The sequence below is a fragment of the Mustela erminea genome, chromosome 17 (genome assembly GCF_009829155.1).
Source record: "Mustela erminea isolate mMusErm1 chromosome 17, mMusErm1.Pri, whole genome shotgun sequence".
In the NCBI taxonomy this organism is placed as follows: domain Eukaryota; kingdom Metazoa; phylum Chordata; class Mammalia; order Carnivora; family Mustelidae; genus Mustela; species Mustela erminea.
This window is the reverse complement of record NC_045630.1, coordinates 37,960,680-38,103,453: the sequence shown is the minus strand read 5'-3', so window position 1 is coordinate 38,103,453 and position 142,774 is coordinate 37,960,680. Positions and strand designations below refer to the sequence as shown.

At 48.0% G+C, this 142,774-nt stretch overlaps 2 protein-coding genes across 4 annotated transcripts; both read left to right on the top strand.

Moving 5' to 3' along the window:
• Nucleotides 1-25,868: 25,868 nt before the first annotated feature.
• Nucleotides 25,869-35,302, top strand: DYRK3 (dual specificity tyrosine phosphorylation regulated kinase 3). Of its 2 annotated transcripts, none has more exons than XM_032319370.1 (3): nt 25,869-26,150; nt 28,160-28,271; nt 33,491-35,302. In XM_032319370.1, the coding sequence occupies exons 1-3, from the start codon at nt 26,074-26,076 to the stop codon at nt 35,063-35,065; spliced, it is 1,764 nt and encodes a 587-aa protein (XP_032175261.1). In that variant the 5' UTR covers nt 25,869-26,073; the 3' UTR covers nt 35,066-35,302. The 2 variants fall into 2 exon arrangements, with proteins under 2 accessions (XP_032175261.1, XP_032175262.1); XM_032319371.1 differs by lacking the exon at nt 25,869-26,150 and adding an exon at nt 26,174-26,402.
• Nucleotides 35,303-67,610: 32,308 nt separating this feature from the next.
• MAPKAPK2 (MAPK activated protein kinase 2) lies at nt 67,611-113,337 on the top strand. 2 transcript variants are annotated; one of them, XM_032319373.1, is made up of 10 exons: nt 67,611-68,242; nt 107,991-108,130; nt 108,317-108,381; nt 108,644-108,723; nt 109,180-109,306; nt 109,916-109,991; nt 110,448-110,572; nt 110,835-110,948; nt 111,051-111,131; nt 111,582-113,337. In XM_032319373.1, exons 1-10 carry the CDS (start codon nt 67,958-67,960, stop codon nt 111,647-111,649), a joined length of 1,161 nt encoding a protein of 386 aa, XP_032175264.1. In that variant the 5' UTR covers nt 67,611-67,957; the 3' UTR covers nt 111,650-113,337. The 2 variants fall into 2 exon arrangements, with proteins under 2 accessions (XP_032175264.1, XP_032175263.1); XM_032319372.1 differs by having other exon boundaries at nt 67,612-68,242; nt 110,835-110,920.
• Nucleotides 113,338-142,774: the final 29,437 nt, after the last annotated feature.

Sequence of the window (142,774 nt, the reverse complement as noted above, 5' to 3'; positions counted from 1 at the left end):
ATCAAAAGTAGGCAGAGAGGCAGGCAGAGAGAGAGGAGGAAGCAGGCTCCCCACTGAGCAGAGCCTGATGGAGGGCTCCATCCCAGGACTCAGAGATCATGACCTGAGCCAAAGGCAGAGGGTTAACCCACCGAGCCACCCAGGTGCCCAAAGAAATAGATTTTAAAAACAGAGACTAGAGAGAGAGACACAGAAGAGTGTTACATAATGATAAAAGGATCAATCAAACAAGAGAATATAAGAATTATAAATATCCAGGCATACAACACTGGAGCACTTAAATATACAAAGCAAATATTAATGGATATAAAGAAAAATTGATGGGGTGCCTGGGTAGCTCAGAGGTTAAGCATATGACTCTTGATTTTGACTCAAGTAATGATCTCAGGATGATGGGATCAAGCCCCATGTCAGGCTCCCCGCTCAGTGCAGGTCTTCTTGAGATTCTCTTTCCCCCTCTGCCTTTCCCTCCACTCATGCTCTATAAATAAACAAAATCTTTTTTTAAAAAAGAGAGAAATTGATGGTAATGCAATAATAGTAAGGGACCTTCAAAGCCTACTTAGATCAATGGATAGATCATTCAGGTAATCAGTGAGGAAATAAGGTCTTTGAATGACACAATGGACCAGACAGGCATAACAGATATATACAGGACAATTCATCAAAAAATAACAGAATTCACCTTCTTGTGAAATGCAAGTGGGTCAGTCTCCAGAATAGATTACATTTTAGGCCATAAAGCAAGTCTCAATAAATTGAAGGAGACTGGAATCATATCATGCACCTTTTCCAACCACAACATTATGAAACTAGAAATAAGTCACAAGAAAAACACTGAAGAAACACAAACATGTGAACACTAAACAACCTGTTACTAAACAACCAGTGGGTCAATGTAGCAATCAAAAAAGAAACTGGAAAAAAAAATACATGGTGAAAAATGAAAACGAAAACAATGGTCCCACATCAAAGGGACACAGCAAAAGCAGTTCTTTGAGGGAGGTGTATCTCAAAACAGTCCTACCTCAAGAAACAAGAAAAGGCTCAAATAAACAATTTAATCTAACACCTAAAGGAAATGAAAAAAGAAGAACAAACCCCAAGGTGAATAGAAGAAAGAAAATGATAAAGTTCAGAGAAGAAATAAATAACATAAAGACTAAAAAAAAAAAAAAAAGAGAGAGAGAGAGAGAAAGAGAAACAGACAGAGAGAGAGAAATAAATGAAACTAAGAGATGTTTCTTTGAAAAGATAAACACAATTGAAAAACCCTTAGCCAGGTTCATCAAGAAAAAAAGAGAAAGGACCAACATAAAATAAATGATAGAGGATATATAATAAGTGGCACCACAGGAATACAAAAGATTATAAGAAAATACTACCAAAAAATTTATGCCAACAAACTATACAAGCTAAAAGAAATATATTCCTAGGAATACAATCTCCCAAAACTGAACCAGAAAGAGATAGAAAATCTGAACAAACCAATTACAAGCAATGAAATTGAACTAGTAATCAAAACACTACCAAAAAATGAAAGTTCAGGACCAGATGGATTCACAGAGGAGTTCTACCAAACATTTAAAGAACAGTTAATATCTGTTCTCCTCAAACTATTCCAAAAAATAGGTGAGGAAGGAAAGCTTCCAAATACATTCTATGAGGCCAGTATTACCCTGAAACCAAAGCCAGACAAAGACACCAAAAAAAAAAAAAAAAAAAGAGAGAGAGAGAGAGAACTACAGGCCAATATCCCTCATGAACATAAATACAAAAGTTCTCAAGAAAATATTAGCAAACTGCATATAACAACAAACTAAAAACATCATTCACCATCATCAGGTGGGATTTGTTCTGGGGATACAAGGATGATTCAATGTTTGTATACCAATCAATGCAATAGAAGTATATACCTCAACAAAATAAAGGATAAAAAGGCTATGATCACATCAATAGATGTGAAAAAAATCTGACAAGATTCAACAGCCATTCATGATTAAAAACTGTCAACAAAATAAAACAAGATGAAACCAGAGAGGGAGACAAACCATAAGAGACGCTTAGTCAGAGGAAACATACTGAGGGTTGGTGGAGGGGAAGGAAGTGGAGGGATGGGATAACTGGGTGATGGACATTAAGGAAAGCATGTGATGTAATGAGCACTGGGTATTACAGAAGGCTGATGAATCACACACCTGTACCTCTGAAACCAATAATATATTATATGTTAACTAATAGAATTTAAATAAAAGTCTTTAAAAAAAGTAAAATCTGTCAACAAAATGGGGTTAGAGGAAACATACCTCAATATAATAAAGGCCATATATAAAAAACCCAGAGCTAACAACATTCTCAGTGATGATAGACTCAGAGCTTTCCATCTAAGGTCAGGAACAAGAATATCTACTCTCACCACTTTTATTCAGCATAGTACCAGAAGCCCTAGCCACAGCAATCAGACAAGAAAAATAAATAAAAGGCATCCATATTGGTAAAGAAGTTAAACTGTCCTTATTCACAGACATGATCTATAAATAGAAAATTTTAAAGATTATCAAAAAACTATCTGAAATAATAAATTCAGTAAAGTAACAACATACAAAATTAAATACCCAGAAATTTGGTAGTTTTTCTATACAGTAACAACAAAGTGACAGAAAGAGAAATTAAAAATACTTATAATTGCACGAGAAATAATAAAAAACCTAGGAATGAACTTAAGTAAAGAGGTAAAAGATCTGTATTCCAAAAACTATTAAATACTGATGAAAGAAATCAAAGATGACACAAAGAAATGGAAAGATATTTCATGCTCATGGGTTGGAAGAATTAATATTGTTAAAATGTCCATATTATCCAAAGTAATCTACAGATTCAATGTGGTCCCCATTAAAATACCAACAGCATTTTGGGGGTGCCTGGATGGTTCAGTTGGTTAAGTATGCAACTCTCGGTTTCAGCTCAGGTCATTATCTCACGAGTCATGAGATCAAGCTCCACATGGGGCTCCGTACTTAGCAGGAAATTTGCTTGAGGATTCTGTCCCTCCCCTCTGCTCTCTTTCTTACTCTCAAGATAAATAAATAAATCTTAAAAAAAAAAAATACTGGGGCACCTGTGTGGCTCAGTGGGTTAAGCCTCTGCCTTCAGCTCAGGTCATGGTCTCAGGGTCCTGGGATCGAGCCCCACATCAGGCTGTCTGCTCAGCAGGGAATGTGCTTCCCTCTCTCTCTGCTTGCCTCTCTGCCTACTTGTGATCTCTCTCTCTGTCAAATAAATAAAATCTTAAAAAAAGAAAAGGGGAAAAAAAAAGGATTGGGTTGCAAGCATCCTTAAAAAAAAAAAAAAACAAATACCAACAGCATTTTTCACAAAACTAGAACACATAATCCTAAAATTTGTATGAAACCACAGAAGACCCTGAATGGCCAAAGAAATCCTGAGAAAGAACAAAGCTGGAGATGTCCAATTCCAGATTTCAAGATATACTACAAAGCTATAGTAATCAAAACGGTATGGTACTAGCATAAAAATAGAAACATAAATCAATGGGACAGAATAGAGAGCCCAGAAATAAACCCACATTTAAATGTTCAATTGATCAATAACAAAGAAGACAAGCATATACAATGGGGGAAAGACAGTCTCTTCAATAAGCAGTGCTGGAAAAACTGGACAGCTTCCTGTAAAAGAATGAACTGGACTACTTTCCTACACCATACACTAAAATACACTCAAAACGGGTTAAACACCTAAATGTGAGAACTGAAATCATAAAAATCCTAGAAAAGAACACAGGCAGTAATTTCTCTGACATCATCCATAGCAATATTTTTCTAGACATGTCTCCTGAGGCAAGGGAAACAAAGTAAAAATAAACTATTGTGGACTACATCAAAACAAAAAGGTTTTGCACAGTCAAGAAATCATCAAGAAAAAAAGAAAGACAGCCTACTGAATGGGAGAATATATTTGCAAATGGTATATTTGAAAAGGGATTTATATCCAAAATATATCAAGAACTCTTACACAACTCACTGCCAGAGATCAAATAAACAATTAAAAACAGGCAGAAGTTATGAACAGATATTTCTCCAAAGAAGATATACAAGTAGCCAACAGACACATGAAAAAATGCTCAACATCACTAATCATCAGGGAAATACAAATGAAAACCACAATAAGATACCACCTTATACCTGCCAGAATGGCAAAACAAACAAACAAACAAAAACAGAACAAAAAACAAAAAACAAGAAGCAACACGTATTTGAGAGGATGTGGACGAAAGGAAAACCCTCATGTACTATTGGTGGGAATATAAATTGGTGCAATTACTGGAGAAATCAGTATGGACACACATGTGAGAAAGGAGCCGGAGCTGCTAAAGCCCATTCCCTGGGCATTCATGGCATGATAAGTGTTAAAAACAAAAACAAAAAACCTCAAGACTGTGAAAACAAAACAAAACCTACTAACTTGAAAAGATACGTGCACCCAGCATGGGATGAATAAGTCAGGGGAATAAAAGGCATAGTGTAAGAATACAGTCAATGATACTGTAATAGTGACCTAACAGGACAGATAGTTGCTACACTTGGAGTGAATACAGCGTAATATATAAACTAGTCCAGTCATGTACCCCTGAAACTGATTAACATTGTGTGAACTATACTTAAATTTTAAAAATAAAAAATAAACATGTAATTTCCCTATGACCTAACAATTACGCTCTTGGACATTTATTCAAGAGAAATGAAAGTCTATGTTCAAACAAAACCTCTACATGAAAAAAAAAAATAGAAATACCATATGATCCAGTAATTCCACGAATGGATATTTACCTACATAAAATAAAGCACTAATTCAAAAAGATACCCGCACCCCTATGTTTATTGCAACATGATTTACAAAGACAGGGAAACAATCTAAGTGTCCATCAATGGATATAGACATGACTATGTATACATATATAACTTAATATTACTCAGTTATTAAAAAAAAAAAAGGCAGTACAATCTTGCCTTTTTGACAACACGGATGGACCTAGAGTGTATTCTGCTAAGTGAAATAACTCAGAAAAAGACAAATACTGGATGATTTCACTTACATGTGGAATCTAAAAACATGCAAACAAAAGCAGAAAGACCCATAAATATAAAGAACAGATAGTTGCCAGAGGGGAGGGGGTAGAAGGATGCACAAAAAAGGGTGAAGGGGAGTGGGAGGTACAGACTACTAAATAAGTCCTGAGGATAAAAGGTACAGCACAGGGAATAAACTCAGTGGTATTGTAATAGTGTTGCATGGAGATGGATGGTAGCTACACTTATGCTGAGCATGATGTGACATACAACATTGTCAGATTGCTCTTTTATACACCTGAAACTAATGTAACACTGTGTGTCAACTATATTTCAATTAAAAAATAAAAAGAAGTTTAAAAATTAATAAATTTCAAAAAAATACAACACATACCACTGTATTATCACATACAGGGTCCCAAGTAATAATGGTACAAGGATATCCAACTAATTTAAAAAATTTTAACAACAAAAGGGATTAGTTGAAGGATTAAGAGTAAAATTAGCCCAGGGACAAGAGTACATAGGTTCCTAACAATTGATGATAGACCACTGTTTCGAAAGATCATCAAAAAAGATGCGACTGCCAGTCACCCCATGAGCTGGACCCAGGCACTCAGAAGCTCTTCACCCCCATCCCTCTCCTTGGAATGTATATTCTACTTGCCTTTCCAGCTCCTACAGGCTTCTCCAAAGACATAGGCTTGAGATAGTGATGTGGTATCAAGAGCACCCGCCCAGCATACAAGACTGAACCCAGTGAAGGCTTCTATATAAATTTGGATTTGGCAGGCAGGTATGGGGGATCCCGTCACCTTGCTATTGCCTAAGACAAGCCATGTACATTTCCTTTGCTTACGAAAACTGCCACCTACCAACCTGAGTGGCCTGCCTCTTTCTTTTCTCTCTTTCTCTCTCTCTGCCCTACATATACAAGGTCCAATCTCAGATTTTACTTGGGAAGCTCCTGAGGAGGAGGTTCTAAATGAACAACCACATATTAAGGCTAAATTCATTATTGGTCTCGATTTAGAAAATGTTCTTGGAATAGATGTAATAAGACACATACAAATAAAAAAATTCAAGAACACCTAAAGGAACAAAAGAATGCCCCTACTATTTCACCATTCAATAATCCAGTCTAGCCTTGTTAAAATCAGATGGGTAATATAGATTTACAGTAGTTATGGGAAGTTAAATACTCTCCCCCAATTGAGGGAGCACTCCTAGATATAGGTGTTATCATAAACAATACCACTGGATCAGGAACTTACTACTTGGTGATAGACTTATCTGACATATTGTTGCTATTCCAGCTGATAAGAGAGCCAACCCATGACTCCCCTCATATGGGAAGGCAGACAATATCAGTTCACTATGTTACCACAAGAATATCACAACAGTCCCATAATAGCCCACAACTTTCTAACACAAAACATCGAGGCCTTTCAAGAAAACAACACATAGAGAAACCAGCATTTCCTATATTGATGACATACTTATGGGGATAACTGGGAAGAACAGACTAGAGTCACAGCAGAATTAATTTAATTCCTTACACTCAGAGAATGAACCACTGACCCAAGTAACAACCAATAAAATTTCTAGATCTTCTGAAGGCAAAAAATACCAGACCCAGACCCAGACAAGCTAGATTGCATTCCATTTGTACTGCAAAAGCAGCAGCTCTAAAACTGATCAAACTGTTTGAATATTGGAAACAGCACATACCACACATGAGGATCATATTACAAACATTTATGAAATAACTAGGAAGAGTAAGGAGTTTAGATGGACAGAGATTCAAGAAGCAGCCTTTACTTATTTCACAAATGCTGTCAGAACTTGTAATTCACTGGCATCGGCTAATGAGGACTCTAGAGATAAATCAGAATGCCTGCAATCACAAGGGTTTGCAATGTGGTCTCTGTGGTCTAAAACATCACAGGACCCCAAATATTACCCAACTGTATTTTGGACTAAGAAATTCCTATGTTCTGGGGCACCTGAGTGGCTCAGTCAGTTGAATATCTGCCTTTGGCTCAGGTCATAATCTCAGAGTCCTGGGATCGAGCCCCTCATCAGGTTCCCTACTCAGTGGGAAATCTGCTTCTCCCTCTTCCTTTGCCCCTCCCCCTCTGCTCATGCTGTCTCTGTCTCTCTCTCACTTTCAAAAAAAAAAATCTTAAAAAAAAAAATGAAATTCCTTTTGAACCAGTTAAAGGCTTGCCTAGGTACTCTATAAGCCCTACAAAATACAAAGCCACTGATAGAAAATAAGCTAATTATACTTAAACTCCTACAGCCTATACTGGAGTGGGGTAAGCGAGCCTCTGACAAACAGAAACTACTCCTGACCATAAAGTCTTAACATGGAAATGGTATATTTCCAAGCAAGGCAAATGGATTGAAGGTCAACTTCTGTATGAACTGAGAAAATCTCCAATACGCCAATAGTGGACTTGCCAGAATTCCTGAGGGGTGAGCCTATCCAAGCTCCAGCAGTTGGGCAATGGGAACTGCCGTGGTCTGTGACATTCAACAATGCCTGGTTTATAGATGGATCAGCCTCCATGACACCATCTGGAAAATGCTGGCAGGCAGCATCCTTGAGGACTAATGATGGTCCAGCCCTGTCGGAATTGGGCTTGAGAAAATCAGCACAATATGCTGAGTTAATAGCCATAAAATTGGTGATTGGACAATCTGTTAAGGAAAATTAGAATGACATTCATCTTTTCTCGGACTCATAGGCAACAGCTAATGAAATCGCTCTTTGGTCAGGAACATGGTGGGGAAATGCCTGGAAAATGGGAAATATAAACATATGGAGTTCATAAGAACATAAGGACATGGGACAGCAAATGGCACTGGCTGATACCTCCATGTTCATCACACAGGTCTCTGCACATCAGAAAGACAACTCTTGAGTAAGAAAACTTAATGATCAGATAGATAGACTCACTACAAAAAATATATAAAATTCCTGAAATTTAAAAAACCACAACTATTCATGATTAATGAGGAAACCAACTCAAAATACAACCCCAGATCAACAAAAAGGACAGTGGAACATAAAAGCTGAGCACAAAGATATGCCAAATGATTGGATCACTGCATGGGTGTATTTCACTAAACAGGTCATGTTGGCACAAAAAGCACTAGAACATGGCCAAGAAACACATATTTACACACACCAAATACCTCCAATTTCAAATTAAGAAATGTGGGAACTGCTGAAAGTTTAAGGGTTGGAGGTCACTAATGAATACTCCCTGGAAGGTCAAAGCTGACAGACACTTCCAGATGATACAAAGGGTCATATAGAACCCTTGTCTGTATCAGAGAATCAACTGTTTGCATGCACCATTGTGGACTCATGATCCAGAATAGGATTGTGCTTATCTTTCCAGGAAGAATTATCAAAAATCCACCAGCAGAGCATTAGAAATTTGGATTGCTTGCTATGGTATCCCAGCCATCATAGAATCAGATCAGGGCACCCACTTCAAAGAAAAGCAAATGTAAGAATGGGCTAAGGAGGCGCCTGGGTGGCTCAGCGGGTTAAAGCCTCTGCCTTCGGCTCAGGTCATGATCCCAGTGTCCTGGGATCGAGTCCCACGTCAGGCTCTCTGCTCAGTGGGGAGCCTGCTCCCCCCACCCTCTGCCTGCCTTTCTGCCTACTTGTGATCTCTGTTGAATAAATAAATAAAATCTTAAAAAAAAAAAAAAAGAATGGGCAAAGCATAATGTGGAACCTCCACTTAAACCTAGAAGCCAACCACATTTGGGTCAAATGAAAGGGTGTAATGGCTTACTCAAGCAGAAACATACTAATCTTGATATAAAAGCTTGGACTAAAGCAATCTGGGAGGTGGCAAGATCTCTAAATCATAAATATAGAAAGAATGGAACACCTATGAATTAACATTGCAAGTACCCACACAGATAAGAGTACTAACAATACCCCAGATTCTAAATTAGAAGGAAAAATATTCATTAAAAGAAATAATAATGACATATATATATAGTACTGGTGAAATTATAGCACCTGCCACCAATAAATCCTACTGGATGACTGAAGAAAAAAAACATATTACATCAAATTAAAGATGATAATGTGATGGTTCTGTAAAAACGTCAGCCATGAAGAATACCATCTTCATTGTATTAACCCCAGATGCCTAATATTTAGCCTAGTATGATGCAAGGTGACTATGCTTGGGGAAATGTTGGCAAGAATGGACATAATCCTAAATATCCTTGTTATTATCTATTACCTATTATCATCTATTATGGTCTATCTATCCTATCTATTGTGTTCTATCCTTAGAACAACAAGAAAGAATTAAAAGTGTCTAGGATACTATCCTTATTTTGCAGGCAGGAATCCATAATGCATTTTTTTAAAGATTTTATTTATTTATTTGACAGAGAGAGATCACAAGTGGGCAGAGAGGCAGGCAGAGAGAGGAGTAAGCAGGCCCCCTGCTGAGCAGAAAGCCCGATGTGGGGCTCGATCCCAGAATCCTGGGATCATGACCTGAGCCAAAGGCAGAGGCTTTAACCCACTGAGCCACCCAGGCGCCCCCCATAATGCATTTTTAACTCTATCAAGATTACTAAGCAGGTCAGTGGAACATGCTGCCGGCTGGCCATACTCTGTTGCCTGTTCCTCACTATTAGACACCAGGCTCACTGCAGCTACGGATACTCCTCTGACAGCTCCAGCAATAGCAGAGTTCTGAATTGGAATGCCACCTTTTGGCCCAGAACAATGTCACTGGCTGTGACATCCACTACTTTCTCCAAGGATCACTACCCTGGTCATCTCATCGCAACAGAGGACTCATCGACATCACCAGCATCACCAAAGCCAACCTCTCCACCCCATCCTTCACTGTCACCATCTACTGTCACTGTCACCATCTACTCACTGGGAAACCTCAATCAATAGAGCCACTAAATATTTAGAGAAGCTGATGAAGCAGTGGATACCTCCATTTTAAACTTCATAAGAATCACCAAGGATTGAATAACAACTCTATCAGATACTGTGTCAGACACTGACACAGATGAAGATTGGTTACTACTAACTACTACAAACTACTAACCGGCTCTTGGTATTATAACCAGCATATACCAAGGCAACCAGGTGATAAATTTTGTACTTTTATCTTACTGAATTGAGGGCAGCATTGGCCACATGACAGAGACTCTTAAAATAACCCAGATTTAGTTCCTGATTTGTGTGCTAGCATTTTATTATAAAAGAACAGGTACTGAATACACAGAATGTGGAATTATATCTTTAAATAGAAATAATCCAAAAAACTGATCATTTACTACACTCCCAATTTACACTATTTAGTCCATATTCACCTATTAGAAAATAGGTATGAATGAACAATGTGAACAATAGATCCGTGGATATTATGTCCAGACTTTAAAAGAACAGGGACACTTTGTAAAGTATGTAGAGGAGACATAGGAAACATAGCATATATCATTATCCTTTGTGGTATATATCAGGCTTCTTTATCACTCTACAGATTTCTACCCTAAGAATGTGGCAATCTATGTTAATGAAACCACTCCCAGTCATACCCTACAAGAGTGGCCTACACCCTGAAATTTAACCCATAGGACTTTCTAGACAGATACAGATACCCTAATGGTGTTGTTTTATCCATCCTCATTTATGCTCAATTTACAATGCATGCCAAAGACAGACTCACTAAAAGGAAGGAAACCCTTACAGTTCCTTGTTGGACTGACAGGTGTAACTGGAGTAACAATGGCAAGCCAATGTTTTTCTCAATTCCCAATTCATCAAATCATATTAAATGTTCAACTTTTTGAAACCAATCTCAATTTAACACCCAGGCAATTGTACCTTTGTCATCATTAGGTACACAGATGGAAATCTGCACAACATATTACAGAACATAAATGTCACACAAAAGTATACAGAGCAATGGAAGCTTGGCATAAAGCAGCTGGAGAAAACACTAAAAATAATACTAAACAACAGCATGAGACATGTTTCTCTGTTGATTGTCAATGTTATAGTTAGGAATGATTGGTATGTGTGGTAGTCTTAGAACAGCTATAATCTCAAGGCAATAATGGTCGCCTGAGATAACTGCTCAGCCAGAAGTAGATATCACACATCCTAACAGCTCTAATTCCTTGGGCAAATGTAAAATTAGAATATCAGTGTTTAAAAGAGGAAATAAGACATTGGGTTACCCACATATGCAGTTTCCCAATATCAAACAGGAAAGTGGAGCCCACTGGCCATAGAAAGACCCTTTATGATAGAAGGAAAATGTGTTCCTGAGGGTATATTGCTGGAATGGAACCAAAATACCTTTATGACTGCCAGACTTCTGGCTATATCTTATGGTAAAAGTACCATAAAAGTACCTATGACTATGGCTTTGATGCCTCCCCAACCCATTATCTATAACATGGGAACTTGAACTCCGATAGCATACTCTAAGCCAAACTCCATCCTAACCTAATGGAGTCCAAGGGAAAATAACACAACATGATGTGATGTGTAAAAATACAACAGGTAATGAAAGTATTAATAGAAGGGAAAGGATGTTATTCAAGGTCAATAAAAGATCAAGAACCATTAAAATAACCAGAAAAAAAAATCCACATTGAACCTCCTCAAAGTGACCTGATAAATATAAATCATACATTAGAAAACCTAAGACAAGAGGGGAAGGCAAGATGGTGGAGAAGTAGGAAACCCTGTTTCAACCAGTCCCCTGAGATGAGCTAAGTATCTACCAGAGCACTCTGAACACCCATGACATAAGCCTAAAATTTAAGATTATACACTTCTGGATCTCTACAGGGGCAGGAGATCATCTGTGCAGAGGGGCACCTTGACTGGATCATGGTTGATATATTCAGCTATACATCCCCTCAACCACCTCTCACCAAAATGACTAGGAGAAGGAACACAGAACAGAGGAAAAATTCAGAGACTGAGACCTCTGCCACAGAACGATTGGATATGGATATATACAATATTGGAAATGGAATTCAGGGTAACTCCAGGCAATGGCTAAGTTGGAGAAAACAATTAGTGGCAACATAGATTCTCTAGGGGTGGAAGTGAGAGTTGATCTGGCAGAAGTAAAAAATACTATTAACTAGATCCAATCTAATCTAAATACTCTAACAGCTAGGGTAACTGAGGCAGAAGATCAAATCAGTGATCTAGAAGATAGACAGAAATCTTGAAGATTGATAGAAAAGCAAGACCAGGAGGAGGCCTGGAACAAACAATTTAGAGGCCATGAAAACAGAATTAGGGAAATAAATACCCCATGAAATGTTCCAATGTCACAATTATTGAAATTCCTGAGAGGGTAGAGAAAGAAGACTAGAAGATATAGTTGAACAAATACCGGATGAAAACTTTCCTAATCTGGGGAATGGAGTCCTAGAAGCAGAAAGGACACCCCCCAAGATCAATGAGTCTAGAAAGACATCCAGACACTTGATTGTGAAATTCATGAATTATAATTTCAGACAAGAGGTCATAAGGCCAGGTAGGGGGAAGAGATTCCTTACGTACAGAGGAAGGACCATCAGAAAAACATCAGACCTGTCCATAGAAATCTAGCAAACCAGAAAGGGCTGGCAAGACATATTCAGGGCACTAAGTGAGAAGAACATGCAGCCAAGAATACTTTATCCAGCAAGGCTGACATTCAAAATGGATGGAGAGATAAAGAGCTTCCAAGATGGGCAAGGTCTAAAAGATTGTCTGACCACCAAGCCAGCACTACAAGAAATACTAAGGGGGGGTTCTATAAAAGAAGAAAGAACCCAAGAGTGACATGGAACAGAAAGTTACAGAGACAATGTACAGAAACAAGGACTTCTCAGGCAATATGATGTCAATAAAAACTTACCTTTCAACAATTATTCTCAATGTGAACAGCCTAAATGCTTCCATAAAAAGGCACAGGGTTGCAAACTGGATAAAATGACAGGACCCATTCATATGCTATCTACAAGAGACACATTTTGAACCTAAAGACACATCCAGACTGAAAGTGAAGGGGTGGAGAACCATCTTTCATGCAAATGGGCCTCAAAAGAAAGCTGGGATCACAATCCTCATATCAGATAAAATAGATTTTAAACTAAAGACTGTAGTCAGAGATACAGAAGGACACTACATCATCCTTAAAGGGTTTATCCACCAAGAAGATCTAACAATTGTAAATATTCATACCCCCAACATGGGAGCAGCCAATTATGTAAGCCAACTGTTAAGCAAAATAAAAAGTCATAATGATATGAATACATTAATTGCAGGGGATCTGAATGCACCACTCTCAACAACAGATAGATCACCTAAGCATAAAATCAACAAAGAAACAAGAGCTTTGAGTGGCACATTGGACCAGATGGCCCACATAAATATATACAGAACATTCCACCCTAAAACAATAGAATACTCATTCTTCTTGAGTGCACATGGAACTTTTTCCAGAAGAGACCACATACTGGGTCACAAATCAGGGCTCAACCAACACCAAAAGATTGAGATTATTCCCTGCATATTCTCAGACCACAATGCTTTAAAACTGGAACTCAACCACAAGAAGAAGTTTAGAAGGAATTCAAACACTTGGAAGCTAAAGACCATCCTGCTCAAGAATGTTTGGATCAACCAGGAAATCAAATAAGAACTTAAACAATTCATGGAAACCAATGAGAATGAAGACACATTGATCCAAAACTTATGGGATATGGCAAAGGCAGTCTTAAGGGGGAAATACATAGCCATCCAAGCCTCACTAAAAAAAAAAAAAAATTGAAAAAAATTGAAAAATTCCAAAAACACCAACTCTCTTTACACCTTAAAGAATTGGAAAATCAACAACAAATTAAGCCAACCCTACACACAAGAAGGGAAATAATTAGATTAGAGCAGAGATCAAGGAGTTAGAATATAGTAGAACACATCAACAAAACTAGAAGCTGGTTTTTGAAAGAATCAATAAGATGGATAAACCACTGGCCAAACTAATCCAAAAGAAAGGAGAGAGGACCCAGATTGATAAAATTATGAATGAAAGGGGGGAGAGCATGACTAACACCAAGGAAATAGAAACAATCATCAGAAATTATTATCAACAGTTATATGCCAATAAACTAAGAAACCTAGAAGAAATGGATACATTCCTGGAAACCTATAAACTTCCAAGACTGAAACAGGAAGAAACTGACAACCTGAATAGACCAATATCAAGTAACAAGATTGAAGCAGTGATCAAAAACATCCCAAAAAACAAGAGTCCAGGACCTGAAGGATTCCCTGGGGAATTCTACCAAACATTCAAAAAAGAAATAACACCTATTCTCCTGAAGCTCTTTCGAAAAATAGAAACAGAGGGAAAACTTCCAGCCTCTTTCTATACAGCCAGCATTACCTTGATCCCCAAACCAGGCAAAGACCCCATCAAAGAGGAAAATTTCAGATCAATATCCCTGATGAATATGGATGCCAAGGTTCTCAACAAGATCCCAGCTAATAGGAACCAACAGTACATTAAAAAGATTATCCACCATGACCAGGTGGGATTTATTCCTGGGATGCAAGGGTGGTTCAACATTTGCAAATCAATCAATGTGATAGAACAAATCAATAAGAGAAGAGAGAAGAACCACATGGTCCTCTCAATTGATGCAGAAAAAGCATTTGACAAAATACAGCATCTGTTCCTTACCAAAACTCTTCAAAATATAGGGATAGAGGGAACATTCCTCAACTCATAAAATCTATCTATGAAAAACACACGTGAATATCATTCTCAATGGGGAAAAATTAACAGCCTTCCCAGTGAGATCAGGAACACAACAAGGATGACCACTCTCGCCACTGTTGTTCAACATGGTACCAGAAGTCCTAGGAACAGCAATCAGACAACAAAAATAAATAAAAGGTATTCAAACTGGCAAAGAAGAAGTCAAACTCTCTCTCTTCCCAGATGACATGATACTTTATATGGAAAGCCCAAAAGACTCCACTCCCCAGTTACAAGAACTCATACAGCAATTCAGTAATGTGGCAAGATACAAAATCAATGCACAGAAATCAGTTGCTTTCTTATACACTAGCAATGAAAATATAGAAAGGGAAATTAGAAAATTTATCCCATTTACTATATCACCAAGAACCATAAGATACCTTGGAATAAACCTAACCAAAGAGGTAAAGGATCTATACTCAAAGAACTACAAAACACTCATGAAGGAAATTGAAGAAGACACAAAAAGATGGAAAAGCATTCCATGCTCATGGATTGGAAGAATAAACATTATTAAAATGTCTATACTGCCAGAGCAATCTATACTTTCAATTCCATCCCAGTTAAAATTCCAAAGTGCTGGAACAAACAATCCTAAAATTTGTATGGAACCATAAAAGACCCCAAATCTCTAAGAAAATGTTCAAAAAGAAAAACAAAGCTGGGGGCATCATACTGTTGCCTGATTTCAAGCTTTACTACAAAGCTGTGATCACCAAGACAGCATGGTACCGGCACAAAAACAGACACATAGACCAATGGAACAGGGAAATACAAATAAAAACCACAATGAGATACCACCTCACACCAGTCAGAATGACTAAAATTAACAAGTCAGTAAACAACGGATGTTGGAGTGGATGCAGAGAAAGGGGAACCCTCCTACACTGCTGGTGGGAATGCAAGCTGGTGCAGCCACTCTGGAAAACAGTATGGAGCTTCCTCAAAAAGTTGAAATAGAGCTAACCTATGACTCAGCAATCACATTACTGGGTATTTACCCTAAAAATACAAATATAGGGATCTGAAGGGGCACGTGCACCTGAATGTTTACAGCAGCAATGTCCACAATAGCCAAACTATGGAAAGAGCCCAGATGTCCATCAACAGACGAATGGATAAAGAAGTGGTGTATATATACACAATGGAATACTATGCAGCCATCAAAACTCTGAAATCTTGCCATTTGCTACAATGAGGATAGAACGAGAGGGTATTATGCTAAGTGAAACAGCCCCCTCCTGTGGCTCCGCCTTGCCTGGAATTGCCCCTTCCCAGGTCCGGCTACCCTGACCTGCAGAGACTCTCCTGGGCTACAGGGGGCGCTCCAGGCCTGTGGAATTCCAGCCGGAACCCAACCACCTCAATGGCCTCTGGGGGGAGGGAATCATTCCTCCTCATCTCCCGTATATGTTGGCTAAATGAATTTAAATTAAAAAAAAAAAAAAAGAAAAAGAAAAAGAAAGCGATAGTAGTCATTCCCCGTGTGTGCTGCTCTTTTGGACTTGAGCAACATCAAGCGTCCCAGATGTCTCTTACTGGAGTGTACCGCGGTTAGCCAGCCCATCCCCTCCGTCTTCCTCCAGGTCTGCCATCAGTGGGAATGCTCATGTGTATAAATTAGGGCTTGGAATAAGGAGGATGCCTTGTAGCCCCAGGAGCCTGCTCCAGTGAGCCAGCTTCTCCAGATACTTGCTGTGCTCTGGATCCTCAGCCACCCCGATCTGGGAGCCCCACACATGTGTAGTCCACACCTTGTAAGCTGGCCTCAGGCAGACCCCCCGCCCACAAGCCCTTGGGACTCAGACCAGTCCTGAAAGACTGCTAGCTTCCACTGTGGAGAGAGCCCACCGCCTGAAAATCTGAGGTTCCTGCTGAACCTGGTGATGGTCAATCCCCATTCAGACCAGCTGGGGGACTTTTCTAACGAGGTCCTGGGCTTCAGCAATCAAAGCCCCTGGGTGTCTCTCATCGGAGGGTACTCTGGCCGTCCCACCTGGCCCCTGCTGACAGGGCAGTCCAAATTTCCCCAAATTGGCCTCTGCAGAAATATTCATCTTTATGAATGTTAAGCCTTGGAATTAGGCATATGCCAGATACCATTACTATCCCCAACCCATGATTTGGCCTCTCCATACACTTGCCCTGTCTCCCTGAGTACAAGGTCCTGGCTACCCCAACCTGCACGGCCCACACCTGCACCGTACATATTCCAAAAGCCACCCTTGGGTGAACAGGGCTATCTGCCCCTACAGAGCCAGGGCCCATTCCCTATCAATTGCACAGCCTCAAGTGTAAAGGAGCCCATTCCCCCAAAACTGATCAGAGAGGGGCTCCTGGGTGGCTCAGTGGGTTAAAGCCTCTGCCTTCGGCTCAGGTCATGATCTCAGGGTCCTGAGATCGAGCCCCGCATCAGACTCTCTGCTCAGCGGGAGCTTGCTTCCTTCACTCTCTTTCTCTCTGCCTGCCTCTCTGCCTACTTGTGATCTCTGTCAAATAAATAAATAAATAAATCTTAAAAAAAAAAACAAAAAACTGATCGAGACTGCTGTTAAAATGGGCAACAGTCAGTCCCCGCATAGACATACCATATGTTGGTATTTCAGACTTCAGCAACAATCAAGGCTCCCAGGTGTCTCTGATCAGACGGTACCCCTGCCAGCCAGACCCTCCATCTTACTCCAACTTTGCTTTCAGCAGGAATATGCACATCTGTGTAGGGTAAGCCTTGAAGTTATGCAGATGCCACATACCCCGATAGCCTGCTGTTTGACTCAGACTCTCCTGAAGCTTGCCCTGACTCAGTTCCCTGGCTATGCTGACCTGTGCGCCTGAGCTTGGGCCAGCAGAGCACACGGTCAGCGGCCCTCAGCGGATAGCACAGGCTGTGCCCCAAACCCCTGTAAGCCTCAGGGTGGAGAGGGCCCACCCCCCAGATCATCATTCTGAGGCAGCAGCATTAATCTGATGACAGACCATCTGGACTGGCTGCCTGGTGGCGTCTCGGGCTTCTCCAGTAATCGGGGCCCCCAGGTGTCTCTTATTGTCTCCAGCAGTGAAGCGTGCCCCACTCCGGCAAAGCAGCCCAGATTCCTCCAGCTCTGCCTTCAGCATGAATTGGCACCTTTGTGCAGGTTAAGGCTTGGAATTTGGTAAATGTCGGGTACTTCCAAAAACCAGTCTTGGGACGCTGCCTCTCCCAGTACTTGCCCTGTTTCAGGTCCTTGGCAACCTTGACGTGACCATCCTATGCGTGTGCAATCTGTACCCCATCAGTCACACTTGGGCACTGGGGCCCCCTGACCTGTGAAGCTGGTGCCCGTCTGGAACCACCTGCAGAGCCTCAAAATGGAGGGGGACCACCCCCCCCCAGACACGGGTCTCAGGGGATGCCAAATGGGTGACAGTCCCCGAGACCCAGTCTAGGCTGGGTCCAGGGCTTCTGTGCCAGTCGAGCTCCCACATGTTTCTACTGCAGGCCACCCTTGCCAGCCTGCACAATCCAACTCTGTCAAGTCAGTCCAGATGCCTCCAGCTCCGCCTTCAGGGAGAACATACACATTTGTGTAGCTTAAGTCTTGGAATTAGGTAAACACTAGGTACTCCCAACGGCAGCGTCCTGTTACCAGGCCTATCCTGATACTGCCCTACTCCAGGTGCCTGGCGGCCCTGACCTGCGCGATTCGCGCATGTGCAGTCCGCCCTGGATCAGCTGGCTTTGGCCTGCAGGGGGCGCTCCAGGCCCGTGGAACTCCCGCTGGATCCCGAGCACCTGATTGGCCTCCGGGACTTCCCCGTGAAAATCTTTCTAAGGTGGCAGCTTTTAACTGGCCACAGTCAGTGCCCATGCGTACTCGCCTTTTCCTGGGGTTCCAGGCTTCTGCCACAATCCCCGCTCACAGTTGTCTCCTGTTGGAGGCTACCCTAGCCAGCCCGCACAACCCAGGCCTGGCAAGACGGGCCAGATGACTCCAGTTAGGCCTTCCCAAGGAATGTGTGCATTGCATAGGTTAGGTTTGGAATTAGGCCGATGCCCTGTAATCCCCAGAGCCCTCCCCATTGACCTGGCCTCTCCCGACACTTGCCCTGCTGACATCCTCGGCTACCCTGACCTGACTGCCTGTGCATGCACAGATCACCCCTGAAGACCCAGAAGGCCCTCCAAACCTGTGGAAGTCTGGCCAGGCCCCGAGCATGTGCACAGCTGCTGGTGTGGAGGGAACCCATCTTCTGAAAATCACTTTTGGGGGGGGCAGCTGCAAAAGGATGGCAGTCGGCCCCCATATGGACTGGCCGCCTGTGGAGTCTCCAGCGATCAGGGCACCCAGGGGTCTCTTATTTAGTGGCTACCTCCAGAAACCCACCCAGACTCACCCTGGCAAAGCAGCGCAGTCTTTCAACCCCGCCGATAGGAGGAATATGCACCTTCTTGGAGCTTCAGCCTTGGTATTAAGCAGATGCCAGGTGCACCCAATAGTCCTCTCCTGTGGCCCGGCCTCTCCTGACACTTGCCCTCTCCCAGGTCCTGGGCTACCCAAACCTGTGCAACCCACACCTGAGCAGTAACCATCCCATATATCAACCTTGGGCAGACCCAGGCTTTCAAGTTCATGATAGTCCAGCCAGGCCCCAACCACTTGCATAGCCACCATTGTGGAGGGAGCCCACCTTTCACAGAGCACTCTGAGCTGAAAGCCACAAAAGGGCACAGTTGTTCTGCATGTGAACTTGCTGCCTGATGGTGTCACACCTTCTCTAGCAACCAGGACCCCCATGTGTCTCCAAACAGAGGAAAGCCTGTATGAACAGCCAGGCTCCTTCTGGCAAGGCAGTTAAAAAATCTCTAGCTCTTTTAAATTCCTGGGATTTAGGAAATACAGGTTGAAGATGAAAGTGGGACAGTGAACCCACCCATGTAAGGAGGCTCAGTCAGTTCAGCATCTGCCTTTGGCTCTGGTCATGATCCCAAGGTCCTAGGATCAGCCCCAAGTCTGGGTTCCCATAGCAGGGGAGTCTGCTTCTCCCTCTCCCTTTGCCCCTTCCCACCTCTCTTGCTCACTCTCCCAAATAAATAAAATCTAATATATATATATACATATATATACACACACATACACACATATATGTGTACACACACACACAAAATCTCTAGCTCCGCCTTTGGGAGAAAGGTTCACAATAGGTATATGGGCTTTGCACTTTGGGCTTGCACCTTATACCCCCAATATCTCCCTCCTGTGGCCTAACATCGACGTGGTGCAGGTATCTAGCGACCTTGACCTCTGCAACCCACACATGCCCAGTCTTCACCCTGGCAGCTACCTGTGGGCTGCTGGGGACAGTCCAGGCCCTCTGGAACTCCAACATGAACCCAATAAGCTGAATGGCAGTGATGGTGTCAAGCTCCCCCAGTAATTAAGGCTCCCAGGTATCTGACCCCAGTCAGCCACCTGCCCCGTCCATCTACTCCAGCTTTGCCTTCAGCAGAAATACGTGCATTTGCATTTGTCAAGGCTTGCAATTAAGCGGATGTCAGTCAGATACTCCAAATAGCCCCCTCCTGTGGCCTGGCCATACCCCACATTACCCGGTCCTCAACCTAGCAGCAGGCCTTTGGCTGCTAAGGCCCTCCAGGCCTTTAGAAATTGGGTAATTGGGTGGGAGGCCAACTACATGAATTTCCTTCAGGTTTGAGGGAACCCACCCCCTGAAAAATCTTCTGAGGTGGCACCATTAAACTGACCACAGTCGGTGCCTAGTAAAGTCCTGGGCTTCTCCAGCCATCAGGCTCCCAGGCATCTACTATTGGAGGAAACGCCAGCTAGCCCTCCTGGGTGGATCTGGAAAGGCAGTCCAGATTCCTCCAGCACTGCCTTCAGCGGGAATGTGTGCCTTTGTGCCCATTAAGGCTGGGAATCGGGCAGATGCCAGGTACTTCCCATAACTGTTTTTGTGACCCAGCCGCTCCCATGCTTGTCCTGTTGGGGTGCCTGATACCACCCCCTGTGCCACCGGCTCATATACGTTCTGAATGCCATCAGCCACCTTCGGGCAGCCAGGCCTGACAGCCTCTAAAGTTAGAGCCCCTCGTCAACCCCCTGCCTAGCCTCACGGTTAGAGGGAACCCACCCTCCTGAAAACTGGTCTGAGTCAGTCCCTAAAAAGAAGAACCATCAGTCCCCAAGCGAACTTCCTATCTGCTGGGGTCCCGGGCTTCCACGGCCATCAAGACTCCCAGGTGCCTCTTCTTGGACGATGCCCTGACCGGCCTCCATGATCTAGCCCTGGCAAGGCCGTTCAGATACTCCAGCTCTGCCTTCGGTGGCAATATGTGCAATAGGGTAGGTTAGGGCTTGGAATTAGGCAGCTACCTTGTAACCCCAAGAGCCTGCTCCAGTAACCAGTTGTTTCCAGACGCTGACTGGGGTCAGGCGCTCCCTCCACCCAGAGCTGTGCTGCCTGCACATGCGCAGAACATACCCCGCCACCCAAGCCGGGCTGGAGTGGGCGTGGCCCTCAAGCATATGGAACTCTGGTCAGGCCCCACCCAGCTACCAGCCTAGCCACCAGCAGTGTAGCCTTCTGATATTGGCTCTGAGGTGGCAGCTGCAAGTGGGCAGCCCTCAGTCCATATGGACCTGCTGCCTGCTGGGTGCTGGGCTTCACCAGAATCAAAGACTCCTAGACATCTCCTAATAGAGGACACCCTGTCCTGCCTGCCACCAGGCCACACCCTGTCAAGGGAGCTGAAAAACCTCCAGCTCTGCCTTGGGGTGAATCATCCATAATGGAAGGTAGATCTTTAATTGGGCTGATGTGCTCTACCTCCTAGGGCTCCTCCTGTCATCCGGCCCTTCCCAACCCTTGCCCTGGGCCTAGTCACCAGCACCCCTGGCCTTCACGTCCTGTACACGCACCATATGAGCTCCAGCAGCCACCTTTGGGTTGGCGAAGCTATCCAGGCCTGTGTAGCTAGCACCTATCGGCAACCACCTTCGTAGGTGCAAAGGTGGAGGTAGCCCAACACCGAAAATTGTTCTGAGGTGGCCACTGGAATGGCAGTAGTCTTCACCTGAACTTACTTTCCGCTGGTGTTTGGGCTCCTGCCATCAAGGCTCCCAAGTATCTGTTATTGGAGGATATCCAGCCACATCCCTATACCCATCCTAAACAAGATGGTCCAATTCCTCCTGCTCTGCTTCCAAGGGAAATAAGCATATTTGTTTAGGTTAGGGCTTGGAACTTGGCAGATGCCTTAAAAACACAAGAGTTCACTCTCGTGGACTCTTAGGACACTTGCCCTGTTCCAGATTCCCTTTATGCCTGCACAGGCCTAGTCTACACCCTGTACTGGGGCACTGCCGCAGGAGCGAGGCCAAACGGGCCACCTGGGATCCATGATGGCTGCAGATGCCCAGAACTCCAGCAGAGAGTGAGTCTACAAGGGGACAGACTGTTGCTAGTTTAAAGCTAGCAACAGTTTTCAAGTGGTGGCCACCCTCCATCCTAGAAGCTATTCAGGTGCCTTTGTGCACATTTAGGTCCTTTGCATCTGGCCTGAGCTCCGTAGGCTGCTGAAGCCCTGCTGATGGGTGTGGATCACAGAAGCCCTGGTAGCACAGGTCAGGGAGTGAGGGACAGGGAAAAGCACAATGTTAGGCAAGTCTGGGTCATAAGAGTGGGCTGCTGGGAATATCTAGCATTACCTAATTCCAAGCCCACAATGTGCATATTCCTGCTCAAAGCAGAGCTGGGGCAATATGGACTGCCTTGCTAAGGCAAGGCTCGGCAGCTTGGCCAGGGTATCTTCCAATAACACACACTTGGAAGGCTTGATTGTAGCAAGAACGGGGGACCCCTACGGGGAGCAGGTCCCGGGGGAATTTGGGGGTATACTCTTTCTTACTCTTGAGGCAATGCCAATGATTAGGGATGGGTCATTTTTCTATAGGCCTGTAGGATCCCCGCTGTCTAAGGGCAGCTTAAGTGGTGTACTGTGCATGTATGGGCCTTGAAGGTCAGGGTAACCAGAGACCTATTCAAGGGGTGCCAGGGGGCCTGTGTAATGGGAGTGGATAGTTAAGGGTACGAGGCATCTGCCCAATTCCAAGCCCTAACCTCCTCAAATGTCCCCTGAATGCAGAGCTGGAAAAAACTGGATTGCCTTTCCAGGGTCTGGTCAGGCAGACTGGTAGGGTTTCAGAAAAATAAGACATGGTTTTAGTGTTTCAATGAGCTAGATTTCTGTGTTTCTGAAAAAAAAAATAAATAGCAGGTGCATTTTCTGGAGCTCAGGTAAATTTGAGGTCAATACAGTTGGGGAAAAAGGGAAAGCTTCACAGTTCCTCTCCAAATGATTTTTTAAAGATTTTATTTATTTATTTGACAGAAAGAGAGCACAAACGGGGGGAGCGGCAGGTGGAGGGAAAGGGAGGAGTGGGCTTCCCTGCCGATCAAGGAGACTGATGCATTGCTCCATCCCAGAACATCGGGATCATGACCTGAGCAGAAGGCAGACGCTTAACAGTCTGAGCCACCCAGGCGTGCCTCCAAATGATTTTTTTTTTAATGCTTTCCAATTTTTTGATTCATATGTCATATTATGTATTGGCATAGCGTGCTGTGAAGAATAATTCATAGCAATGAAACTATTTTAAATTTAACCTACCGACAGCTATCTCGTCACAAAATTGAAGGTGAATATGGCCACAGGGATATTTTCTTACTCTATGCATTTGAAACAGCTGTAATCACATTCTGAATGTCCCATTGATTTCTGAAGTCCCTGGAATAGCGCCATTTTTTTCTTTGTTAGTTTCCTGATTTTGCAGATACATTGGAACCAGCTTCAAAGGTCAGGCAGGCATCTTATATATTTGGCTAATCCACGTTAGCTAAATCTGGCTTTAGCTATGTGGAGAAAGATAAGGGCTATTTTGAACTACTTTTGAGCAGGGCTTTAGAGGAGAAGGAAGGACATGAATCATATGGGAGCTGCTCAAGCTGCTCAAGAGGGCACAAGATATCAGCTCAGAGAGGGTGAGGAAGCTCCTGTTAGATCCTTTATTGGACTTTAACCTACCCCAATGTTTAACCCAGCCAGACTGTTATGAAACAGGGGCTCTTTGCAGAAATACTGGAAAGTGTTTAAAACACTAAAGTCAGAGATCCATGAAGCTTAGCACCTCCAAGGAACCCTTCCTTCCTTGACCATGGGAACAATAGGCTAAAGATAAAGGAAGCTTCTGTTTCCCGCCTCAGGAGCAGGAAGGGAAGCAGGAATGCTTCAGGCTGGCTCACAGAGGTATGTATGTCTGAAACCAGAGATGTGTTCCTCTCAAAGCAGTGATTCAGAATGAGGCAAGAAAACTTGTGGGGGCAAGTCCCATTTGAATGTTCAGGGCAGTAAAGTGGTCTAGGGTGTCCACATAAGTACTAAGAACAGGGATTATTCAGTAGAATTTTGCAATCACGGAGCTGGAAGGGACCTCAGTAGCAATCTAGTCCAAACTTTTGTTGCCATGGAACTCTCTTCAAACAAAAGCTTCCGCAGGAGCCCTAACACAAACCCGTATGAAAGCAGGATTGCTGGGGTGCGGCTTGGAGGGTCAAAAAACCCACAGAAGCTTATTTATGAAATTAGAATAACTTTAAGAGCCGGGGAAAGTTTTATTTATGTCATTGAGCAGCTCAAGCAACATTGGTCGCAACGCTAAAAGTTCCCCAAACAGACACATTCTTAGTTTACAAAGTGAAAATCCTTTGACTCTTTAAGGACATTTTACTTGGAGGCATGAGAACAGGGAATATGACTTTTAGTCACACGGAAATGAGCCTCGGATGGAAATTTTCAGATTTAGAGACTATGCTACGCTGGCTTGGGACAATGAGTCTCCAGGCCCCACTAGGTGGCGCCCCTGTTCGGCATTTTGAGAACGTTGTTTCTCTCTCTTTGGGCCTCGGGTTTCGTAGGTTCCAGGAACTCCGATTAGATGCCACGCACAAGTGAACCGCATTTGCGTTCTTCTATTTTAACCTCCTTCCGTCTCACTTCGTTCCAAGGATCGAAATCCATGTAACATTAGGGTTTACTAAGGTTTCTTCACTTTTTCAGAAAAGGAAGAAACGAATTCCCTAAATATTCCTAGAAAAAAAAAAAAAAAAACAAAACAAAACACCAGAGCCTTCCGGGGGGTCTACTGCAAGCCAAAGGCAGGCTGGGAGGTTGGACTTCCTAGAAGATGCTGGAGAAGCAGGGATCCCGTGGCCTCAGTTTCCTCTTCGGAAAAATGGCTCTTGGCGCCCTACAGTCCGCGGCGTCCCGTGGCGGGGGAGTCCGATGTCCGCTTAAATTCTGGATCCTACTTCAATCCGTCCAAGGGGGATGTCCTACGGTGTGGTCGCTGACATTAACAAAACGATGTTCGTGAGCGCTGGCCCGGTGTCACCGAAGTGTCACTAAACGTAGCTTCCTGCGTTTTTATTATAGCTTTCATTGCCCTCCGGCGGGGGCGGGGGGAGAAGCCCCTCGGTGGGAAAACCTATGGAAATGACACGTTTTTTCATTCATTGTTTAATACATCTTCAAGGGAGCTTTTAGAAGTTCAGGCTACAACATGCTGAAAAGGACAATAGACAGTGAGGGGCGGGCCGTACTTCTGAGGCAGAAATTGCGGGTTTCACGGCTACTTCCACAAATCCTCCGTCCGGGCCTTTCTCCCCGCAGCGGCAGCGGCTCCCCGCCGCTCACTCGCCGCCAGAGAACACCCGCCGCACCCGCGACTGACGTCCCGCCCCGAACCTCCCGGAGCCCTCGCGAGTGGCCCAGGCCACCGCCGCGCGGTGGGGAGAGGCCTCAGGCCCCGCCCCTCTGCGTCACCGCGTAGCGGCGCAGAGGCGTTTCCCGGGGCGTGCCGCGGTTGCTAGGCGACCACACCGCTCCCCCTCCCACCCCTGCTGCTCTTCTCCCCACTCCCGGCCCAGCGAGTCGCGAGCGAAGGCGCGCGGATCTGCAGTGTCTGGACGAGATTCCCTCGGGAAGCGTCGCGGTCCCGGCGGCAGCCGCCCCAGCGCAGGTGGACCCTGCACTTCGAACCCTCCAACCGCCGCCCCTCCCCCCGGGGGTCCCGAGCTAGCGGATGGGAGGCACGGCTCGCGGGCCGGGGCAGAAGGATGCGGGGCCGCCCGGAGTCGGACTCCCGCCCCAGCAGCGGAGGTAACGGCGCCGCAGGGTAACGGGCTGGGGGCGTCCGAGTGGGCGGCTGGAGCAGGCTGGCGAGGTCGGGGGAGGCCTGGACTGAGGTTGGAGTGAGCCGCTAGCAGGAGGACGAGGGAAGGGTTCTGACCGCCTCCGGGGGACGGATCCACCCTCTTCCCCTCCGTCAGCTCCCCTCCCCCGCAAGCCCACCGCGACCGGGGGAGGGGGCTGGAGCGGAGTTACGAGAAACAGCCCTAGATCGGGGATATGGTAAGGAACTCTTAATAACCTGGGACGTTGTGTGGGGCTTTTTCAGCAAACTGTGGAGGTAGGGAGCACTACCTTTCACGGAAGCCCTGTTGCTCAGAGCAGATAACCAAGGGCTGAACTCTTGGGGTTTTGCCGTGAGGGGTGCGGTCTGCTTCGGATATGCAGGTGAAGGGTTGTGCTGAGTAGGGCTTTCTGGGGATCCTATTTTGAGAGATTCTCCACCTTGCATTGTACTTTACGCCTAAAAGGAGACTAGGGACCCCCCCCCCCCCCCCCCCGCCCCGCGCTTGTTTGCATGCAGACTTCCTTCGGGTGATTTCCTCTGCCTATTTATAGGAATACTTGCAGGTCTTCAGTGTCTTTTTCTCTATAAAGGTGGACGCCTCTCCCATTTTATTTATTATATTCATGCTGTTGGCAAAGACTCAGTCACATCCCGAATTTTGGGTTGTCAGAGAAGCAGTTTCCAGTAAAGATATAAATAATGCTATCAGAATGTGAGCTAGTTTTTAAAAAGAATATTCCAAAAATATTTGTACTGGACTTTTTAAATTATTCTTTGTGTTTCTATAACACATCAATGAAGAAAGCTCTAGAAGTAATTTTACAAAGCAGTTTCTAAAGGCAACTTTAAATATTGAAATTAAAAAACTGAAATAAATATTTCAGCATATTTTAAAAGATTTTTAAAAATTCTTCCTGGTCATTATTATTGTATTTGTGGTGTATTATGTAAAAATGATACACTGAAAGACTGATGTGTATAACTGGGAAATTCATATTCTTAGTGGTAGATGAAATACATTATCTAGGACCACCCTGTGGATTAAATAAAATAAACCCTCTCCCTCTTCAGTTGTGGAGACACAGTGCTAAAGAACAGAGGTGCTCCTTAATCGTTTAGCATTTAGCTTCCACCATCCACCAGAAAATGAAGTGGATACAGAAGTGAAATTCAGTACATTTTGTAATTTAGAGAATCCCTTTAGTATTTGTTGTGCTTTTCCCTGTATGTTTCTACAAATTAGGTAGATGTTAAGTAGGTACGTAAATAAACAATAAAAAGAAGAAAGCCCTAAGACCTTTCGTTTCTTGTAGACTGGAACTATTCTTCCCATTATAACGTAAGGAAAACAAGGTCAGGGAAGAAGTTAATACAGCCAGTGGTAGAGCTGAGATTAGAATCCAAGTCTCTGATTTTTAAAATATAGTTACCTCTGCCTTTTTTTTTTTTTTTTCCCCTCTTTCTTTTCCTGTTCTGGTTAGCTTTTAGGCTTCAGATTTCAACTAGCCTCTAGTTGCAAGTAGTAAGTTAAATGAGATCCTTTTGATAGTCCCTATTTTAATTTTTTTTAATATTCCAATTTTAATTAATCTCTACACCCAATATATGACTTGAACTCACAACCCCGAGATCAAGAGTCACATGCTCTATCATCTGAGCCAGCCAGGCACCCTGAGAGTCCCCCTTTTTTTTTTTTAAGAACATTCACAAAGACAGACTTGTTTTAACTATTTCAAAATAAAAACCTAGAAATGCTTCCCTTTAAAAAAAAAAAAAAAGGAAAATTGGGCTTCCTCTGTTCTTTTGCCAAATACCCCAGTTGTTTGTATTCAATGCCAACATGCAGTGTAGACATTTATTTGTATTAGTTTTTTGTGGCAGATGTGAGGCAATAAAGACACAGAATGTTTTAAAAATACAAGTTTATATACTTAAGTTACTGACGGATTTTATCTGTAATCCTTTCAACTAGATTGGGGGATGGTGTCTATGATACCTTCATGATGATAGATGAAACCAAATGCCCACCCTGTTCCAATGTACTCTGCAATCCTTCTGAACCACCTCTGCCCAGAAGACTAAATGTAAGTAAATGAAGTTGTTCTTTGCTCTCTAGTTGTCTTGAAAAGAAGGAAGTGCTACTTAATGCCCAAGGTACAGTTACATCTCGCTGGCAACCCAGACTCTTTTGTTTCCTTTTGGTTTCTCTTGACTTTGAAATAACAATTGCTATGTTCCCACTTTAGCTTTATAGAATGATTTTGATTTGGAGCTGCACTTATTCCTTTCAATCACGGGGATAAATATATGGCATTAGCAAAAAAATAATAAGCTACTTTTATCGAGGGAATGTTTGTTTTGTTATAGAAGGATATAGACTGTGTGTTGTAAAAACTCATTTTAACAAAAACCAGAAATCGAAAATACCCCTGAATTCATAGATCCGTACCTATTTTCCCCTGCAAGAGAGAAATGCAGTCCTAGCTTATTAGTATGCTACAGAGAATCACTTTATGGACCATAAATAAAACTTGAACGGTACAGTTTGGTTTTTGATGAATTTAATCATTCTGGAGCTTGCAGACATTTAGCTTTTGACACTGTTTTACTTAAGGTAATAAAAAAATTAATTCATATTCCCTCAGCGTACACAGAGTAGTAGGGAGAACAGGGTTTGGACAAGTTCCCGGATAGGGAAAACCTATCCTGTGACTTTAACATTTGCTGTATATATCACCTAATGAACGAATTGAATAACTGAATATACTAATTTGTAATTTCTCCTTCACATTTCTGCATCTAAGACCTCAAATTGTTTCTATATTTCAAAAAATATTGCATGCATTTTTCATAGCCCTCCCCAACTTTTTGTCAGCTTTTGCTATTAAAGTCAATCTTTTCACTAGTTCTGAGGCTAATAATATTACAGAGTATTGGCTAAATATATTTGGAAGGCTGGTCACCCTATTTTTAACCTGTTCTCTGGAGTACAGTAAGTTTCCTTTTCCATTCTCAGCAAGCTTATTTCTTTAATATGTGAAAAACTTCTCAGAGCTCCAGAATCTCATACTCCTCTGGTTGACCTCAGTTTGGTTTTTTATTTTGTTTTGTTTTTCTAATTAACATATAATGTATTACGTATTATTTGTTTCAGGGGTACAGGTCCATGAATCATCAGTCTTAAACAGTTCACAGCACTCACCATAGCACATCCCCTCCCCAATGTCCATCTGACCATCAGTTTTCTTGGTTACTGGCTGCCCATTAGCATGTCTCTGTGGGAAACTTTTTGCAGTTGGGCTGGTTCATTAACATGTGACTTAAAAGTTCATTCTAACTTCAATTTAGAGTTAGCCAATGCTAATCATCTCCCAGCAGGTCAATTAAATGGTATGTTTCAGGGTCAAAATCAATTTCTTAATGTATAATATACAGAGTAACCATTTTGGGGACATAGGACTTTCATTCGAAGGTAATGGTGTCTTTGCATACTTTGCTGAAAAATAGGCTCTTTGACCTCTGTTGACATGGAAAGACCCTTCTGACATGACTCCATCCCCAGACCCTGTTGCTGTTTTCACAAAGCCTTTAGGCTTCATTGTTTATCCAAGATGTTCTTATGTTCTCATTGTATACCATAAACCATCTGCATATAGGCTTTTATTGGGTTAAGTTTTGTGTTGCAGATTTAGGGTCAAGAGCTAGGGAAAGAGAATGGAGTGTTTCCTGTCTGGATGAGAAGTATATGCCTTCTCAGAATTTCTCAACAAGATCTTCAAGACTCTATTAACACAGCTGAGGATTCTATTTGAAATGTCAAGAGCCCTTCAAGTTAACAGCGTATGTGAAGCATTCTTAAACAAAACATGATTAATCTGGCATTATCTGTCCCTGTGGTATAATTACATAATTACAAAAATAATTGGTATATAATCTGTATTGCTCAGTTATTGTGATTATAACTAAAGACTAGAAATATGTAGTATTTTATGACTATTATACTTTAACATGCATGCACATTGTAGATTCTCCTAGAACAATGAAAGGAAGATTTTATTTATAGCACAATAGTCTTGATACATGATTGATTCAGGCCAGTATTTGAGTTATGTACAGGAAAGGAAAGAAACCTAAGAAGAGAACCCCTCCCTGTGTGGAAAAACTCCTTCCTGGAATTCTTCAGATTCACTGGAGACTCAGACCTTGAAAATCCAGAGTGGACTGTACCTGGAGCATGGTTTTCTTCCTGGGAGCCACACTTCAAGAGAGACATGCAGTGCAGCCCACGTTGAGAATGTGAATAGGATAGGAAGCAACCAAGCAACCCTGTAAGGGAGAGGATGTGGTGGGTTGATGAGCCCAGGGAAAAATGGTGGGGGTGGGACAGCCCCCTTCAAGGATGTGAAGGACTTTTACATGAAATTTGGACACTTCTGTGTAGTTCCAGAGGGCAAACTAAGACTCAATTTACACGGAGTGAGATTTAGGCTCACTTCAAGGAAAAACCGGAGTCAGGAAATCCAAACAACATCCCTAATTTTATTGTAGTAGTTCGATGCAAATTAAATTTCTGTTCTTATATTAATGTTCTGTGCCTGAGACCCTCTCTTTATCACAAACAGAAAGGAAGACCTCCAGAGCCGGCACAGCCTTACATGTAGGCAGAGTTGGTAAAATACCCAGGGATGGACCCTCAAATCCCTTTCCTTACCAGCTTGTCACTGGTGATCTCGGTTCTGGAGGGTCATTCCTTTGGGTTAAGGCATTGATCTGTTAAAGTTCCAATAACTTGGAGAGGTGACACCTTAAATTGTAGAGCAAGTTGAAAGCAGGTTTCTTGTCGGGAGAGAAAGTGGGTGAGGGATTTCCGTGCACCCTAAAGGAAGGCCTGTTGTGGGGGCTATCATGCTGCAGGAGACCAGAGACCTATTTAGTGCCAGATGTCTGCTGGAGGGGGACTGGAGATATGGAAGGAGGTCCCACAGAGAGAAGAGAGAAACTGAAAGGGCAAAGAGAAGGTACATAGTTTAAGCCTTGATATATTGAGAATTTTGCCAAATTATTACCAGTGTTTGTAAAATCTTTTATAGCTTGTAAGGGTCATTCACATATATTATTAAAATTGGTTCACACAGCATCCTGCAAATTGGTATTATTATGCACATTTTATATATAAAGAAACGAAGGCTAAGAAACTGGGCGAAAGGTCAAGCAACCTGCCCAGGGACTTACAGCTTTTAAGCAGGATAGCCAGGACTCCCATAGACCTCTCTCTTCTTCAGCACATGACTCACAGTAAATATGTAGAAGCACTGAAGTTAGGTGTAAAAATTTTAAGGAAAACTGTCTGGGATGCAAGCGGAGTTTCGCTTTTATTATGTAAATCTCCCTAAAACCAAAGAATTTTAATTCCCTCATTCTGCCAAACCCATCGCCTCCTGGATTATAGTTCTTTGAGAACACTTGTTTCTTGTTTATTTGTGGGTTGTTTTTTTTTTTTAAGCACTTGTAATAGTGAACAGTGAGGGTTCCTGTGACCAGAGAGACGGATGGGACCCTCTTCTGTTTTTTCAGCCCTGGGGACAGAAAGAGTCATTTGACTTCTTACTGATAAGAAACATGTTGCGTAATATTTACTTCTTAGCAAGGTATTTAGGTTCTGTCTGCAGGCCTGTTTTATTTTCTTGACCAGTGATAGTTCTCCATTATGGTATCAGAGATTTTTCTCGGTGCATATATCATCTCTTTACTCAACACTGCTTGCCAAAGTGTGGCTACAGTTGTATCCCTTGCCTCACTTTTGTGTGCTATCAGGTACTACCCGGTTTTTGTAACTACAGGACTCCCTAAATGTTCAAATTGATAGAAATGACCTGAAAGGAGCAGGCAGGAATGAAGGTTTGGCTCTTAAAAACTACAGCTGTATATAAAATTGGCCAACACTTAAATTGTTTCATCTTTTTTTTTGCTGCTATTTATGTTTTCTCTTTTATATTGTTATTTAGATAATAGGCTTTGTGCTGTTTTCTTAGGTTATATTAAAATTCTGTTTTTTAAGGATATGGCCACTTTGGATCATGACCTTTTCATTTGTTTTCTTCTTTCCTTCTAGCACCATCTTGAGTTTTCCTTAGTGTGTGTAATTTTTTTGTATTTCTCTTTTTTGCTTTTCTTTTCCTCCATCTAATTTCATAGAATTATATTTCATCTCAGAGGAATAAATAGAGCTTTCTTCAGTGAGTTATGGTTTCTTGAAGGAGAATGTTAAGCAAATTCAAGTGTAAAGAGTAAAGTGCCTTTATCACATAGGCTTTTCCTTGGAAGAATGGGTGTAGGTGTGGGTTAGAGACGCAGAAGAGAGACACTATCTCTATAGGAAAGTTTTAGCAGAACCTCCCCCACCCCTCCCGGGGCCTTGGATTCTCACTGTTACTCATCAGATGCATAAAGAATTGGCCCGGAGGATCTCAGGAATTCTCTTAGGCTTAGAACTCTTGTGATTCAGTGAGCTGAACTGCAAGCATTCAGTCATTTTTGAGGGGGGCCTGGGAGTAGATAATGAGGTTTTGCTTGATTCCAGGCCACAGCCATGATTCAGCCCTAGTGGAGAGTAGTAGAAGTGCTAGTAGAACCCGGTGCCAAGTTGTGTCTGTGGGAAGGGTGCTGGACTGACAGAAGACCTGGGTTCAAATACTGCCTGGTCCTTCATGGATTCTTTCTCTCCTCTTTTTTGTTTTCTTTTTTTTTTTTTTTTTAAACGGAACACTTTAATATGCATATTCTGATGTATGCCCTTAAGAATTGGTAAGATACTCAAAACAGTAAACAATAGGAGACAGTCTGTATATAATCAAATGCCAGATCACGTGGTATAGACTTGAAAAGCTACAGTTAAGATACGAGGTTAATTAGCCTGGGCTTGGAGTAGTTCCAGATGGAAGGGAGGGGACTTGAGTTGGAACTTGAAGGAGTGCAGGATGAGGGGGGTTGGGTAAGAAGACTCTCACTGGAAAGACAGACCTATTAGAAGGAACTTAGCACGTTTAGGGTTTGGTAAGAAGACCGTTTGCTCTTAAACAAAGCAAGGCCTATACTGGGGGTTGAGGTGGCCAGTTGTACTCCGAGGGTCTGAAGATCGGTATGACACAAGTCTCTGTTGACTCCTGCCTCTCATCTCACTTTTTGGGTAATTGTAACCTACGTGACTGGACAGTTCTGGTGTGGTTCCGGCCAGGGACAGGTTCTTTCATCCTTCCGCTATTTTTAGTGGCTTCACCATCACATTCATGTTTCTTTTCCATAGATCACCACCGAGCAGTTAACCAGAGATCACACTCAGCGCTTTCTGAGTGGAGGTGAGGTGAAGGTAGAACAGCTGTTTCAAGAATTTGGCAACAGAAGATCTGATACTCTTCAGACAGATGGCATCAACGACTCTGAAAAGTGCTCTCCTGCCGCCTCTCAGGGTAAAAGTTCAGATAGCTCCAATGCGGTGAAAGCCAGCAGTTCTGCCAAAACATCCAAAGCAGTGCCCCTGACTCCCGAGCAAGCCCTGAAGCAGTACAAACACCACCTGACTGCCTACGAGAAGCTGGAGATCGTCAACTACCCCGAGATTTACTTCGTGGGCCCAAACGCCAAAAAAAGACACGGAGTGATCGGCGGGCCCAATAACGGTGGCTATGACGATGCAGACGGGGCCTATATTCACGTGCCTCGCGACCATCTAGCTTATCGATACGAGGTGCTGAAGATTATCGGCAAGGGCAGTTTTGGGCAGGTGGCCCGGGTCTACGATCACAAACTTCGACAGTACGTGGCCCTGAAGATGGTGCGCAATGAAAAGCGCTTCCATCGGCAAGCCGCTGAGGAGATCCGGATTCTGGAGCATCTTAAAAAGCAGGACAAAACTGGGAGCATGAATGTCATCCACATGCTGGAAAGTTTCACCTTCCGGAACCACGTTTGCATGGCCTTCGAATTGCTGAGCATAGACCTTTATGAGCTCATTAAAAAAAACAAGTTTCAGGGTTTTAGCGTCCAGTTAGTTCGCAAGTTTGCCCAATCCATCTTGCAGTCCTTGGATGCTCTCCACAAAAATAAGATCATTCACTGTGACCTGAAGCCAGAAAACATTCTCCTAAAGCACCACGGGCGCAGTGCGACCAAGGTCATTGACTTCGGGTCCAGCTGTTTCGAATACCAGAAGCTTTACACGTACATCCAGTCTCGGTTCTACAGAGCTCCCGAGATCATCTTAGGGAGCCGCTACAGCACGCCTATAGACATATGGAGTTTTGGCTGCATCCTTGCAGAACTTCTAACAGGACAGCCTCTCTTCCCGGGAGAGGATGAGGGAGACCAGCTGGCCTGCATGATGGAGCTGCTCGGGATGCCACCACCGAAACTTCTGGAGCAATCCAAACGTGCCAAGTACTTCATTAACTCCAAGGGCCTACCTCGCTACTGTTCTGTGACTACTCAGGCAGATGGGAGGGTCGTGCTTGTGGGGGGTCGCTCACGTAGGGGGAAAAAGCGGGGCCCCCCAGGCAGCAAAGACTGGGTGACAGCACTGAAGGGATGTGATGACTACTTGTTTATAGAGTTTTTGAAAAGGTGCCTTCAGTGGGACCCCTCTGCCCGTATGACCCCAGCTCAAGCACTGAGACATCCTTGGATTAGTAAGTCTGTGCCCAGACCTGTCACCATCGAAAAGGTATCAGGCAAACGGGTGGTAAATCCTGCAAACGCTTTCCAGGGACTGGGTTCCAAGCTGCCTCCAGTTGTCGGAATAGCCAATAAGCTTAAAGCTAACTTAATGTCCGAAACCAGTGGTGGTATACCTCTGTGCAGTGTACTGCCGAAACTCATTAGCTAATGGACAGTGCTGTGCTCAGAGATGTATATGTTTGTATTTTTAATTATCTTGCAGACCTGAACATGGGGGAAAAAATACAGGCCCATTGGCGGATATGTTTTTGTTAGACTAGATTTTTTTTTTTTTAACAAGGCAAAACATTTTTATATGATGTAACAGAACTCTTCAAGGGCTAATTACCTAACCAGCCTGTGTTGGCCATCCTGGAATGTACATTAAATGACTTTTTATAGGTCAGTGCATCTTCGTTATTGTCGTCAGATGTACATCACCTTACGTATGCTGCTACTGGTTTAAGTCCCTTTTTCTCAAGATACAAGGTGCCCCGGGAAGTGTATCCTGGCCACTCGTCACTTCTCGTCTCCCTCAGCCTCTGTTCCAGAGGGGTAGCTTGGGACACAGCTGTGGTTCTGCATGAGAGCCGAAGCTAGCCCTCTTGCCCCAGCAGGCCGTTCTGTGGGCTCATCCCAGGTGAAAGAGCTTGGCAGAATATGAGGCAGGGGAAGGTTCTGGAAGTTCTTAGTCACTTGAAAAAGTGGTGTCACTGCTTCTCAATGACTCATTTCTCTTTCAGTCCTGTGATGTGTGCTCTTTTAATTTTATGTTGTTATTATTTTTATGATTTTTCTGCTTCTGATATGTTTCCTGGGAAAGGCATTTTATAGCTATCCTACCCCTTTACCAAGCACTGGTTTTAAAACTTAAGTCCTCTGTATCACTTTACAACCCCACCTCACCCCTGTCTCCAGGGAGCATAAAGCAGCTTCTTTGCCTCAGATGACTGTTAAGGGAGAAGCAGCAGGTAAACTTCAGTTCCCGAGTTTCTCGGAACCCTGGAGACCAGCCAACTTGCTGCATTTCCATGGACTTCTTCCCTATAAAAGTGATCACTCTGAGAAACCTAACCATGGCCCACTGCCCTCCCTCCTCTCTCCCCAGCCCTCTGCCGCTTCAGCATGCCACAGTCTCCCCACCGGCCATTTAAGCCGAAGACTGCCCCCTAGGTGCTGAGTGAACTTCAGCTATAAGACAATTCAGGTGCCGGCTGTCAACCATTGCCTTTTCCTTCTCTTGAACATCCTTTCTTTTTCTCTGCTAAGATTTCAGCGAGGGCTGACAGTAAAGCTGACTGCTAGCCAGATGTCTTCCTTGGAAGGGCGGAGAAGGTACAGTAACTCAAAACTCAGTGCTACTGTGTCCTTCCCCTCTACTTCCGCCCTCCTCCAAGAGTGTGCCCGAGCTTGGTCCTCAGAGCGGCCTCTCTGAGGTAGACCGTTGCTTTCTTCAGCACCATTCCCAGGATGGCCCAGTTCCATTTTCACTCTAGAACTTAGTCTTCGAGCTCCATAAGGTCAGAGATCATAAGATCGCCGGGCAACACCGTAACCAGAAGAAGAGAAATGCCAGGGGCACATCACTGAAGGAACTCCTGCCTCAGAAGTACTCTGGTCTCCACAGCATGGGCTGTGAAAACGGAGAGTGAGCCGATGTCCACAGCATGGCCTTGGCCGCGGGCATAAGGGTTCAGACTGAGGCCTTGGCCTCTTGAGAAGGGCACATCCTGGTGCTTCTGGTGCCTGAGCAATGGCACATTTTAAAACTTGAATCACTTCCTTCGCTCCGGGTGTACCGAAGGCAGTGGGAGCACACCCACGCTCCACGTCCCTCCTGCTGAGCCCGCGGCCCCACAGAGAAGCAGCGCAAGCAGCCCCCACGTTATCTCGGCAGAGCACGTGTCGGGGTTGTTTTGCCCGTTGTTATCAGTGTGGAAGACCTGCTCTTAAGCAAACAGCGTTAAAAAAGACGGCTGCCCCAGACACATCTGCCGTGCCCAGAACCGGGATGTGTTTGTCGGAAGCAATCTCCTGGGTCAGCCCACGCCGTCTGCCACGGGGAGAGGAGGCAGTCCGTGGCTGCGGTGGTCACGTGGTCCGTTTCTGTGCATTGAGTAGATAGATTTAGGTTCCTGGAACCAGGCCGAGGACAGGCTGTAGACAACTCTGACGCCATACAAATTCTAGAAAGCTCTGGGAAGGCGGATAGATGTGTTTCTGCCTAGGTTTGGCAACCTGGAGAGTGACGCAGAGCAGAGTCATCGGGCTGGCTGGGGCGCCGTCTTCCGCAGCCGAGTCAGGTTTGGGGAGAGTGGGCTGCTTTAAAACGAGCCTGTTGTGCCAGATGGATCTGGGGAGGTTGATGAATTGGTTTCAAGTTTAGGGCAAGTTGTCATTTTTAGAAGCTGTTACCTGGTGCCCCCTTTTATCAGCCACTGTTAAGTTGTCACTTGGATCCCTGCCCATAGCAGAGTGACTGAACTGGATCAGAGTTCGTGCAGAGATTCAGGCTGTCTCCCCAGCAGTCACTGAATGGCTCTGCAGCCATTTTTGTTCTTCTGGTCATTTTTTTTTTTTAAGATTTTATTTATTTGACAGAGATCACAGTAGGCAGAGGGGTGGGGGAAGCAGGCTACCTGCTGAGCAGAGACACCCCCCCCCCATGTGGGGCTCTATCCCAGTACCCTGGGATCATGACCTGAGCCGAAGGCAGAGGCTTTAACCCACTGAGCCACCCAGGCGCCCCTTTTCTGGTCATTTCAATTAAATAGCTCAAGTGGGTTGGCTTCTACTGATTTTTAAGTTGACAGAATCAGCTGAGTTTCCAAATTGCTATTGCCACCATGAAAAGAGTTGGGTAGGAAGTTTTGTTTTACCTTATTCCTAGAGTCATTCTTTTGCCCCCCAACATGGGACATTGGCTAATCCAGCTAATACCTGCTCCTCGTATCAGACTCTGTCCTACCTCCCAGTGACTGATCTGTTCATTCATCACAGGCTATCGTGGTTTCCTTTACTGGAATGTCAGCTTCAAATGGGCGGGCGCACGTCCTCATGATGCTCAGTGCGCCGGCTGTAATGCTGTCAGTCGTGTGCAGGTGGTCGGGGTTCGTTTCCCTCCATGTACTAGGAAGGTGCTCACGTCTTGTCTTCTTTTAAATTGACCCACATGATCTCTTTTTTTTTTTTAAGATTTTATTTATTTATTTGACAGAGATTACAAGTAGGCAGAGAGGCAATCAGAGAGAGGAGAAAGCAGGCTCACCACTGAGCAGAGAGCCCGATGTGGGGCTCGATCCCAGGACCCTGGGAATATGACCTGAGCTGAAGGCAGAGGCTTTAACCCACTGAGCCACCCAGGCGCCCCAGACCCACATGATCTCTAATCTCTCCTTTTTGAGAAAGGGTAATCAGAGGAGGATTATGTGAGGACATCTGGTCTAGCACTTGGCACCTTTATAATAGTGAAAAATGCAGCCAGAACCTTAACTGTGACTTAAAAGATTCTGTTTCTGTCCCTCGGAGACTCTGAAGGAAGAGAGGGTGTAGTATGGCTTTTCTCCAGAAGACTTTAGTGTATGACTATAGGAGCATGCTTTAGTCCTCAGTGGGGGGTTTTCTTGGCTTTGGTTTTTGACTTTTGGGTTTTTTTAGAGGGAGAGAGCAGTGGGAGAGGGGAGAGGGGTAGAGGGACAGAGGGAAACTTAAGCAGGTTTATGTCCAGCTTAAAGCCTGATGCGGGGCTCTATCTCACAATCCTGAGATCATTACCTGAGCTGAAATCAAGACTCTGATGTTTGACCAACTGAGCTACCCAGGTGTCCTGAGTCTTTGGTGTCTTAAGAGGGTTTGGGACAGACGGGTTAGCTGGCGAATGTCATTATACTCCTAACTTTTTTGACCTTTAATCTGTTAAGAATGGGGTTTGTTGCATGATCAAAAAGCAACAGAACAAATGATTAAATAAAAAGTTCAACCACGAAACAGTTTGGATCTGCAGCAGCTGGTCGTGTTGAAACACTGTTTTGCCTAATTCCTAAGTAGGCATAATTAAAGTTAAATGCTAAATTTTAAATAGCAGCTGATATATGCTGAGCTTTCCTAACAGAATGCTCCTATTGGTTTAGTGAACCATGGAAAGCTTTTAATTATTTCTCATGCATCTGTTGTTGGTTGTCCTCAGCATGGAAGCTGGAAAAGTGGCAACGATCATTCTGGACTGCCTCTGGATACTTTTTTCTCCTTTGAGAATGAAGGAAAAGTACTGAACTTTTGAGCCCGGCGGACAGAACATGTTTTTCTCCAGGACTCCCATCATGTTGGAGATGACTGGTCCGTAGAGTGCTGTAACTTAACTACACGCAGAGCCACTGCAGTCATCTGTGATATGAACAACCTCGAGTCTCCAAATAAAGAGACGGACAAGATAAGACGAGAAACTAGCACATCAAGGAAGAGTTGTCCTCTGCCAGGATCAGCCTCCCCGTTTTCAAGAATATTCTTCATACCCTCAGTTCAACATGTCCCGCTTTCTTCTTCAGACTGTATTTCCTGAATCCCAGGAATTTAAAGGAATTTACCTCCAAACCTGGCCTTCAACTATAATGCGATTAGGGGTAACCCTTTCCAAGTGTCTATTCAAGTATGCCCACTAATTTCAGTGAGGTAAGTTTGTAAGCGTCACAATGAACCCATCCATGTAAGGACTAAAAGCTTTGGCTCCTGAGATCCATAACCCCTGAGATAAGCCAGAGCCACAAATACATCGTCTAGACTTTGAAGGAGAGAATATGATTCTTAATATAGCTCACCAACCGCTAAGTCGTGCCTAGACTGTCATCATTTTTCTATAACAGGAGAAGCCTGCCTGCCTGTTGACTCTCTGAGAGAGTCTCCCCTCCTCTGCCACCACACAAATAAGCTAAAAAAGAAAGAAGGGCCCCAAATCGGGCCAGATGGTGACCCATGACTGTTTCAGCTCAGGATGTCAGCCTCTAAAGCATCACGTTTGAATCATTTTGGTATCATGGGATTCTATCATTGTTCCTTTGAATCTGCTGACACGCTTCCTCTGGGAAGTGTAGCTTGGCATGGATGAGTCAATGGATCTTGTTTTGTTCTGTTTTGGGGTGGGGGGTGTTTGTTTTTTAAAAAAATAAAGATGAAATGCTTTGAGACTTTTTCAGCATCTTCTGATTGTTTCAAAACCAAGTCTGAGGACGTCCCTAGCTGGTCCTGGGTGCTATACCCTGAGAGGTTCCCAGCATGCGAGTGGGCACCAGTCATGGGTTTTCAGTGCTGACAATGATAAAGAAAATGCTCAAAAAAGGAAATAAAGGGGTAGGATGAGAGACAGCTACAGTTCTTGTAGCTCCCCAGAGCCTGGGGACATACACCCTGGCTTTGTGGAAAAGGGAGATGGGAAGCCATGTAAGGCTGGCCATGTTCCCAGGGGCCCTACACATCCGCTCTCCCATCAGGATTACTGACATTTAGCCTTCAGGGGCCCAGCCTTAAGGATGAATCCTAACAAGCAGATTCAAGGAGTACAGTTTTATTTCAGAAGTTTCAGTGTTTGTCTTGGGCCAAAGCCTTGTACCACTCAAGAACTTAAATCCTCACAGAACTGAGTGCATAGAAGGAAAGGGAAACAAAGTTCTTAGTGGCCCTTGGGCAGTCTCGCTCCTGTCTGCTGCTGATCTTGCTCTGGGCCATGATGCCCCGGCAACAGGAGCCCAGTGGCCACCGAGCTGGAGGACCGCCTTCTGCCATCCTTGAATCGTCCCCTAGATTCTTGAACAGGCTTTCTGGGAGCCTGGCCTGAAGCTGGAGAAGGGCCTCCCGTGCTCCCACGAAAGCAGCTGCAGGGTCAGAGAAACTACAGCCGGGCACAGGTCTATCAGCCCTCCTCCGCACGCTGTCCACATTCCCCCACCATCTGGTATACCCCAAGCCAGGACAGCCGTGGGGCTCTTCAGAACTCAGAGCTTAGAGAAGGCGATGGAATGGCACTGGGAACACTTGGTGTGTTGCACGTTGCTCTTCATTACCCAGGAAGGCATTTCAGTCCAGAGGCAGAAACCTGAGTGACTACTGCTTGTCGGTAACAATGCTGAGGTCTGATCTTGATCTTTCCATAGCCGGAGCCTGGCCACAATTTGACCTTGTTTTGCAAAGGTTGCCCAGCCCTGCCCCTGCATCTGGCGGCTGACAGGCTCCTGATGCGCGAGCAGAGCCAGGATACCCAATCGGAACTAATACCATGCCCAGGGTGGAGCTCTAGCCCAAACGTCTCTGCTTTCTGAAGCACGTCCATACAGGCCTTTGTTCGTGCATTTATTCTTTCAACACTGACTGATTTATTGAGCAACTGTGGGAGGCTGGGGGGCGGGGAAACTCTCCAATGGCCTTTGTCAGGGATGGGAGTATCCACAGCATCTTGGCCCGTTGTTCATAGGTTTCGTTGTTTTTCAAAAGCCAGGCAGTGAGCTCGGAGAGAACTCCCAAGTTACCATTGCTCTGTTCTGGTTTTATTTTATTTTTTAAAAAAGATTTTATTTATTTATTTGACAGAGAGATCACAAGTAGGCAGAGAGGCAGGCAGAAAAAGAGGGGGAAGCAGGCTCCCTGCTGAGCAGAGAGCCCAATGCGGGGCTCGATCCCAGGACCCTGGGATCATGACCTGAGCTGAAGGCAGAGTCTTTAACCCACTGAGCACCCAGGTGCCCCTCTGTTCTGGCTTTAAATTTATGAAAATCGGTAAGTGAATGGGGCAGGAAGGGGAGACGGATCTGGAAGAGAACGTTCGGAGTCTCCGTGGGTGGTGTGAGGCTTGTGTCCTGAGCTGACGGAGGAGAAAGATGGGGGAGGGGAGGTGTGAAAGAGCCACTATGCCGCAGCTCTCCCTCCCTCCATTCCTGTCCTGGACGATGCGATTGGGGTCACCCTCGGGGTTTCCCTAGCATGATTTCTAGTCAGGGGTTTGCCTCCTGGTGCTGATTCTTCAGACCTCCATTCTATCCCGAATTAACTCTCCCGGGCACCCACAGGGGAGGAGGAAGGAGCAGACCCCAGAGTCCCCTACCACTCTTCCCTCTCTCCCGACTCCTTCCCAACTCGCTGGCTAGCTTTGCTGTTTTCTCCGGTTGCTGTACCGACATGGTCTAACATCCTCAAACTCTGTCGGAGCCTGAGACCCCGGTGAACGTTTGGGATGGATTCAAACTTCCTGAGATCATGTTCTGCAGTTTCTGATCAGCTGCAGTCCCATCTCGGTCAACCGTCTTCATTCAAGAGCCCCCTTTCTTCTCCTTGGATCCCCCAATCGCTCTCCGCTTCCAAATGCTAGAAGAATCGCCCAGGCAAAGCCGCGTGAGTGAGACGGGGGTGGCTTCCGACTTCTGCGCGGCGCCAAGCAGAGGGGCGGACCACAGGTGCTTCCCCTTCACCCTGCCCTGATAGCAGGGGTCGGGAGCTTCCGCGGCCCGTCTTCCTGCAGGGACAACTGTTTCCCATCCGCATCGTCACCCTCCCCCCCCAACTCCTACCCTTTCCAAGCCCAACCTGGACCGAGGCAGCTGCATTTCAAAGAGAGAGTAATCCCTTGGTTCGTTCTTTATTCCCAGCCCTGAATTCTGCTACCCCCCACCCCCCCGGGAGAAAGGCGCAGCCTTAGTCCGGAGAGCCTGGGTGGAGCTGAGACTGGGGGACGGGGCAAGGCTGGGGTTTCTCCGACCCAGGAGTCGAGGTCGGGAAAGTCAGAAACCGGGGAGGGAGCAACAGCAGGCCCCACCCATCGTCCGCAATGCCTCCCGCCTGAGAGATCCTGAATGAATGGTGCCCAGGCTCTTCCTAACACACAAAGTGAGAGAGACTGAGCCCCATACTGGAGACACCAAGCACCCTGGTCCCCTTGGTTAGTCACTGAGCCATGGTTTAGAGACAGACTCTCCTCTGCTGCTATCAAAAGAAGGTGCCCGATTCAACCCCCATTCCACCCATGCAGTGTTTATGGTGCATCCTCAGCGACTCTCTTCCTCTGCCCCCAACCAGCTCCCCAGAGGTGGCCACAGTGGGGGCTGATATTTTTACCTACAGGATCGAGCCTGGGGCAATTCAGTGGCGCCAGTTGAGGCTTAAATGCAATGAGAAATCCCCACCCCGCCAGCTTTCGCCTGCAGAGAACCCAGTAGGAAATAAATAGTGCTGTGTGCCCAGCCTGGAGGGCTGGCCCGCATCTGTCTGCCTGGACCAAAGCCAGTCACATGAGCCCAAGCTGGTTAAAAAGAGAGCTCCGGTAATCTCCCAGCTCAAGTGTCTCAATCTGGCATGAGGAGCTGTGTGGGCAAGGATGCCAGCTCTTCTTTATGGGGCCTGGGTGGACGGGGAGGAGCAGTGGGGAAGCCGTGTGGAAGGGGCGATTCAGGCCGGGGAGGGAGCCAGCCAGCCGGACTTCACCCCAGGCAAGGCTATCAGTCCCCAGGTCCTGGCACTGGGAAAGGGTGATAACCCCCAGGCAGGCAGTGTAGGCAAAGGAGATGAAGGGAGAAAAAGGTTGGCAAAAGTGCCACGAGTCTTAATTTGGCCAAAGCTGTTGTTTCCAGTGGGTGTTCATGGGCGTGCAAACACACACACACACACACACACACACACACACACAGAGCTCATGTGTTCTCTTTCCCATCTCTTTCCCAGAGTTTGACATCCTGCGTGCGTGCGTTCCTGCCCCCACTCCAACCCTCCCAGGATGAATGTCTACAGTTGATGACCTTCAGCGCTACACCTGTCTGCTCTCCCTTCCCCCACTCACCTTCTCCTGAGACTCCGGGACTCAGGGCAAAGGTTGCTTCCCTTCTCTAGACCTCAGTTTCCCTTTAGGTGGCCGGTTTGGGATCTGGCTCTCAGGGCCCCCTGGGCGATCTAGGGCAGCAGACAGAGAGAGGCTCCCGGGATAAGAGGTTTACCAAAGTCCTGGAACTAGGTGAAATGGTTCAGCACGCTAAAGCCCTCCTTGTTCAGATCTGAGCTTTTGAGAAGTTGGGGAACCTTGAGCCAGGAGACCTGTTTGCTCAGATCCTGCTGATGGGAAAAATGCCCCATGTATCATGGTGGAAAATGTGGAACCCAGGTGCACCTGTCATTGCAGGGGGTGTCTGGATGGCTGTTTGGGGACTGCAAAGGGTCAGAAAACTTGCTCCCTGAAGGATGACATGGTCCTGTGGAATGGCGAGGTCCCGACGGCAGGAGCTGTTGGCCCCAAGAAACCTGAACTCAAGGAGCCTGAACTAGGGGAATGGAGGAAGGGCACACACAACAGTGCCAAAGATTATTGACTGGATGGTTGATTGTTCCAAGGGAGAAATTGGGACCCCCCCCCCCCACCAAGAAACAAACAAACAAACAAAAAAACCACTGCACATTTGCATATCTAACTGGTTCAGAAAAACAGTGGGCATATAGGGAAGGATTAGGATTATTTGTGATTTCAGGGAATATTGTGGAACTTTAAGTTTCATGAAGATTACTCCTGAGGTCGGGGACAAAGGTTCATTTTCTTTGGCTTGAAAATTTAAGAAATCAGTGGGGAGTGGGACATATGCAGAAGCATGTAAGTTCCTGGCATGTAATTAATAAATTTGATTCTGAGCCTATTGAGGGCCCAAGCACTGATGTGGAGCCACCATCTGGAGAACGCTGACAGGCGCAGAGCTAGGCAGGGGGGTCAAAAGGCCACCGTGTCTAATCCCCACTCAGAGAGGAGTAACAGCGAGAGTCTGATAAGAGGCTATTTATAAAACTGGGGCAGGGTTATAGGAAACTCTCAAAGGTCAGTGAAGCACCCAAGGGCTAGCCACATCGGCCAAGGGGACGGCTGGGGTAATTTCAGAGTATGGTTGCCTTTGGAAGAGGAAGACAGGCAGGGCCAACCTCCAGTCAGCAGGGAGGAAGCAAGAAGGCTGAACAGGCTGCCATCTCCTCTTACTCCCACAACCTCTTATGGGCCAAGCCTAACTGAAAACCAGGGGAGAAGAGACTGGTTGGTGTGACCCTAAAGAGCCAAGTCCCCAAGCGCAGAGTGTGGTGAGAGCATGGGGAGTGGATCCAGAGGGATAAGGTGCGTACAACACGGTCTCTATGATCCTAAGAGGCAATTCCATCAGTATCAATAAACAATTTAGGGGCACAAAACGTGCACCAGCATTGTGTTGTCCACTGAGCATAGAACCTCTAGAACCTGGTATTCTAGGGGCGCCTGGGTGGCTCAGTCAATTAAGCCTCTGCCTTCAGCTCAGGTCATGGTCCTCGAGCCCCAGGATTGAGCCCCACGGGCACCCTCCTCAGTGGGGAGTCTGCTTCTCCTCCCTCTCCCTCTGTCCCTCCCACTGTGCCCTCTTTTCTCTTTCTCAAATACATAAATAAAATCTTAAAAAAAGAACTTGATATTCTAACTGGAAAACCAGGGGCTAGGAGTGTTCACGGAAGCCTTCTTGGAGGAAGTGGGAATGTGAGATGGGGCTTGAAAGACAGGTGAGCAAAGAGCTGGGAGTACTTTCATTCACTGCAGCAGAATGCCGCTTTGCAACTGGATCCACCTGGGGTCAAGTTTCAGGTCTTCCCACACCTGAGATTTTCTGTAACAGCCGTGGACAAAGACAGCCATCGGACTGTACTTGTCTGACTCCACACAGTACTTCTCACCGAACCTGGGAAGGATCATTTTCTGAACTACCCGCCTGTACTTTATGAACTCTCTTCCCCTCTGGTTTCTTGAGAGGACAGGTTTCCTCTGCCTCCAAGGGTGAGTTCCTAACTGATCAAGCAACTCATCAATTAAAAACTCACTTGGCTCCATGCTTGGAACCCAGGCTATCTGGATGGGGAAATCACACTCCCGGCTCTCAAGAAGCAAATATTCTACACAGAACAGAGACAAGTACAAAAATCACTGTAATGTGTTTGGTCACAGGTATGATGGAAGGATTATCAAAGTTCTAGAGAGTCACAGCAGAGACAGTGACTAATTTCTAGAAGTGTTAAAAAAAAAAAAGCTTAGGAGAGGTAACACATGCACTTGGAGTCCATCAGTAAATAGAGTTTGGGAGGCAGAAAAGGGAACTCCTGGGAAATGTGTGGGAATAGCAAGAAGAGAGAAAGGAAAGTGAACACTCAGGGCAGCTAGAACACAGGCTGGCAGGAATTGAATCTGTTGAGAAATGTGTGGGATGATTCAAAGGAATATTATGGGTCCAGTTCCAGAGTTGATCAGTCAAGCCGATAAATAAGGAAGCAAGGGTGTTTCCATGGAGGGAGTACCATGACCGGTTTTCTTTGTGGGTAGAAAGTAATTTTCTGGGAGGACACAATATTTGTTCAAAAGCAGGTGAAGGAGCCCGAGCTGGGGATCTGTACCTCGGCTTCCGCCCTGCCCCCTTCCACAGCTCACCCCTCATCCCAACTCCCCGCCACCTTTCTAGAGAGAACAAGTGTTATTCCCTAAAACTCTTTCCGTTGCTGTTCTGACTTGGCAGTGGAAAAACAAAGCCGAATGAAGGAGCTTGTCTCTTCTAGGATGCGGGGGATCAAGACCCACCCACCCGGGAGGGTATTTCCCCTTCCTCCACCCTCAAATTTGATGCCCCAGAGCCTGGGACGGAGCCCTAACTAGAGCAGACAGCCCATGGGATTTAGGATCTGAAATCCTAGAATAACCAGCCAACTCCAGGGCTTTTCAGTCTCCCTGGGGTTCTTTCCAAACTTTGTGGCTATTCCTCCAGGTCTTAGCTGAAAAACACCAAAAATAGGCCAGCTCTTTTCAATTTAATTAGCCATTCCTCTGAGGACAGCAGATGGAATGAAGCGAAGACAGATGCACTGGGGGCAAGGAGGGGTGGGAGCAGATTCTAAATGGGGTTTCTCAGGAGCCCAAATTCACCCCCACAAAGGGTGCTTCTTAGAACAAGAAGCCGAAAGAGGCGCACAAAGGCGTTCTGGGATTTCGGCTCGCAGACCAAGGGTCTAAGTGTTGCTCTCAGCCCAAAGGAGCCCAAAGGGATGCGAGAAGGTGCCTGGGTCTCCTGGGCAGGAGAGAGGAATCCCGGCTCCCTTTGCAGGGGCTAAAGCTCCGTCACCCAGAGCGGCGGTTACCTGCCCTGGCGGGGCTCCTGTCGCAGGGGCTGGGGTAGCCAGCAGCCGAAACGGACAGCCTTGCAAGAGCCGCCAAGCGAGGTGCCGGACTCTATTTCTGGAATTCTTTTAAGGGTGGGGAACACAGCCAGCCGCCTGGGACAAGATGATCCGTGTGTGCCTCCCTTATCGAAAACGGGGTGACATTTGCTAAGTCAATGCCGGCCACACTTGGGCGGGGGAGAGTTAAAATGACCCTTAGGGCCTTAGGGGTCTCTCAGTTTAGGAAGTCTCTTCTCGGCCCAGCAGAGACCACCGCTGTGGAGCAACTGCCCCCTCTGGTGGAGAATAGAGGTATGACGTGGCCCAGAGGTGGCTTCATCCCTCACTTTAGTCCTTAGCAATTTGTGTCCCCCAAACTAAAACAACAACAACAACAGAAAGGAGGAGGAGGAGACTGAGAGTCCAGGCTGGAGTCCCTCTAGCTTCCTTCTCTTTCTCCTAACTGCAGTCCCAGTCCCCGGCCAGGAGTCTCTTTCAGTTTTCTGGACTGACACATTACAGTGGAAAAAGTATGGGCGCTGGTTCCAATGACAGCATTGAGTGAGTCACTTTTTCTTTTTGCTCCATAGAGGAATAGAAACTACCTGTTTGCATATCTTTTATTCAAACCTAGCTCTTTCCATATCTGTCATGTGCAGATACAGAGGTACTGCCTGCCTCCCGGGAAGGCCACTGCCTGCCACGGTGTTTGTGTGGCTGGGCGGTCCCTGATGTGGAGTGGGAAAGGGGGTGCTTCCTGGTCCTGGAACCCCAGTAGTCCTACTTCCAGGGTGCTCTCTCTTGTCAGAAGCTGCTGTCACTCTCGCTCATGCCTGGACCTGAGACAACCCCCAGGGCTGAGCCCCTCGTGGCTGCCAGGCTCCTTCCGTCCTGGTGGGGAAGTCACCTTTCCCAGCCATCCGGGGCTGCCTGCCAGAGAAGGTCAGAGTGACCTGGTGACTGTGGCACTCAGGCCGGAAAGACTTGGTCCTGGGCCCGTTTTGCCTTTGTTATCATTGCTTAACAGGCTTTATGATTTACATTTATTTTTAGGTGCCTTACCGAACCTTCCTTTTATGCGCACCGCGACGCTTCAGGTATCAGATGCTGGATGCTATGGGTAGAAAACAAACCAGGACAATTGTTGCCTTTAGGGAAACAATTGGACTATGGCTGTGACTGTTTCCACAGGTAAATTAATGGTGCTTTTGCTACAGTTTCTTCCTCCTTTCCTTCTTTCCTTCCTTTTTTCTACTGATATCCTAAAACAAAAACAAACTGAATGGTGCCTGAATGGTCAGTGTTTTAGATAAATGTACATTTAGGAGCAGTGTGGCATAGTGTGTTTCAAAATTGTTTTCAAGACGTGCCTGGCTGGCTCAGTCTGTTGAGCCCCCTGCTTTTGATCTCAGGGTTGCAGGTTCGAGCCCCAAGTTGGGTGGAGAGATTACTTAAAAATAAAATCTCAGGGGTGCCTGGCTGGTTCAGTTCGTTAATCCTCTGTCTTCGGCTCAGGTCATGATCCCAGGGTCCTGGGATCGAGCCCCGAGCCCCGCATCAGGCTCTCTGCTCAGCGGGTTGTCTGCTTCTCCCTCTGCTTGTGCACTCGCGCGCTCTCTTTCTCTGTCAAATAAATAATATCTTTTAAAAAAACAAAAATAAAATCTTCTTTTTTTTTTTTTTTAAAGATTTTATTTATTTATTTTTCAGAGGGAGAGTGAGAGCGAGCACAGGCAGACAGAGTGGAAGGGCAGAGTCAGAGGGAGAAGCAGACTCCCCGCGGAGCAAGGAGCCCGATGTGGGACTCAATCCCAGGACGCTGGGAACATGACCTGAGCCGAAGGCAGCTGCTTAACCAATTGAGCCACCCAGGGGTCCCCAAAAATAAAATCTTAAAAAAATTGTTTTCAAGGGTTTATTTTGCTAAGTGGACCTTTAAACTCTTTTATTGTGGCAAGCTGTGTACAATATGAAATGTGCCATGTTAGCCATGTTTAAGTGTATCATTCACTTAACGTTACTGGGCCTGTCTTTAACACTGCAACCATGGAGAGCCTGCCAGGGTCCAGTTTAACCCTCAGACTTCTCGTGTCTTTCTCTTCTGTTCTCCCTATCCTGGTCAGACCAGTTGTGGTTACCAGGTTTTGGCCCTGTCCCTGGGGGGGAATTACTCAGATACTGATACTAGCAGAGAAGGGGGTGGCGACCATCTCAGGTTCCTACAGTTGTAGAACTTTCTCGTCCAGAAGGACCTTCTCCTTCCCCGAAGCAGAACCACATCTATTCCATAGCCTTCCTCCGTGCCTGGTCACTCAGTTAAGACTTGTTTAATGAATGAATGAATCTGGAAAGATAGCCACTATCCTGGGAGGGGAGACTTTCTAGCTCATGGTCTTAGGGAGATGACAAGGCATGTGCTTTGGGGTCAGAAAGATCTTTGTCCCTTTGTCCCAGACTAAGTATGTGGCTAGATTTTTTTCTCTATTAAGCCACAGATGGAAATAGTCATTCTTACCTTATAGTATGAGGCTTGAATGAGGCCATGCATGTGAGGTACACTACCACTGAGTAGTAGAAGCTCAGTTATGCTTTTTGTCTTCCTTCCACCAGCTAGAGAATCTCACAGGCGCATCACAGGAAAGGACTTTCTCTTTTTTGACTCCCACTTCTATTTCTCATTGGCTCTGTTTTGTCAGATCCTAAGAAAGAGAAGCTTCCCTGTTGTCTGAGTTCTGACTTTTGCCTTTTAAAGCTAGGGTTCTGGGGGTGCCTGGGTGGCTCAGTTGGTTAAGCGACTGCCTTCGGCTCAGGTCACGATCCTGGAGTTCAGGGATCAAGTCCCGCATCGGGCTCCCAGCTCCATGGGGAGTCTGCTTCTCCCTCTGACCTCTTCCCCTCTCATGCTCTCTCTCACTCTCTCTCAAATAAATAAATAAAATCTTTTAAAAAAAAAATAAGCTAGGGTTTTGATACTAAGAAAATGTGGAAAGGGAGTATTAGTTGCCTTTATCTGAAATTGAGGATCCCAATTTCTGTTTTATTGGATGTGGTTGTGATTTATTAATGTCATGTGTTCTCTTTCTCTCCTCCCCCAACCCCCACAAACAATTACCCGTAGAGGCAACTCCTCTCATCCTCTATACTAAACTGTCATGTCTTTTACTATTTCCAAATCCAAGAACTTGGCTGTGTTCCTCTGGGACAGAGGACAGAACTTACTATGGGCACCCAGTTAAAAACTGTTAAAAACAGTAACCAGGTCCTATCATTCATTGTCCAAAATGCTTCTTTCATTCACCCCTTCATTCCACTGACTTGGTATCTTTCTTCTCACTTCCAAATTCTAAGATGAGGCCACAGTGTGGAAGTGCAAGTGTGGAAATAAAGTGATCCAGCCAACATCTGTGGGCTGCCTGGCCCTGTCTGTCCTGTTAAATGGTTGGAAAAGTTAAAACCCAGATGAATACAGTTCCATTTTAACTCGATATTCAGGGGGCATTGTGTTTATTCAAGGATTCCAGGAGCAACATGGCCTTACAAAATTTGCAAATCTAGTAACGGATTTTAAAATGGTATTTGAGAATAGTGTCTTTACCAATCTCTGTCACCTTTTGTCCTCTCTTCAACTGAATGGACACAACCTCTGCAGATTAAACTGCTAAAAACAGTGTTCGTGACGTTGGGGCCAAGCCTCTGAAGAGCCCTATCTTCTCTACTAGGGAGTTTGGTCCATTTCTCTAGGCTCTGGGGAGCTTTTGAAAGCTCTAGAATAATATGATCAGATTTATATTTTTCAAAAAATTTTAAAAAAATTATTGGGGCAATGTTGAGAGACTGGATTGGAAAGAGAAAACCAGAAACCCATTAGGAAGCGGGTGCCATGATCCAGAGAGAAGATGATGAATGTAGGGCAGGGAAGTGGCACAGAAGCAGAGAGGAAGAAGACTGGTTGGGAGGAGGTGGGATGAGCAGGAAGTGGTCACTGAGTGTCAGCGATGAGAGATGGGGAGCACAGCCTGCTTCAGCTTTTGGCAACCCAGTGGCTTGTGATGCATTCTCTGAGCCCTGGAAGAAGCCATGTGTGCGTGTGCACATGTGCATGTGTGTGTGTGAGCTCGTGTGTGCGTGTGTGTGTGCGCGTGTGTGTGTGTGTAGATAATGAAATCAGTGTTGTAGATGATGAATTTAAGTTATACAAGTCCACCATGGGTATGGATTCCAGGGAAAATATTTGGGATGGATTTATAGATTTAGGGGGGGGGTCCCTGTACAGAGTTAGCTGAGAAGTAGTAGGGAATGATTGGGAAACAGTCAAAGGAGGAGCCCCAGAGAACAGACACCTCAGGGATGGGCAGGGGAGGAGAGCCATTGAGGGCAACGGCAGGAGGGCGGCTGAGGAAGAAGGGATGGCTCCAAGAGGGCAAATCCAGCAAAGAGCTGGAAGTGAGGGAGTGAACTCAGGCGAGGAGGAGATGGAGGGTGTCAGGGACACCAGACGACTTGGGGAGAGCTGAGGACATGGGAGAGGAAATGGACCCAGGCACGGCACCCCGTGGCTGTCCACGGCACCCCGTGGCTCCTGCAGTGAGTCTGCTAGGAAAGGGAAGGGGAGAGGTGGAGACACGGGACAGGTGTAGGCAGGGCAGCAGTGAAGCGGGAGTGAGGGCTGGGAGCATTTCCACATGGTACAGGAGGGGTGGGGGCGGGGCGCTGAGTAGGGGTGGGGCGATGCTGTCAGTTACTACTCAAAACCATCCCTCTCTTCCTGGGTGGGTAGGCGCCCTCCTACCCTGGGAATTCCAGGTCCTTTGTCCAGTGTTTGGCTTAAGTTGGGCATGGCATCTCCTTCTCGTCCATAAGATGGAACGGGAGATCTGCAGAGGCTCTCTGGGAAATGTTTTCCCTTGATAGATAACATAGTCCTGGGTGGGGGGGAGCCCTTTAAAATTTATTTGTTGGTTCTTTGTTTTACCCCTGCCCCTTTCCTTGCTCTGTTGACGGCCTGTCGCCCAGGGATGCAAAGCTCAGAGCTTCTGCAGTGTCCTTGCGAGAGGGACGAGTGTGCTGAGCTGGAGGCTGTAGACAGTCCCCTGAGGATGTGGGCAAGGATGGCAGAGCTGGAGGGTGGGGAGACCCGGATCCTTGGTGGGACTTGTTGAATTCCTGAACAACCTGAAATCATTTCCCTCAGTCTTATTAAATTACTACTATCTTATTAGAGATGAAGCTGTTGCTGGTTACCTTCCCAGCTGAATGCGTCCCCACGGACATGAGGGGGTGGGGTGCCACATTCCGGTCCCAGGGTAATTTACGTTGGTCTTTAAATGAGATCAGGGAACCAGTAAGACTTTATAAATAGAGCAGTAAAGCATCTTTGATTAGAGCTTCCTCCCTAAAGTAGCAGTGAAAGCCATCGCTCTTTAAAACCATCCTAAGCTGCAGTTACTTTGTGATGCGTAATGAAATTAAAGAAGTCAGGTCTCTCTGTCTTTCTGGTTGAAACCAGGCCAAACAAGCCTTCATGTACAGTTTCAAGCAAAAACAAAAACAAAAACAAAAACCAGAACAGAACAAAACCACCCATTAGCTTCTCCTCCTGGTTAACTGCTCCTTAGGATCCAGCTGGGAGGTGGGTCTTCCTAATCCTTCTAATTGGCCATATTTTGATTGTACTAGAAGATAAGACTTTGGATGTCCTGCTCTCCTCTGGAACGTAGGCAGAAGATCTGCGCTCTCCTGACGGAGGATGTGGAGAGGCCGAGCTGTGTTCTGGACCATGGGCCTGACGGGAAATGAGACGTGTGGGCAGAAGAGGCAGGGGACGAACCCCCAGAAGGCTCAGACTGCTCTTCCCTGGGCTCCTGAGGAAGGCACAGCTCTCTAGGACAGGAGCACCCACCCTGGAGGAATGTCCAGCCTCCGGGAAGTCCTACAACGGAACGAAGAAAGCCCCAACTGTAACAAGCAGAGGACCGGACACAATGGTGCTTGAAGGAAAGGGATCTTGTTAGCAGTGAAGGAATATTCCAGCTGAGCGAAAACCAGGCCGGTAGCCAGGGAGAAGGAAAAGTGGGGCAGGATCCAGGAGGCCTTGCTAGGATTCAGTCAGCGAAAACTGCCAACCTGTTTGACGCGGAACTGAGGAGAGGGACAAGCAGGACGGATCTCCTAGTGCAGTGCTAGCAGAGGTCTTAAAAATCCTCTAGATCCCGTGCGAAAACCAAATCTGTCCGTTGTGGAATATTTTCTTCAACAAAGCCATACACAGACCCCCACTGTATTTGGGGGCAGGACGTGTTTTCCTTTTCCCTCGGCTTGTTTCCAGAGTCGGGCTCACCCCGGGGTTGGATCACAGAAGACAGCAGCACACCTGTGCGCCAGGACCGGGGAGGGTCCATGGGTGCATGACCCATGCAGTGGCTCCGGGGACCTGGGCTCAGAGGAGCCTGTGCTCAGTCTAACACTCTGCGGCTGCTCTTCTGAAAATCCTAATTAAGTTCTGAACAAGGGCCCTGCCTACTGGGTCCTGTAGGTCATGTGGCCTGGCCTGAGCCGATGGTATTTGTGACTGGGAAGAGGGGCGGTGGTTAGGGGCTATATAACATAGGCCTTCTACACACTCTGAGATGCCCAAACAGCCAGGGTCGAAATGTACAGGAATAGTGACGTCACAATAGCCATCGCCTGGTTCACAGCATTGCTGCCAAGTGTTACATAAGCAAGCAAACGTACGTGAATAATTTAGAGCAGAGTGTGGCACGTCTCGCTTGCTATGTAAGTGCTGGATATTATTATAATTCCCTCTCTGCGCTGATGTGACACCGGACAGCCTGAGGTCGATCACGTACAGGGTCACAATTAACTTTTCATTTTCACATTTTTAACCTGTCACTCAGCATCCAGTCCCAGGCCGATGACTGTCCCCGGGGCCGGTGGGGGTGGGGGGATACAACAACAATAAATATTATGATAAATGAATGTGTGACATCACCTCCTCTTACCTTCAATGTAACTAATGCTTCAGACCGTCTGTGTGGTGCGTGTGTCTTTGCTGGTATCTGAGCGGGAAGGGGATTTTTAAAAAAGACTTTACGTATTTGAGAGAGAGTATGTGTACAAGTGGGCATGGGGATGGGGGTGGGGGAAGAGGCTGAGGGAGAAGGGGAAAGGGAGAGAGGGAGAAGCAGACTCCCCGCTGATCATGGAGCCCAACTCGGGCCTCCACCCCTGGACCCCGAGATCATGACCTGAGCCAAAGTCAGATACTTAACCAAATAAACCACCCACACTCCAGATGATTTTTTTTTTTTTAAGATTTTTTAAATTTAGGGGCACCTGGGTGGCTCAGTGGGTTAAAGCCTCTGCCTTTGGCTCGGGTCATGGTCTCAGGGTCCTGGGATCGAGCCCCGCATCGGGCTCTCTGCTTAGCGGGGAGCCTGCTTCCTCCTCTCTCTCTGCCTGCCTCTCTGACTATTTGTGATCTCTGTCTGTCAAATAAATAAATAAAAATCTTAAAAAAGAAAAGTTTTTGTTTTTTTTTTTTTTAATTTGAGAGAGAGAGAGAGCATGAGCTGCTAAGCAGGGAACATAATACAGGGCTGGATCTTAGGACCCTGGGATCACTACCCAAGCCAAAGGCAGAGACGCTTAACTGACTGAGCCACCCAGGTACCCTCAAGGAGGTGATTTTGAAAATTCAATTAATTAGGGGTTCTCTTGTTCTTTTTCCCTTTACCTGCTTTTTTTTTGTTCTTATAAAAATGACTCTTGAACCACTTGCTTCCTGCCTCCCTCCCTCTCTCTTCAGATCCCCGGGGCGAGGGGAGGATCTAAAGGAAGACTATGTCACTGTGGTCATCAAGATAATGGCTCCCTCCCTCATTCCCTCCACTCCCATCTGAGTCCGAAGAGCCAGTGAAGTGTTCAACCTTTGTCCTTAGAGTACAGCTCTTGACGAGGTAAAAAATTAAAACACTGGCCCAACACCTTTATTCCAGGAATGCTTTTCCTGACCAAAGTCTGAAAGCTGTTCCTCCTACCCCTCCTAATCGCAGATGTTCCCAACGCGTTCTCAGTAAGAGCGCACTCTCTCTTATTGTTCTAGGACTTCAAGCCTGCGGGGACTGCACATTTTTTCCTTAGCTGAAATAGTTGTGGTTTTTCCTAACAACTTTGCAAGTTCCCTGTAGAGCTGGAAATTCCCTTCTTGATGATAGCTCTTAATGCAGGAGAAGCCTGGCTTGTCCTATCTTTCCTGCTGACCTGCTTGCTGTGTGACTGTAGAGGTCAGCTTAAACACTCTGGGCCTCAGTACACAAGGATTTCCTTAACTGGGGCACACTGAAAAATGGAAAGTTTTCTGGAGGATTTATTTTTGGAGGACCTTGGGAGAAGAGATTTATAAATGTCTCTATGGTGAGAATAGCCATTTGGGGAGCAACACTTAGATTCCTCTTTCTGGGGGAAAAAAAAGAATTTAATAATTTCCATTGTTAATTACTATCCCCCACCCTCAGCCCCATGCCTGTCTCCACTCCCAGTGGTTGATTGATGGAACAGATAAGCTGTACTCTCCCTCCCCCACTTACATACACACTTCTGGCAGGCCCTAGATAAATAGAAGGCAGAGGCAAGTCTGCAGAATTATTATTATCATTATGATGATTATTATGCTTTCAGTATGAGACACAGGAAGTGAAACTGACTAAAATGTCCAATGAGAAATGCCTGGCCGCATTCTCTCCACCAGACCTAAAGGCATAGAAGAAGCCAGATGAAGAAAACTGTGGGCCTCCATGAGGCCCACAGTCTGTGTGTGTGTGTGTGTGTGTGTGTGTGTGTGTGTGTGTGTGTTACAAGGATTGTCTCTAAATATCTAGGACTCGGGATCTTTCAAACTTATTCTAATGCTCAAGCTTCCTCCTTCAGGCTGATATCCTCAGGGGCCTTTCTTACTACCTCCTTCCTCATTTCCTAGAGAGAGCTTCCCATGGCTGTCAGCACACGTTCAAGGACAACTCCAGTGATTATTTGGGGCCTCTGTATACACCTAGCCTGCTGAGGCCAGGTAGGAGCCCTCCACCTTTCCCTGCAGCCTGTTTGGTCCCAGTCCCCTCCACCTCCCCCCGCACAGACACTCTCTGGGCCAGAGGCCTTTCTTCCCTCTTACCCACTTTCTCTTCTGGCCTGGCCACCTGACCCTCCATCTGCTTGGCTGATTATTCACGCCCTTTGTCTTCTTCAGTAATCGATTGTGGATAAAGGGTAGTCAGAAAAGAGGGCATCCAGGCTAATGTAATTATCCCACGTTGACATTTCCATTTGCAGCACCACGGGCTCTGGAAACTCTGAAAAATAGTGTAAATGACCTGATTTTCCTACTACCTTGTTAGCTCAACTTCCTAGGGAGAAGAGAGCAGACAGCTATGTGGGGAGGAAATGAACCAAGTTGGTGTTTCAGAAATACCCTCTCATTTGGACAATGTTCTGAAAACTGCAGAGGAGACAGATGAGGAAAATGCGTCGAGGAGACACAGCAAAAACAGACCAGCGAGAGCAGGATGCTGGGCTCTTGTGCTTCTCCTAGGGCCCATGTCTTTTTATGGCTTTTGTACAAGATCTTGAGCCAAATGAATAGACTATTGGAATTTGGGTTTGGGAAAACCATTAACCATCTTAGTCTCATGAAGATTTAATAAAGACCCAGTAGAGCCCACCCAGGGGTAGGGATGGCAATGAGGTCACAGCAGGGTAATTGATAGAAGAAGAAAACTCTAGGATAGAGCTCTATACCCCAAGCTGTGACAGTTGTGTGACTCTGGGTGGTCCCTTTCCATCTGGGCCTGCTCCCTGTTGGAGACTATGGGACCCAAAAAGACAGTGTCGGGTCCTGGTTTCCTGTGTTCAAACCCCCATTCCAGTCCTTCCTTTAAGTCACTAAAATTCACTGGACCTCGATTTCCTTGTCGAGGCCCCTGGAAGGGTATTAGTAATACCCACCTTCCAGACTTGTGGGAATTGACTGAATTAGCACAAGGAAAGCACTTAGAACCCCATCAAGAACATACTAGCACTCAGTAAATGGGAGCCTTTATCATGATTCTGTCTTTCTCTTTGCACTGTCTGCCACCTTCCATTCCATCCATCCAGAAAAAATACCAATGTCATATTCTGTGACATGCCCTGGGCAAGTCACTAGGGATGGAACGTTTGCAGAACTTAAATCACCCCTGAGGCTTCACTTCCTCCCCAGGATTCTGTTATTTTTTTAGCACAGTGTAGAACACATGATAGGTGGTATCACATTGACCCTGATTCTTCCTGGGTCTTTGACCCTGTGCCTTGTCTGTTTGCCTTCATTGACTTCTTCTGCTTCCCTGCTCTTTCTTTTCCAGCTTTGCAGAGGGTAGGTCCCAGATGTCTCAGCCAAGGAAGGCTCCCAGGGTCCTGCCTGGTTCTTCTGATTTGTCCTGGTGAGGGAGCCCTGGGAGGCGCAGCCCCACAGGAAGTCTGCTGGTCTTTCTACTCAGCAGTTCTCCCTTCCCAGGCCCTGGGCTCCTCCACACACTTTGGGGAAGCTGGAGGAGGGCCACTAGGCTCTGTAAGAACCACACTTCTTTTTTTTTTTTTTTTTAAGATTTTATTTATTTATTTGACAGACAGAGATCACAAGCAGGCAGAGAGGCAGAGAGAGAGGAGGAAGCAGGCTCCCCGCTGAGCAGAGAGCCCGATGTGGGGCTCGATCCCAGAACCCTGAGACCATGACCTGAGCCGAAGGCAGAGGCTTTAAGCCACTGAGCCACCCAGGCGCCCCGATAACCACACTTCTTTATGGTAAACAAGAACCAGATTCCTGGGGAGTGAGGAGGGCAGGAGCTCTGTGGCCCAGCAAGGCCGCTGTGTGATGCAAAGAAACACCTCTGGTTGGCCCTGACCTGTCTCGGGAAGGCCCCAGGGAAGACTGCTCACACGCCCTTCTTAGCAGTCCTACTCTGAATTACAGGGACCTTCACCTCCAATGGCTCTGCAGACTGAGTTTCTGGTGTCCTGGTCACACCCACATCCAGGGAGCACCTGTCCCTGTCTCTCCTTTGTCACGATTTGTCCCACCCTCTTCCCTACTCCTGTACCCACTTTCCACCCTTGGGTGTCATTCCCTGTCCCCCCTCGCCCCCATCCCCGACCCCTGCATGAGGAATTGTGCTCGTCCCTCACTGACACCAGGAGAAGCCTCACAGTCCTGGTGGATGTCTTGATCCCAGGAACCTGAGAATAAATGTTGTCGTGGAGGTTGGGCTTGGCCCACAAGCGGGCCAGGGCCTTCTGACTTCAGATGATGTGGCTGGACCAGCACTTTTCCTCTGAACAGTGTGACTGTGGAGTTTAGGATCTGCTGTGCCAGGATTGAGGCCAAACACAGTCCCTGCTAGTTCCTAGGTAGAAGGTTGGACTGGCTTCAATACCTCCAGAAGGGCTACACGAGAAACTGGGACAGACAACTGGGTAGCTGAGGGCTTAGGACGGGAGGGAGCAGTTTAATATATATCCTTTTGGGCTTTTGCATTTTGTTCCATGTGAATGTATTAAAGGTTCTGAAATTTAAAAACAAACAAACAAAACAAAACAAACTGAGTTTGTGAATCTCCTGTATGTCGAGTTATAGAGATCAGTCCCTTGAGCCTCTCCCCGTGGCAGAAGGGGTGGTAGGGCTGAGGAGACAGACAATGGCATCAGGGAGACCTGATCGGGGTCTGACTCCAGGCTTAGAAGGGACTGTCAGAGACAGGTGGCTGCTTAGCTTTGAGATTTTCCGAGTGTCTGAATGACTTGGAATGTTGCACTGGAAGAAAAGGCATTGCTGAGTGCCCTGGCCCCGGAGGAGAGAGTCATGTGCCTGCTGCCCTCCTGTGATCCCTCCAGGCCTGGAAGGCCATGACTCTCCCATCTAATGGACAGGAGGAGCCTCCCCCCTCCCCCCGGGGAGGTCAAGGGGGCAGGCCATTTGGCCATTTGTCCCACTTTTACCTTGGTACACCACCCTCATCCCCTATCCCCCTGCCCCTCCCACCCCTGTCCAGGCTTCCTGCTCAGCGGGAGGCCTGCTTCTCCCTCTCCCACTCCCCCTGCTTGTGTTTCCTCTCTCACTGTGTCTCTGTCAAATAAATAAAATCTTAAAAACAAGCAAACAAACAAACAAACATTTCTCTCCTTTTTGTTCTCTATCCTTACATTCATATCATGTGTGGAAATGTGCATAGCACTTTCACATACATTAACACGGTTCCCTATTGCCCCAAGTCCAAAGCCTTCGTGGAATTCCTAACCTTTTTATCTGTCTCCCATCTCACATCTTGACACTTTCCTGTACGCATATTCCAGCCCATGTTGGCCACCTGCTGTGCTTTTTTTTTTTTTTCATTTTTCTTTTCTTTTCTTTCCTTTCCTTTTCTTAAGTAGACTCCACACTGGGCTTGGACTCATGGGGCTTGAACTCACGACCCTGAGATCAAGACCTGAGAGGAAATCAAGAGTCAGATGCTTAACAGACTAAGCCACCCAGGCGCCCCGGCCACCTGCTGCTTCTAAATGGGCCACGTGATTTCTTATTTCTTTCCATTCTGTCATTCAGAGGGGTCCCTCTTTCTTCTATGTGGTTTTCCTCCTCTGCCCAGAAAGAGTTCTTGTCTATCTTTAGATGCCTAAGTCAAATGTCACATGTTCCGTGAGGACTTTCTGGATGAATCTGTCCTTTTCATGAGCTCAGGAGCACGACACTTTATACCCTCTCCAGGGTGCACCTGTTAGGATGGCTGTTACCGACACCAAAACCGAACGCTCAAACCCTAGAAAGTAAGGAGCGCTGGTTACCTGGAGAGAAATAAAGCCCCAGGACCGTGCTGGTGGGGATGTGGAAGGATGCCGCTGCCGTGGAAACAGTGCAGGAAGCAGTTCTTAAAAAGAATGAAACAGAATCATCATAGGATCCAGCAACTCCACGTCTGGGACTAGACCCTGAAAAATGGAAAGCAGAGGCTCCACAGACATTAGGACACACATGGTCACAGCAGTGTTATTCACAAAGGCCAAAGTATGGAACGAAGGGAGAAACAGAAGGTGGTAAGTACGTACGGAGGTGTAGACCTACACCACAGTCTTCAACGAAGGAAATTCTCCCGCAGCCTACCGCGTGGATGAACCTTGAAGACATTACGCTCAGGGAAATAAGCCAGTCCCAAGAGAACAAAGACTGTTTGATTCCACTTGTATGACTTCCCCAGAGTAGTCAAGTCTATAAAGGCAGAAAGTAGAACGGTGGTTGTCAGGGGCCGAGAGGCGGGTGGGAGTTGGGAATTATTGTTTAATGGGTATATTGTTTTATGGGAAGGCAGAAATCTCTGGAGATGGGTGGTGAGGATGGTTGCACAGTGTGAATGTGCCTAATACCTCTGAACTGTACACTTAAAAATGGTTAAAAATATGCATTTTGTGTTATGGCGTACATAACCATCACCATGCTTGTGTGTGTATATATATATAAAATATATTTATATTTATTTTATATTTATATTTATATTCATATATATATAATTTCTCAAGGGACTCAAGGCCTGTCAGGGGCCTCTGGTTATTCCCATGCCCAGCACAGTACTTGGCACTCGTCGGTACCCGGTCCATGTTTATTGATATGGGGGGGGCATAAAGTTGACGGTGGGGGGCACCTGCAGGCAGGTCTCAGGCTGGACTGCGTGCCAACTCATCTCTTGCAACATATCCCAGCTTTCCCTCTACCTGCTGCTTCCTTGGAGGGGGCCTCCAGCTGTCTCCCCGGGGCTGTGGGGAGACCCCTTGCTGGCCCCAGTAAGAGAGCATCCAAGAATGATGGGGACTTGCCTGTCACATGTGCTATGTGGGTCACACAAAAGGAAATACTTGTTCTCAATGTTACCACGAGGCCCCGGAAGTTCTGAGAGTATCAAGTTTTTAGAGTCACACACCTACCTACCTCTATGATGTTGTATTTGTGGTCTTTGGAGGAAGGAGACCAATGAGGTGATTGCCATAGGTTCTTTTCATCTCTATAGTATTACAACTTTCACAACCTGACAAGATACGTGGGGGCAGGGTGGGTGGGGGGGGAATGAGCTCCTACTTCTGTCAGGAAAGGAGCAAAACCGAAACAAAACATAGTATCAATACCAAACACAGCCCGTGTATTTAGGTCCTTCCTCAAAAGCTTATACCTGCTAAGAGCCCCAACTCCTCCAGGCTTCCATGACTTTATTCATCGACTTTCCCTTGCTTAGAGGGATAGTCTTTGGGAATGAGAGTAAACTGCAGGTTGTGGAGTGTGTTTCTTTCTCCTGAGCCATGCACACAGGCTGGGAGGGCTTTCTGAGTGACCTGGCAGGTGTCAGGTAGCTGGACCACTTACAAGAACGTTTAGGAACACAGACTCTGCCCATATGTGGGAACAGCACGAGTCTGAGGTCTGGCTCTTCCCACTCTAGTGTGACGGCTCTGGCCTGTTACTTAACGTTTTGACTGTCAGTGTTTCTGGCGATCAAAATAGCAAAAATTATACTACTTACAGCCTTGTTGAGAGGACTGAAGGGGATAATTGGCACGAGAATATTTACGGCGGTATCACAGCTCACATTTATAAAGGCTGATCCCTATGCACCAGTAACAGTTCAAAATGTTGCCCGAGTATTTAATTTAGGGAACCATCTCCCCTTTCACTGTAGAACCTGAGTGCTGAGGTGTAGTGAATATGGTAAGTGGGAAGTGGTAGAGGAGGGATTTGGACTCAGAATTTGTTTCCCCCATGCTCTGCCGCCTGAAAATTATGTTCCCATGTGAAGCTGGGATCATCATGCCTTCACGAAATCACTACCCATTCTGCGTGTGCACACACGTGCACACACCTCTTCTGCACCTTTCCCTTCCTCCCAATTCGGTTTATTTATCTTCAGGGAGGGAGGGAGGGGGAAGAAATCTGGGGACACGGGATCACCAGGCAAAGCTGAAATGACCTTTTGGGTGGACACACTCTGGTTGTGCTCCTGGATGGCAAATCCTGTTTTCCTGTCTCCCTTCCCCATCTCAGTCCCCCCGCGGAACAAGCACTGGCTTTGCAACTGACATGCCCAGTGCGGGTTAGACTGGAGGGGCAACGTTTTTAAAACAGAGACAGTGGCCTTGGACTGTCTTGAATGTGGCAGAAAATTTACTTCTTTTCCTTCCATTTCCCATACCAAGCTGCAGAGTTATAATTAGGTATCGTGTAGTCCTAATTAGCCCCATTTGTAGTCCCTCTGGACCATGTTCTGTCTGTTGAGGCACAGAGGCTAAGTTTCCATCCCCTTCGGATACTTCCTTCTTTCTATTTCCATTCCCATTCTTCCCTCCACTGTAGATGCTCCCTGCTGTAGCATGGAACTGTCAAAGGTTGGGGGTACAGGCAAGGGCACTGGGGGATAGGGGAGCAGAGCATTCTTCCCCTCTGGGAAGCCCTCAATACGGCATTGTTGCTTCAGGTAGAATTTCTTTCCGTGGATCGGCTCTTAGCACATTCAGAGATTTCAGAAATTTTTGCGACTAATGACTCTTACGCATATGTTATCCTCACGTTGAAGTCTTTCTCATTTTATCAAAGAATTAGTAGCTTATGGCGTGAAGACTGCTTATCTCTCTCTAGGCCCCAAGCTGTTTTTCTTCTCAAGGGTGAGTTCTGAGTGGACAGATCTTTTCCTGTGAATCATGCTTCCTTCTGTGATATTCTGCTTTTTGCCATACCGGTTAGATCCGAAGTCTGGTTTATCTGTGTGCATACGCGTATCTCGCAGCCTACGGATGTTGTCTCATCTGCAGCATGCCGTCTGCACATTTCCAAGAAATCCACCTCTGTAGATTCTTATCCTCTGTCATCCATTCAGAATCCCACATCATGGTAAAACAGGAGCCGCTTACTCCCTGGTGCTATGAAGGCAGGATGGGGGAACCTCAAAGAAGAGAGATTGTCATGGAGTCAAGGTTTATCCCATAACAGAGCCCAGCTATGCAACACAGATCTATACTAGAAGGTCGAAGGAAACTGAGACGTGGGAGATTTAAAGTTTATCTAAAGTGTAGCCCATAACTCTTTGGGCCATTCCTGCCCAGAAATGGCAGATTCTGTATTTCTGAAAACAAGAAGGATGTGTGGGTATAAATTTGCTCAGGGTTTAGACTGAGGGACATGACCATGGACTTCAGATCAGAAAGACCTGGCTTCTGTCCTCTGTGAACTCTGTGACCCTAGGAAAGTTACTTAATTTCTCTAGGACTCAGTTTCCTCTCCTATAAAACAAATAAATTAGACTAACAGTACATAGTCCCTAGGGCCGTATAATAGTTGGGATAACTAATAGTTAAGTTTGGTTGTGAATGATTGAAAACCTAGTATATCCATTACTGTTACAAGAAGGACATTTACTACTCTTCATGTAAAAGGTGGTCAGTGGCTTAGGGAATGATATGATGAATGTGTGCTCTCCAGGACATAGGCTGCTTTTATCCTTGTGTTCTGTTATCCTCAACCTATGGCCTCTACTTCATGATTCAAGATGGCTCCTCAAGCTACAGCCCTTAAAGTGTTCATTCCAGCCATTGGGGAAGAGAAAAGAGGAAGAGAAAAAGGAGGACCTTCCCCTTCCCTTTGACCCCTTCCATTTATAAGTGATTGGCTGGACCTTAGTCTGACAACCAGTTGTAATGGAGGCTGGAAATGTAATTTTTTCCTCAGGGCAGTCATGTGCTTAACTAAATAATGGAAGTTCTTTACTATCAAAGAGCGGGAAATGGGTATTGGTCCACATAACTAGCAGTCTGCCGCAGATCTTCGTGAGATTTAAATGAGATGAGGCCAATGGAGGGCCGAGCACAGTCTGAGCACCATATCACTCCATCATCATTTTCATCATCCCCAGGAGAATGGAGGGAATACTTCGAAACCATCACCAGATCTCTTTCTTCTAACCTTGTCTTATTAACAATGTCACTCTTATCCATCTCCCTTCTAAGACCCTATCAGCTTCATCTTTTATGAAGGTCAGACACCTATACCTTATGAAATAAAACAATGCAAAAGGAAAGTAAGGGAACGGTGGACACAGGATTCAAGATAATAGTTATTTTTGGCTGGGAAAACAGAGGTAGGTTGGGGTGGGGATGGAGGAACCACATAGTTATTTCATGTCAAAGCTCTAGTCTTTATTTTGGGCAGGGGATTCACAGGTGCCTCTTGCATTATTAAAAATAACTGATAGCCAAAGCAAAGTAGAGGTACCTGGACCAATAATAAAGCTGTGTCATGAATCAAGGATTAAAATTAATCTGACTCTATGCACGTGAGGTCTTTTCATTGGCTTTGTGGGTACAGTATTACATGGCTTATGTGTCTGCATGTCAATACTAGACAAAAATAATACTTTTTATTTCCATAGACTTCTAATTTTCAAAGTGCTTCCACACATCCATAAAAACTGCTTAGGAAGTTCCTTACACATCATTGAGAGCGTGGCATTGTACGTATAGGACTATGGACTTCTGTGTCCTAAGGGAAAATAATTTATTTTATTCTTATAGTAGCTATAAGAGGTCGGCAGGACAAATGTGTTGTCGCTTTTCACAGATGAGAGAGAAGGAACTGAGCGGGGGAAGGGACTCCAGAGGTTATAAGGGAATGTGAGGTTCCAGGTTATGTGAGGTTATGAGTAGTTGGCCTGGAAGGGAACTTACGACTGGATCTCTTGCCGAGTGCTTCCCCCTTTATCCCCGCTCACTGTGGTTCCTATGCATCCATTAGGCATGTGCTCCATGCCAGGCACCTTGTGCTGATGGGTTTGTGTTCATGTAGGTGTGCGTTTTGTATGCAGCTTATGTAACTTCTATGCACATGCACACGAACCTGCCCTTGGAGTCCTTGTGTGCCCTGAGGCCTGCACGGCCCATGTAACTGAGTGAGGGATCCCCAGCGGCGGTTTCAGTTGCTTGTTATTCCTGGGTCACTGGGCTTCAGCATCTCCCCAGAGTCCTAGCTAGTTAGGAAGGTAGTTGTGATATCAGGGACAGATCCCCAAGCAGGGGCAGGGAACAGAGGAACCAGCCAGCCATGCTTTAATGATAATAATAATAATATTTGATATGTAACATATAATATAATAATGATAATATTATATAATATATAAATATAACATATTATATATAATAATATATAATATAATAATGATAATAATAATACTATTTCCTGATAATTTGTAGTTTACGAAGGGTTCTCTTAAATATGAGCTCATTAAATTCTCACTCAGCCCTGAAAGTCAAGGTTATTGTTTTTCTCATTTATTCAGATACAAAGAGAGGTTAAACGGCTTACTCATGGTAATCCAACTTGAGGATGAATTCGAACTCAGGTCACCTGTTTCTAAAACTCGGTTCTCTTTCCCCTGTGCCTTTCTATCTCCGAAAGGGTGAAGAGCTTATCTTCTTTCTAGCCATGTGGAGAGAAGCAGGTGAAAACTCAATGCCAAGCACTGGGAAGCCCCCAGTGACACTCTTCTGTGGACAGAAAAAGACCAACTCAGAGCTGGGAGCAGCCCCAGACCAGGGACCTTTCATCAGCAGAGAAAGAGCCTGAGCAGCTGAGCAGCTGGAGCTTTCTACTTCCCCATCCTTGAATCTGTCCCTCTCTCAGTCCCTGGGTATCTTCCACGGGTGCCTTGGTGACCCGAAAGGGGAAGGCGGTCTCCAAACTCTGTGGCCTGAGGTGGTCTCTGTGTTTTTGAAGAGTCGGGGGGTGGGGTGGGGGGGTCTCTAACCACATCTGCCCTCAGCTGCTGCAGCTGGGAGGCGAATCCCTCCACCTCCAGCTCCCAACCCACATCTATGCCGCTTTCGCCACATTGTTTTATTATACCTGCCTGTTTTCTTCCCTATCGATTAACACCACTTACCCCTGTGAGGCTGGGCACGGCACCTTGTACACAGTTAGGTTGTCCCCTAAATTCACTCTGCTTCGAAAGAGCCAGTATCTTTGTTTCCTTTCCAGCCCCATGGAATGAACTCTGCTGCTCAGCCTGGAAAGAATTGTACTGTTCTGGAAGGGTAACTCCTGCCTTTTGCTCCACCTCTCACTCCTTCTGGAGTGTTGGGGGGACACATTAGGGACCACATGTGGCCATAGCTCATGCCCCATTTTAAATTTTGGGTTATGAGTAATCACACTGAAGTTTTGTCTTCACCTGTCTGGTTCCTTTGTCTTATTTCTCAACTGTTCTACCAGTCAGAGCCGGGAAGAGGTCAGCAGGCTTGTGTTTGATGATCACCCCCCCCACCCAACAGCAGCCTCTATTCAGAGCGTCCCCAGTCACCTGCCCTGGGCTACTATAGGCCCAGCTAGATCCTTGGTATCTTCCTCAGAGGTATGGGGCTAATCTGGACTAGAGCTCGACTTCTTAAAAATACCCACTTCTGGGGCACCTGGGTGGCTCAGTGAGCTAAAGCCTTCGGCTCAGGTCATGATCCCAGGGTCCTGGGATCAAGCCCCACATCAGGCTCTGTGCTCAGCAGGGAGCCTGCTCCCCCCACCTCTGCCTGCCTCTCTACCTACTAGTGATGTCTGTCTGTCAAATAAATAAATAAAATCTTAAAAAAAAACAACAACAACCCATTTCTCCTAATGGTGCCAGTTCAGGGACTAACTCCTCCACCCTGCAGATCAGAACCTAGCTCCCAGACCTTCCTTTTTGTTGGTTGTCTTATCTAGTTCTCTCCACATCTGGTGGAAAGGTACTGCTTATTCTTCCCACTGAGGGAGAGGAGAAATGGCTGGGTCAGGATCACACAGGAAGTCTGAAGGTCAGTCTAGCCTTTTCCCACTCAGTTTCCTTTTTATTTCATTTCATTTTACTTTTTTTTTTAAGCTCATTTACGTGAAAAAAAGTTCAAAGTTATAATTGCTACATTCTTCATAGTTACACAGTGATAAATCTTTAACTGAAAAACAAATGTATGAGAAAAGTGCAACACTCAGAGGAAAATGGTCTGGAAAATATTTAATATTTGCCTCACACCCATGTTGAGGACGAAGGCCCTCGGTAATTCGGTAATTCTCGGTCACTCCTGCTCACCCCGAGATCTCCAGTGGCTAACACTAGTCAGCTACCCCTCGCCTTCAAAATACACCACTTCTCCCAATTGGCGGCTGCGGTCTAAAAGACACGCACAATTGGAAGAAAAGTGGCTCTTCCATTTGAATTATACAGCCACTTTCATACACCTCCCTCTTCCCTTTGCGCGGCCCGGATCGGTTACGAACTTGGCTTTCTCAGCCCTCATTCCCTGTCCTTCAGCCCCCCAGCCCCTAGCCCGCAGCCCCTGCCCTCCACACTCGGGTTGCCTCGCGTCCTCCCCTTTAAGGCCAGCCCCTCCCCCACGCCCACACCTCCCCGGCCCCGCCCCGCCTCCCCAAGCCCAGCCCCTCCGACCCTCCCCTTTAAGGATCAGCCCCGGACGCAGACGAGGCTGTGACGCGGCCGCCGGCCCCCGGGCTGGGTACATTGTCGCGCGGCCGCTTCCCCCCCGGGCCGGGCCCCCGCCGTCCCGCGGTCCCCCGAGCGCCAGGCCCCCGGGGGGAGGGTGGGAGGGAGGGAGGAGGGCTGGTGGGCGGCAGCGGCGCACGGCGGGACCCACGGAGCCCCGCGACCCGCCGAGCCTGGAGCCGGGCCGGGGCGGGGAAGCCGGCTCCAGCCCGGAGCAAACTTCGCAGCCGGGCGGGGGGTGGCGGGGACCCCGTCCGGAGCCGGAGGAGGGGGCGGCCGCGGGCCCTACCCCCTCTGCTCCCGCGTCTCCGGGCACCATGCTGTCCAACTCCCAAGGCCAGACCCCGCCGGTGCTGTTCCCCAACCCGCCGCCGCCGCCGCCGCCGCAGCCCCCCGCCCCGGCCCAGCCTCACCCCCCGGCCCAGCCGCCGCCGCTGCCCCCGCAGCAGTTTCCCCAGTTCCATGTCAAGTCGAGCCTGCAGATCAAGAAGAACGCCATCATCGACGACTACAAGGTCACCACCCAGGTCCTGGGACTGGGCATCAACGGGAAAGTTTTGCAGATCTTCAATAAGAGGACCCAGGAGAAATTCGCCCTAAAAGTAAGTTCGGGGCCGGGGGAGGGGAGGAGGGGCACGGGGGGAGGCTCCCGGGGACGACCCCCGCCCCGCGCTCCGGAGCGGCCGGAGCGCACAGTCGCCGGGCGCGATCGCGCCGACCCTCCCCGGACCCCGTGTCAGTCCGACCCGGTCGCCGAGGAGTGGCCGCGGCTCCGCTGCCGGTCCCGGCGCCCGAGCGGAGCCAAGTGCGCGGCAAGGGGCCGGCGGGCCGCGGGGAAGGTCAGGTCCGCGAGGACCACGCCGCCCGACCGAGTTTCCGGTCACCTCCGGGTGTGAGTGGCGGGACCCGAAAGAACTCGTGAGGACTCTGCCATTTTGGGGTTTGAGCGGGATCCAGCCGAGGCGCAACGGTTGGCTTCGGGACCACTTCTGCTAATTTTACCCCGGCTCAAGGAAGTGATTTTCGGGGGTTGTGGTTCCCCATCCTCTCGTCCCTCCTTTCTTTCTTTCTGCGGGCACAAAAGGCCCATTACTCATTGAGCTGGTTGGTCGGTTAGTTTGGAGAAGTCGGATCGCTGAGGTTTATTTAGCCTCGCTCCTTATTTGGGAGCCGGAATGTGTGATTTCACTTCCCTGGGCCTCCCGAGCGCGGCCGTGCCGCCTTGGGGCGCGCCGGCCGGGGAGGTGCCAGGCTGGAGATTCCGCGGGGACACCGCCCCCCGGGCGCGGGGGAGGGACTGTTTTGATCCGAGAGCAGGCTCTCCTCCTACCTTCAGTGCCTGTGAGGCTCCAGATGGGAGGCCAGCAGGCTCCGGCGCGATGTCTGCTGTTTCCATAGCTCCATTGATCATTGTGAACCCGGTCTCTAAACCGCGGCTGGGCCGGGTGCTGATGCCGCAAATCGGGGATGGCCGCTTGAGCCCTGGACATAGGCGATTGGTGGACAGTGGGAGGGAGCGTTATCCTTGAGCTGAGGAAACCCAACCTCTTTTTTCTTTTTTCTTTTTTTTTTTTTAAGGGGGTGTGGTGGTTGGGGGTGGGGTGGGGATGAGGATTTAAGAGAGAATACCTATTTCAGAAGTTAAACAGAATGGACTTGGAGGTCTGATGAGATGGGTGGGTCCCCAGTGCTGTGTGAGCCAGTGTTCAGGGTCACTAAAAAGGTTTTCCCCTCAGACAGGTTTCAGATCAAACCACATCTCTAAAGGTGACACAAACAGGCCTGTTTCCCCTGGGGCGTCTTAATGATTGGAGGAGGAGAAAAATACTTCCTGTGTTATATTTTTCTCCTCCCCCTCGCTGCCCCCCCCATCCCCAACCAGCTGTATTTCAGCTATTAATACAAAACTCAGATAGGTGTGATGGGTGGAACTGTTGGAATATATAATTAGATGTAATAAAACTCTGGCACTTTGCAGTTGCAGAGAGCAAGCAGATCCGATTTCCAGATTTTAAGGCCTCTAAAATTATTTCCTTGATGCTTGCATCCTCCTTGGGTGGGGAGAGCTTTCAGCTAGCCCCAGCACTGTCAGATTGTTCGGCTTTTACTCTAAGCTGTTGCTGTGGGCTTTTTGGTGGTTGTGCCTTAGACCACTTTTTCCATAGTCATAAGCGGGGACCGGGAGGAGGAGTGGTGGTTTAACTGTGGCTCTGACCTTGGGGAGTAGAGTTGAGTGAAGACTCTTTGACCACAGTTAGCCTGTACCGGTGAGGACGTGACAGCCGTTCTTTCTGGGAGAGTTTTCTATCCCTCTGAGAGGCCATCTGCCTTCACCCATCAGCAGTTTGGGGACGAAGGCTGTTCATTCCCTTGGGTAGCTGAAATATTGTATAAAGACTTCAGAACAAAAGCTCTCCACTTCTTTTTATTCTATATAATGACACAGAAAACCACACGCTAAAATGTTTAAGAGTGGCAATTCAGATTTCTGTTGTAATTTAGATTTCTGTCCTTGTTATGAATAGGACAGAGATTTGGATATTCCCCTCCTGTAAATAGTTTTGAAAGGAAAAATCTGGCAGTGTTTTAAATAGCACTCATAATTCATCTTTCTCAGGTTAGAAGTGGGTGAAGATTGAAGTCAGTCTGTTTTGACAGGCAGTCTGCGCCCAGATCTTATAAGTTGACTCAACTGTTAAATTGTAGATTCCCACACATCTTTGTGTAAAAACTTAATAATAGTGGAAGAAAGAAGGTATGAGGCATTCCGAGACCGACAGCAGTGTCGACAGCACTTCCATATCCAAATATTGGCTAAGACATAATTACAGCTTGTGGGGGGAAGCTGGTCCAAAGAATCCTGTTTGAGACATACACCAAAGAGATTTCTAGATCTTGAATCTTGATGAACTTAACCTTAGGTGCTGAGCAGTGGAATGATTTTCAAAACCAGGAGTGTTTTGATTATAAAACAAGGGGAGGTGGATGTTGTGGGCTAGGATGGGTTGCCCCATTGGGAAAGTGACTGAGGAAAAAGGGATCAGACCTTTACTCTATGTGTGTTAGGTCGTTCCTGGGGATTTGAGACAGGAGCTGTAGGACTGGGGCACGGTCTCGGATGGGGTTCTGATCTCTGCTGCTTCACGGCTCCGAGAGTGGATGGGATGTTGTGGTTAAGAGGTCTGGTGACCTCTTAGCCCTCTTGAGGGAAATCAGTACTTTTAAAAAAAAACAAAAAGTCCCATCTTGTGCTGCTGCTTTTCTACCTCCACCTCACAGAGCTAACATATCAGGGCTTTTAGTGGGTGCCGTGACCTCACCTCGCCATCTCTCCTGGCTGCTGTTGCTACGTTCTGAGTCATACTCGCACTTGCTCAGAGCCGGAAGGGACTTCAGAGGTCATCTCATCTAACCCCCTTGTCTTGCAGATGAAAAAACCAAGACCCAGAGCAGAAATCACTTGAGGTCATAGAGCCATGCACTTGGCTGAGGCAGGATTAGAACTTGGGACGCCCGACTCCCTGTCTCAGGCCCCTTCCCGCTTCATAACTGCGGTGGCGTCCACAGGCCCAGACCTGGGGTAGGCTGCTGCTTCAGAGCTCCTCAAGCCTCAGGAGCTGCTCTCTGACCCCCTTGACTGTTGGGTATTTATTGTTGGGCTGTTGGGCAAAGGGGTGCCGGGTGGGTATTTATTGCGTCCCCAGCAGTAACCCCCGAAGTTGGAGGGGCAGCTTATGTACCAACTCAGCAGCTTCATGAGTTTTAAATCAGGTAACCAGCTTAAAAAAAAAAAAAAAAAATATATATATATATATATATATATATATATATATATATATCCTTTTAGGGAGTGTTTGAAAGAAATCTTATTATTTTTTGTAGAAGAACGTAGGAACCATATTAACTGTTTCTTTGGTAAGGACACCTAGTCTCAACCCACTTGTGTAATAATGGTTGTATGCCCCCTGGGGTTCCTCAGCTGCTTCCTGCTTCACTGTGTCATGGTGACTCTTGGGTATTAGCTGAACAAATTTAATTAAAGCTGGCACTGTTGTCCCTCTCTGCTGCATGACTCTGATTAGTTGAAGGGTGCTGTTGCTTTACAAAATATAGAATGTTGTCATACCTTACCTCTGTTTATCTTTCCATTGCGTGGATTAGAGAGAAAACAAGGTCCTGTGATGTCTTCTCCTTTCCTTTCTCCAGTGGTTCTCCCTCCCCAGGTCACTGTGTGTCACTGTGGTGGGGCTTCCTCTGGTGTTCTGAAGGGGAGATAATCGGAACCTCGTGTGCTTGTTCCGGACACACAGGGAGGCACGGAGCTCCCACAGCCCCGAAGGACAGGCAGCATCCCACCGGCACACCTCATGCTTGGATACCTCCTGGGTAGCACGCTGGGTAGCACGGCTGTGTGAGGGCCCTGTTCCCAGATGGGGTTTGCTAGATGAAATCGCATGGTGAGGAAGGTTTCACTCACTAAAATGGCCTCTTTTAAAGAAGAAGAGAGGGGTGCCTGGGTGGCTCAGTGGGTTAAAGCCTCTGCCTTCAGCTCAGGTCATGATCCCGAGGTCCTGAGATCGAGTCCCACATCAGGCTCTCTGCTCAGTGGGAGCCTGTTTCCTCCTCTCTCTGCCTGCCTCTCTGCCTACTTGTGATCTCTTGTCTGTCAACTAAATAAAATCTTTAAAAGAAGAAGAAGAAGAGAACACGAGGTGGGGCAAATGGCAGAGGTGGAGACAGAGAATCTCCCATCAGGTTCCAGACCCAGCACAGAGTCCAAGGTAGGGCTTGATCTCACGGCTCTGAGATTGTGACCTGAGCTGAAATCAAGTCGGACACTTAAACTGACTGAGCCACCCAGGTGCCCCAAATTAGCCTCTTATATCTCCTTTGCTTATAGGTTGTTAACAGTTCACTGAGCATCCTGCTATATGCTTGGTCACATAAAGTGCCTTAAAACTTGAGGGGTCAAGAAACGGATTCGGAGAAGGCATTAACAGATGCAGTGTGTGTTGTCCCGTATGGCAGCCAATACCCTTGCATGGTATTTAAACTAATGTTAATTAATCTAAATTAAGTTGAAAATCAGGGACCCCTGGGTGGCTCAGTGGGTTAAAGCCTTTGCCTTCGGCTCAGGTCATGATCCAGGGTCCTGGGATCGAGCCCTGCATCAGGCTCTCTGCTCTGCAGGGAGCCTGCTTCCTCCTCTCTCTCTGCCTGCTCTCTGCCTACTTGTGATCTCTCTCTGTCAAATAAATAAATAAAATCTTAAAAAAAAATAAATAGAAAATCAGCTAGCCACCTTTCAAGTCTCCAGTGGCTACATGTGGCTACTGGCTGCTGAACTGGATAGCACAGAAGCATATACTCCTCCTATTAGAAAGTTCTGCTGCATTGTGCTGGTCTAGAGGTGAAATCCTGTGGTTGGGGCTAGAAGAGTTTTGGAAGGGAAATCTCTGAGGACTCTAGGAGCCAGGGACAGTTCATTGCTGGGCCTCTGAAGTATGAGCAGGTCTGTAGGAGTGGCTGGTGATGCTGGCCCTGAGGGAAGAACTGGAGATCAGGTGGGCAAGGACCAAGTAGGGTTGGTGACCCAGAATTGAACCTAACCTAGCTTTATTTATTTATTTTTTTTTTTTAAAGGGATTTTATTTATTTATTTGACAGAGAGAGAGTTCACAAGTAGGCAGAGAGGCGAAGAGAGAGGGGGAAGCAGGCTCCCTGTGGAGCAGAGAGCCCGACTCAGGACTCTATCCCAGGGCCCTGAGATCATAACCTGAGCCAAAGGCAGAGGCTTAACCCACTGAGCCACCCAGGTGCCCTTAACCTAGCTTTATATTAAAAGTGGTTGTTACAATATTTGAGGGGCATGAAGTAAACTCACAGGCAGAAGGATGACAAATCATTGAGGTTTGGACCGTGGAGGTCCTAAGTTTCTAGTTTCAGAGACCCCCCTCCTTCTCATGGGGCCTTGGCCCCTATTTACTGCAGTCAGACTCTTGGCGTCCACTGAGGCAGGATCAAAGTTGGGTCAGATCATGGTCCTTTTTCACTTGTGAATTGTGGGCTTTGATGGAGCTTGAAAATAATCTCCAGCTAAGATCTGGGATCAGGGGCTGACAGAAGGAGGAGAAAAGCAGCCCCAGGCCTCAGGACCAGGTCTTGGTGGGTGCCTGGGAAATGAAGAAGCTACTTTTCGGGAGGAAGAAGGTGTTGGTGCCCATGATTAAGAGGTTTTGACTGGTTGGGACTGGAGGACTTGACCCGTCATCAGTTGGCAAGTCTACTTAAGAAGCAGGTGTAGGGACTCCGGGAGAGGCTTGGAGGAGCCAAGCTTTGGGACTGCAGACTTAATCCCCGGCCAGATCCTGGGGTGGGAGGAGGGGCTAAAGTTCCTGTCACCCGCAAATCCCAGGGATGTGTGGAGGCTGTGCCAGGAGGAATGTCACCCACTGTGGGGAAGGACAGGGCATTGGCATCCCACTGGAGTCCTTCCATGAGTCCCGAGGCCCTCCGGTGTTGTGATTCAGGACTGTCCCCGGTGGTCTGAGGTCCTGATTCAGGCCCTTCCAAGGGCCACGTGGGGTCTCTTTTTCCCTCTTCCCTGGACTGCACCCTTCCAGGAGCTTCAGTGTTCTAGGAGGGAGGTGGGTGCGCCGGGCAGAGTTGTTCTTTGTGTTTGAAGGGGTTGCAGCTGCTCTTGGTACTGATATAAGCTCGGGTGGTAAAGACAACCATATCTCTTTGCACCTTAGAGCTGTTGATACTCCCTGGTCATCTTTCTTGACTGCTTCCATCTTACCAGAGCGGGTGGTTAGGCCAGTCAGGAAAGGGTCAGCGCTATGTCCAGGGTCTTACCCTGTGTCTTAATCAGGGACGCAGTTCCCTGGGACCTCCTCTTCATCTGGGTTCCTTTGGTTTTTTTGGTTGCTAGAGGGATGGCCCTTGCAGTGCAACTCTCAGCTCAACTAACTGGTCACTAGGCTTTTTCTATATAGGTCACCTCATAAATGGGGACATTGGTAAAGAGAAGGGACCATGCCACTGGGCAGCTTGATGTACACCAAGTATGTAACCCAAATTTTGTACCTTTTCTCATCATTAGAGGGATACTGATATTTTGCATTTTAATATATATCTTTGGATACAAATTTTTAGAGGTGAGTTTTTAATTATTGGTTAAGTGCTAGAGAAGAGAAGAAAGCAAAAAAAGGGGCCCAGTCTATGTGTCCTGCTAACTGGTCATGTGACCTTGAGTAGGTCAGTTAAGTTTTCCAGGCTTTGGTGCATGCGTCAGAGGTCAGGCTACAAATTACTCCTGAGCACTGGCATTGCGGGGTGGTGGAAGGCTGTGCCGGGGGCAAGAGGCTGAGAGCCGGCAGGGTGACTTGCTGACCTCCCCGTGTCTGACCATCAGCAGCGCCTGTGCCGGCGTGGATGCCCTTTTGATAGGCTTGATGCTAGGCTCTGAGGTGGCTGTGTCCAGTTAATTAATAATCATCATTGACCAGCTGCTCCCTCTCTCGTGTGAAGACTGGGAGAGTGTTCCAGCTAGCGCCTCAGTAGAGAGGATGGGCTGTGTACCTCGGGAGTGGGGGTGGCGTGGGGATCTAGTCTTCCCTTGAAGTCAGAGGAATCTTAGTATAGTTGTGTCTCACGGTGGAGATGAGGAATTCTTTATGTTCTCCATCAGAGACTTGTTTCCCATTTGAGGTGTGGGGCCAAACATGGCCGCTGTGATTGGCTGTGCAGGCACAGGGGCACCTGGCCGAGGGGGCTGGTGAGGGCTGTGACCTAACCTGTTGTCCACCAGGCAGGCTTTGTGTTGGCTTGTGGCTGGGCTCCTCCAGACAGGGGTCTTCTCATTCACCCAGAGATATGGTGTGGGCTGGGAGCTGTGCGGAGGTGAGAGGTGGGGACTGTTCCCAAAGCTGATGAGGAAATTAGGATTTACATCCAAGTACCACCCCCCCCACCCCACCCCAAGACGGTGTAAGACTGGATATCAGAAGTCCAAAGAAGCAGGAGGAGAGACGGATACCTGGTGCTGGCTCTTCTCTTTCCTCTTCTTCCTGCTCACTTAGTGCTGAGCAGTAGTTTCATCCCTGAAGCTTTGGAGTGTGGGGTCCTGGGTGCCAGGCCATCCTACGTGGTTGGACGAAGAAGACACACAGTGGAAAGCAGAATAAGGTTGGACACAGCCTCTGGTGGTGCAGTGTTGGGATCTTTATTCTCTGATCCAGTAAGCATCTCTGTGTGCTCTCTGGCCGGGGGAGAGCCTGGGACGTGGCCCCAAGGTCAAACCCTATCTGTAACTCTTATCCCCCTCTAAGACCGGTCAAGCTCTGCGTTTATTCTGCTAGGAACCTGAGCTGCCTAGAAGGGTCATATGAAAGGGCATCTTACTCTTGAGGGACATCCCAGGCATCTCCGTGGCCAGTGTCCATGCAGCACTCATCTGGAAGGTGAGGCGTGGTGGCTAAAGACGGAAACTGTGTGGCTTTTTCTGTCTCAGAGAACATGAGGGGAACACGGGGGCCTGTGCTGTTGATGCCTTCTCTGCTACACTCGTCTCCATTGAGTCTTTTGAACCTAAAGCAAAGGGAAAGGGGACCTGCTGACAAGCCCCTGCCGGCTCCTCCGCTGTCCTGCTCCTCTGGGAACCTTGCCCCCCACCCCTCTGCCGCAGGTGATGGCGTCAGTCACCTCGTGGCCATTGTGATGATCCGTAGTGTCACTGGGCTCCGAGCCCACACACGGGACATTTGCAACCTGGCCTCCAGCCCAGGGCCTAGAACTGCTACTCAGCCCCTCTGTACCAACAGCTAAAAATAAGCTCGCTACTGCTGCAGTCTCCCCTCACCACCCAGCCCTGCCGTCGGCCCCGGGTCTAACTGCCACGCCGCAGACCTGCATCTCTGTCCTTGCGCCTGGTCTCCCTGTCTGCGCCCTTCTCCTGTGGCTGGGAGTGAGCCATGGCTGGTGCTTCTCCAGGTAGCTTGTCGCACTCCTCTCACTCAGGAAAGCAAGTTGCCCCCAAGCCCCTGCCTAGCCCCAGCTGTGTGAGAAGAGGGCAGTGCATGCCAAGGCTCCGTGGAGCTGCCATGATTCTCCATCAGGGGAAGGCTTAGGGGGAGGGCGCCCAAGTTCATTGGAGTCGATGAGATTTTCGCCTGGGCTTCCTCCAAACTGCTCTGGCCAGCAGGCCCCCCCTGCCAGAAGGGGTGTGGGGGTGAGTAGGAGAGCCCCACATGAGGCTGTCCGTGGCCCTCACCCCGACTGCCCTGTGGCTGAGCCGCCTCCCTGCCCTGGGCCTCCTGCCCTGTTGCCCCGCTAATTCTCCACCTCTGCAGTGTGGGGCTTCAGGTTACGCGCAGGGGTGTGACCTCATCCTTCTGGCTTCCAGGGCTCACTGAGCCCTGACCTTCTGGGCCTCCTTCCTGGGCCAGGCCAGGGCCCCTCTGGCCTTCCAGCTTTGCCACCTGCACTGTGTCACAGAGAACAGGGGTCTTTCCTCTCCTGACGGTGGAGGCAGGGTTACTGCTGATCTGAGCCCACGGAAGCCCATTGAGGCAGCCTCTTCCCTTACTGCCGGGGGGTCCTGTGCAGGCGAGGGGAGGAGGCTCAGGTAGCTGCAGAACTGAGCAATAGTGGGCAAGCACTTCTTTTAGCTTGACTTTGGCATTCTCTTCTTCCTGATTCACCTAATCCTCGGCAGGTGTGGTACTAACCATGCAAACAAGGGTTTTGTGTCTTTTTTATGAACTTGGGGATGTTTGGGAGAGGAGGTGAGGAAGAGTTATAGGAGCCAAGGTGGGTCTTTGGGGACCTCTGGCTTCAGCTAGAGTCAAATACTGGACCATGTCTGTATGGGCTGCTTTCTCCCATCTGGCCCCCTGGGGCCTCATTTTCTCTGCAGGGAGAGATTTATCTGCCAAGGCCCATTGGCTTCTGGAGGGAGGAGTTGGGTGTAAATTGCTAAGAGTTTATTTTTAACTCTGACAGAAGGAGCCCCTGTCCTTGGAGTAACCGTACCCTCCCGCTTCTCTGTCCCGGGCCTCCCTCTCTGACTTCTGTCATTCTTAGAGGAAGGCTTGTAGATTCCATAGGCCCGGCGTCAGCGGAACTGGGCAAGGGAAGCCTCTCTAAGTGGAGAATCTGTGGATTGCTTGACAGGCCTGACTTCCGCGGAGCTCAGGGGCCTGTGGGGGGCAGGGGAGTAGAGCGGGAGCCCTGGGCCTTGGAGGCCACACGTGTGCAACGTAGAGCATCCTAGGAATGCAGGTGGACTGGTGGAGAGGCCACATGGGCCTTGGTACTTGGAGCACCCTGTTGGCTCTCCTGTGCTGGCGACGGTAGCAGGGGTCATCTTGTGCCCTTCGCAATGCCTCTGTCCTCACAGGCACCCAGATCTCTGAAAGGTAGAAGGATACCGGGGCAGAATGAGTGTGTATGGTCGCCTGCATTGTGAATGTTTAGTTTATAGAAACGCTGAAGTTTTGTTACTCCCTCTGACTGCCAGGCTCCCAAGCATCACAGCCTTTCCCCGGGAGCCTGTGGGATTCTCCGGGACTTCATACCTTCGTGTTCCCCTCCCCTGGCAGGGTGCTAGTCACCTGGGCTCCTAGTGGGGAGGACGGGTGTATGAGCGCTCCTTCGCCTGTGTCTGGACCCTTCTGGTTTCAAGGACTTGTTTTGGTTACCTTGCCTTAGATTTTTAAAAAGAACATAAACTAGAGTTTGATATAGAAGGAATGGAGAGCAGGGGATGGGGTAGGGGCCAGGAGGGACACACCACTCCCTCTGAGGACCTCAACTGGGGAACGAAGGTCTTGGCCCCTCAGTGTCTTGGAGCGCATGGGGGGTTACTTTGTCTGAAGCCCAGCTCTGATTATACAGCTTTCCAGCTCAAACCCTTCAGTGGGTTCACTTTGGCTGTAGAATACAGGAGTTTTCCAGATCCTTCCCTGATCTGACGCCAATTTGGTTTTCGGTTTTATTTATTTTTATTTTTTTTTTCCTGAATACCTGCTGCATTTCAGCTTAAGTGGCTTACGTTTGCTGTTTCCTGAATAGAACCCTGCACCCCCCCCGCCCCCACCCCGTCACCTTTGCCCATGCATGGTATGTACGCCATCTGTCCATCTGTATCTTCCTTGCCTCCCTGCCCCACCCCTGTCTGTATCTCCCTACTCCACCCTGTACAAATGCTGCCACTTTCATGAAAGCTTTCACACCAGAAGTGGCTCTCCCCTACCCTGCCCTGTCAGACCTGCCAAGACACTCTTCCCTTCCCCCTGTTTTCAGTCCGTTTGCCCATGTTCAAGGGACCCTTCTAACGCTGCATTGTAAGTTCATGAAGACTCACATCTTCATTATTTTTTGTATTCTCTTATTTCCTCCTTTAAAAAAAGTCATGGAGTATTTTGGCGTTGCGCATTATACCTAGCTGCCTAATAAAAGTGTGGTAATTGAATAATAGTGGGAGCTGCCCGCATAAACATAAGGTCCCAATGGTGATCCTCGGGTGAGTGGGGGGACGGCTCTGGACATGGCACAGAGGGGGCTGGGCTCTCTGAGACTGAGCCAGGGCTACAGTAAAGGCCCCCCAAGTGTCTGTCCCTGTTCTTCCCTCCAGCCTGCTAAAAAGCCATTCACAGCGGAACAGTCTTCTGGGCATTTCTTCCCTCCACACATTCGGATCTGCTGACTCAAGCTGACACCTTCTGTTTCTGCTAACGGATTTCTCATTCTTGTAAGGATCCTGACCACAGTTTCCCATTGATGCCTCTTCTCTTTCTCCTCCCTGTTCCAGAGCCCCTTCTTTTCCTGCTTCACTACAGGGATGACCCTTCTGCCTCTGAGAGAATTTTAACTGGGGGAGGGACAGATGTGGAACTGACCACCTCTCTTCCAGCTCTTGGCATCTTCTGGTTAGCGCCAGACAAAGCCAAGACACACACATGCAGTCCAAGGTGATGTGACAGCTGGCCTTGCTCCTGTGTGTTGCAAGAAGACCAGTGTCGAGTACCAGGTTGCCAGGTCTGAGGTCAGAGGTTTGAATCTCGTGGGGCAACTTAACTCCATGCCACAGGTTTGAAGGAGACACAGACCAGGACTGGTGTCTGAGAGACCGGCTTGTGTGGCCCTCAGAAGGTCTGAGAACATGTCTGGGCCTCACTCCGTTTGCTCCTTTGTGAATTGCAGGGCTCCGGCTTGGTCTCAGACTTGATCTCAGAGGACGCCTGCACTTCACAAAGGGCTTTCTGTCACCCCACTGCTGGGTACACAGCCCCGCACTGGGAAGAGGGTGGGCAGCCCACGTTCCAGGTAGTGGGGATTGACCATTCCTCTCTGCCCTCACTTTGTGTAGGCCAGTGGTCCATCAACCTTCCCCGGGCTGTAGTAGTTTTTTATTCACTCAGCCATTCAACCACTGTTTATAAACATGTATTCTCTCCCATGCCTGCCTCCTGTCTTTCCTGCTGACGGGCCATCAGGAGGCCCAGATGGCAGGATTAGCCTCGAATGGGAGACTAGTCAGGGTCATCCCTTTGGGTTTAGACCCCTTTAATACCTCTGCTATATGAGATGAGAGGAATTTGGAACAATGAGGGCTGATTCTTTCTAGCAGCTTAGACTAGACTCCTGCCTTTCTAAGCAGGATTTGCCTTAGGGTGCCTTCTATCCCTCTGAGACCCGAAGCAACTTACCACTCAAGAAAATTAATTAGCAGTGCTGAGGATGACTTTTGCAGCCTCCCTAAGGATAGATGGGAACAGCAGATTGGCTTTGATACATAAACAGTCTTCAGTCTTCTGTAGCTGAATGCTACAGCTGAATCACTGTTGAAGGTTTAGCAACACTGTCAAGGTTTCCCAGATTAATAACAAGTCTTTATTGAGCAGATACTTTGTGTCAGGCATTGTGTTGGGTTTTTACTAATCTTCTTGCTAAACCCTAAAATAATACAGCAAAGGAAAAATATTTACAGAATACTTACATTTTACAGAAGAGGAAACGTGGTCACATGTTCAGAACAATGCATTCATTAGCAATGATTTACTGAGTGTCTGCTAACTGCTATAAATTATTATAGGCCCCAGGGATACATTAAGTGTACCAAAGAAACAAAAACAAAAACAAAAACAAAATCTTGTCTGCAAGGAGCTTGCATTTTAGCAAGGGGAGACTGACAAAATGCAATCAATTAAATGATACGGCCTGTCAGATGGTGATAGAGATGGTGGCAGAAAGAAAGGAGGCAGGAGGCCCAGGAATGCTGGGAATGTGTGTGTGGCTCAGGGAAGGCTTTACTGGGAAGGTGGTGTTGGAGTGCACCTTGGAAATGCTGGGAGGGCAGAGGGGCAGCGGGTTAAGTGCCAGGCCCTGGGCTTGCTAATGATGGGAGTGTCTTACTCTAAAACCTGGGCTTCTTTCAGCGTGTGCTACTGCCTCTCCAGTAGTTCCTCCATGAATCCATTATAATTTAGTACTTAGTTGCTCTGGAAATTTATGTTGTATCATCAAATATTTATGGGATACTTACTTTGTGCAAATTGCTACAAGGATAAGGAATGGGCACTGCCTTTGGGAACCTTCCATTCAGAAGGGCAGTGAACGTGTGCAAGTGCGTGTGTGTGTGTGTGTGTGTGTGTGTGTGTAAGGAATGAAAAGACTGCCCCCCACGATCTGGATTGTGCCCTTTCACACATATTCCCATTTGACAATTTCTGACACAAGGAGGCCACGTGGTCTGATATTGGGGTTTCCATACAGAGAAAGAGGCTCAGGGAGGTTCTGGTGCGTAAGTGGTGGGGTCAGGGCAATAGGGTGGCCCCAGAGGACATGGAGACATGGGATGGTCTCCTCAGGGTGGAAGGGGTTAGGGGACGGGGTCACTTTTGCCTGGCCTAGGCAGAGGACACATCCTGGAATCACACCTGGGACACACCCAGGGGAGGATGCAGATTAAAGTTTGACCAGTGGGCGTGGGTTGTTAAGGAATTGCACTGGGTACTCCCGTCTCCTGTTCGGCTGCGGGAAGAGAGAGGATCTCCCTCCAGGGATCTTTCTTGTAATAGGAAATGCTTGGGGTTGGGAGTTGGCCAAGCATCCAGCAGAGCCAGGGAGGAAAGGGGTAATAAAAAGAGGTGGCCGCGCTGACCCTGTGGCAGAGCCTACTTTGGTCGGCCTCTGGGCCCTCACAGGACTTCTGTCTTGCTCTGAAGAATCTCATCCTGCCCTGTGTTCAGCTGCTCAGGTGGAGGTGTGGGCAGGCGGCTCGCAGGGTGATGGGGTGGCTGTGTGACCCTAGGCTCTGGCCATCTTTGATTCCCGCCTCTCAAGGCCTCAGCACTCAGGGCTCAGGATGGAGGTGACGGTTAGTGCAGCTGGGAAAGTGAAGCAAGGTCTGGGTTTTTTTTCCTGAGCCGGTACTGTGGTGAAGGAAGTTGCAACATGATCTTTCCTTTCTTTTCTTTCTCTCTTTCTTTTTTTTTTTTTCTTTTTATAGAAGGGGAAAACCATCTTCCAGTAAACTTCAGAAACAGTATCTAGACTTTGATGAAGGTCATCGCCTCACTCCCCCCTCACCACACGTTTTGTAGCCCATCTCGCTTTCATCCCTTCTCCCCCGTTCCTCCCCGTCGGTGTCCTCTCCTCTGAGGGACTGCGTCTCTGCACCAGGCTGGCTACTTGGAGGGATGCTTGGTGGCCTGTCCTTGACAGTGAGAGCTGTTTAAATAGGCCAGATGGTTCCTGATACCCGCCCGGCCTCTCCTGCTGCCTGCTGCCGCACTGGTCTGCGGTCGTTTGGTATTCCAGAAGGTTGAGGCAATACTTCCCGGCTCAGGTAACCACACTCTGTGGTAGATTCAGAGCGTTTGTCTAAGCAGATGCTGGGCAAAAGGGCCTGAAATGTGGGAGGCAGGGATCAAGGCTGAAGGCCACCGTGTTAATCTGGAGTTCTCAGTCAGGTTTGAATTTGGCCTTTGTACTGTACCTGGGCAGGAATCCAGTTATGTTTGAAAGTGTGCAGATGATGTATTTTCCTGATGAAAAATTTTGAGGTCTGGAAAAGTAGTGGGTTTGGGGTTGTGTTTCTTTTCTTTCTTTCTGTGTGATTCATTTTCTCTTTATTACATTTCTACACCCCAAAACAGCCCTACAAACCTTTGGGACTCCAGCTTTAGTCAACCAAGGGATGTTCTAAGTCATCCCTGAGAGTGAGGTCTGCTTGCTCTCAGGAAGCTGGGAAATGCCCCACCGCCCGGGGTGGGCCGTGGCTGCTGGGACACCAGTGCTGTTGCTGTTCATTGCTTTCCAGGGCAGAGAAGGGCAGAGGCCTTAGGGGTGAGCCTTTTAGTTTGGGCTCTTTGTTCTCTCTACCTGTTGTCTTTGGTACAGCTGACATAGAGCTCCTCCTTTCCTGCTGTTTTCTTTGAATTCAATCTCCCTGTCCTCCAGTAGGGTGCTGCAGGCTGGAAGTGAGCTCTGGGAGGTGGTGGTGAAGGGAGTTTGCTTGCTTACCTGGATCCCACAGTGAATACGGAAGCCCTCTTTCCACAGGACACTGCTCTGGCCAATAGCAGAGCCCCTAGCCACACGCGGCTATTTAAATGAAATAAATACAATTAAAAAGTAGTTCCTCTGTAGCACTAGCCATGTTTCAGAGGTTCAGTAGTCTCTATAGCTAGTGGCCACTGTACTGGGTAGCATAGATAGAGAACATTCTGTCACCACCGAGCCTTCTCTCAGACAGTGCTGGCCTCTGAGGTCATCGTTCTACGCCCTGGTAAAGAATTGTCTGAGCTGGCAAGGGATTTGTGGAAATGCACAAGGAGAGGTTTTAAGGCCCAAGTAAGAGGGAAAAGAGAAGGTAATAATTTAAAAAGGGACCTTAAATAGTATTTAGTTTGTCTTGTTTAGGACTACATCCCCGCAAATGGTCAACTACCCAGGGGCTCCCAAACTAAGTCAATTATCAGAATCACCTCTGGGTAGCATTTGAAATGCAGATTCCTGGGCCCCACTCTTTGTAGCTCATTGAGTCCGAGACTGCAGAGCTGGCATTCGGGAATGTGCGTTCTCTCTGATAATCACCTGGGCTTGGCCACCCCTGATGTATTGAACTGATGCTCTCAGTTCCTCCAGTGATGGGGGAGCTCACCGCTTTTCAAGAAGACCTTACCATTAAAAAAAAAAAAATTGAATGTTAAAAAAAAGTTGTTGTTAAAATTCTGTGTTTATTGAGTTCAAAGTTTGGTTCCCTGAGCTTGTAATATTCCCTAATGCTCGTTGCCCTTTCTGGAGCCTAACAGAATGCATCAGTGCCATCTCCCGTACTCAGTCTTCTGCAGATATTTGAACACAGCCTGTGGCCCAGCGTCATGGCACATTTTCAGAGTACTTGATCTGCCAAGGGCTCGAGGGAGACGCAGAGATGAGACTTCACTGCAGCATCCTTCCGATTCATCATCAGGCCTTGCTCAGAGGTAGAGGAAAGGTCCATGTCGCAGTGGACCCTGTCCGTGGAGAGTCCGGGGGTTGGTATGGACCACATGTACCGTCCGCCTCTCTGCCTACCACCCCCCAGGAAAGAGTCCCTGTTTTCCTGCACGGCTAACACTTGCTCTTTGAAGGCACTGATCTGTTTTCCTTCAGAGGCATTGAGACACTCGGCCAGCATTGCCAGGCAGATAGGACCACAAACCTCTCTTCTGTTTGGAGACCTTCAGGGGCACCCTCCCCTTGCCTCCAGGGTAATGCTGAGACTCCTAACATGATACTCAGACAAGCTGGCTTTGACCTTCCTTCCCACCCCCACCCCTCACACACATACACTCACCCTTTCAGAAATGACTGCTTCCCACTCTGAGTGCATTCTTAGCTCCCAGATCTTCTGTTGGGCCTGGCCTCCCTTTTGTCTGTCCTTTCATGTCCTGGTAGAGCTCTAGCTCGCCTTCGAAGCTCACATTGTACCTGCTCCCCAGTCCCAATTCCAGGTGGAGTAACTCCCTTCCCGCCACCAGTTCACACTCGCAGTAAGTCTGCTACGAATTTGGCAGCCACTCGTGGGTCTTTCCCTGCTAGACTCTGAGCTCCTTGAGCACAGGGACTGTGTCTCGTGTATTTGGAATCCTCCAGTGCAAAGCACAGTGCCAGGTCCTTAGCTGAGGGGTCGTGTTTGCCCACAGACGTGGGCCCGTTTCCTTGTCTGTGTGTCTTTCGGGTTCTGATGCACCTGCCACGGGGGAGCCGCAGCCCCTCTCCTAGCGCCCAGCACTGCTTTCTCTCCGTGGTGGGGGCCCCAGCAGCTCCCGGGAGAAAAGTGCTGTTTAGCAGCTGATAATTAACAAGCACGGCATGGAGCTTTGGCTGCCTGGAGGCAAAACTGATACTTAAACAATAAAAGTTTCTGAAATCAAGAATTAAAGTGTCTGTTTCAGAAATCACTACATCCAAACAGAAGCCTGCTTAGCTAAGATAAATGGAGTCACGAGTGGAACCAAAGGGCTCTGTCTAACCCGAAGGGGTTCCCGAGGGACGTGGCCTGGATTGGGGGCTGGAAAGGCAATGTTCTGTTTCTGCTCTCTGCTGTGGGGCCTGGGACTGACTGCCTGGGGAATCGCGGGGGGCTTCTTCAGGAGCGGCCGACTGTGTTCCCTTTCATTCCCAGTCTGTATAGATTAGACTTATTTTGCCCAGTGGGCAAGAAGAGCAATTTGGAAAAACTGTGTAGGACTAAACTGGGGGCCTTCTCTCAGGCGAAGAAGCACGCTTTGTCTCCAGTGATAGAGACGGTTCAGTCCCGCCTGGCGGGGTCTCATCTTGTTTTCTTGTGATGCGACTAGGGTTGAGAGGAAGAGCTGACATTCGGGTCTCTCCTCTTCCTCGGTCAGAACCAGGGCAGGAGGAATTCCCCAGCCTCTTGTTGCTGCCCAAATACTAACCACAATCCCCAGCTCCACTGTTCTAAGAAATGTGTGTACCAGGAACAGACCGTGGCTTCAGCACCTAGGCAACTGCTCAAGAGGCAGAGGCTTCCTGTGTGTTGGGGGGTGGTGGTGGTGGCCTTGAGAGTGTCCTGCATCCTGTCACCAGGACACCTGCCTCTGCTCAGCAGCTGAGGTCAGTGGGAGATGCTCTTTCACAGTCTTCTTCCTCGTGAGTGAAGCAGAGAGCCCACCTCGGGAAACCAGAGAGCCCGCGGAGGGTCTTTATCACAAACTCATCCGGGGTGCGGGCTGTCTGACAAACATTGTTTTCAGGGAGTGGGTTTGGGGGAGACTGCTATCAGATCCAGAGACAATCCGAGGTATACATATGTATATATATATATGTATATAGTGGTTTTTTAAAAGATGTTATTTATTTATTTGACAGATAGAGATCACAGTAGGCAGAGGAGTGGGGGAAGCAGGCTCCCAGGGAGCCTGATGTGGGGCTCGATCCCAGGACCCCGAGATCATGACTTGAGCCGAAGGCAGAGGCTTTAACCTACTGAGCCACCCAGGCACCCCTGTATATAGTTTGAATACAAAAATATTAGACTCTCTGGGAAATGTTTACATGATTTATGTCATGTCTGAATGTCTGTCACTCATTGTGGCTTCTCCATTGGCATCTAGCCCATGGTGGGAAGAGAGTTGGGTGAGAACCCTTGCCTGCCATCCCTTTCAGTCTCTGTTGAGATTAGTGGTATTTGGTGGCTGAGCTCTCCCAGCCCGTGTGTGACACTGTGGTGACCTCTCACTGACCACAGGTGTGTATGTTGCCCATAGAGTCAAACACAAAACACTTGGGGTGGTTTAGGAGGAAACTTGATAAAAGAATGAAACCCACTGGTTGACATCAGTGACATAAGCATCGACGATTACAGCCAGTGTTGGCTTGGCCTGTGCAGAGCTTCGGTCCCTCCGATCAAGTTCTAATGGTCCTTGCAGAACCTTCTCCAGTTGAACTGAATGGTTAAGATTCCACAAGTGTGTGTTTGCTCACTAATCTGTTCACCCGTCTGTTCACTGGAAGTTTACTGAAGGGAAAACATGGATGCAAAAATTTTTCTTGCAGTCCTCCAAGTGGTAGGAGAGCTACATTCGGGGGTCAGGGGGAATGTGGAGGAAAGAGCCACCCAATCCTCCAAGCACCAGACAGTGCTGGACTGCTTTGGTGGTGGTAATGCTGATCCTGGGATGCTCTATGAGAAGATAAATCTGGGAAACACTCTGCATGTACATTAACATTTTAAAGGCTCTGAGAAGTTCTGTGGTAGAAGAATCCATTTGACTTTGTAAACCCTAGTGCTGCTGACATTTCTAGGATCCCTTTTTTACTTATTACTTATGAACGTTCTTACAGACTACTGTTTGAGCAATGGCAGTACAGTCTCCCTGCTCTGGGAGAGCTGCCCAGTGATTCGAGAAAAATTCACCTGACTCTAGGTCAACACCACTTTGAGAGGTTTTAAAAAGGTGTGTGTGTGTATGTGTGTGTGTACATATGTGCGTGCATGTGTGTGCGTGTGCGTGTGCGTGTGTGTGTGTGTGTGTGTGTGTGCTGGCGGTGGGGGGTAGGGTGTGGCAGAGAAGGGCCCCCGGCAGGTGGCTGCTATTGAAGTTGGCTCTGTCTGCCTCCCTGCTGGCTTTGTGCTTCTGGAGAAGGCTTTTGTCCTGGCCCGAACATGCTGAATAGCAGCTACATCTGTCATGCCTGGGAAGCGGCAGTTTGCAGCGTGGGGGGTGAACGAGCAGTGAACAGACACCCCTGCTTGAGGCCCAGGCTGCTGCGAGTCCCTCCGGAGCGCAGGGAGGGGCTGGTGATCCTGAGGCAGCTGCTTGCTAATCCTGGAAGTGGAGGGGAACAAGATTTAGCTCTCTTATCTCCGAGTTCTCCTTGTCCCCTGGGGGAGCGCATGTTGACCCTCGAGGTGGTAGCTGGGAGGAAGCAGGTGGGCAGGCCATTTTCTCCCCTTCACCAACCACAAGGCATCCGGACGGGGGACCAGGGTGGAAAGGCACTTAGCTGTCCAGTACCCAGCGGGATGGAGATTAAGCCATTTTGGTTTAAATTTAAGGACGAATTCAGAATTTTGACGTGGGTTTAGTAAAGTTTGCCGTGCTTTAGAAGTCAAGAGTCCCAGCTAGAATTGCTTTTAGGCCCCTGGTGACAGGAGGTGGGTGTGAATGTCTGGTGCCCCCATGGCTGGCTCCTTCGGGAAGGTCTGGGAGGCCTTACCTGGCTCCTCACTGGAACGAACCCAGATCCTGGGAATTCCCGAGGCCAGCAGACCTCAGTGCCCTTCCTGTGCAGCTTTGCTAGGAGGAAAAGGATTTCTGAGGAAATTGACAACTGGGAACAAATGGGAGTAGGAATCAGTCATCTTCCTGGAGATCATACATGTCCACTGCAGGTCGACCTCTGTGTAATTAAGGCAGGCTCGGAATTTCCCTATCTGTTTATATGGACGTATGTATTAATACACATTTTTTAAAGCTGCTTTTCCTCTTTGACCTCCTCCCAAAGGCGGAGGAGTTAGTCTGTCCTTAGGAACTAGGATGAGGTGTCTCTTACGTCCCAGCTCCTCTGGCCGTGTCTCGCCTTCCCTCAGTCACAGCCACAGAGGCCCAGAGTCCTTCAGATGGGGGAGGAGCAAGCCCAGTCCTCCTTGTTAGTGGAGAAAGGGCAGATGCTGTCCCTCCGTTCCCCTGCACAGGAAGTCTGGGTGGGCCAGGCTTTGGTTTGGGAAACAGGAGCATTTGTGGCTGCTGCCAACTGGGGTTGTGTTTGCAGACTCCCAGGCTCCAGGGTCTCCGGAGGGACCAGCAGCTCTGACCCCCGTGGACTCGCTCCCATCCCCAGGGAGGCAGCCCTTGCCAGGAACCTCTGAGCGAGCTGGAGGTGGGTGTTGGGGAAGGGTGGTGGAGGACTGGGTGGTAGGAGAGGAGTAGGGAATGACTCCCTCCTTCCCCCATCAGCTGGGGATGCATCACCACTGCTGGGAATGCATTTCGGCCACACTAGACAAATTGGTCATTATGGAAATTCTTTCTTACCCCAGGGTGGGGCTTTACTTGTTCAGAAGGAACTTCAGATGTCCTGGCCATCAGGGACCAAGCCATTGACCTGCTGTCCCCTCGGGGCTAAAGGGCAGGGCAGTGTCTGAGTCCCCATTCCTGTGATCTCTCCCCATTCTCCCTTCTTGTGTGTCCCTTCTTCCCCTGGTCAGACGTCATGGCCGTCGCTTGATGTGTCTTGGGCATGGAGGTGGAGAGGATGACACCACAGGCCTCGCCTTCCTCTTTCCCACAGGTCCTAGGCTTCCTTGCTGGGTCTCCACTCCTGTCATGGACCCACTTACAGCTGTGGCACATCTGGACCTAGACAGGGTGCCCTGTTGTCCTGCATAATGAGGACCCCAGTCTTCCCCTAGGTGATTGGCCACAGTTATTCCGAGGGGGGAGAGGGATTTCCCCCACCCCCAGGCACTCCAGAGACTTCCTCCAGGCTCTTGGCTCCCATTTCCGAGTCTCAGTCTCTAGGCAGGCTGCTCTTCCATTCCTCCCCTACCCCCACCCCAAGGAGAAAGGCGGGAAGGAAGTCCTGCCAGAAGTTGTTTTCTGGTTTGTGAGGTAACAGTCTTTGGATTGAGAAACACATGTACCCTCCCCTTTAAGATCTGAGCCCAGAAGCACTAGACTCTGGTTTCCAGGGAAACCAGAGTGGGCAAGGCCGAGAAAGAGGGGGCTGGTTATAGGTACTGAAATCTGGGAGGGGCTCCCAGGCCCCCTGTGCTTTTTCGGGAAGTCTGCTTGGCCTACTCAGGGCCCTGGGTTGTAGCCCTCCCTGGGTCCCTGACCAGCAGGGGAGCCTTGGCAAATATCTCAAACCCTCTGCACCCTAGTTTCCATGTGCCTGAAATGAGGGGCACGCTGACTCCCCCGGATTATGGATTTAAAGGTGACCTCATGACCTCATGCGCAGAAGGGCTTTGGAATATATACAAATTAAACAAATTTTAAGGTTGTGTTATGCACCTAGGAAGAGAGAATCATGTCAAAGAACACAGAGTTACAGAAACCTGAGACCTCAGGGAGGCTGGGTGTGTCTTAGATTTCATAAGAGAAGGCAGAGGAAAAGTGCCTCGTCTACAGGTAAGTACTCCGCAGTTAATTGTAGAACTGGGGCTAGAACCAGGTCACTCAGCTTTCTGCCATATCCTTCTATCCCTTGGCAAACTCCAGGGTGTTTGTCCTTGAGGTGGGTAGAGAGGCACAGAGGAGAGAAAACAGGCTGCAGAAAATCTGACAGTCTTGTATGTATCAGGTGTGAATCATCCATGCCCTTGGGAGTAGGGGAAGGATAGTAGAGTAGATAATCTTAAAATTATTGAAATTGGATTTTTTCAAATATTGACTTTTTTTTTTTTCCTTCTAGCAAATGCATCTCCTTAATTCTCTAGGGTTCCTGTGATGTTCTGTGTCCCAGAAACCTGGTGTGTGTTGGGGGGCGGGGTGCTCTCTTTGAATCAGTGTATGCTGTGGCTAATGGACAGAGTGGCTAATCCACATGCCTACAGTTGAGAGCTGGTTATACCCAGTCTCCTTCTTTGGGAACATACTGATACGATAGCCAGCTCCTTACCTTTGGCCTGTAGGACACTGGCCAGAGCATGTGGAAGCTGCCACCGCGTCTCTGTGTTCTTTGGCTCCTGTCTAGAAACGTGGTTTGCGCAGATGCGATGAGTAGTAGGCTGCCAGAGCAGGAAAGCACATTAACGGTCCTCCAAACTGGTCCCTTTAGTGTCCAGGGGCAGGTACAGCGGCCAGCGAAGGGCAAGGACTTGTCTGGGACCAGAGCATCAGATCATGATGGAACTGGTCTCATGGGAACAAGGACTTGCGACAGCAGAGGTCTGAGTACCAATCTCACATGTGTTCCATCTTGGCTATGATTGCCTGTCCCCAGGTCAGCCGGGCCTTTTGCAATTCTGCACTTGAGAGGACCCGGTGTTGGCCAGAACAGTTCCTCTTCTTTCCCTTGACAATCCCCCCGCCCCTCCAGCCGCCTCTTTTTCCCTTGGGGTCCCTCCTGGCTCTAACTTCCTGCCCTCCTCCCCCACTCTTTGTTATGAAACACTGTAGATAGGCAACCAACGTGAAAGAATTGTCCGGTGAACGGTGAACGAACGCCCATCTCCCCAGCCCCCCAGGTTCCACCATGAGCATTCCACTCCGATCGCTTTCTCAGGCCTTTCTCCATCTCTCCCTCTCTTGCCCATTTATCAGCCTTTTCCAGGGGTGCATTTTATAGCAAGTTGTAGACATCAATACGCTGCACCTTCAACATTTCCGCATATGTAGGTATTAATTAGAGCTTGGTGTTTGTTCACGCATTTTTTTTTTTTTAAGTTGGAAGATTTGTGTAACAGTGAAATGCTCAAAATTTAAATATATAATTTGATGAGTTTTGATAAATGCTTCCATCTGTGAATTCCAAACCTCCGTCAAGGTAGAGAACAAACATGGGGCTCCTGGGTGGCTCAGTTGGTTAAGTGACTAACTCTTGATTTCAGCTCAGGTCCTGATCTCAGGGACCTGAGTTTGAGCCCCTGAGTTGGAGCAAGCTTAAGATTCTCTCTCCATCTGCCCCTCCCCCACCTCTTAAAAAAAAAAAAGATCTAGGACAAACATTTAAAAATGTTTACTAAGTTCCTTTGGATCCTTCCTTAACAGTCACAGTTCTGGTGGTCCTTCATCGTAGTCTAATTTTGCCTGTTGTGGAACATCAGAAATGAAATTATTGGTATGAACTTTTTTTTTTTTTTAAAGATTTTATTTATTTATTTGACAGAGATCATAAGCAGGCAGAGAGGCAGGCAAAGAGAGAGAGGAGGAAGCAGGCTCCCTGCTGAGCAGAGAGTCCGATGCGGGGCTCGATCCCAGGACCCCGAGATCATGACCTGAGCCGAAGGCAGCGGCTTAACCACTGAGCCACCCAGGCGCCCCAGTATGAACATTTTTATGTAAGTTTCATCCACATGGCTACCTGTGTCGGTAGCTTGTTTCTTTTTATACCACTAGGACTCCTTTGTATGGATATCATATAATTTGCCTATCCATTCTCCTGTTGCTGGACATTGGAGTGTTTCCAGTTTGGGGCTCTGAGGAATAAAGGTTATGAACGTTCTTGCACAAGTCTTTTTGTGGACATAATGTTTTGATTTCTCTTGGGTCAATACCTAGGAGTGGGATTGCTGGGTCAAAGGAGGCTGTTGTTACTTCTTGTTCTGGACTCTGCCCTGCCCTCTCATTGTGTTCCGCACTTAAGTTTGGGAGTAGTGGAACGTGCCTTATTGCTGTCTAGATGGCTCTCTTAGTGTCAGAATTCCCCGAGAGCCCACCTGGTAGTGTCTCATGAAGTGTTTCCAAGGATGGAGAGCTTAGTACCTTACAGGCCTCTACTCTTCTTCCCCCTGCCCAAAGATTTTATTTATCTATTTATTTATTGATTTATTTGAGAGGGTGAGATGGAGAGAGAGCACAAGCAGGGCAGAGGGAGAAGCAGACTCCCTGCTGAGCAGAGAGCCTGATGCTGGGCTCCATCCCAGGACCCTGGGATCATGACCTGAGCCGAAGGCAGAGGCTTAACCGACTGAGCCCGCCAGGTGCCGCTGAGGCCTCTACTCTCATGAGACCGCTCCTTAGTAATTTCTGCCTCTTCTGTGCGACAGTCCTATGGAATTTTAGGATCGCCATTCCGTCTTGTCCTTCAGCCGCTCCGTCAGGGTTTCTCTTCTTCAGCTGAAGAAGTCAGTTTAATCACCTGTTCCTCAGCTGACATGATTCTCAGACGTTTTATGTCCTGGTCATCACCCTCTGGAAGTTTAATCCTCTTTTTCAAATGTGTTGCCCAGAGGTGAGCACTGGATTCTAGATGTAGTCTGTGAGGGGGAGGGTGGAGAGCGTGCTTGGGTCTGGACCCCTGTCTAGATCCAGGTACTAGATCCACCCATGAGCTGACGCGACGTTCACTTTTTTTTCTCAATGTTCACTTCTTAGCAGTCACATCTTGGCATTGGAGCCAGATGGGTGAATGTTTGTAAGGAAATACCACAAATCTCAGGTGGTATTGAGATAGTCCATCTGAAGTCATCTAGATCCTTTGATATTAATAGCATTCACCATGTACTTTCTGCTTGACACCGTCCCATTTACTCTTTGCCACAATCTTCTGAGAAAGGTATCACTAAAAATAACTTAATAAGAGCTATCAGGTTAAAACAGGGTTTGTCAGCTTTGGTACTGTTGACATTTCGGACCAGGCAGTTCTCTGCTGGGGCGGGGGGGGGGACGGGGATTGTCTGATGCTTCCCAGGAATTAGCAACACCCCCTGCTTCTACCCACTTGCAGTCCTGCCCTTGCCCACTCTCCCCAAGCTGCAACAATCAAAAATGTCTCCAGGTATTTTCAGGTGTCCCCTGAGGGGGAAAATCATCTCAGGTTGAGCCCATTCTCAAGGCAGAGAATTTAGTCATTGACAAAAGTTTAAATAATGGAGCTCTTCCGGAAGGGTAACCAGTGTTATTCTTCAGTATGTGTATTTCCATATTATATCCTTTGTGGAGGACAGTCTTTGTTTTTCGCAGTTCCAGGATGCATGGATTTCACTCAGCACGGTTTAGCTAAAGAACACCAGTCCCCCAGTGCACGCCTTGCTGTGGTGTATTAACTCTGAGTAATTGCAGAGTCCAAACTTTGCTACGAGCTCCCCAGCCCACAGATCACTATGTACATAACAGATGTTTTTTATGATCAGTGACCAGTCACATCCCTTCTTTCAGAGTCTGTCAGTGGTGGTCACTTACCGCCCATCTGTTGTTGGGTTCGCACACAGAGAGGAAAGTGTGCAGTTGTGTTGCCCCCCTGTCCCCTAGGGATAAACTCATGTGACATCTTACAGACATGGATAATCAAAAGAGGGAATTGACCCACAAAGATGAAATTTTCACAAAGAATTGAAAAGTGGTAATGCCGGACGTGGAATTGCCACTGAACGTAATGGAGTGAGGGAATTACTAGCTGACTGTGGGAATGTCCACACTGCCACCGTTCAAGACTCCACAGAAGAAGTGGGAGGAACGCTAGAGGCCCAACTTACTGACATGAGCGATGGTGACGAAAGGATGAAGAAGTTCCAGAGGAAGTGACACAGGGGAACAAACCTCTCATCGAAGTCACTCTTGGAGGTATTTTGCAACATTGAAAGCACAAAGGATAAAATGTTAAACTGTCCCAGACTTCGAACAGAGTATGACAGGTTGCAGGGGCACCGAAAAGGTGCTCCCTCCATGACGTGTGTCCAACAGCGAGAGGGCAGGCGCTGTCCCAACTCCTCGGGATATTTTCACAACGAAATAGCTCACTCATTCTCAGTGTCTAATATTTCTTATTATGGTGTACTTAAACACAAGTTTTACTATTTTTTCCATTTCTCTATTCATTTGTAACTGACTGTAAGAGAGTTTTTAATGTTTTGACAAAAATTCCTGAAGGTCATGGAATAATCTTAATTTTTTCCATTGATGATTAAGATTGCTTTGCATGGTCATTTGTGTGGTTCTGTATTACTGTGCAAAGCAAGTCTGTCTGTACTTAGAGAAGTGTGAGTAAATACACATACACATACTTCTGCTTTTTCTCTTGTTTTTTTTTTTTTCAAAACATTTTACAAAAATAGCATCAGGCTGCATGTATCCATTCTCACAGATTTTGCTTTTTTCATGGAAGAATATCTTTTTTGGAGAACTTCTGATCTTAGTATATCTAGATCCACCTCATTCTTTGTGATAATGGTATTTTATGTATCAGTATGGGTGAACCATCATTTGTTTGACTACTTTTCTGTTAGTGGACATTTAGTTTCTCTCTAGCTGTTTTGTTTCTCCTCCACGTGAAAGAACACTGAAGTGGCGGTCTCTGGCAGATACCACCACTAGCCCCATTGAATGGATGAAGACAAGGGAGAAAAGGAAAGAACCAGATCACTGGCTCCGTCAAAAGAGCGTGCGACTGTTCATCTCGGGGTTGTGAGTTCGAGCCCCACGTGGAGGGTAGAGGTTACTTAAAAACAAAATCTTAAAAAAAAAAAAACAAAACCCAAAACAAACAAACAACAAAAAGGAAAGTGAAATGACTGCCTACGTTCAGGCAGGGCCTGAGCTTGGAGCTGTCATTTGAACTTGGGACCGTTCAGTTCTAGTTCCTTGCTTTAACCACGGTGCTTTACAGCTTCTCCTCTCCTTTCTTAGAAGTAGCTCTTCCAAACCATGGCGGCAGCAGCAGCACAAAGTAATAGAGTTTACTGAGCGAGGCAAACGAATTGTTATTCTTGTTACCCAACCAACAACCCTACGAGGCGGATACTGTTATTATCTCTGTATTACACTGAAGGCCACTGAGGAAGGTTAGGAGACCCCCGGGGCCACGGCTCCTCCGTGCGGGAACCAGGGTCTCCTGGGCAGCCCGGTTTCGGGGCCTTTGTCCTCGCTTCTCGTGGTACACGCATCTAATCAGAGAAAGGTCTGTTTTATCATGTGCTGTGGTAGCTGCGTTTTTTGAACATAGTATTTTGTGTTGGCCCATATTTTCACCTGTTCTTATCTTTTAGAAACGTGCTACCTAGCACATGTCCAGCTTTGCGTCATCTGCAGATCTGGTGAGCTTGCTGTCCAGTCTTTGTCTTCAGCCAGCCCGCTGGTAGAATACTCGGCAAAGCCCCAGGCAGCCTTTCTTTTCTTTTTCTTTTTCTCTTCTTTCTTTCTTTCCTTCCTTCCTTCTAGATTTTTTATTTATTTGACACAGAGAGAGAGATCACAAGTAGGCAGAGAAGCAGGCAGAGAGAGAGGAAGGGAAGCAGGCTCCCTGCCAAGCAGAGAGCCTGATGCGGGGCTTGATCCCAGGACCCTGAGATCATGACCTGAGCCAAAGGCAGCGACTTAACCCACTGAGCCACTCAGGCACCCCTCCAGGCAGCCTTTCTTAATTAGTTGCTGGATGTGCTCTCTCGGCTCAGTCCACAAGCAGGTGTTTGTTGAGTGCAACCATAATGCTGTGTATGGGGCCAAGGGTCTGAAATTAAAGTTGAACAAGATCTAAGGGAACCCTGTGTGTCAACTATACAAAAAAACAAAAAACCAACTGAATAAGATACGGCCTCAGCCTCTAGGAGGCACATGGTCTATACCACAGGGGGAGGAATGGTCTTGTAAATCACACCAGTGAGTGTAGAAGTAGGAGTTTAACCAGAGTCTTGTGAGAACAGAGAGGAAGGAGGCGCTGACCTAGCCTGCAGGTCATCAGGGGGGCTACACAGAGCGGATGACACTGCGTTGGTGCTCGAGGGATACGGATGTGGAGGCATGACGTGTGGGAGGGCCCTGAGGTCAGTGGAGCTCGAGCAGGGGAATGTGTGGGGATCGCGAGCGGAGATAACGTGGTGGGAGCCAGGAAGGACCCGGCTGAGGAGTTTGGGCTTAGTCCTCTTCACCAGTGAACATGTTTAAGGAAGGCCATGTCCTGCTCTCAGTCGCCTTTCAGGGCTTGGCATGGGATGTGTGGGAACACATAAAGTCTACCGTCTAGAAACCAGTCAGAAGGCGCACAAGACAAAAGGGAACCAAGCAAGTGGCAGGAAGACTGCAAGAGAAGACGAGTGTTTTTGGAGATCTTCCAAGACAAAATCGGATTGGTTCTGTGGGGGCGGGGAAGGGGGTGAGGATGGCTACTTCAAGTATTACCTCTGGGGCCTGGCTGGATGTGATGTCATGGTCATTTACTGAGGCCGAGGAGCAAGTCAGAGGGGGCGTTGAGTTCAGTCTGATGCGTGTTCTGCCTGCCCCGGATCCATTAAATAACACGTCGGTCCTCGGTAACAGTCACAAATACTGTGGCAGAGCTCTGTGGTCTCACCCTTCCTTTCTTTGTCATGCTAAAGGTCCAGCAAGGGACTGTCCCCAGACTCTGTAGAAGCCAAGGCCTCTTTCATCTGGCATTCCTTGGTCTATAATTTAGTAACTCTGCTGAAAAAGGTATTGAGCTTGGATGTGCCGTGGCTTCTCAGGGAACCCAGGCTGGGCAGTGACGGTGCGAGTCGTGATCTGTTCGAAGCTTTGCCAGAGACAGAGGTGAAGTTAAGCAGTCCTTCTAACAACCATTCTGTTTACGTATTGTGTCTTTCTCCTTAAATCTGTTTCCTTGACTAGTCTGTCAGCTCCTTAAATCCCCAAGTGCTCAGTCTGGCGCCTGGAGCAGGTGGGTGCTGGGGGCCGGATGCTGCCGAAAAGCAGGGCCCTGCTGACTCCTCCTCCTGTGTGATTACCCACAGGTGCTTTCTGCATCCTGGGATCTGAGTCTTCTACGACTCACGTAACTCCTTCATCCTTGGGGGCTTATAAGTTGGTTCTTGGTCCAGCTTCCATTTGAGGTTTCCCTTCAGTGTGTGTAGATATGTAGCTTATTACAATCTGAAGAACTTCCTCCTTGATAACAAGGATGGAACATACTGGAGATGAACTTTCCTGTATTGTCATTTCTGTAGCTTAGAGCCTCAGCCCCCACAAAGGACCCTCGCTCTCCCTGATTTCTCTCATGGCTTTGCGTGTAGGGTGCAGACAGCCTCGAGTAGTTCTTGTGTTTCCACAAGCCCTGCCTGCTCTGTTTAATGAACTCACGCCACTCTCGGGTTCTGTCTTCATTGTCTGAGCTCATCAGGGCTCCCTGCACTGCAGACCTAACTGTCCATGCCTCTCCCCCCTGCTTTCTTTTTCAGGGATTATTGTGCTTTACATGCTCAGAATCTGCTTGAGAGAGACCAGACCTCATTTTGCAAAATGCCTTCCCCTGTGGGATCTCTGCTGCTACTGTTCTGTTGTGTCAACGTCTAAATACTGGTTTTTCTCCAGGGTGAACAATTGCTTTTGTCCCCTGGTTTTTCTTCATCCCTCCTTTGAACTCCAAAATGACAAGGTTACTTCCTCCCAATGTGGTATCCTTGTTGCTGTTGTTTCTGGTAACTACAGGTGTTTTGTTTGTCCTGTGTAATTTTACTAGACTTTGCTTCCTGGTTAGAACTGAGTTCAAGCAGTGTTTCCCTTCCTCACATCTCTGGCTTTGTGACAGGTAAACTCTTTAGAAAAGCATGACAAGAATTTATCAAGTGACATGGTCTTAGCAGGAAAAAAGGAAAAAAAAATCTTGCATGTCTGTCAGATGTCCTCGTGTTCATGTTGGGTGACGTGAGCTCTGTCTTGCATCTGGACCATTTCTGCTAACTGTAGGGAAGAGTGGCTCATCTATCTTCTACCATCTATTCCCTCCTAGGTGACCACAACAATTACTTCACTCCTGGTTCTTTTGCTTTTTTCTCCACGCTCTGCTGTCCTCCCGTCTTGGGCATGTGGAATGGTGGAGTTGTTGTCAGGGGGTGGGGTGTGTGTGTGTGTGTGTGTGTGTGTGTGTATACGCACGCGCGCACGTGTGCTGCCCTCACAATTTGTAGGATCCTTCTCTTTTTCCGCTTTGTCTGTCTCTCAGTTCTCGCCACCTCCCATTAGACCCGTTGATGAAGGCACACATGCCATGAATCTCATCCCGCTAAATTGGAGTAATGATGATGACATGGCATTGACCATTTCTATTAAGAATTTGAATTTGCTTTGTCATTTGCACAGGGTCAAGCTGTGGGCGGCCGCGTGGGCCGGAAGCAGAGTTGCTGACCTCCTTCTGTCTTAATTTCTCTCTTTCTTCTTCTCTTCCTTCCCTTCCTTCTTTCTTGTAAAGATTTTTATTTATTCATTTGAGAGAGAGACGAGAGAGAGCGAAAGCAGACGTCAGCAGGGGGAGGGACTGAGGAAGGAGCAGATTCCCCGCTGAGCAGAGAGCCCGACCCTGGGCTGGATCCCAGAACCCTGAGCCGAAGGCAGATGCTTAATGGACTGAACCACCCAGGCACGCCTCTTTTTTTCTTTTTTTCTTTTAAGATTTATTCACTTACTTGAGAGCGAGAGAGAATGTGCGTGTTTGCATACATGCACCTGTGAGCCAGGGGAGGGTCTGAGGGAGAGGATCTCAAGCAGAGGGTGCTGAGGACAGAGCCCACCATGTGGGACTCGATCTCACCACCCTGAGATCACTATCTGAACCAGAGTTAAGAGTCCAGTGCTCAACCAACTGAGCCACCCGGGGGCCCTCATCTTAATTTCTTTTGATAATTTGTCCATCTCGGGATCCTTTAAAGTCGTACCTAGATACCTCAAAGAACATGGCGTGTTTTCTTTCTGAAGATTTTGTGTTCAAGCCAGCTGGTAGAGTTGAGCGTGTTTCCTCCCTACCACTGTCTCCCATGTGTCCCCAGGAAAGAAGCCGTGTACCCTGGTGTGAGCCACAGGCTGTAGGGTTGTTCTGATGCGCAGCCTGCGGTTCAGTCGGTAAGCGTATGTTAGGTTTCTTCTGCAACAAGCTCTGTGCGGGGCCAGACCGACGCAGAGATAAGCGGGGACAGAGCTGTGAACCGGTGGGCAGGAGCCAGGGCAATAGGAAACTAATAGGAGCCGCTCAAGGTTGGTTTGTCAAAGCCCCTTTTGTAGTGAAGAAAAGAACCTGGAAGTTACAGTGGGATCTGGGTCTGCCTCTCCGTGCGGGCAGTGACTGGCCGTGTGTCCTTGGGCAGGTCGTGTCACTGGGCCTCAGGTGCCACCCCTGCAAATGGGGTCAGCAACGGCCCCTCTTCCATGGGGTTGTGAGGAGGCTTAAGTGTCACGTATTTTCTAAACCTAAAGTGCACCTGACAGATGGTCGGTGGCTGTATGTGAAAATTCCTCTTTCTCTTTCAAAGTCTTCATCATCTGCTGGAAGAAAGAGACATATCTGTGTCCCCCATTCTTTTGGTTTCCTATGTAAGACTGCAGAATACTTGACACCCCCACTGTGCACAGCCTTCCTTTCCATGTAAGTCAGAAGTGGTTAGCTTTGGTGGTTTGGGGCCCCGGTCTGGTCTTTGTCATATTTTGGTGTCTTCTCGGGGACGATGTGAGGCCTTTCCATCAGCTGGTAGCCCGCATCCTTAGAGTTCTACGAGGTCCTGCTTCCTCCCACGGCCAGGGTGGGATCCCCTGTCTCAGGTCAGGGGCCAGGTGAGAACTGGGGCCCTTCTACATCCTAGACTCTAAACCCCTCGGCTTAATTTTTAAAAAGAAACATACGTAGATGGTAAGATCCCAATAGCACAGGAAGATACCAAGTGGAAATGAAAAGGGGGGAAACAAAAAGACCCCGCAAGTTTCTCTCTAGAACCTACTCCCTGGTGGTCAACACTCTTAACATTGGGGGGGGGGTGGTAAATACAGAAAAATTGCAAACATCTACAAGCCCATATACTTTGTCCTCTTCTGCCTTAAGACACAGAACCACCTAAACGGTATCATGTTTTCTACTCTGTTCAGTACGTTTTTTTATTTTTCAAAATTTAAAAGAACACGCCAAAGAAGAAAACATCTGTATTACCTATTTCACCACCATTTACACTGAACCATTAATTAACCTTTTGGTGTGTTTGCTTCTTGCCTTTAGGAATATGTACTTTAAAAGTTAATTAAGTAACGCCAACAAAGGTCCACTAAGCAGACTTGGATTGTGATGACCGAGCCAGAGGGTTACCTGTCCTTTGTCTGCTCTCCCATTTACGACCCCCCTCTGCCTGCTGCGGCCCTGCCTCTCTCCCTCTCGGCCCGCACCCCAAATCCTCTACCATTGTTCCCACAGCTCCAGAGGGGTGGCCGTAGGTCCTTTCCAGCTTGGGGCTATTAAAATACTTTAGGAACATTTTTGTAGGTTGATTTCCTAGCTGGGCAATGACTTCCTGCAGGGTTCAGACATTTACAATTTTGACAGATACGGCCAAATTCCTCAAACAACGTACTCGGTCATGTCCCCGGCGAGCGTCTGTGAGAGTGCCCTTTCTTCTCAAGTCTTGGCAGAAACCCAAGAGTTTTATTTTGTTTTGTTTTTGGTCAAACATTAAAACATTTTTGCCATTCTGGTGAAATTACTATCATTGTTTTCATAAGCATTTCTCTCTTAATGACTTGCATCAAGAATCGTTTGGCCATCTGTGTTCCTTTCTCTTTGAACTGCCTGTTCTTATTCTTTGACCGTTTTTATATTGGATTGTTAATCTTTTACAATTGATTTGCCAGAGTTAAGTTAGCCTTTTATCCATTATGTGTTGCAAATATTTTTTTTAAATTGTCATTTATGGTGTGGCTTTTAAGCTTCTTGCCTTTTTGTTGAACCTTGGTTGGTTGTGGCTGCTCCAGGGAAGGTTCTCGAGAGAGATGGTGGGAACTGCAGGAAGGTCCAGCTAGTCTTTGGGCAGTGGTATGGTTGTCTCAAGGCTTTTAGGACTGGACTCCCCACTATAGGTTTAAGCTTTGTTGTGGGTAGGGGTTTTTCCCCTTCGCAGTAACCCAAGCCGGTAGTAAATAGAGAACCACTTTTACCTCTAGCCAAACATTTGGGATTGTGTGCACCAGCTGGGGACCCCAATGCGGTACTTCTGTGTAACTTTTACTTTAGTAACCTACGAACTCCGCTGTTAGATTTCTGTGTAGATTTCTGTCTTCTAGGGTAGGACCGTCAGTAGCTCCTCACTGAGCTTTGCAGCAATTCTACAAGGGGACATTCCCCATCCCTCCCCTAGGTGTAGAGTAAAATAATTTCAACCAAGACTTATCCGTTTGTCATCTCTTATGTTCCTGAGCTGGGCTAGATGTAAGGAGGCAAGTGACCGTGTCTCCCGGCTGGAGGCCGCGCTCTGTAATTTGGGGGGCTGAGGGAGCGTCTCCCTCACCGCCACTGCTGGTTTCCGGCAGCACCCTTGTTAGTTCCTTTACACGCAGATCGTAAGGTAGAACTTAAAAAAGAAATTTTTTTTTTTTACTTTTTCATTTTGTATCCTGCATTCACATGGAAGTTCCATGGGGGCACAGCCCATGCTTGCTGTGCTCTCTGTTCTGTGCCAGCACTCTCCAAAACAGTGTGTGGCGCGTACTGGGTCCCCCATGTCGCCTGAGTGACGGCATTCTGGGAGGGTGAGCCCCGTGCTGTGTGTCTCTTCCCTGTTTCCTTCCTGGCTTCAGATCCAGGGATGGGGGCTTTGAAGGGCTCAGACAGAGATCACATGATGTCAGGACAGTGTGTCCTGGTCCCCCGTCCTCGTGACCTCCTCACACTTCCCTTTTTCGCCAGTTCAGGGCCGTGAGGTCCAGGTGCCCAGCCACAGGCAGAGAGGAGAGGTGTAAAGATGCTTGAGCTGACGCAGAGGCCCGCTGGCTGGGGAGCCGAGGGTAAAGTCAGGGCAGAGGCGAGCGGGAGAGGACTGAGGACGAGAGAACACGTTGTGCTCTAGTTCTCCGTGTCCGCTCTGTCCGCAGAGCAGCCTGCACCTGCCAGCCCGAGCTGCCTGGCAGAGAGAAGCCCGAGCTTCTGCTCCCCGGCCCGTGGGCCTGGCCGTGTGGATGACAGCCTCTGATGTACATTTGGAGAGCCGAGCTTCTTTCTTTGCCTCTTTAGAAAGTACAAATGCTAATTGTAAATCACCTAGAAAATAAAGATCTAAGGAAGAAAAAAGGAAGTCACTGTCATCCTGCTTTTCAGATAGAATTCCGATTAGCATTTTACTGAGTACGAATGCCCTTCCTTTTACACCCGCCTGCCCAGGTGTGTGTCTGTTTATAGGGAGCTGTGCTCTGCATAGTAAGGCTTTGTAAATTGGCTTTTTCACTTACTATCAGACACTTTCTGATGAGTCAATGTAAGGAAACTAAGATTGGGATTTTTGCTGCCAAGAAAACAACAGAGTGAGTGCCACCACTGACCGCGGCCGGCCGTGACCCAGAAACTGACAGGCACGGGAATCCATGCCCTGTTCGACGTTCTGTACAAACATCGCTTCCGTGATTTCAGATTGTGTAAATAAATGCACTTTTAAAGAAGGCAATCTCGACTGCTTACTGTTGAGCCTCCGGTTTCTGGCTGGTGCAGCTGACTCAGGGCTGGGAAGTGCCTACCGTCAGCTCCATCTAGAAGAGAAGCTCACGGTAGATTCTAGAAGCGGAATTTCAGGATCAAAGGGTTTGTACTTTCAGCCCTTGTTTTTGGCATTGATATCACGGATAGTCATGGCAGATTCTGTGCCTGTGCCTTGGCCTTACCGTGGGTGGTGGAAAAGGAGCCTCGGGAGCAGTGAGGACAGGCACCGAATTCCAGCCCTGCCCCTGGAAGCTGCTGGAAGGCTTCAAACTAATTGCTTAGCTTCTCTGAGCCCGAGTCTTGGTCATCTGTAAAGCACGATGCTCCCCCCAGGGTGGGCATGGGGGTTCCCGGTGCAGAGTACTTAGCACCAGCACCCACTCAGCACAGAGCTTACCAGCAGGGGCTCCCTTTCTCCTGCTCCCGTGGATCCTGCTGTGCTGGAGCAGTTGGGGGACTCACAGCAGCAGCCCTTCTGCCCACATCCTCCTCCTCTTTCCCTCCACCCTGCAGAGCACGGCTCAGGGTGTCGGGGGGGGGGGGGGGGTGGAGAGCAGAAGAGCAGGGAGGGCTGGGGGCTGGGGCAGGACACACGGGACCTTTGCTCTGACCTCCTGCCTCTGACCTCCTGCCGCCAGCGCCCTAGAGGTCTGCTTTAACCACACACCACACACCGGCAGCACACCCAGCGCCTGACTCAGACTTTCCCATCACTCTTGGCTCCCAGGCAGTGTCGGGAAGGACCGGCTTCCTTCACTCCATGGCGAGTGCACCCTGCCCGCAGCTGTCCAGTTTGTGATGTGTTCAGAGGCAGAGGGAGAGCTCAGGGCTAGGGCACCAGAGACTGCCTCCTTTCCAGTATTCTGGCTTCCCCTCTGCCCCGAGCCTGGAGCTATTCATAACCCCTGAAATGAGGTGTGCATGAGCAGGACCCCAGCTCCCCACCCCATGGACTCTGCAGTAGAAGTGGGGGCAGACACTGACGCGCTCTCACTCCGTGCCCTGTGCTGCTCTTAGTAATTCCCATGATGTGCTTCTGTTGAATGATGTGCCTCGTTTAGTGTAGGCAAGTACTGTTATTATCCTGTCTTGCCAGATAGGAAGCTGAGGCACAGAGGGGTCAGAGACTTCCACAAGGTCACACACCCGGCAAAGTGAGAGCTTGTGAAAGGGATGATCTCATGGGGCCTGGGGCTTATTCCTTCCCATCCAGTCCTCCTTTCGTTGTTGCTGCTGAGCCATGCTTCAGGCCCTGGTCTCTGTTTCTTCCCATTTCTCTGGCTCAGCTGGGTTTAGGATGCTGACTACCAAGTCTTTTCCTGCGGCCCCATGGTGGAAGATGTGGTGCTGGTGGTGGGGATAATGGGGCCATAAGGAACCAAAATTGGGGGCCCCATTCCTCTTCCCTTCCGTTGCCGGCAAATTGAGGCATGGAACAGTATTCTGAGAGAGCTCCCACGTCTCCCTCATGGCCATTGTCATCCTAGAGGTTCCTCCCCAGGCAGTGGTTCTGTGGCCTGGTCCCTGGCCCTTGCCACACTTGGTAGGTGGTCTTGCCTCTTGCTTTGCAAGTCAGCACATACAACAATTAACCTTTTCTACAGTGTAAGAGAATTTCAGATGTGAGCTACAGGGGATGGAGACAAGTCACAGTATCTGTTCCATGCTTTGTGTGGAATATTTCATGAATATTTCAGAATATTTCATGAACCCTACTAGGCTTTTTGTGTCTAAGGGCATGTGGCTTCTTGGTGGGAAGACCCTTCTTTCCTTCCTTCCTTCCAGTCTGGGTCCCTGAGATCTATAGACCTGGGCCGTTTGGCCTCCACTGTCTTTGTCCATGCCATAGAGGTGAGCCCTTCCTACCTTTCCTAGGTGACTCTGTTGGCTTCTGGTTGAACCTTCTGGTGGCCCCGACAGCACCTCAGGAATCCTGTTTCGTTCCCCTTCTCCTCTGGCTTGGAACTCAGGCACCTCCCCCACTCCCCACTGCACGCCCCCCCCCCCCCATTGCGGTTCTTTACTTAGCTCTGTACTCCAGATTAGCACATTCTTGATAGGCTCCCTCCAGGCCTTCTGTACCCCACAGCTGTCTACAAAGCCTTTTTGGCACTTCAGGCCTTCCCCCGTGACATCAGCCAGCTTGCCTGCCTGACATCAGCCAGCTTGCCTGCCTGACGCAGTTGAAGGTCTTGCTTTCATGGCTCGAGCTGATCTTCATATCCGTTCAGGGATTTCTGATAAACACGTACCTAGATGCCAGGCACCAGTCTTCATGGGAAATTATTATGTTTCTTTTAGAATTCAAAAATACTACTCTTTCCAACTTATTGATTTCATGAAATCTAATCCTGTTTCACAAATGAGGAAACCCTTTTCAGAAAGGAAGGTTGGCTTACCTGACCCAGGCTGGGAAGCACAGAGCTGGGAAGTGAGGTGTACATGGTTCCCAAGACCAGGTGTGTTGCACTGAGGCCGTCTGGCTCATCTGGCAGGTGAAGAATTGTGTTTAAGCCTGGAGGTGGGATGTGAACCCAGGCCTTGTGACTGCAAATTCTCCTTTGCCACACGGTCTAACCTGTCTAAGGCAGAAAGAGCAGAACTTGGAGTGTGAGCTCTGAGTTTGCGAGGGACCAAGGGGCCCTTGGGTTTGGGCCTTGGGATGTCCTCACTTAGCACAGCTCTGGCCAGTCAGACCTTAGAGCGACTACCCAGGCTGTGGTCCCTGGGCTGCATTTATAAGCCCAGCCTACAGTCTTGCTGGCGACTTGTGCCGGCTTCTCAGTGGGCTCCAGCCTCAGCTCAGGGGTGATGGAGAGGGTCCTGTGCTGTGGCAGTCGTGCTGCTGGCTTTTAGTGATGAGTACCTCTCCAATCACAAAGCACTCAGAGGTACTCTTTCATTAGATGCTTAAAATGGCTCTGTGAGGAAGGGGGCCAGGTAGGTATTACCCCGCCCCCCAACTTATAGATGCAAAACAGGCTTAGGAGGGTAATGACCTCTCCAAGGTCACTGGAGATATTGACAAATTCCAGACCCCTGCCGGATTCCCCCATTGTATATCTGTGACCTCAGGTTGCCTCTGCGTAAATCTTCCTCTCCTGACTTCATCGTGATGGATGTACCTGTAGGGGGCGAAAGAGATCTTTCTTATGTGGCGGCTTTCTTCTGTGGTGGTTCAGAAACTCTTGCTTCTGAACCCTTTGAACTTATCAGTCATATAGCACATTATCTCACCAGGTTATAAGTATTTTCTGTATCTACCTCCTCTAGTACCTTGGCACTCTCAGCTTGGGACTCTTCTATTTTGTCTTCGCATCCAGGACAATGTGGGACCCAATAAATGCCTGCTGAGTTGAATTACATGCAAATGAAATTGACCAGTGCCTCGTTCTGCGTTTCTTAGAGCATGAGAAAGGAAAATAAACTTATTTCCTGGTCCATAATAAAATTGGTGGTGTAACTCCAAAGTTGTGCAGTGCCCCCATGTGGCCACTAGGTGGCAGTGTAACCCCATGGGGACGTTGCCTCCTGCTTGCTCCCGGGGAGACAGAACTAGGGCACCTGTTTGGGGATCACCTCTGCAAGGCCAGTCTGCAGTTGGCTGTCTGAAATTGACAAGTCTTGGCCCAAGTCTTGGCCTGCACCCCTTTTCGTAAAGCTTTGTAGTGTCATGGAAAAGGCTTGGGCTTTGGAATCCACCAGGCTTAGATTTCAACCCTGGCTTTGCCTTTCCCCAGGAACTTAGCCCTGAACACACTATTTCTCTGAGCCTCAGTTTCCTCATCCCATAAGATGACTGTTGCACAGTTAGAAAGGGCCTGGTATATCACGGACTGCAGCATGATTAATTCTAGTTTTATTGCTGGAAATTCCTGTATTTGCCTTTCGGTGCCCTCTGTCTGGCTCCATCCTGGCCATCTGATCTTTCTGACCGAATTTCCTGCCACATTCCCCAGTTGTGTAGGGCCATGTAGGGCTAAACTTGATGGCTCACAGAGATGCTAAGTCTCTCAGGGTCTTTGTCTGAATTTTTCTGGCATTGGAGCTGTGCCTTCAGCAGACGGTCTGTGAGGGAAGTGACAGCTCTGGTTGTTGGGCATCTGCCAGGCACCCTGCTAGGTGCTTTGCAGAATTAAGTTTCACTTAATCCTTGCAATAGATCTATCCCCTATTTTACACAGGGATATACCTTTGGCTGTCCAGCCTTTGGCTCTGAGCAATAAAAAAAACTCTGCTAAAAGCAGTTTAAGTAGTAAGGAAAGATGATTATCTTGCCAAAAACAAATCCTGAGTGATGCTCGTTGGTATCAGCAAGGACCCAGGTAGCTGCCAAATCTCCTGGTCTCCCTCATGGCACTAAAGTGACTGCCGGAGTTCCAGGTGCCAGGTGGGGGAAAGATGCTCCAGCTGCCTTGTGCTCCCTTTAAGAGGCATCTAGCAGATTTGTTACAAAGTTCTTGAACGGTGTTGGATCTCAGGCTTGTTCCCAAGTTAGTCATCGAGTGAAGGAATTCATGGACCTGGCTTGGATTTGTCAAGATTCAGCCCCTGAGGCTGGTGAGGGACCCAGGTGAAGGATCCAGGTTCCAATTGCCCCGACCCCTGGTCCATGGAAGAAGGCACAGGAATGAGGCTCGTGAGTTCAAGAACTTGCTCAAGGTGGAAAACCTAATAAGCAGCTTTCAGATCCCATCAGGCTGCCAGCTGGATGAATGAAGTAAATCACAGAGGCAGAAAGCACATTGCTCTGGATTTGATGTGTGGACTTTGATGGATCTTGGAAGTACCTTTTCTTACTGATTCTGAGTCTCCCTTTCTCTAGGCTCCTTTCTGTAATGGTATTCATTTTCCTCAGTGTCTTTCTCCTCATTGCCTCCTTTAGGCCCTGTCTCCCAGTCCCCAACAGCTGTCTGCCTTCTAGAATAGACTTCAGACCCATAGCTAGGAAGGGCCCCCCTAGTCAGAATGGTCCAAGGGCTGATTTCAGTAAAGCTGTCAAGGCCCCATGGGGGTCATCTTAAGGTTTCTTTTAGAGCAGAGAAGGGAGCTGCAAAACTCTTAAGTCAGGAGGTTAGGAGAGGCCAGAGGAAATGCCAAGGGAGCTGGTAGAGGCCAGTGGTAGCATGGAGCTTATGGTTCCCTAGTGGAGAGGTCAGTGGGCACCAGGGCCAAGACCTTGGAACAGACCCATGCTGGGCGGCAGCCGGCTGTCCACCTGCAGAAATGGTGCACTTACCAAGGAGGCCTTTTGGCTTGCAGATGCTTCAGGACTGCCCCAAGGCCCGCCGGGAGGTGGAGCTGCACTGGCGGGCCTCGCAGTGCCCACACATTGTGCGGATCGTGGATGTCTACGAGAACTTGTACGCGGGCAGGAAGTGCCTGCTGATCGTCATGGAGTGGTAAGCAGCCCGGCCTGTTCTCCTTGCCCAGCCTGTCCCCACTGCCCACTCAGGCCCCTCGCCCTCTGGGGACTGCCCAGGTCTGCACCCCGGAACTTGAAATGTAATGTTCCATTTTTTTAGTGGGGAATGGAGAGGGCTGGTGGGGTGTTGAACCCGTCAGCTCTGACTGTGGCTGTGTTTCAGTTTGGACGGTGGAGAACTCTTTAGCCGAATCCAGGACCGAGGAGACCAAGCGTTCACAGAAAGAGGTAGAAAGGGTCTGTTGTGGGGACAGGCTGCGGCAGGCGGGGCTGTGGGAAGGGGGCTCTGGGGCCTGCTGTCTGCCAGAGATGCCAAGGCCCACTGCCAGGCGTGCTGTGCCCCGCTAAGACAGGACGGTGCCTTGTTTCTCCGTTGCTGGGGTGGGCGGGGGAAGGGGAGCCCGCGGCCGCATGGGAGGGGTGGAGTGCAGTGAGTCATCAAACCTAAGGTGCCTCTTGTGCCTTTCTTTCTCCTGCCTCACGGCTCCAGAAGCGTCAGAAATCATGAAGAGCATCGGTGAGGCCATCCAGTACTTGCACTCGATCAACATTGCGCATCGGGATGTCAAGGTACCCCGAGGTTCACTGCTGCCCGTCCCCCCAAACCGAGGTGTGGTGGGGGGGCCCCCGGCTGTGGGGCCGCGGTGACCCTGTGTCCTGGCCGCCTGGCTCCTGAGGGCGGAGTGGCACAGGGTGCCATTCTCCGCCCTCTCTGGCCACACCCCCAGACCCAGTAGCCAAAGTGTCTGTGGCACGCCCAGCGCTGCGGTCCTTCGTCGGTCCCACGCAGTCACGCCTTTGGTTTCCATGTCCCTGTGGTGTTCACTCGTGGTTCTCTGTGTTTGTCTCTTGTCTCCAAGGACTCTGTCAGCTCCAGAAGGCAGGGGCGCTCCTTATGGTGTGCCCGTCGAGGGGGCAGATGATGGTTGGAAGGATGAGGGAAGGCAGGAGTCCTTACCTTCTGATCCTCGTGGCTCCACCCGGGCTCAGCAGAATTGCTGTCTGTCTGTCTCTCTTTCCCTGTAGCCTGAGAATCTCCTATACACCTCCAAAAGGCCCAATGCCATCCTGAAACTCACAGATTTTGGCTTTGCCAAGGAAACCACCAGCCACAACTCTTTGACCACTCCTTGTTATACACCGTACTATGTGGGTAAGTGCAGGGAGGCCTGGTCTCTCCCCACAGCTGTTCCCAGGCGCTCTCTCCAGCTCTCGGGCCACGGGGCCTGTCGTGTTTTCTGACCCTTCCTGGAGCTGGTGCGGATGTGACCTGCCCAGAAGTAGGGCTCGTCAGAGTTAAGCTGGGATCAAGGCGTTGTGGGAGATTAATCTGTCTGAGATTATAGGCAGGATTTTGTGCACGCCTGTAATTTCCCCAAGAAGAGCTGTCATTGCGCTCAGATTCCCAGTGGAGTCCGGGGGCGCAGGTGGGGTTCTGGAGCCCCAGCCGACTGGCACAGAATAAACTCCTGTGTCCGATTAAATGGGCAGCATGGGTTGGAAAAGCTCTTCAGCTCAGGAATTGTTTCATCTTCAGACTCCAGCCCCAGGGTTCCTTCTGGGGGAGGATCTTCTGCTCTCCCCGACCCAAGCCCAGCACTGGGTTATGGCTGTCCCCCTCCTGCCCTGCCCCACAGCCCCCAGCTACAGTACCATCACGATGGGCTGAAGGGTTGGGATGGAGAGCGTGATCCACAGAGAAGCTCGGGTGTATCACAGTGTTCAAGGGCCGGACCCACCCACGCTGACCTTTGGTTTGCAGCTCCAGAAGTGCTGGGTCCTGAGAAGTACGACAAGTCCTGTGACATGTGGTCCTTGGGTGTCATCATGTATATCTTGTGAGTGTGTCAGGGATGGCCTGGGGGGAGGCAGGGCTGGGGCAGGGGGACATCCCGAGAGCGCGTCAGGGGCGGGCGGGGCTGGGGCAGGGTGCGGAAGGAGGCTGTACCTCTCTGTGACAAGAGGAAGAAGCCAAGGTTCGCATCCCCTTCTGGATGGGGTATTCCCTGGGAATCCCCTGCATGTCCCCTTCTCCCAGTGTTCATTGGATTCTGTAGCTAAGCGATGGGTATAAACTAGCTAACAGACAGGAAAATGTGTGGTTTAGATCCTTGGTGTGTTGGATTTCTGGGCCCTGTTACTCACTTCATGTATCGTGCCTGAAATCCCCACGAGTTGTAGTTTCTCTGTGACCTTTACCGGAAGCCTGTTTCCCAGCCCGTTTCCCACTCTGTTCCTGGCGGGAGGCCCCTAATAACCCCAGCACTGTCCCCCTCTTCTGCTCCTCGGTCCAGGCTGTGTGGCTATCCCCCCTTCTATTCCAACCACGGTCTTGCCATCTCTCCGGGCATGAAGACTCGCATCCGAATGGGCCAGTATGAGTTTCCCAACCCAGAGTGGTCAGAGGTGTCAGAGGAAGGTAAGGGCCCCACCTGCGCCGCTGTGCGCGCGTGCCCGTGGCCGTCCAGCCCGCAGCGTGGGTCTGTACGTGTGTCCCTCCCTGCTGGGCACGTGCTGTCTGTGCGAAGGGCCTGGCTCGGGGCTAGCTCCTTGGGCTCTCTGCCTCCCTGCAGCCACCCCCCCCCCCCGCCCCCACATCTGGTTTTTCCCTGAAAACTTGGGGAAGAAGCAGAGGGGAGAGCGTGGCCCCTGAGCTCTGTCTCCCTGTCCCACCCCCGCAGTGAAGATGCTTATCCGGAACCTGCTGAAAACAGAGCCCACTCAGAGAATGACCATCACGGAGTTTATGAACCACCCCTGGATCATGGTGAGCCTGCCGGGCCGCAGAGACCTGGGTCCGTGGAAACTGTCCCTCGGGGGGAGGGTCCAGCCATGACTCTGCTCCATGCCAGGCTTTCACGTGACCTCCTTTTCTCCCCCTGCACCCGCACCCCCAGCAATCAACAAAGGTCCCTCAAACCCCACTGCACACCAGCCGGGTCCTGAAGGAGGACAAGGAGCGGTGGGAAGACGTCAAGGTGAGGGAAGCACTGGCTGCTCTGGGGGGAGAGGGGGTCTATTGCAAGAGCAGTGGCTGCGAGCCACTTCCCTGCCCAGGTAGGGCTGGGGACTGTGCTCGGTGTGAACGCAGCCTTGGCCATTCCTTATAAGCGCACGGCCCACTGGCTCTCCAGAGGAACCTGGGAGGCGGTCTGGTACCATCCATTTTGCAGATGAGGAGACTGAGTCCGAGATGGGGGGTGACTGACTCAAGGTCACAGCTGTGGTGGACCAGAACCCAGGTCCCCTGACTCCCGATCCAGTGCTCTTTCTGCTTTCAGCGGGGTCACTGGGGGGCCCTGCTGTCAGCTCTGGACCGACTGACCAGCCTGTTCTCTCCCGGCTCCCACCCCCTGTCGCCCTCACCCTGCCCTTCCTGTGTCTCGTCTCCCCCGTCTTCCCCTTGGTGGAACCCTTCCCCTCCCCAGGAGGAGATGACCAGTGCCTTGGCCACAATGCGTGTCGACTACGAGCAGATCAAGATAAAGAAGATTGAAGATGCATCCAATCCTCTCCTTCTGAAGAGGCGGAAGAAAGCTCGGGCCCTGGAGGCCGCGGCCCTCGCTCACTGAGCCTCTGAGCCCATCCCGCTCTAATGGAGGACAAGCAATAACTCTCAACCTGAATATATTTTTTAAGCGAAGAGACACAGAACTGTCCACTTCCACCTCGCCTCCTTCTTGGCGGCGTGGATCCCGGAACCCCGTCAGGGGCCGCGACCCACCTTTGGTTGCGGCCGCCTCGGAGAGGGAGCGGCTGGGAGGCCGGAGGCTGGCGGCCGCGAGGGGAGACGGGAGCGGGATGTCCTGACCCTGTGCTCATTTTGAAATTTTATCAGTGATTTGACTTAGAATTTTTATGAAACCTTTTATTGTTCTTTCCCCACTCTGCCTCCTCTTACCCAGACCTCTTCCTCTGTGGATGTGTAAGGGTTCAGCGTTGGTTCAAGGGTATTTGTGGAAACTGTTTTAGGGACTGTCCCTGTGTGGTCGCACCTGCTCTCTCTTTCCCCACGACAGCCCGAGGCCGCTGCTGGCCGAGGCATTCTGGGACCTCCAGGCCCCGCGGGGGGCCGGGGCCAGGATGCCACCGACCTCTGCCGGAGCCCTCAGATGTCACCAGTGTGCTAGATGGACAGGCGAGTGTGATCGCGCGTGTGTGCGTTTGCGTCTGTGTGTGCATGTGTGCCCGCACCTGTGTCTGGGACTGTGCATTTGAGGGGCCCGGGGCAGGCAGGGCTGCAGAGAGAGGGGCCCTGCTGTGGCTCAAGAACCTTACCCATCCTGGGGCCTGCCGTGCCCATATCGGGTCTGCCAAAGTGCCTGAGAAGCCTGTCCAGATTCCCATCCGGGCCCCCGTACCTGCAACTGGCTGGTTCTGGGAGGCAGAAAGGAGTGACTTAGGCACTGGCCCAGCGATCAGGAAGACTGGACCATCCCCACCCCGGCCCCCTACTGCCCATTCAGTGCTGGTCCTAGTCCTCTGAGGCGCTTATCCACCGAGCAGCCTCCCTCCTTCCTCCTGCCATTATTAACTGGTTCTTGTTGATTTTTCCTCCGTTTTTAGCCACTCCCACCAGGCCTTCTCTCCACTCATGCAGGGGAGCCCGGGCCCTTCAGAATTGACACACGGAGCTTCTGCATTTCATTTCGCAGTCTCTCCAGGGCTCTGGGGGCACTGGCCCGCTCCCCCTTGTGGGCAAAGGCAACACCACGCGTGTGGTCCTGCAGATTTCCACTGTGGCCTAGTGGGTGGGTGGGGGAGTCTTCACACCAAAGATGTCCCGACTCTGCCCCTTCCCCATTAGCCTGTTCACCTCCACCCCAGACAACTCAGTTTTGCATGTCCAGGCCAGTGAGGGGGGCGGGGGCGGGGGCGGGGGCGGGGAGGGCCCTCCCCCTCCCCTTCCCCCTCCCCCTCCCCCACTATGAACAACACAGGGAGAAGTCCTTCGTGCCAGGGTCTTTACAGGGCTGGGGGTGGCACTAATACTACAGCCCTCCTCTCCCTTGGGATGGGTTGCCGGAGGGACAGCCAGGGTCTTCTCTGGGTGTGGGGGAGGGGCTCCGAGTGCCCACAGTGCCTCCCTGTCTCTGATGGTGTGCCCAGCACTCAGATTGTTGTAAACTGTTGTTGTTTTGTATGAGCGAAATTGTCTTTACTAAACAGATTTAATAGTTGAAAGGTTTTCTTGCTCTTCCTTCATGGGACTCAGCCTTTCCACCCCACCGTGTCTCCTCTCTGCATCTCACATCGGTGGAGGATGGTTTTGTTATGTTGGGAGGGCAGCAGCTGGGTGTCCCGGGAGGGCAGAAGATGGCAGGGCCTCCCAGGTGAGGGAGTGCCTGTCCTGCGCAGGGTCTGGCTGGGACTTGTCTGGGGTAGGGGCAGGAATGCCGCTCTCCTTTAGAGCCGCATAGGGTGGCAACAAGGGGTGGGGAGCCCGTGCTCTTTTGTCAAATACTGAATCGGGAGCCAGGCGGCTTCTCAGCACATGATTCTTTGACCTGTTTAGCCACAGCCAGGCACTGGCCTTCTCAGCCTGAGGGGACCTGCTGGCGTGGGTTTCTGGGTTCAAGTCCTAGAAGAGAGCAGGGGAGCTGGGTGGTGTAGTTCCTGAAAGTTCCAGGAGGGGGCGCCAGGGGTTAGGCTTAAACCGAAATATTCTGCCTTGATCTGGAAGAGTCCTCAGTGTCCACGTGACCCGTTCTCCCCCATTCATATATGAAAAGAGCAAGGCCCAGAGGTAGGATGTTTGGGATCACACAATGGATTGGTTTGCAGTAGGGCCCAAGGTAAACATTGTTCTACTGACCCCACTGCTCTTCCTTCCGGTCAGATGGACGAGTAGTACACTCGGCGGAAGTTCACATTTTCTCCCTGGTCCTCAGAGCTGACTGGGAGAAAGGCAAGGCAGAGTGTGTACCCCTACTTCATGAGTGAGGGGGCTGACTGAGCGCAGAGGGGTGTACTGGAGGTCACACAGCTAATTGGTTTGGACTGGAACTCAGGATCCAAAGGTCTGGGGTGTTCTTCCTCCTCATAGCTGGCCTTCTGCCTGCAGGAGAGGCCTGCTCATCCCCTCCGTCGTCAGCAGTATCACAGGTCCCCTGCTCAGGCCTGGGGGCACAGGCAGGGTGATCCCTGGTGGCTCCGACTTCCCTGTTACAACCCTGCGTGGGTTGTCAAGTTCGGGTCCTAGCTCGAGACTCCATTCACCCATGTAGAATGAGATGCTCAGATAAACCAGCCTGAGGTTTTGCTCTCCGGGAAATCCAGTTGTGTTGTCTGCACTTACACAGGTGTGAGAAGGGACAAACTTGGAGGAGGATAGAGCAAGGGCTGGTAGGAGGGGGGCCAGGGTGAGGGGGCAGAAGGGTATCGTCCGTTTCCACTGTCGTGGGAGGCCGTATGTCTATTGCTGCCCTAACAGCCCGTGGCGTCCAGCAGCACAAATGTAAGATAATCCCACAGGTCAGAGGTCTGATAAAGTCTCACTGGGTTACAATCAAGATCTCAGCAGAGTTGCATTCCTTTCTGGAGGCTCTAGAAGATTCCATTGCCTTGCCTTTTCCAGCTTCAAAAGTCTGCATTCCTTGGCTTGTGACCCTCTTCCTCTGTCTTCAAAGCCAGCCGCCATCACGTGTCTCTCATGCTCCTGTGGTCGCATCTCTGACCCAGCCAGGAGCTAGGTCTCCACTTGCAAGGACTTGGGTGATTAGGTTGAGCCTCCGCAGATAATGCAGGATAATCTCCCCATCACCAGGCTCTTAACCTTAATCCCATCTGCAGTTCCTTTTGTCACGTGAGGGACCAAGGGACGGTGTGCCTTGCTCCAGGGATCCAGGTGTGGGCATCCGCGGGGCACCTGCTCTGCCACAGGCCTGTGGTGCAGCCTCTCATCCTCTCGCCTCATTTGCGGACAATTGCTGGCCGCCTCCTGGGTCTGGGTCGGCCTGGCTCTGGACACTTGTGGCCTGGGACAGTCTGGCCCGGAGCTGGTGTTCAGGAAGATGGCTGGGATGAGCGGCCACAAGGGACCCAGTTGGCGCCTGGGGTCTTGCCATGCGTTTGTACTCCTCCCCGTTCCCCGAGCCCTCATGGCTGGCTCTGTGATTCCGTCACTTAACCTCCATCCACTAAATTCCCAGGTGGGATGGGAAAGGGAACCGGGACCTAAAGGCAAATGCTGGCTTTCATGGCAACGGAGTGTGATTCCTGAACGCCCTTCAGTGGCATAAGATGTGAAAAGAGCTTAAGGACTTCACATCTCCAATGTACTGACGTAGAAATGCAGCCTCACGAAGGTTAAAGGACCCTTCCAAGGTCTCACAACCAAGCAGAGGTGAATCTCGCCTGCAGCTCTAGGTTCCAAGTGTGGAGGTACTTGGAACACACACAGACAGACACACACACACAAATGCCAAAGGGTTCTTGGTAAGGAAGGGGTTGGGGGGGCCAAGATTGGATTCTCCTCAACTGAGTCGAATTGTTTCCTTCTCTATGGAATGGAAGGGACGTTCCTGCACCCTGTGGCTACTGTGAGGAATTCAGTGAGGTCATGGCTTTGACCCCCTTTCTAAGGGGCTGGGTGGCCTTTATAAGTCCCACCATCCAGAGGGCACAGGGCACCCTAGGTTTGGAGCAGGCCCTGTGGTCTAGGGTGTGTCAGTCCGGCCCTCACTTGGAGGGCCTGTCTTTGTGCTTTGGGCTGGGGAGGCAGTTGGTTTGGTAAACAGTAGCAGTAAATTTGAGGTTTTCCTTTGACTTGGTTGGAGACAGGAAGCGCCTTTGAGGAGCTGTGAATGACGAGTGGGCAGGGTGGGTAGTGCCTGCCCATGGTGTGAAGGAAATTCAGATACTTGGGGGAGGAGATTGGGGTTGGTGAGGCTGGGGAAAGTGGCTGTCCTACCCACCCCAGGAAACATAAACAGACCTGCTGTCCACTCCTCAGGTGGGCCGGAGCCTGCGTGGGAGCAGCCTTGGGGGGCAGTCTCTGTGCCCTGGGGCCCCAGGAATACAGCCCCTCCCCAGCTTTGTACCTTGACATCCACATTTAGGGGCTCTGCCACCCCAGAGGGAGTCTGGCCAGGTTTGGAAGTAGCTCCTCTTTGGCGGGGACACCAGGCTCCAGCTCTGGGGGGCCTCTTGGCAAATTCATCTACTCTCCTCTCCCTGCATTAGGCCAGTGTGAAGAAACCACCCCAAATCCCGAATCACTGAATACCCAGGCACTTACTAATACGTACTACGCTTTGGGAAAAACGAAGTGTAAGACCCAGTTCCTGGTCAGTGTGCAACCTTCAGAGGCCTCGTCTCTTCCCTCCTCCGCCTCCACAGGCCTGCACACCTACTCCGTGGTCTGAATCTCAGCGTTCAGAACTGCTCCAGACAGTGAGGGCTGTGTCCTCCGAGCCCAGGTGGCCCGGGGCAGGCTTGGAGCGCCCTAAAGGTTTTGATCCTGGAGGGATGAGTGAGGTCACAGAGCACATCCTGGATCCTCGCCCTCTGGACAAGGCCCTCACGTCCGCGCCGTCATAATATCCGTGCTAACCCCCATCCAGGTGTGTGAAGATGAAATGTGGCCATGCCAGGACTTTGAGAAGGGGGGGGGCACTATTCCTGGGTGAGCCAGAGTGCCCCTCCCCCAAGCTACAGGCCACCCTGCGAAGGAGATCAGTGCTTTGGCCTCTTTGGCTCACCCGCTCTCGGACTTCTCCAGGAAGTCAGCCCCTGGCCAAAGTTCAAAGCCACATTCTGCTTCAGCACTGACTCGGTGTCACGCCCAGTGCTCAGGGCTTTGGGGGAGACATGGATGAATTGGACGTGGGTTTAGCCCTCATGGGGTTCAGTGTAGAGGAGCCGGTGGACAGTGACAGAACAGGAAGCAGGGAGAATCAGCACTTCTGAAATAGCGGGTGCTGGTGCATACGGTGGAGCTCTCCTGGCAGAGCCCCCTGAGCGCCCCCCCAAGAGCCCCCCAAGGCAGATTCTCTACAGTAGACAATGAGAAACGACAGGGTGGAGATGCTTTCATCAGAGTTCCACTCCTGTCTCCCGTCTCTCTCTCTTTTTTAAAATATTTTATTTATTTATTTGACAGAGAGAGAGATCACAAGTAGGCAGAGAGGCAGGCAGAGAGAGAGCGGGAAGCAGGCTCCCAGCTGAGCAGAGAGCCTGATGATGGGCTCGATCCCAGGACCCTGTGATCATGACCTGAGCTGAAGGCAGAGGCTTAACCCACTGAGCCACCCAGGTGCCCCTGTCTTCTGTCTCTTGAATCTAGGTTCCCCCTTCTGTCTGAACTGCTGTCTGCACAACCCCCACCCCCACCACCTTGCTTCTTGAGCTTTGACCCCCATCAGTTCCTCCAACGGAAATTATTTACTCCCCTCAGTGGGGCGTCCTCGGTGTTTTTCTGCCTCTGTTCTCTTTCCAGCCCCTCCAACCTGCATTCCTCTCGTTCAACTGCGTTTGCTTCCCCGTCAAAACCAAAATTTGGAAACAGAGCCTGACTGGGATTTCCCCTCTAATCTTCAATTCATTAATTTTTAAACAAACCTTAAGCTTAGATCAGATTCAGTTATGCATTTTACAAGTCATTATGGCACAGGATAATGTTACATGTAGCTGAGGGGCTCTTGGAAAGTGGGCTGAATGCTTGCCCAGGGTTCCCTTGCCCCCGGCTCCCCACCCCGGGATGTCACTGAGACGCCATAGCTCTGCCCGCTGTTCTCACCTCCTCACCGCGGGACCTCACCCCGCCAGTCAGTATAGGAAATGAGGGCCCCTGAGAGCTCCCCCGTGACAGATACAAATTTTTAATGTACTTGAGCTTCCACACTTTTCATTTCTTATATCTCATTGTACTTAAACATCTCAAACCTAGGGTTCTCTTGGAATGTCCATGCACCCTCTGGGGGGGGGGGGCCTGGGGCTGGAGGCATCATTATTGCTCTGGGTGGGGTAAGGGGGATTACTACCCAGAGCCTGGGGCCAGGAAGTTGCCGCTGTGAAGTCTTGAGGGGTGAGCGGCTACTGAGAGGCCTGGAACCTGTGTGTGGTAAGTCATTTTTAGGGGTCAGGGCTGCCATGCAAATGCATTTGTTTGCATAACTTTCTTGCTCTACAGGACAGTGAAGTTTCCTACTCCATGGGACACTGCTGCAGGATTTGCAAGTGAAATTTTGGGACTGGCTTTCCCCCTTTGCTAGACCCCTCCCTTCATGAGCCTTCTCCTCCCTCCTTGGGTTTTGTTCTGTCCCTTATGACCCGTGTGACCAAATGCTGGTCTTAACCTTTCTGATCCTAGGAGTGTAGCGTGGTTGGGGCCCAGAGATGCAAAGTACCTACAAAGGTTATGCAAATGAGTCCCTGGCCTCGGTGGCCCAAGTCCAAAACTGGTGGACAGCTCAGGCCCCTGCTGTCTGAGCCCAAGTGAAATGTGATCGCTGTCCCTTCTGCCCTTTATCTGTCCAGGCACCCATGGCATCTTGATCCTCAAATAGCTAGAGGCTCCTGGGGCCATGAGGCCTCAAGTTTCACAATGAGCTGAGTTCTCCCAGTCCTTACGCTCTGATTGGAGACCTGTGGTTCCAAATTCATCAGTCAGAGGTTTACTTTTCAAAGAAACCACGATCACATCTAAGTCTGAGCCCCAGACCTTGGTTAGCTGTGCCTAGAGCCTGCGGTCCAGGGAGACCTCGTATTTGCAGTAAGACCTAGACAGTCCTATGGTTTTCTGGCACTCAGCTGTCTCTTTTTCTGGTCAGAAACCCTTTCTAAGGAACTGTCCTCATAGTGAGACTCTGACCCTGCCCACTGCACCCACAGCCACCTGCGGTGGGGACAAAGGCAGAAGGGAAGGGGACGGGGTCAGGCCATTCTCTGAGCCACCCTGTAAGGAAGAGAAAGAGATGAGAAAGCCAGTCTGACTCACTTATTCCAAGTTCTAAAAAGGGTCACTGAGCGCTCGTAGTGCTCAGTATCTGTTGGAGGGTGAATGTTTTCTAAACAAAGAACACAAGTAATTTCAGTAATTCAAACAGCAAAGAAACCATCCACACATCATTGTGCACACATTGAGGGTGACATGTGCAAATTCTTTACAACGTCTCTCTCCTCACCCACCCATGCCAGCTTGTTTAATAGCCTGGTGTGATTTTGATTTTATCCAGCCTTCCAAACATTTCTATTACTTTATTCACACACGCATTTGCTTATGAACACAGGTGAGAAAATTCTTTGAGGGTTATAACGTACAAGTGCGATCATTACGCATAGGGTTCTACAACTTGCTTTTCTATAAAAGTTGTGGTGAAGCACCCATACCATAAACTTTACCATCTTAACCATTCCTGAGTGTGGAGCTAAACAGTGTGAAGTAGAGTCACATCATTGCACAACCCATTTCCAGAACTTTTCCGTACCCGTTAACCGACACGCAGCTTGCCCTGTAGCTTGCATTTTTAAACTCAATATATCTTAGTGAGTGTCCATGACTGAACTCAACTATCAATTTTTCCCCCCGTATTTTAAAGGTGTTTTGTTTGTTTTTAGTATCCTCTACACCCAATGTGGGGCTCAAACTCACAACCCTATAATCAAGAGTCACAAACTCTCCTCACTTAGCCAGCCAGGTGCCCCAGAACCACCGTATTCTTAACAGCTGCAGGTTATTCCATGGCATTGATGCACCAGAATTTATTTAACTCTCTGCTTTCTATGGATATTTTGTTTCCTTTTTTTTTTTTACTATTAGTATTAATGTTGCCACCATCTTGAACAATATCTCTGAGCCCATGTACAGGACAGGTTCTTGCAGGACAGATTCCTAGAAAGTGGAAGTTAGATAAAAAAGCTCGTGTACACTTTATGTTTTGGTGGGCACTCCCAGAAAGACAGTATCAATGTATGAATAAATGCCTTTCTGAATGACAGGTCTGTGAGTGGATTTACTGTCAGCAGTGGGGCAGTCTGGGGATAGAATAAGTCAGCTGAGAATAGAGGGACTAAAGAACTTCCCAAAACACAGAGGCCTACCCAGGGCAGCACTGTGGGCGACTGGAAGAATCAGATGTGGAAGGGCACGGGGGATTACTTCGGCTTCTCCCCGTATCAGTGGCTCTGCTCACCCAATTACAGTTATTTGCATATATTTTGGGTGTGTAGGCAGAATGGCTCAAAGACAAGTTTGAGGGTCAGCCTTGCTCAGCTTTCTGCTGCTGTTTGATCTTGAGCATGTTCCTGGGTCTGCTTCCCAGACAGCGACGCCCCTGGTGGGAACACCAAGGGGATGACATTGTGCAAATGACTTTGACCTAAGGCCGACTGGCAGGTGCTGTGAGAAGGCCCAGAGTGCCCTGGGAGCTTACGAGGGAGGGCTCCCCGCTGGCTGGGGAGACCGTGAAAGAAAGGCAGGTGCTGAAAGAGGCGACTCTGGCTCAGGGTTCTAGGAGTTATGGGGGACACAGGCAACTTGCAGGCATTTTTTTCTTACTCTGCGGGGTCTCAATCACTTACCCCCGAAACCCCAATGAGACACTGATTGCGTACCCAGCCCTCTACTGAGTGTGGAGTCTGAGGAATTGGACTTGCGATGTGGTCGATAGCCCAGATGCACACCGCAGGAGAGAGCTCTGCAGTTCCGCTGGACGTATGTGCAGGTGACTTTACAGAGCCTCAGTTTATCAACTAGTACGTGGGGGTAATAAATGTGGCACTCCCCAAAAATTTCTTTTAAGATTGATTTGTTTCAGGGAGAGAGCGAGCGGAAGTGCCTGTGTGCAAGTGAGGGGGGGCAGTGGGAGAGGGACATAAGTGGGCGGGGGGGAGCCTGATGTGAGGCTCGATCCCAGGACCCTGAGATCACCATCTGAGCCAAAATCAAGAGTTAGGGGCTCAACCAACTGTGTCCCCCAGGGACCCCCCCACAAAAATTATTAACAATATTTAGAATTATAAATATTAACTATGAGAAAGTGCTTCCTAGACCCCCAATTACAGCAGCAGCATCCTAGGGTCCCGGGCTGTTCTCTGATATCCACTGTAGCTTCTGCACTGATGCCATGTTTCCTTCCGACTGCCCCCAGGCAACCACTGGGCAGGGTAGGGAGGCCAAGGACACCAGATCCCGGGGGCAATAGGTCTCCAGGGATGGCTGTTTTGGGTTTGAGGATTCCCTGGCTACTCTGTGGAAGCTTCTTCAGACTGTCCTGTAGTACAGGACACTCGTGCCCAACCTTCTCTCTTTCACTCCTCCATGGGGTGCCACGGAGTCTGATGGCTCCCTCTGCCGACCAGCCTCTCTCCCTCTTTTCTCTCAGAGAGACATTTCCCCAATCCCATTTTGGCATCTGCTTTTCAGAGCAGCCAGGTGAACGATGGTATTGCTTCCCTCCTAGTTGTTGCAAGGAACGGCTGAAAAGGGAAAAGCTTGAGCACGCTGCCTAGCACGTGGTCAGCGCTCATCACTGTCCTATATCACAGGTAGGATCCTGTTACTGTATCAGTGTGAGCCGACTGATGGCAGTAAAAAGGAGAGTGGAGGTGATGAATGCTGTGTGACCTCGGTTGAGAGAGGGGGCCACCGCAGTGTCTGCTGCCAGCATGTTCCAGCCACTGGGTTCATGGCTAGGGGGCCCAGCAGAGAGGACCCCTACTCACGTGGTGCTGGGTGCGGCACGGGGGCGTCAGTGCCTGGCAGAGTTGGGGGGCCAGGGGAGAATGATGGGAAGACAGCATGCCTTCAAGTAAAACAGGGGCTATGGGAAGCTAGGGTGACTCACAGGATTTCTCTCAAAACCCCCAAGCCCATGGCATCTAGAATGTGCTGAGTGTGGGGCCTGCCAGCCCAATCTCGCCTCGGTTCTAAGAATGTGTCCCTTCTCTCCCCTCCCACAGTTGTCAAAATTAATCAGGCCCCGATTTCAGCAGTATTTCTCTCTTCTCTTAGAAGAATTTGGCAAAGAAAACTGGGTTATATCCCCGCACAGGAGGCCGCAGAGATCAGGGCTGATTGGGAGGAAACGTGAGAGCTGTTATCTCTAGCTTGGGTTTCAGAACGTGGTTCTCCCTGCTCACATGTGCGGAGATAGCCTGGTTAGGTGAGGCAGGTCAGGCACGTGGTGTGGAGCAGGCAGGAACCCTGGACTCTGACAGCTCCATACCACGTTCTGCCTCTTCCCCGGGCTGGCTGGAGGTCTCTAACTTCTGTAAGCCTCCGCCTCCTGCTAGTGGGTCGTGACAGGAGAGCATCTTTCTCATTACATTTTGGGGAGAATTAAACAACTCATCAGTGGTAAACCCTCAGCCCGGTTCCTAGTACCCAGTGCCGTAAGCCCAGTGAAGACACCGCCCGTCCCTGTTTGGAGACCCCTGGTCCCCTTGATGATCGTCCCACCTGTTTTCTTTTGAATTCTGACCTCCAACAACCCTATAGGGTAGTGGTATCATTATCCCCATTTTATAGATTTGTAAACTGAGGCTCGGCTTACGTACCTAGTGAACAAACACTTGCGGTACAAGACCTTCATAGAGCCTGTTGGACCACTTCCCAGAGGCAAAGAGGCAGTGAAAGCAACTCAGGCCACATTTAGAGGCCCACAGCGTTCATGGACCGGAAGGACTGGAAGGGCACAGCATAGGCCCTGTCCCTCCCCGCCCCCAAGTCCCCAAGGTGGAACATGACCCCTGCAGATGGGGGCACCATGCATTTCCTCTCTGTTCACGTGTCACCGATGCCTACGGCTCTTCTTCAAACTGCCCTCTTCTCTCCTCCTATCCCTGACTCCTCACTCTGGGCACTCTCTCCTCCCCCCAAGGCTTTATTTTTAAAGATTGTTTTTACCGAAATATAATGTACATCCCCAAAGTGACCCTCCTTAATGTTTTCCCCACAAAGAGCTGATCACGTCTAAGAATCTGTATAGCTTGCTTATCATGAGTGGAATCCAAGGTCCAGGAAGGCAAGGTTTTGTGTCTGCTTGGTTCACTGCTCCCCCCAATCCCCACCCCATGCCTGGCCTGCTGGAGCCTCGCAGCCTCCCTTGCGGCTCACAGAGGAGGAAGAAGCACGAGACTGAGCCCCGCCTCCCTGACTTGAGGGTTTTGTGCAGAGCAGCCTCAGCCACGGAATGAGTAAGCGCCAGGGGGCGTGGCCGACACGGGCGGCACGTGCTCTGGGTCAGGAGCGTCCCCAGTCTGTTGTCTGTGAGCCGGGGAAGGCCTCCTGGAGGACATGAATGGACACCCTGATGCTCGGAATTCTCCTGTCACCTGAGCCAGGGGCGCCTTCCCTGATAAAGGGGAAGCCTTCCCTCTGTTAAACCCCAATCCCTCCTGTTGCTGTTTCAACCCATTTCCTCTTGTTCTACCCTCAGCGGGTCCTGTGGCAGTAACCGCACTAACCATTCCAACCCACCTCATTCCTCAGCCTAGTGTCCCAGCAGGCGGAGCAGGGCCTGCGCCAGACTCATTGCCCGCGCCCGTGTGCAGCCCAGAGGGGCAAGCTGACGGCGCGGTGCCCTTGGAGGAGGGCGAGCCCAGGGAGGCCCTGCCCCAAGCACCTGTCGGAAAGCCGACACACGGAGGAGCTTCTGGAACTAAGGCTGAGTGGGTGGGTGAAGGGAAGACTACAGGATGCCCTGAGAAGTCCTTCTAGTGACCCAGCTTCTGTCTAGACTTGGCGATGACCTCATCAAAACAAATTTTTGCTATTTCACTTTACTCTTTATTTCTGTTTCGTGTTTTATTTTTGGCCACTTTTCCCCAAAGAGAAGCTTCCGAAATTGTTTTCAACGTGGTACAACAGAGCTGAATAAAAATGTGAGAAAATCAAAGAAAGAAGAAAAGAAAAATGAGAAAGTAAGGAGAGGTGTGTATGCCCCCAAGAGCTCTTACACAGTGCGGCTGAGCTCTTGTCTGTAACGTGTGTGGGACCAGCCTGTAGAGAAAAGCTTTGAGTGTAGTGCTGGGCCCCAGTCTTCTCATGGGTGTGGGTGGCATGTCTCTCGCTCACGGGGCCTTAAGGGAAGTGGTACGTCAGGATTCTTACTGGGTCCTAGCTCTTCTCTGGTTTCTAGCCCATGCCCACACCCAGAGGAACCAGAAAGCAGGCTGAGTGAGGGACGTTCGAGGGCCATCTCTGAATTGGAATCTCCAGGCTGGAGGCCTGCCAAGGAACAAGGCTATTTCTCAAACTTGTTCAATCATGGAACACCAAATCATATTTTTCTAATGTTTCACCCCTATAAATCTTTTGCTAGAAAAGTATGCCTGCTCTAGGTGCACTTGGGTGGCTCAGTCGGCTGTGCGTCAGACTCCTGATTTTAGCTTGACCCTGCCCTGGGCTCCGTGCTGGGTGTGGAGCCTGCCTAAGATTCTCTCTCTCCCTCTGCCCCTCCCCCTGTTCATGCTCTCCCTCCCTCCCTTCTCCCTGCCCCCCTCATAAATAAATAAATAAATCTTGGGGAAAGAAAGAAAAAAAAGGTATCCTTGCCCCAAACCACTGATTAGCTGCATATAGAGCAAAATGCAAGGGGATGAAATTTTATAAGGTATTGTAGTCACCCAGAAGTAACATTTTATCAGTTTTCACTAACAGCAAATTTTGAACAGTATTCTTTTCCCTGGTTTTCATGGCCCATTTGCATTCTTCTCCCAGGCTCTGGACTGGAATTCTCTGAACTCCGTGGCTGGAGTCACCAGTGGAGGGGTGCACCCCATCCTGGGAAGGAGTTGGTAGCTGTGTAACACTGTAACCACAGCCCTAGGCCTGAAACCACGCTCCTTCCTTTCCGCTCCTCCGGATGACCCTGGAGAGGGGCAAGTCATGGCCTCCTTGCAATCATTCCAGAATGACTTGCAACGAGAGAACTTTACACAGTGAAACTGGTGCAGCTTCAGCTTCTGAGTCCTGACGTGCACGAACCACTTTTCTCATTTGGGATCTGTAAACTCTAATTTATTTTTTCTGACAGCCTTTAAATTATTGAGGCTTTGGGCCCCACAAACCTAGATCCATTGCTTCCCATGGCAGAAAATGCAAGCCATACACTAAAGGGTCTTTCAATTGCCATCATTGTTGCTGGGAAGTGGCCATCCAGCCAGGGTCACACTTCCGGCCGGCTCTTCTGTGACTGGGTCTTATCAGTAGAATGTGGCAGAAAGGATATGTCCACCATTCCTTGGCCTGACCTCTTCAAACCTTTTTAACCTACTAAAATCTATAAGAACGTGTTAAAACCTACAGTCCTTTTCCCCTTCCCTTGTCTTCTGGCTGCATCCGGGACAACAATGGAAGCCACGTGTGGAAGGCAGCAAGGTGTAATAGAGTTTGACTCCATTTTTGACGTTTGCTTACCAGCTTTCAAGCCCACTACGCCCCTTTCTTTTTCTGCCCCTCAACACTGACACGAAAGCTTGAGTGCTCCCCCACTTCGGCAGTGGCTGGAAGTTCAAACCAGAGGCTGAAAGCCTCAGCCTGTGCCCAAGCTCCATCACCCAACGAACCCCAAGGCAGTAGCCCCTCTCTGCTTTCTCATAAGCCATTTTTGGAACCAACCCTCCTCCTCCCAGGAAAGCCTCACTATGGGAGTAATAAACCTTTCCATGCCTTCCTGGTGTGGGGTGTGTGTGTGTGTATGTGTGTGTGTGTGTGCGTACACCCATGTGGCATCATTAGTCTTGATGTCCAAGCCACACTTTGTTGTGAGGGGGAACCATCCTGTCTCAGGAGTGATGATAACACAGAACCTCCTTCAGCACGAAGGACAGCGGGACAGACTTCTTGCCTCCTGTACCTCACTGTTGTCCCTCCGTACCCATTCTTTCCGTGAGCGAGAAATAAACTTCTGCAAAGCCACTGAGATTTCAGGATTTATCTGTTACAGCAGCTAGTGTTATTTTAACTAATATACCCAATGATAAAGCTGTCTAATTCCAATATCCTAAGTAGATTTGGGGAAATCTTAAAAAAAAAAAAAAAAAAAGATTGGAGGCACCTGGGTGGCTCAGTCAGTTAAGCGTCCAACTCATGATTTTGGGTCACGATCTCAGGGTTGTGAGATTGAGCCCAATCAGGGTCCATGCTGGGTGTGGAGTCTGCTTAAGATGTTTAAAATTCGGGCGCTTGGGTGGCTCAGTGGGTTAAAGCCTCTGCTTTCGGCTCAGGTCATGATCCCAGGGTCCTGGGATCAAGTCCCATATTGGGCTCTCTGCTCAGCAAGGAGAGGGCTTCCCCCTCTTTCTCTGCCTGCTTCTCTGCCTACTTGTGATCTCTGTCTGTCAAATAAATAAATAAAGTCTTCAAAAAAAATCTTAAAAAAAAAAAAAAAGATGCTTAAGATTCTTCCTCTCTCCTTGTCCCTCCCACCTCCCCACCCACTCTCCCTCTCCAAAGAGAAGGAGAAGATGGTTCAAGAGAAGATTCTGGCTCAAGAGAAGATGCCAACTCTTTATCTGGCCATTTGATTTAGAATATAGGAATAAAGATGTCATGATCCTAGAATGATGGATTACTTCGTTGTTTCATAATATTAATGATTTTTCTTCATTCTTAGTATTTTTCCATGGAAAACAGAGGAGCGGGAAGAGTGTTATCATGTGTTATGAAACAAAAGGAGAAGGGGAGGAAAGAAAGAACCCAATACAGCAAAATCAGCCATGAGATAAACATATTCCAGTCATGGGGTCACCACAGTGCACGGAGATGTAGGTCAGGAACTTCCCCACCCTCCCTCCTTTCTAGGCATTCAAGATTTCACCCCAAGCTTTGGTTTCTGGCAATAAACATGGAGTTGCATTTGTCCTGTCTCCTACTTACCAAGCTTCGGCCTCTGTGACACATGCTGACCCTGAAATGTGTGCATCTTTCTTTTCTCAGTACTGTTCTCACCTTAGTTTCTCTGTGCAAGGCTCCCCACTGCTCCTCTTTACCTCAGGAGTGGAAAGAATAGCAGATTATGAAACCTATGATTTGTGAGCAAGTAGAAAAGAAAGCGATAGTTGCTAGGATCCAGTCAAGATTCACTGTTTGGGTCCCACCCTCAAAGCTCTGGAAGCCACTTGTCAGGACTGAGTTGAAGGAGACACCTGCGTCAGGCAGAGTCTGTCAATGGGGGTGCAGAATTGGATTTTAGAGGACTGTTAAAGTCATGCCTGGAGACAAAGTGCCTTGATTCTGAAGGCAGAGGCAAGAACAGAACAAGTAGCACAGTCAGTGGGCCAGATTGCTCACGGTAGAGAAATTCAACTTCACTCAAGAAAATTACCTGAAGGGGCGCCTGGGTGGCTCAGTGGGTTAAAGCCTCTGCCTTCGGCTCAGGTCATGATCTCAGGGTCCTGGGATCAAGTTCCATATCGGGCTCTCTACTCAGCAGGGAGAGGGCTTCCCCCTCTTTCTCTGCCTGCCTCTCTGCCTACTTGTGATCTCTCTCCGTTAAATAAAAATTTAAAAATCTTAAAAAAAAAAAGAAAATTAACTGAAGTATTTGTGCAGTGCCTGCCTTAAGTGAAGAGGTCTTTCTAATCTAAACGAGCTAATTGTTTTGTACAATAGCTGCACTGGCGGATTCAGATATCGGGTAGATTTGGTGTGTCTTGATTTCATGGAGGCATCTGAGAAAGTCTCATGTGATCGATGTGTGGATAAGATGTAACTGTCTATTATTTCTGGCTAGGAGAAGGAGGACCTTAACTGAAATCTACAGTGCTATGGCCTTGACCCACCACATTTAATGTTCTATCAACCTGGACAAAGGTATTGAAGCCAAGTTTATCGGAAGCTAGATTAATTGCTCCAAATATCTAAGAGTAAAGCAGACAGAAATAAGCATGAGTCATACATTTAATTTCTAAAAACTTCAGTGTATAACACAGAATGAGAGTGAAGTAACTTGATAATTATTAAAGTCAAAAGGACTCAGAATTTTAGCTGGGCCCTGAGTATTAGTTTCCTAGAATTGCTGTAAAAAACCACACTAAACTGGGGGGCTTAAAACAGTGGAAATAGATTCCCTCATCATTAAGAGGCTAGAAATCCAAAATCAAGATGTCAATAATACCACACTCATTCTGAAGACTTTAAGGGAAGCATCTGCTTGGCTTCTACGAGTTCCTGGTTGTCATCAGCCATCTTTGCTGTTCGTTGGTCTGTGGCAGTGTGGCTATAATTCTGCCTCTGCCTTCACACGGCCATCTTCCCTGCATGTCTGTGCCCTTGTATCCAAATTTCCCTTTTGTTAGAAGGACCCTTGTCCCTGGATTAGGGCCTACCCTACTCCAGTAGAATCTCACCTTAATGAGATTACATTTCCAAAGACTCTGTTTTCAAATAGGATCACATTTGCAGATACTGGAGAGTTAGGACTCCATACCTTTTGAGAGACAATTCAACATGCAGCACCCAGTATGGCCAGCGGTGTGGTACGGCTGCTGCTCGAGCTTCCGCATGGTGTTGGTGAGGCTGTATCATGATGAGTGATCCTGGGCAAGGTGCGTGAGTTGTACTAACTTGCCTGGGGAGCCCTTCTAGAGGATTCTCAGCAGCACCTGGCTCCCCTAGCTCTCCTCGGCTTCCATGCACCACACTCTGTTTTCCCTTTTATTTTTCTGGCAGTTTCTCCTTGTTCTCCTTGGCGGAGATCTCTTCCTCAACTCATCCATTAAATGACCGTATTCCTCCATGTTTCAAACCTTCTCTTCTCCATATTTTTTTAATGAGTGAGTTGGTGTCCTTTCTCGTGACTTCAGTTACCATTTATATAGCGATGAGTCCAGAATCTGCTGGGGGTGTCTCCTGAAATCCAATTAACCATCCCCACTTAGGTAGCTCCGAGTGCCACAGCTGGAGACGTCCAACGCTGGGCTCTTCATCTTCCTCCTTTGCTAACATCCGGGGCCCATCCAGGGTCCAGTTTCAGCCCATAGCCTCACCGTCTGCCCACTTGTCTAATATCCTTGATTTATGCCTTGCCTCACTCTCCTTGTCCAGGCAACCATCACATCTAATGGACACTACATGTGAACTACTACACAAATATGTCTATATAATTTTCTTTTTATTTCCACTGCTGCTTCCCTTGTGCTAGTCACTGTCTGATTTTTATTTTTTCGTTGTTGTTGTTGTTGTATTTTATTTTATTTTATGTTGGCCTAGACCGCTCCTACAGATTCTGAATTGGTCTTCCAGTCTCTGGTCTTATCCTCCGCTAGCACACAGCAGCCAGAATGCAAATACAATCATGCCATTTCCCTGCTTAAAACCCTTCAAAGAAGAGGGTAGGGGTATGGGATGGCTGGGTGATGGATATTGGGGAGGGTATGGGTTGGGGTGAGTCCTGTGTGTTGTGTAAGTCTGATGACTTACAGACCTGTACCCCTGAAACAAATAAAAAAATAAAATAAATAAAAAAAGAAAAACTAGAAAAGAAAAAAGAAAAATAAAAAAGAAAAAAAGAAAAAAAAATAAAAAAAGAAAAGAAAAGAAGAGAAAAGAAAAGGAAAGAAACCCTTTGATGGATTCCCACCCTCTTTAGGATATGAGTCAACCTCCCTAACATGGCCTGATAGAAACTGGGTGGCCTGACCTCTGTTTACTTCTCACGCCACATTCTCTCCATTCTCTCTTCTTACTCTCATACCCTCTCCCCTCTCCTCCACATTTTTATGCCTGCTGTTCCCTCAGTCCAGCACACTGTTCTTTCTCTCTTTGCCTATTTTATGGCTATGCATATGTTAGGTCTCAGTTTAAACGTTCTTTTCTTCTAGGGAGGCCTCTCCCGACCCAGTGTGCTTGCTCCCATCGTTACCAGTTTACCACATTGCACAACTGCAAGGGGCAGCATTTGTAGCACATGGAGTGTGAAGAGTGCCCCTGAAGTTGCACAATGCGGTGAACAGGAACCTTTTGTTCCTCACTGTCATGGGGTTAGTTGTCTCCCTTATGGGGCTGCAAGCCCCAGATCTGATTCTCTGTTGTACACCTGGCACACAATAGGAACACAATCGATATTGAGGTAATAAGTGAAATTTAAGAGAGAAATGACTCTCTTATTAAGTGCATATAATGAAAAAAGTGCAGGAATGGAAAAGATTCTGGAAACCATACATCTTATTTTAGTTTTAAAAAGATTTTGTTTATTTATTCGTCTGAGAGAGGAGAGAGAGAGAGCAGCAGCAGGGGGAGCAGCCCACAGAGGGAGAAGCAGGCTCCCTGGTGAGCAAAGAGCTCTATGTGGGGCTTAATCCCCAGACCCCGGGGTCATGAGCTGAAGTGAAGGCAGGCGCTTAACCAACTGAGCCACCCAGGCATCCCTGGAAACCACACATTTTAAATGATGATTTAAGTAACTGAAGGTAGCTGGCTTGAAGAAATTAAGACTTAGAATAGATATAATAGCTGCTTTCAATATTTGAAGGCCTATCTATATGAAATTGGAATATATTTTTTCTATCCCAGAAAGTATAACCAAAACAACTGAAGGCAAGTTAGAACAAAGCAAATTTGAGCCTGATAAGAAAAGCAGAAGAACTTTCCAATCATGTGAGCTTATCCAGAAATGAAACGGGTGGCACACTGCGTAATGAGTTCTGTTTCACTGCAAATATTGAAGTGTAAGCATCACTGTTCTTATCCATCTGCTAAATGATTGTGAATGGGAGGTGGGTAAGAAAGCCTTTGAGTGCCGAACTCAAAATGTCTGTGATTTTATAACTATAAGGAAAGTTCTCTTTGTAGTTGAACTCAAGCATTTATATAATGCCTTCTCTTGACACTGGACACTATGAGGGATAAAGGACAGCAAGACGCCTCCCTGCACTCAGAGGTGCAGTCAGGTCTGAGAGACAATGTCAAGCTCATAGGAAATGATTAGAAAATAGAACCTTCCAGAATATCATTCATTGTCTAAATGTGTGGGCCAGTGGTTTGGTCATTGGGTGGAGATAACCGTTTCTCTGGTCTCCCACCATGATGGAAAGGCTCATAGGAGAGGACACATTTGAAAAGGGAAGTAGAAGATGCAAAGGAAATTCCACCTCAGGAGAAGGGGGTGAGAAGGTAGAGCCTTGTGAGGAAGGCAGATGTGGCCCGGATGCATAAGCAAGTGTTCCTCACACATTTCACTCAGTGCATCAGCACGCATGCGGCTCTATAGAGCTCTGATTTCCTTAGATGAAACCAATGAGGAAGGTAGCATGGGGGCTGGCCTGAGAATTGGTCGAAACTCAGGAGTCATGTCCTGTGGTGAAAGGATATGAACTCCTTCACTATCCTGAGCTCCCTCAAATATTTGGGGTTCAATGGATGAGTCAGACATGATTCAGCCACTCGAAAGGAGGAAGGGAGTAGGGGAAACCCCAGGATTAAAGTTGTTTGACTGTTTATGGCCAAGGGCTCAGGCATATTTTTGTACATACTTTTGGCTGCAAGTAACCTGAAACCCAATGTACAGTGACTTAGTCAAAAGGAAAATTATTATCTTATATATTGGAAATTCTAAAATAGTTCTCACTTCAGATCAGTTAACTCATGGGTTTGACAAAGTTATCAAGGACTCTCTTCTTTCTATTATTCTACTTATTATTTTCCATTTGTTGATTCATCCTGAGGCTGAGTCCTCCATAATCTCAAGAAGGCTGCAGGAATGCCAGGATTCAAATGTGGAGGACATCCAGAGGCAGAAAAAATACCCAGTTTCCTTGGTTTTAAGAATAAGAAGAGTATTTCTGGGTAGCCCATCAGCCAACCTCTTGTTAATCTCAAAGGCGCAGTTACAACTCAAACCCATTCCTAAATCAGTTGCTAGATGGGGAAATGGAATTACCTTGGGAGGGGCCAAGCTCCCCTGAGGGGCATGGATGTGGGATATCTAAAGAAAATCAGGATTCTTTCTCATGAGAGAAGGGCAGAATGACAGCCAAAAGTGGCTGCAACATGTCCCTCCTGGGGAGGATCCTAAATTCCTTAGGTATGATAGAGATGGGGGAGAGAGGACCTGGCCCATCCCACCTGACTTGCCCGAGCCGGGGTCCTTGTCAGGACATGTTGCCTGTGCTAGGGTACCTGTGGCTGGTTCATCAGTGGGGCCTGAGAGTCTCACTGAAACAGTAGGTTGTGGGTTCAACCAAATGATCTTTAACACAACTCATAGTCTCATTTTGGGCCTGGAATTGTGCTGGGCCAGTAACATGGTATCTCCTGTAATCCTCATCTCAAATCTGCAACTCAAGGACTGTTATCTCTACTTTTTTTTTTTTTTAAAGATTTTATTTATTTATTTATTTGACCGGTAGAGATCACAAGTAGGCAGAGAGGCAGGCAGAGAGAGAGAGAGGGAAGCAGGCTCCCCACTGAGCAGAGAGCCCGATGTGGGGCTCGATCCCAGGACCCCGAGATCATGACCTGAGCCGAAGGCAGCGGCTTAACCCACTGAGCCACCCAGGCGCCCCTATCTCTACTTTTTTTTAGGAGGAATTGAAATTTAGTCACTTAGATAAGGTCAACAGTAAGTGGTAGAGTGGGGATTTGAAATCAGGTAGGTCTAAGGCTATTGTTTCTACCAGAGGTATCTCACCACCTCTTTCTTCCAGCGTAGAGTTTCCATGAGCCTGGGAATAAGGACTGGGAGTGTAATTTAAACCTGTGTTTCTCAAACTATCTTTGGTGAAGGACCAGATTAAAAAAAAAAAAAAAAAGAAAGAAAAGGAATTCCAGGGGCACCTGGGTGGTTCGGTCAGTTAAGCATCTGCCTTTAGCTTAGGTCCTGGGATTGAGCCCCACATCGTGCTCCATACCCAGTGGGAAGCCTGCTCCTCCCTCTCCTGTTATTCCCCCTGCTTGTGTTCCCTCTCTAGCTGTGTCTCTCTCTCTGTCAAATAAATAAACCAAATCTTTAAAAAAAAAAAAAGAATTCCAATCCATTGTGGATCCACATTTTAATAAAATATAATAAAAATAATTACTAGGAAAATAAAATGGAAAAAAAGTAAAAATATACAGAATACAAGCCCTTTGTATGAAAACCATTTTCAATCATTCGATCTAACAAAAAAAATTCTCTATCAGATTGCTATAAAGTGTTTTAAACTTCTTTTTGTGCTGCTCTTGCCACAGACTTGGAACAGTTTGTGGACCATCACTGGTCTTTAGGTCACACTGAGTGGCACTGATTTAGATGATTTTCCTCCCCCGTCCTTCTCCCTAGACGGCAACTTAGGATACTTGATGCTTGGATGCCTCAGCTGAGAGGAAGATGAGAGAATTACTCATTATAATTATTGAGGCAGCTCAATTATAATTTCACAGAAAAAAGTTAGGTGGCACTGCTGTTTCCCCAGGGACCTCTACTGTCACCAACAGATGTCTGTTATACTTGGTGTAACACTTTCTCGATGGTGATTTTCTGTCCTCCTGCTTAGTAACAAAGAGATTGAGGACAGCAGTAATGCAGTGGTCACCCCTTATCTACAGGGGTTATTTTCTGAGACTCCCAGTGAGTACCTGAAACTGTGGATAGTACCGAGCCTTATATACCCTATGTTTTTTCATATATATCTAGATATCTAGATAGATATACCTGGGCCAGATATATCTATATCTATATCTATATCTATATCTATATCTATATCTATATCTATATCTATATCTATATCTATATCTATATCTATCTATCTATAAAGATCTATATGAAAAAGTGTATTTTTTAAAAGACTAATATTTTTCATTTGAGAGGGAGAGGGCCTGGAGCAGGGGGAGCAGCAGAGAGAGGTAGAGAATCCTCAAGCAGACTCCCAGCTGAGTGTGGAGCCCCCTGTGGGGCTCAATCTCAGGACCCTGAGACCATTACTTGAAGTGAAATCAAAAGTTGGACCCTTAACCGACTGAGCCACCCAGGCACCCTGAGAAATGTAAATTATAAATTGCATTTAGTAATTTATACTTACAGTAAAAGATAAACAATAATAACTAATAATAAAATGAAACATAACAATATGCTGTGATAAAAGTTATATGAATGTGGTCTCTCTCAAAATATTTTATTGTACTGTTCTTGTGATGAGGTGAGATGATGAAATGCTGCTGTGACGAGGTGAAGTGAGGAGAACGACATGGGCCTTGTGATGGGAGCTCTGCAGCTACTGACCTCCTGACAATATGTCAGAAGGAGGATCATTGGCTCTGGCACCACGGTTGGCCATTTGTAACAGAAACCGCAGAAAGCACTACAGCGGATTAGTGGGATATGTGGAGTAGAAGACACGCAGGGGATAAAGAACCTTCATATCATAGGAAATATCTGTTTGGAAATTTGCTGGAGGTTACCATTTGTGTGTGTCATCAGATGATGATTCATCTTGGCAAAAATCATAAACTTCTTGATTTGAGTGACTCTAGGGTTGCGTGTGGTTAATGCTTGGACATTTGTTGTTTTCCTGACGTAAAAATGACTTCAGTCTTTTTAAGATCTATTTACAACTATATAGATCCTTCTATTTATTATGAAATTCCAAGCAGTCCATATTAGGGAACCTTCCAAGAAATTTAGATCTGTACTCCTCTAAGATTTAGGAAATTTAAAATAACAAATTGTTAAGTGTATAAAATGTCAAGAACTTGACATATCTGGGAATTAGAATCTACCAGAAGCTCCGGGATGCTCAAACATCTACCTCTCCCTTTGATACACAAATTATTTGAGCACTTACCTCATAGTCTTTTTTATACTGCCTTCCACTGGCTTTCCTTCTCTTGCTACAAGCCTGATGGACTTCATTGCCTTCATGGGTGGCTTCTTGAAAATGTGGCTTTTCAATTCCATGATCTGTGCCTTTACTCAGCCATTGGCTCCAATGGTTATAGACTGGAATTTATCATCCCTCCAAACTGCTCACCTCCAAAATCTCTTCATTCAGTCTTTTCCCTGTCTGGTCCCCCACCCCCTCCCTTCTGATTCAGCTCTTACCACCACAACTGGTCCCTGACTAAATCAGAACCTCCAGTCCGCTGGCTTATCAACACTATCCCTTTTTATTGAGCTCTTTTCTGCACTTCCATCACTATTCAATGTTGACTCCTTGTTCCATCTTTCCAGTCAGGCTCTTATTTACACTCTCAACTTCCTCTCCCCCTTGTTCTTTTCTTATATTCATGGGTCAAAACCAATTCAACTTACTACGTGTTCACTCCAGGCTGCCAGGGGAATCCTGGGGAAAAGGGTGCAATAATTCATGATTATCTACCTCAGCTGGGCTCAACACTGCCTGGAAGTCTGCAATGTTTCTTTAGAGTCATTTTATTTCCACATATCTGCAAGTATCATTTCAAATCTTTGTTTCTCTCCTCAAACCTTCTTGCATTCTCTCTTTCTTATTCACTCTTTTCAGAGAAAATAGAAACTATCTGATGAAATGACCTCAACTTCCTGCGAACAAATCTTCAAACCAACTTGCTTTTGTACCCACTGTCCCTACTTCCTTCCTGTTATTATTCAATGAAGGTGTTCCTCCTCATCTCAAAGGTCATCCTCTCCTCTACCTGCATCCTACCCCCTACCTGACTTCTGAGGAAACTGCCTTCATCAGTTCTATCTCATTCATCTATCTTCAACTTCTTTTTCTCCTCTGCTGGCCCAATGTCCTGTTATCCCCACTTGTCATCCACTTCTTCACTTCTCATTTACTGTGCAATCCCACCAATCTCCACTCCCCTGGCACTCCCCTGCACTCTTCTCTTGTCCCCCACTCGCACTCTTCTTGATCAAGTCACCAGTGCCCCCACTTGTTATATCCCGTAGAAGCTTCTTTGTCTTGATCTTACTTGACCTCCCAATAGTTTGACTTAGTTGACTATTCCCTCTTTCTTGAAATGGTGGCTTTCCTTGTTCTCGGGGATGCCACTCTCTCCTGATATTTCTTTCTACCACTCAGGCCATCCTTTACAAGTTCCGTTGTCAGGTTCTCTTGTTCTGACTTATAAATATCTGGGTTCTCCAGAGCTTGGTTCTGGGCTCTTTTCTCATTCAACACTCTTATTCTTGGTGATTTTCTCCACTCTCACAATTACAGTCATCATCTCTATGGCAAGGACACCTATGTATTTATCTTCAGACTACATCTCTATGCCCAGCTAACCATTCTAGAAAAACTCACTCCAAGTCTTGGAGGCACCTCCAACAGAGTGGGGCCAGTGTAGAATGTATCACCTTCCCTCCCAAACCTTCTTCTTCTCTACCCAGTTGTTCAGGCCAGATCAGAGGGCTTTTGGGCCATCAACTGCTGTCACCACACTCATCTAAGTAGTTGCTGAATATTTGAAAATATACACTTCTCTCAATTCCCATTTATTACCACCTTAGTCCGTACTACAATTTCCTCTTATCTGAATTAAAACCAAATGGACCCTCTAGGGTCTCATTCAGAAGATGTCTATTTTCTTCTTAGTAGCCTTCAGTTGTTTTTCTTTGCCCTTAAAGTCTAAACTTTTTGCCTCTGCCCATTTCTTCCAGTCCATGTTAAACCTCTGTCCCTCATGTATAATATGTCTCACTTGCTGTGTGTTATCTTTTACTTCCTTAAACAGTTTAAATCCCTTCCTACTTCAGATATTCAGGATAGGAGAGGAGATGGAGAAGCCAGAGGGTCCTGAAGAGGGCCCGGAGTCCAGCTATGTTGAGTACCAGCATAGATCTACTCTTGATTCAGAGATCTACTCCCCTCAGGCTTTGCCATTCTAAGAGGTCTTTAAATATGTGGCTCTTTCTGCCTAAGGTTCTTATAATCTCCCTCTTCATTTGGCCAACTCCCACTCATCCTTCAAACCTGGCTGAACGTCACTTTTTTTTTTTTAAGATTTTATTTATTTATTTGAGAGAGATTACAAGTAGGCAGAGAGGCAGGCAGAGAGAGAGGGGGAAGCAGGCTCCCTGCTGAGCAGAGAGCCTGATGCAGACTCGATCCCAGGACCCTGGGATCATGACCTGAGCTGAAGGCAGAGGCTTTAACCCACTGAGCCACTCGTGGGCCCCTGAACGTCACCTTCTTGTGGAAGGCCCCCCACCCCCACCCCAGAGTCAAGGTTAATTGTTGTTCCATTAAAACTTCCCACTTCTCATTCAGTAATTTCACAATTATAATAATATTGTGTAGTTAACTTTTTTTGCCTCTATGGATTTAGCTGTTAAACCCATGAGGGCAGGTGTTATGTCTGCTTTATTCACTGTTTTCTCCCTAGCACCCAACATAGTACCTAGATCATAATAGGTTCTGGATGAATAAATGTGCATCTCATAAAAACTCTAATTTCGGGCAGAGGCCAGGGAGAAGCTAATTTCCCTCTGTTTGGATTTGAGTCTCCTCCTTGTTAGATATGAATATAGAGATTATTCTGAGAGGACACATGACTAGTTATTTATGCTGCATACTAGTCTTAGTTTCTAATTTGGCTCTGGTAGAGGTATTATAGGGTTCTGCTGGGGACATCTGCTCGCTCTAAATAATCCAGAAAGACTTCTTCAAATAGGCATGAGATTCTGGGTTGCATATTGGATGAACTCTGGGGTTTATTATACAACAACTTCTTGACTTTGGGAAAAAAATGTATTTTTTTTCTTGAATAATGGTAAGGGAAGAAGCAATATGTTAAACTGTCTCACTTTTTAGGTTGCTAACAGGTAAGTAGCAGTGATAGATAATGAGCATGTATGAATAAAATTCAGTGTTGTAATCAATAAAAACTTCCTACATAGTTAATGTAGTATTTACTTAACGGTATGTGTAACTATTATTGCTCTGGGTGATACTTAGGGACCTCTGTTAAGTCTCTGCTCAGTGAACTAATGTAACACTCATGGTTATAATGCATATTTATATAATTCATAAATACATATATTATGTCATCAAGCCATGTATTTTCTTCAGGCACTCAAAGAATGTCATTTCCTTTCTGTCCTTCCCAAGTAGGGATGGCCCATTTTCTCTTTCTATCCAGAAATGATGGGTCCAGAGGCAGAAAATAGGATAAGGAAAGGTCCAGTTTTAGTGATGGGCACACAAAGTGTGTCCAGCTGTTTTTTATGGTGTTAGCACTGATCTTACCATCTGGTCTCACGTGAGCATTTTCCAAATGTCCAAGGGAAGAGCCGCTTTTACTAAGCCTTTCCTCTGTGCTTTACATGTATCCATGCCTTTATTTCTTATGAAAACAACACCTTGAAGGAACGATTATTCTCTCCATGTTACAGAGGACACTGAGGTAGGCGTTGTCTGAAGGTCACGCAGCTTGGAGCCGAGGGGCAACCCTGCTGGGATAGGGGGGCTGTTGAAGTTCCCAACAACTGGGAATCCGTCTGGAAAATTACCAGTGCAGACTCTGTGGATAGGAATGTGTCGCAGAAGAGGGCTCAAGTGGGAATAGGCCTGGCTGACTGGAGGAATCAGATGCTGGAATTAGGAAGTATGGGCTCACAGGGCACTTCGAGGTCATCTCATTTAGTGGTTTTGAAGCTTTTGACCACAAAGGACTGCAGCTATTATTTTTCCCCAGAGACTCTCTATTTTAAAATATTTCATCTGGTTAAAAAAAATCAAGAAATAACCCCATTTTCTTTTTTTATTAGTCAAAGATATAATAGATGACTCCAAACAGAGCTTCTGGCCAGCATGAGGCGACCTGTCTTTCCATACAAAGTGGCTATCACTCCAGTCAAGTGCCTGGAACTGCTTTTTAGTGAGCCTGCGCAGACTTAGGAAAGGTGGGGATGGCAAATGTACAATTTCATTAGGCTTGTTCAAGTTTTGGAAATTGTTCAAAGACAGCCTCTCCATGAGGAGTGCTTTCAGAATGTGCATGCATCTAGTGGTCCCAGTTGAAAACCACGGACCCAGACATAATGCTTTGTTTTATTCTCGAGGAAACTAAGGCTCAGACAGGGTGAATGAAATTTCCAAAGTCACCAAGTGAGTTAGTGTATAAAAGGAGGAGCAAATAATGGAACACGCATGTCACCTGGACCCACTAACCACTCCAAGATGAGTCGACTGGTTCATTCTGCAGCAACTTCTGCAACTTACGAAAGTTCAAAGATCATTCTGCCATTTTAAATTTGGAGCGTTTGTTCTTATGATCCAGCTCCTATTTCCTTGGATGTTATGGCTGCTTCTCCCTAAATCACCCCAGGTCCAAAGCTGGTCCTCACGTTCCACAATCAAATCCACCCGATAAGCGTTTTGAGGGGTTAACATGCTGTCGAGTGGGTAGCTTCTGCTCTCAAGCCAATTCTCTTTTGTCTTTCTTTACATCTCTGGTATCACCCCCTTCCTTCCCGATGGTGTCTTCCTGAACCTTTCGATCTGTCTGATTTCTGTTAGTGGCTGGGTAGGGTGACCACATCGTCACAGACTTTGGGAGCTTCTCTCACTGGTCCCACCCCTCCTCACCTCAGCAGCTGGGACCGCAAACAGAGATTCTCATTCTTCACTGCTATCCAAACTCTGGCGCGAGGAAAAGAGGGACATGGGAGATGAGGTGGTTGATCTTATTACAGAATAAAGTCTTGTTGCCAAAAATCAGCCAGTCAGTCAATCAATCAGTCAGTCCATTCCATCTAAACCTCGTCTCTATATTTCCAATCCAAAACACATAGGTACCTTCATACCTGACATTCTATTGGACCCTTATATCAAGTCTGGCCTGTTAGTAAGCTCAGGCTGCCATAACAAAATACCATAAATTGTATGGCTTAAAAAAAGAAATTTAGGGGCGCCTGGGTGGCTCAGTGGGTTAAAGCCTCTGCCTTTGGCTCAGGTCATGATCCCAGAGTCCTGGGATGGAGCCCCACATTGGGCTCTCTGCTCAGCAGGGAGCCTGCTTCCCTTCCTCTCTCTCTGCCTTCCTCTCTGCCTACTTGTGATCTCTGTCTATCAAATGAATAAATAAAATCTTTAAAAAATTATTTCTCAGAGTTCTGGAGGCTGGAAGTCCAAGATTTAAGGTGCCAACATGGTAGGTTTCATCCTGAGGCCTTTTCTCTTGGCTTGTAACAACTGCCATCTTTCTGCATGTGTTCAAAAAGATCTTTTTATTGTGCACATGTGGAAAAAGAGAGAGAGAGAGCGTGCTCTTTGGTGTCTCTTCTTATAAAGGCACTAATCCTATCATGATGGCCCCACACTCATAACTTCATCCAACCCGAATTTCCTCCCAAAGGCCCCATCTCCAAATATCATCACAGCAAGGGTTAGGGCTTCAACATATGAATTTTGAGGGAACAAATATTCAGTAGATAACACCTGGGAAAAAAGTTTCTGCTAGTTTTCCAGATGAGAAACTAAGGCTCCTGGAGCTAAATATATTAGACTGAGTCCACAGGGGAGAGGACTGGAAGAGGGTAGTGTCCATCATGATGGCCTCTCCATGCACCCTGATGCTTACCCGACTCATCTCCTTACCCTCATCCACCCAGGAGCTTGATGTGCCATTCAAGCACACTTGAGCTATTTTTTTCTAAATTCAAAGAAATTCTTTGAGACTCCTCCCTTCAAAAGGTGAACTCTAATTTATCTTCCAATATGGGATATACTCACCAACTCACTTCTAACAAAGAGAATGTGCCAGAAGTGTGGTGTGAGATTTCTGAGATTAGGTCAAAAAGACACTGTGACTTCCTCCTTGCTGTCTCTCATATCACTGGCTCTGGGGAAGACAGCCACTGTGCAGTGAAGATATTCAAGAAGACCTAGAGGAAGGCACATGTATCAAGGAACAAAGACCACCTGCCAACAACCATGTAAACGTGCCATCTTGGATGGGATTTGTTCAACCACAAACAGGCGTCAGATGACTTGGCTGTCATTTTACCCACAACCTCCTCAGAGATCCTGAACCAGAACCCCTAGTTGTCTCTCTCAGATTCCCAACCAACAAGAAAAGACAAATACGTGTGTTGTTTTAAGCTCAGTCTCCAGCTGCTAAATTTTAAAGACATCAATAGGTCTCCCTCCCAATCCCATCTTGTTTCATTTATTCTTCTCCTACCCACTTAAGCCCCCATGTTGCATCACCACTTCCTCATAAGTGACTCTTAATCTCACAAAACAAACTGAGGGTTGCTGGGGGGAGGGGGGTTGGGAGAAAGGGGGTGGGGTTATGGACATTGGGGAGGGTATGTGCTTTGGTGAGTGCTGTGAAGTGTGTAAACCTGGCGATTCACAGACCTGTACCCCTGGGGATAAAAATATATGTTTATAAAAAATAAAAAATTAAAAAAAATATATATATATATAAAATAAAGACATCAATAGGTAATTAATACAAAGGGAAAGACATTTTATACTTTTCTCAGTTCTCCATTCTCCATACAACCCCTGTGGCCAGGCCATACCAGCATGTCTGAGCACCTGTTTCCTCTCACAGGAGATCACAATAATAATCCCACATGGCATGCCTGATACGAACATAACCAGCCCTGACTGGCTCAAACTAAGTGCTCGAGTAATTGTGACTGTTGTCAACATCTCACCAGCTGTGTGGCTTCTCTAGGTGAGTTGTTGTGTCTTGGTTTCAGATGCCCACTTCCCTCACATGAGGTGCCAGCCTCAACCTTAAGTTGGTGCACCTTGCCCACCAGAGAGCCCTAACTGCCTAAACCTCACAGCTTCTCCAGTTCAGTGTAGACAGACAGCCTTGGTGTAGAGAGCCTCTCTCCTCTCTCTTGGTTTTCTGTTAGCCTCCATTCTTAACCTTAACCTTTCATCTCAGAATTTCAACTTTGAAGCTTCCCACTTCCTTCCTATGGTTACTTTAACTGAAGTGAGTCAGGTCTTACTGAAAAACTGACCACAGCCAGTTAGCCCCTATCCTCCCCCAGACCAGGACTGCCTGGGCAGACTGTGAGGGTGATCAGTGTTTACTCAGACTATTGTTTCTCTCTCTCTTCTCCAAGTCATGGGGCTTTGAGTAGGGCTTCCCCCGCCACCATGCCCCTCCCAACAGACCGCAATCAGAAGCCAATCTCACATTCGTCGGTGGCTGAAGAAGGGAACAGAAGGGATGGCAGTGCTTAGAATCCTTGGGTAGTCTATCAAGTGGGCTGATCTGCTTATATTCCACTCTTTTGGGTGGGCCTCTAATCTCAACTCAAGGAGGATTTGGTAGGTTTTGCAGACCAGTAACAACCAAATGTATGTGTGGGGGCCATCTCTTAGTGCCAGGAGTCATGTTAGCTCTTTATCTGAATTTTCATGACAACCCAGATAGATTAATATTCACCCAGACCTTTGGGGCTTGAAGAAACAAAACCAAGCGATACAGAACAAAACAAGCAAACAAATAACATCCCCCCCTCTCCCACACACACAAGAAAACAAAGACAAAAAACACTTAAAAAGTCATCTGCCTATCTTTCCAGTTTTGGTATCTATAGAATCTTGTCCTTAGTCTTGAAAATCAGCATTCTCTTCAAGAGCTTAAGGATAATTTCTTAAAGGACAGAGTTTATAGGAAGATCATGGCAGTTTTTGCTATTGGCTTTTGAAGGGAAAATAGTTTTTTTCCTGATCAAATTTGGAACTTACTTCTTCTTTGGGAGAGGGTAGCTGGCTTGTTTTCTCTGGAATGCAGAATTCA

What these genes read in the sequence shown, in the direction of transcription:
- DYRK3 (XM_032319370.1), top strand. Translation starts at nt 26,074, where the DNA reads ATGGGAGGCACGGCTCGCGGGCCGGGGCAGAAGGATGCGGGGCCGCCC. An exon ending in CTCCCGCCCCAGCAGCGGAG is followed by an intron (nt 26,151 to 28,159) that starts GTAACGGCGCCG and finishes CCTTTCAACTAG; the next exon opens with ATTGGGGGATGGTGTCTATG. An exon ending in CTCTGCCCAGAAGACTAAAT is followed by an intron (nt 28,272 to 33,490) that starts GTAAGTAAATGA and finishes TCTTTTCCATAG; the next exon opens with ATCACCACCGAGCAGTTAAC.
- MAPKAPK2 (XM_032319372.1), top strand. Translation starts at nt 67,958, where the DNA reads ATGCTGTCCAACTCCCAAGGCCAGACCCCGCCGGTGCTGTTCCCCAAC. An exon ending in GGTGTCATCATGTATATCTT is followed by an intron (nt 109,992 to 110,447) that starts GTGAGTGTGTCA and finishes TCCTCGGTCCAG; the next exon opens with GCTGTGTGGCTATCCCCCCT. An exon ending in GTCAGAGGTGTCAGAGGAAG is followed by an intron (nt 110,573 to 110,834) that starts GTAAGGGCCCCA and finishes CCACCCCCGCAG; the next exon opens with TGAAGATGCTTATCCGGAAC.